General features: G+C 54.7%; 6 protein-coding genes across 32 annotated transcripts; 4 read left to right on the forward strand and 2 right to left on the reverse strand.

Annotated features, from left to right (window-relative positions):
- Positions 1-606: 606 nt before the first annotated feature.
- LOC309596139 (START domain-containing protein 10-like) lies at positions 607-5611 on the forward strand (the record flags this gene model as incomplete). Its single annotated transcript, XM_082323933.1, has 6 exons — positions 607-771; positions 4145-4292; positions 4410-4513; positions 4631-4748; positions 5027-5079; positions 5399-5611. 6 exons carry the CDS (start codon positions 607-609, stop codon positions 5609-5611), a joined length of 801 nt encoding a protein of 266 aa, XP_082180059.1.
- Positions 5612-12036: 6425 nt separating this feature from the next.
- On the forward strand, positions 12037-33884 carry ARAP3 (ArfGAP with RhoGAP domain, ankyrin repeat and PH domain 3). 5 transcript variants are annotated; one of them, XM_082324143.1, is made up of 34 exons: positions 12037-12190; positions 13902-15025; positions 15650-15711; positions 16045-16118; positions 16362-16432; positions 20924-21193; positions 21440-21509; positions 22357-22477; positions 22689-22876; positions 23778-23884; positions 23991-24190; positions 24344-24429; positions 24602-24784; positions 25018-25180; positions 25508-25639; positions 25713-25866; positions 26025-26127; positions 26359-26557; positions 26646-26709; positions 27028-27191; positions 27348-27560; positions 27724-27829; positions 28382-28529; positions 28727-28795; positions 29090-29164; positions 29286-29400; positions 29555-29683; positions 29886-30019; positions 30177-30259; positions 30497-30532; positions 31322-31385; positions 31491-31628; positions 31961-31999; positions 32705-33884. In XM_082324143.1, exons 2-34 carry the CDS (start codon positions 13941-13943, stop codon positions 33269-33271), a joined length of 5412 nt encoding a protein of 1803 aa, XP_082180269.1. In that variant the 5' UTR covers positions 12037-12190; positions 13902-13940; the 3' UTR covers positions 33272-33884. The 5 variants fall into 5 exon arrangements, with proteins under 5 accessions (XP_082180269.1, XP_082180268.1, XP_082180271.1 ...); XM_082324142.1 differs by lacking the exon at positions 12037-12190 and adding an exon at positions 13636-13753; XM_082324145.1 differs by lacking the exon at positions 12037-12190 and adding an exon at positions 13636-13753 and having other exon boundaries at positions 15653-15711.
- Positions 33885-34164: 280 nt separating this feature from the next.
- On the reverse strand, positions 34165-36304 carry LOC309596188 (proteinase-activated receptor 2-like; the record flags this gene model as incomplete). The annotated part of the gene is made up of 2 exons (XM_082324031.1): positions 34165-35189; positions 36208-36304. 2 exons carry the CDS (start codon positions 36302-36304, stop codon positions 34165-34167), a joined length of 1122 nt encoding a protein of 373 aa, XP_082180157.1.
- Positions 36305-38422: 2118 nt separating this feature from the next.
- Positions 38423-52506, forward strand: FCHSD1 (FCH and double SH3 domains 1). 9 transcript variants are annotated; one of them, XR_014229497.1, is made up of 20 exons: positions 38423-38487; positions 38812-38909; positions 39168-39213; positions 40084-40157; positions 40416-40560; positions 40637-40773; positions 40850-40913; positions 41020-41148; positions 41311-41433; positions 41516-41611; positions 41694-41801; positions 41895-41999; positions 42224-42454; positions 42536-42619; positions 42732-42888; positions 43015-43220; positions 43343-43439; positions 43516-43583; positions 46112-46338; positions 48633-52506. XR_014229497.1 is itself a non-coding variant. In XM_082324473.1 (19 exons), the coding sequence occupies exons 1-19, from the start codon at positions 38464-38466 to the stop codon at positions 46151-46153; spliced, it is 2034 nt and encodes a 677-aa protein (XP_082180599.1). In that variant the 5' UTR covers positions 38423-38463; the 3' UTR covers positions 46154-47159. The 9 variants fall into 9 exon arrangements, 6 of the variants coding, with proteins under 6 accessions (XP_082180599.1, XP_082180600.1, XP_082180598.1 ...); XR_014229498.1 differs by having other exon boundaries at positions 46112-46285; XR_014229499.1 differs by having other exon boundaries at positions 46112-46273.
- On the reverse strand, positions 44352-60588 carry RELL2 (RELT like 2). Of its 7 annotated transcripts, XM_082324482.1 has the most exons (10): positions 58678-58761; positions 56147-56424; positions 55195-55408; positions 53434-53499; positions 53290-53356; positions 52780-52968; positions 52572-52640; positions 47167-47737; positions 45206-45248; positions 44354-44895 (listed from the first exon to the last, which is right to left on the reverse strand). In XM_082324482.1, the coding sequence occupies exons 3-9, from the start codon at positions 55400-55402 to the stop codon at positions 45207-45209; spliced, it is 1212 nt and encodes a 403-aa protein (XP_082180608.1). In that variant the 5' UTR covers positions 55403-55408; positions 56147-56424; positions 58678-58761; the 3' UTR covers positions 44354-44895; position 45206. The 7 variants fall into 7 exon arrangements, with proteins under 7 accessions (XP_082180610.1, XP_082180608.1, XP_082180604.1 ...); XM_082324484.1 differs by lacking the exons at positions 56147-56424; positions 58678-58761 and adding an exon at positions 55655-55829 and having other exon boundaries at positions 44352-44895; XM_082324478.1 differs by lacking the exon at positions 56147-56424 and having other exon boundaries at positions 44358-44895; positions 58678-60587.
- Positions 60589-61198: 610 nt separating this feature from the next.
- On the forward strand, positions 61199-121049 carry HDAC3 (histone deacetylase 3). 9 transcript variants are annotated; one of them, XR_014229430.1, is made up of 30 exons: positions 61199-61320; positions 61632-61714; positions 66462-66604; positions 68016-68097; positions 68881-68937; positions 69033-69088; positions 71118-71251; positions 71530-71610; positions 71699-71772; positions 72009-72073; positions 72439-72528; positions 72645-72703; positions 73109-73188; positions 73646-73803; positions 74085-74934; positions 78757-78865; positions 81093-81189; positions 82937-83109; positions 83648-83758; positions 86543-86660; positions 87236-87388; positions 87959-88122; positions 90065-90398; positions 95116-95247; positions 98547-98669; positions 108444-108574; positions 111326-111477; positions 113457-113544; positions 119672-119802; positions 120853-121043. XR_014229430.1 is itself a non-coding variant. In XM_082323820.1 (15 exons), the coding sequence occupies exons 1-15, from the start codon at positions 61266-61268 to the stop codon at positions 74152-74154; spliced, it is 1287 nt and encodes a 428-aa protein (XP_082179946.1). In that variant the 5' UTR covers positions 61199-61265; the 3' UTR covers positions 74155-75317. The 9 variants fall into 9 exon arrangements, 1 of the variants encoding a protein (XP_082179946.1); XR_014229431.1 differs by lacking the exon at positions 82937-83109 and adding an exon at positions 84623-84742 and having other exon boundaries at positions 120853-121042; XR_014229432.1 differs by lacking the exon at positions 82937-83109 and having other exon boundaries at positions 120853-121041.
- The last annotated feature ends 6551 nt before the right edge of the window (positions 121050-127600 follow it).

Here is a 127600-nt window from a genome sequence, read left to right on the forward strand (position 1 = left end):
CAGGACCTGTGCTGGCCTGCATCCCACCAAAGCTGAAGCCCATCACTTCCGCCGCGCTGCTGGGAGGCCTGGCCGCTGCTCCTGGCAGGTGATCAGCTGATCCCACCAGCGAGCTGGTGCTGCAAAGTCAGGCACAGAGATTGCCAGCGTGCCAGCAAGGGGAGAGCAAGGCCGGCAGGGACAGGGGGCTCGGGGAGCCAGGGGCAGCTCTGCCCTGAAAGCCAAGCCACCTGCATGCTGCTACCTGCTGAATAATAGAGGAGCTGACAGCCAGCCAGAGAGAAACGTGATCCTGGTTAGCCAGCCGGGGAAGACATCTGAGCTCCCAGCAGCTGCGATAGCAACTGCAGGGAAAGAACCTTTCTCCCTGCTGCTCTGTGCGGCACGGCGTGGCCGGGGTGGCTGGAGGTCTCTGCCCATCCCGGTGTGCCTGGGCAGCCAGTGCTTACTCTGGAGGCACAGGCTCGGGGCTCGGAGGATGATGTGAACTGCAGCAGGCACCCAGCAAGGCAGAGCTCAAGGGCAGAGCCGGGTTTCCTGGGAGGTGAGGCAGAAGGAGCCTGCCTGCAGCCGGTGCCTGCGCCCTGGATCCAGCAGCTCAGCCCCATGTCCAGAAGAGGGGACATGGTTTATATTCCAGATGACTCTGACTTCAGCTCCTTCAGGGATCAGTGCGAGAGCCTGGACGGCTGGCACTGTCGGTATAACAAGGCTGGCGTGACCGTGTGGAGTCAGGGCCAGGAGGAAAGCTGCACCGTGCAGAAAATCAAGGTAAGCAGATGCCGGCGGCTGCGGGACTGCCAGCTCTTCCTTGCCCCAGCTGTGTGCCCCATGGCTCCTGAGGGTCCCTGGGGTGCTGGCCCATCCTGAAGGTGCACAGCACCCTGGTCAAGCCTGCCTGGGGGCGTTTCTACTCCAAACGCTGGCAGGGTTAGTCCCCCGGCAGTGCTTCCCCAGCTGGCAAGCTGCTCTGCAGGCTCTCCCTGCCTGCCCTGCAGCTTTAGCCTCTTGACCTGCTGGGATGCCTGCTACAGTGTCCTGCCATGTGCGCACACATGTGGGCTCACATTGTGGCTGCCCTCGATCCAGACACAGGCGGGAAGGCCCTGGGATCGATTACATTATGGAGATGTCCTTGCTGGGAGCCCCCAGACATGAGACAGGCTGGTGGGATGCCTCCCTGGTGCCTCTCCCTCGGCCACACCATCCTGGGGCACATCGCCTCTCATCCTGCACTGGATCAGCATCCCGGAGAGTTTAAGAGCCCCCATGTGCTGTCTCAGGAGGTTTGCTGCTTGCCAGGGGCCAGATCTGCAATGCTGCGGAGGGACTAGCGAGGGTCAACCATCCCTCAGGCTGTTACACCTTGTTGCTCATCCACATGGCACTGCCAGGTGACCCTGAGTACATCAAGAGTGGTGCTGGGGTGCTGGGGGGCAAGGTGCATGGAAGCCCCATCACGGGGTAAGCCCTGCATGGGACCATCTTGTGGGACAACACTTGGCTTCATGGCTGGTGTCACAGGCAGAGCTTTGGCTTTTCCGGCCACCAAGGATCAGGACTACTGGGCAGTGATGGGATCCACCCAAGCAAGCAGAGCCAGAGCACCTTGCCAACAGGCTGGCTGACCTGGTAAGAAGGGCTTTCAACTAGGAGTCTCAGGGAAAGGTTACTACAACCTGAAGAGCAGGAGAGGTGTGGGGAGGTGGTGAGGAGGTGTCTGGGGTGCAGTACACTGGAGGAGCCTCTTGCACCACTCTCCTGAACACAGAGTAACCGGCAGCCTGTCTGGGCTGCCTGCACACCAGTGCATACAGCTGAGGAGACACCAGGAGGAGCTGAGCACACAATGATTGCAATGCTGCCATGGATGGAGGCTCTTCAGGGCCAAGGTGAGGAGGAGGAGCAGCACTCTCTGCAGAGGTATATCTGCAATACGTGCTGCCTTGCCACAGTGAGCCAGGGAAGAGCTTCTGGGCTAGGATCAGGGAGGACTTAAGCCAGTTGGGCATGCACAAGTCCACAGGACCAGGCAGAATGCACCCAGGGATGCTGAGAGGGCTGGCCAACATCTCTTTGAAAAGTCCTGGCAACTGCAGAAGGTCCCTGATAACTGGGAAGAGGCAAACGTCACATCCGTCTTCCAGAAGGCCAAGAAGGATGCTCCAGGGCACTATGGGCTGCTGTGTCACCTCCATCCCTGGGAAAGTGATGGAGAACATCCTCCTGGAAACCATGTCCTGAAGGACAAGGGCAGTGGGAACAGCAGCAGGGACCTACCAAGGGGAAATCATGCTTGACTAACCTGGTTGCCTCCTGCAATGAGAGGACTGGCTGCATGTGTATGGGGAGAACAGTGAAAGCCGTGTACCTTGACTTTAGTAAAACCTTTGAGAGGGTTTCCCATAGTCTCCTCATCACCAAATTGATGAGATCTGGACTGCAGAAGTGGATGATGAGGTGGGTGGAAAACGAGCTCACCACCAGGCTCATGGCATGGTGGTCAGCAGTGCAGAGTCCAGATGGTGGCCAGTTGCTGGGCCCCACCCTGTTACTGGGATGACGGGATCAAGTGCCCTCTCAGCAAGTCTGCAGGCAGCACTGAAGTGTGGAGAGCGTTTGAAGTGCTAGAGACAAAGCTGCTGCTTGGCGTGACTGGGACAGGCTGGAGGGACGGGCTGGCAGGAACCTCATGAAGTCCATCCAAGTTCAAACAAGCACAGCACAGCAGAGGGGATGCAGTTATATCCCCCTTTGCCACCACCAAGCCCCATAGAGAGGGGACCCCAGGCAGCTTCAGGGGGGTCTGAGCACCATTGCCCAGCCTGGTTCATTGCAAGAAATACCTCCTTGATGTGGTTTTTCCCTGCTCTGGAGAGGTCCTGGGCATGGTGCAGGGGTTAGCACTGCCCAGGCACCCTTCCTGAAACGTGGGATGGAGGATGCCACCCAGTCTGTGTGGGAGGGCTGAGCTTCACTGGCTGGGGCTTGGGAGTCAGAAGAGCCCCAGTCTTTCCATTAATACAGGCGTAACATGGAGAGTCCCTGAGCAGTTGGAGCTTTGGATTTTTTTGACCTGAATTCACTGTGGTTGGTCTGGTTTTGGGCTCTGTGCTTTCCCCATCCCAGCTGACTGCCTGCTGCACCTAGAGTGGCTGTTGCACAGCCTCTGTTTGTCCATGGCTGGACAGGCTTTAGTGGGGGATTTTGGGGGTGCAAGGCTGTGATGGTCCTGCTGTGACAACTGGAGCTTCCAGGAGCCCAGGAGGACCATGAGCTCCACCTCCAGCTGGAGGCATCCTTCACCCTGCAGCAGCAGCACTTCCAGACCCAGCTGGGAGGGGGTGGCTGGGGAGGGGGAGCAGGAGGAGGGGGCTGGGTGCTCCCACACTCTCCACGGTGCCCCGGGGAGTGCAGCACATCTCCAAGCCTGTCCTGGGCACGAGTCCAGCACGCCGGGCAGAAACCATCACCCAGGCCATCAGGGAAAGCTTGCCCGAGATTGATGGGACCTGCCACGTTCAGAGGGCCATCTCCAATTACATGGCACTGCCAAACACCTCATCAAAGATGCAAGGCCTCTAACAAGGAGCAGATGACATCTCCTTCCTCCCAGCATTGAGAGGAGCAGGGCAGCTGGCTTCATCAATAATGTACTCACTGGCGCTGTCGGGCAGCTCCATGGCTCCGGTTACAGCCGGGGCCCCACCAACCTCCCCAGACTGGACTCCACACACGAGAGTATCACGCCAGGCCAAGAGCATCCCTTTGCTTGCCCTGCAGGAACGTGGGGTGAGGGGACAGAGCTGGGCTCGGGGTACCCAGGCAGGAGAGCCTGGACCACCAGGCAGCTCTGTTTGAGGGCAGAGCATCCTTCTACCCCTGCTGTCCTCCTGCCTTTGCACTGTGCTGCATGCCAGCAGCTGGGGCTGGTGGCTCTGCCTGGTCTGTCCTGAAGCAGGGACATGCCCTGCGCCATGTGTGCAGAGCATTCTCCACGGCAAGCGTGCACGTGGCTTTAAAGCAGCACGGGGGCACACCACTGCACACAGGAACAGCCTAAAGTCCTTGTCCTCAGATGGGCACAGCTCCATGCTCTGGGGGTGGGTGCTGCCCCCCTGCCTGACTGCCTGTCTCCCCACAGACTCGCATCTCCTGCAAGGACGTCCCTGCTGAGACGCTCTATGACGTGCTGCATGACACCCGCTACCGCAAGAAATGGGACTCGAACATGATCGAGACCTACGACATCGGGCGCCTGACTGTTAATGCTGACGTGGGATACTACTCCTGTGAGCAGCCCCAAGGCCCTGGGCACCCCAGGGCCCCCCTCCTCAACCCCACAGACCTGTTTGTGGGTGTAGGGCCATGGGGGCAATGGGTTGGGGTGTAACAGGGTCTGCCCGCAGGGAAATGCCCGAGCCCCCTGAAGAACCGGGATTTCGTCACCCTGCGCTCCTGGCTGCCCCTGGGCAATGACTACATGATCATCAACTACAGCGTCAAGCACCCGGTGAGCCCCTGGCTGGCCCCAGCCCTGGCAGGCGTGCTGGTCCCATGGACCAGCAGGCACAGGTAGGACTGTGCGGTGGCTCGGGCAGGCTCTGAGGTGCGCGGCATCTCTCTGCAGAAATACCCACCCCGGAAGGATTTTGTGAGGGCCGTGTCCCTGCAGACAGGTTACCTGATCAAGGCAAATGGTGCCGGTGCCTGCATCCTCTATTATCTCACCCAGGTGGACCCTCGCGGTGAGTGCCAGCAGGAGGGGAGGATGCAACGTGCCTTCTTGGACATGGGTCCCATTGTGCCCTCAGAGCTCACACGCTATGGCTCTCCATCACCCGGAGGTCCAAAGGGCAATGGGAAGTGGGGAACAACACAGGGAAAAAGAGGGTTCCCTCCCAGGGCACAGAGTGGGGCATCAGCCCTGGGGAGGCTCAGTCTGGCACAGGGCACTGCAGGCTCATGGTGCCTCCTCTGGGGCTGGCTCAGATTGGCTGAGTGATGGGGCTTTGGGCTCTTGCAGGGTCGCTGCCAAAGTGGGTGGTGAACCGCGTCTCCCAGTTTGTGGCACCGAAGGTAAGCAGGGTGTGTGGCCGGTGGTGGGATGCACAGGCATCAGGGATGAGCTGCCCCAAAGTAGCCCCTTAGGTAGGGGCAGGACGGGTGCTGGGTGACTCAAGGCTTGCAGGATGGGTGCTGGGTGACCCAGGGCTCGCAGGGTGTGCACTGGGCATGCTGCTGGGGCTGTGTGGTCCAAGCCAGGCCCCCATCCCCTCCCAGCACCCCCAAAAAGCAAGCAATGGGGGAGCTGGGAGCTGGGCCCACAGACTGGGGTGGCTCCATTCCCACTGGGGACTTGGGGCACCATGATGGGCTGGACCCACTCTGCTCACAGGCAATGAAGAAGATCTACAAGGCTGGGCTGAAGTACCCAGAGTGGAAAAGCAAGCACGACCCTGGATACAAGCCCTGGGTGTACCCAGAGCAGAACACGCTGCCCAGTGTCAGCCTTGCTGAGCTCTCGGTGCAGCACGCTGACTCACTGGAGAACATCGACGAGACGGGGCTGTCTGAGGACCACCTGAGCACCAGTGACCATGAAGCCTGAGCCCTCGCCACAGCCCTCTTGTGGGGGGACGCCCTCATGACCAGGGCTTGGCAGCCCTTGGCAGGGTGGGAATTTGGCCCCCTGCACCACAATAGTCACATCTGCTCTCCCACTCCTTCATCATAGACCCCCCTACCCAGGAAGCAAGGTACTGTCCCATGGGAACCTTCAGCATGGGTGCTGGAAAGAGGGAGGATGGGCACCCTGGTCCCCCCTGCACCCATGGTGGCCCATGGAGATGTCCCCATGCAGGAGATAGAGCTGGCAGTGGGAGAAGGTGCCCCAAGGAGAGGCTGGGCAGGGTAAGAGAGGGGGAACACTTCATGGAGTGGGTAGGAGCTTTCCTGGCACCAGGATATCCCTTTGCCACTGTAAGATCTTCTAGGGGTGTCCCTCAAAGGTCCAGAAGTGGGGGATCTGTGAGGGTCCTGCCCAGAATTTGCAGCAGCACAGGGCTTGGACTGACCCTCTCTGGCCTGAGGTCTGGCTCTGCCAGCCCCGCAAGCAGGCTGGACCCACTCCAGCCCACCAAGCCCCACCCAGGCTTTGTGTGACCCCCCATCGCAGGGAGCCCTCCCAGGTCATCTCCTGGGCATCAGACTCACCTCTGCCAGCTCACTCTAGGCTCTGGGGACCCCTTCCCCAGGTGGTGTTTGGGAGGGCTTGTCCTGGCAGTGGGGTCTTGGGCAGCCTCTGTCCGCACTCTCTGTTTGCTGCTGCTGTGGTTTCTGGCACAACAATAAAGGGGTTGGTATTTGTGCAAGAGAGCTTTGGCTGGCACGGGACGGTGAGGAACCTGGCATTGAGCCCACCCTGAGGCTGTCCAGACACTAGGTCCTGGGTCAGACAGGAGGGCCAGTTCAGCCATGCAGTCCCAGCACCCAGGGGTGACCCTCAGCAGGGAACAAGGTAGGCAGTGGTCAGGCAGGAGAGGGGGATGCTAGGCTCCGCATGCCCACACACATGCGGTAAGCATGTGTGGACATGGGGCAGCTTCCACCGGACAACAGGAAGTTAGTCTAGACAGACACCACTGGGAGAACACACTGACAAATGCTGGATTTTCCATTCACCCATTCGCCCCCACGGTCCGAGGCTGCCTGCAACTGCTGGACTCCTGCCCCAGATGTGTTTAAGCCTGATCTGTGCAAGGACAGTGCAAACGGGGCCGTCACTGCTGACGGTGCTGGGGTGCTCAGCTCCAGACCTGTCCCAGCAAAGTAAAGACTAGGAGACATGGCCAGGACGTGGCAGCTGGTCTCACAGCTCTGCCTAGGCAGTGGTGGGGGACAACCCCCTGGCAGCACCCAGGGGTTGCAGCCCGCCCAGAGTCACCTACCACTGTGGCTTTTGGGGCCCCTCTGACCTGCCCAGCCTCATGCTCCCTGGTCACCCCAACCCCCTGTGGTCCCACCCAGAGCTGTGAGTGCTGCTGCCCTGTGCTTGCTTCCCCCACACCTTGCGCTTCTCCTCCTCAGTTCGTCCGGACGCCCACCCCAGCATCCTGGGCGTGGATGCTCACTGTCCCTCACTGGGGCTTACAGTGAGGTGAGCAGTCCCTTCCTGCCCCATGCTGCTCCCACCATGTCAGCAGATGGAGAACACCCACAGCAGGGAGGATTTTACCTTTGAAAAGACACACGCCAGCCCCAAATTGCCCCAAGAATTGCCCCCCCAAATTGCCCCACATATTGCATTAATCGTGGTAGAGCTGGGCAGGGAACCGTGGCCAGAGCAAGGGTGAGAAACACCCCTGGGTGCTGCCCTGATGGGACGGAGCCCACCGGCACCCCGAGCCCGCAGCGTGCTGGAGTGAAGACCACCCCACACAGCCTCGGTGCTGCGGGAGGCAGCCTCATCTCGTCTCATTCCCCGGATGTTTCTCTGCAGCAGCCGGGCTGCAGCTCCGCTGCGGGGCTATTTTTAGCCAGCCCTAAGTAGGTATGAAGAGCTGCTGCCTGAGCACCAAGAGGCCAGCGGGGAGTCCCCGCTCCTCAGCCAGCCCCAGGGAAGGCTGTGTGGGGGTGGGTGACATCTCAGCCCAGGATGCTTCCCAAAATGGCCCGATGGCATCAAGTGCATGGGGAGGACAAGGGCTGCTGGTGTGGCAGGGACACTGGTCCACATCCAGCACTGGGCTGTAGCAGAGCTCCTGTTCCCCAGCATCACCCTGGCCAGGGAGCAGGGTGAAACTTGTGGGGCTGGGAAGGGGGGCTGCCCCAGACCCTGTGGGATGCCAGGAACCCCAGCGTGGTGATTTCTTACTGAATGATATGCTACTGCTGGGTTTCCTGTGGCACAAACAGGAAGGGGGCCATGTGCCAGCATCCCTGAGCACCTGAGGGAGGGAGGGGGCAGGCAGGGTGTGGGGGGACTGGAGCCCCCAGGTGCCCTCACTGGAATGCTGGGGGAGTGGGTGGCCCACAGCCCAGTGGGGTGAGGGCCAGACACGCGGAGGCTGGAGCCCACGAGAGCCCAGCTGGACGGCTTTTCCTGCCTGGCCCCGAGCAGAGAGGAGCCGCCCTGCAGCGCAGAGATTGGAAAGGAAATGGGAAGCTGCTGCTGGACAAGAGATTAGCCCGGAGGCAGTGATGTCAGCCGGCACCCCCGAAGGATGGGGAGCAGGGGGAGCATGGCATGGGCCCTGCCTGTACACAACTCCACAGCCCACTCCAGTGCCCCCAGTGTCAAACGTGCCCCGGCTGGGGAACAATGTGACCCCATCGCTGGGATCTCATGCTTTGCATCTCCTGAGCTCATGGGTAGGTCTTGGGCAGCTCTTGCCCCCACCACCCACACTGGGACCCTGAGTTCAGCAGGGAGCCCCTGAGCAGTCGGTCTTATCTCATGGACTGGCCTTCAGCAAGGCTCTTGCCTGGAGAGGTCCAGCAAGTTTCCAAGCCCAACAGCCTCCAGTGTCCCCCTCCCCACGCCTCCACCAAGCCCTCCCAGGGGCTCAGATCTCTGCTGTGCCCCAGCAAACCCTCCGGGCTCAGTCCCAACCCCACATTTCCAGCTGTCAAACATGGCATTTGCCCTCTAGGTACAAGCCCTGAGTGTCCCTCACCCTGTCCTTCTCCCAAGAGATGCTCACACCATCACCACACACCTTCCCCAGCACAATCCAGCATGGGTAGGGCTGAAGATAGAACAAAGGCTGCCCCAGGGTGCAGCAAAGGCTGATGGCTAGGTATGAATGGATGGATAGATGGATAGATGGATGGATAGATGGAAGAATGGAGGGAGGGAAGAGGGAGGAAGGGAGGGAAAAATGGGTGGATGGAGGGAGGGAAAAATGAATGGAGGGATAGAGGGAAGAATGGATGGATGGATGGATGGATGGATGGATGGATGGATGGACGGATGGGCAGCTGGACACGTGGACCTTGAGGGACAGTGTCATCATGGGTGCTGCCCGGAAAGGGGAAGGATCGCACAGGCCAATGTGCTGGAAGGATCCAACCTTCACTTTGATCTTCTTTTCCTCCAGCCTTTGCCAGCATCTTCACAAATCCCAATCCCCCAGCCCGAGGGGTGTTTTCCGATCCTGCCCATCTGCCTTCTCCTCCAGGGAGCAGGCAAAACCTTCCTGCTGTGCGAACCCATAGACATGACAGGGCTCTCTGCCTCGGCCCAAGGAGACTAGTAACTAAATATAGATTGCATCAGCAGGTTGGCAGACACCGAAAAGATCAAGGGGAGGCTTTGAAACCTGCACTGTATAAAGTGGGCCAATAGGAAACCCTCAGGAGACAACCCAGCCACAGTACACACGTCACGGCCTGCCAGTGCCCCAGTGCTCTGCTGTGCCCTGCTCCTCTCCAACACAGCCCCATGCCAGCTGTCTGGCTCCAGGGTAGTCCCATGACTGGGGGATGCCCTGGCTCGGTCTGTCCTCCCGGCTGGGGTCTGGGAAGGGGCAGTCTCCATTGGGAACTGGGTGCTGGGGTTCAGCAGGGGTGCCTGAGCAGGGGTTTCCCCCCTGCCAGGGGAACCGAGCCCCAATCCTGGCACTTAGGTGACTGTGGAGGGAGAAGGGAGCAGGGGAGAAGGTTTTCTGCACCAAACTGGCCTGTCAGCAGCCATCAGGATGTGGGGTTGTGGGGCTGGGCCCTGCTCTTGGTCACGCCGGGCCACCAGATGGAACTGCGACTTGCCGCTCTGGGGATGTTCCAGGGTGTCCCTTCCACCCTCAGGCAATGTTTCCCTCTCCAGCAGCCCACCTCTGCCCTCCTGGCATGCAGGGAGGAGCACTGCTCCCAGCAGCAGGTTATGAGGGGTCTATAGAGATGCTGCTGGGTGCCAAACAGTGGTGAGCCGGCATCTGGACTCACGCAGGAGTGTGCTTCACTGGTGCTAATGCATCCAGCACAGCAGGATGTAATCGATGGCATGCCGGCTGCCACCAGTGCTTTGCTCAGCAACCTTCCCATGAGCGGCAGTGCTTATATTTAGCCAAACAGCTTCCTCTAAGAGGTAGAGGCAGAAGCCCAGCAGGATGTGCAGTGCACACCCTGAGGGTCCCCATGCACCCTGTCTCTGCACACCACCCAGGGTGGTACATGGTATTATCACCAGCCCTGGAGACACATCACCCCCGGCTGTAGCAGCTGGCAGGGTGTGCTGGTTTTGGCTGTGATAGAGGTAATTTTCTTCATAGTAGCTAGTATGGGGCTACGTTTTGGATTTGTGCTGAAAACAGTGTTGATAACACAGGGATGTTTTATTTATTGCTGAGCAGTGCTTACACACAGTCAAGGCCTTTTCTGCCTCTCACCCCACCCCACCAGTGAGCAGGCTGGGGGTGCACAAGAAGCTGGGTGGGGACACAGATGGGACAGCTGACTCCAACTGACCACAGGGCCATCCCACACCATACAACACCATGCTCAGCATAGAAAGCTGGGGGAGGAAGAAGGAAGGAGGAGACATTCAGAGTTACAGCATTTGTCTTCCCAAGTAACTGTTATACGTGATGGAGCCCTGCTTTCCTGGAGATGGCTGAACACCTGCCTGCTGATGGGAAGCAGTGAAAGAATTCTTTGTTTTGCTTTGCTTGCATGCGCGGCCTTTGCTTTACCTATTAAACTGTCTTTATCTCAACCCATGAGTTTTCTCACTTTTACTCTTCTGATTCTCTCCCCCATCCCGCCGGGGGCCAGTGAGCAAGCGACTGTGTGGAGCTTAGTTGCCAGCTGGGGTTAAACCACGACATGAGGAAGGGGGAGGAAGGTGAAAACTGTGCCGGGCTCGTGCTGAGTTCTGCTTCTGCTTTGTAGAAGCAAGCCTGTGATAAGGAGAAGCTGCCTTTCCACACCTAGCTGCACACACAGAGATTTGTACTGGGTGGCCCTCCTACACCAGGGGCTCCCACCACTCCCAGCTTCCCACAATGGCTTTTGAGGGCATCATTGGGGATGGGAAGAACCAGCCTGAGCTGGAGCAAGGGGGTGCCCAGGCAGCTGGACCCTCGCAGGGCAGGGATCGGCTATCAGCCTTGACATCAGGAGCAGAGAAGGGTTGAAGGGTGTTGTGAGATATCAGCCTCGGACATCCTCCGTGTGCAAGGTTGGGTAACAGCAGAGCCAGACTAACGGCCAGCCCCACTGGGGCTCTTGCGAAAAGCATTGCGTTAAAGGCAGATGCATTGGCTGGTGGTGAAAGCACAGGCTCCTTGCAGGAGAGAAAGCCTCCCGATGTCCCCCTGCCGCCCTAGACCCCACTGCCATCCTGCCCCTTGGCTCACTCCACACTCCCCTCATAATCGGGCACTGGCAGTGGGATGGGATGCTGCATTCCAGCATCCCTGCAGCACAGAGGTTTCTGTGTTCCCAACATTTCACCCAACCAGCCCCAGTGCCAACCCTCCCAAGTCCCCTCATCAGCATGAACATTTTAACCTGTTTCCTCCAATTTGGCAGCACCTTCCCAGCACCTGCACCCTGCCCAGTCCCAGGCCATGGTGTATATAGTGAATATCTCCTCTTGCCTGCAGCCAGAGGCAGAAACAGCAGATAGAACCAAACACACCCGAGAACTTCAACGATATCCCTCGGCAGCACAGCCTCGAGGTGTGGGTCTCAGGGAAGCCTGGTCCCCCCATGGCAATGCATGTCCAAGGGCTCGTGGTGGGGAGCAGGACCCTTGCTGGGAAGATGAGAGAAGGAGCATGAGAGGGTGAGTGGGGAGGGGGGAGCAGCCCCCAAAGGAGGGCAAAGCCTGGCTGAGGGGCAGGACACAGGGCAGCTGGGCCAGGGGCCAAGTGTGGGGCAGGGTCATGCCTGGGAAGGGGCAGGATGGGAGGGTGGGGCAGGGATGGAGACCAGAGGGTTGGCCTGGAGGAGGGACCAGCAGTGGGAGGCGCAGGCTGGGTGCTGCAAAGCCAGCCTGCACCCACAGCAGTTCCTGCAGGGCTGCCTGCCCGTGCCCACAGACTGAGCCCTGTGCCTGGTGGGGACGCCTTGGCATCACCGTGGAGCCCAGAGCGGGGTGGCCGTGGAGCCCGCAGCTGCACTGCCACCGTGCTGCTCCACCGGAGCTGGCCCTGGGGGGGCTGCGGACTGCGCTGCAGGGTGAGAGGTGAGGGAGAACCCCAAGGACGGCAGGGGACGGATGGGACAGACTTCGGGACAGGGGGGAAGGGCCAGGACTGGGGCAGTCCATGCCTGCTTCCAGCCCACTGCACTAGCTGGTCCGCATGGGTTTGCAGGGACAGGGATGATGTCCACATCCCTGTGGCAGGCGGGGCAGGCAGTGGGCAAAGCTGGCTGCAGATCCCTCAGGGTGATACAGGCACAAGAAAGGGGGAAATTTTTCCATTTCAGCACAAGGCTGCTGGGCAGAAGTGGGTACAGCCCTTTAACTCTGTGGCAAAGGCACCCAGCCCACACCGGCATGGGACATCACCCTCCACACCCCCCTACCCAGCCCTTTGTGTAGGTTCTACATCAATAGGCAGCCTTCCAGGTGCAATGTCCCCACGCCCTGCTTCCCCAGCTTCTTAGCCAGCTCCTGTCCCTCCTCAATGCACGCTGGTGCGCAGCTGCTTGCCCCGTGGGGAGCCCGCTCCACACACGCATACAGGGTTGGGCACACGCACCACGCACACCCCACACCCATGCATGTGAGCAGAGAGCCCTGCTGTTTACGTGTGCTTGCTGACAGCATCACTCCGCCACGTGCTTCCAGGGACACCACTGCCTCCGCCAGCACACCAGCCTGCCCGCACTTCCCCATGCCACTCGTGCAACCCTTGCCTGTGCAGGCAATGGTGGGGAGCAGGCAGATGCCTGCGTGGGGGCTCGTGCAGCAGGGAGCCTGGCCCAGCTCTCCCTCGATGGGTCAGGACAAGGCTCCCGCAGGAGGGGGCAGGGGATGCGTGGGAGCGTGCAGGCAGCAGGAAGGAAGCCTGTGCCGAACAATAGAGGGAAATGGAGGAACTGGAAAAAGACCCAGTGGCAGCAGAGTCAGCACAGATGGTTTAGTGCAGAGCAGCATGATTCATGGGAAAAAGGCCCTCAGCACTCCGCAGAGAGCCCGCAGCTCTGTCCCAGGGCTGTGCCACTAAATAATTTAAGAATGGGGGTCCCCGGTGGAGGAGGACCTGGCAGGTGGGCACCATGCCCCTCTGTCTCGAGCTGCGGGTGCTGGCAGCGGGGCACACAGGGGCTCATCCCAGCTGGGGGTGGGTGGGAGGCTGTCCCCCCTCTTTCTGCCCATGAGTCATACTGACCTCTCCCATGCCCTCGCCAGCAGTGAGAGAGAGAGATTATGGTCTGGCCCTTCCGGCCACAGAGCCCTCCCCAAGCTGCCCAGCACAGGAGCTCATCTCCTGGGAGGGGCCCAGCTGCTCTCCCCCCGTTATCCGCCTCGGGCAGCCCCCTCCATCGGGACACCCCCGCCAGCTGCGCCTGCTCTTGTTCTCCTCCCACCCAGTCCTGCGCACAGTGGAGCCTGGAATGCGCCAGCACCCAACATCTGCTCGCCCACCCACTCCCCCGTGAGCCCCCGGCCACTTGGTTCCTGTCTGGCCTCGGGTCACGGCCTCACCGACAAAGCAGGGCCAGGATCCGGCAGCTCCGGGGAGGGGCGGAGAGGCTTGGGGCTGAGGAACAACAGGATGCTGGCTTCTTGAGCTGGGAGGTGAGAGGCTCCGCGGAGAGTGGTGAGGCGGGAGGACCTTCAGGAGCATCCTGCGCTCCCACCCGTGGGATCCATACCCTTCATGGCAGCTGAACCCCCCTCTCCCTTCCTCCTGCCTCCTCACTCCCTTTCTCTCCTCCTTCCACAGATGATGGGCTGAGCATCTGTCGAGAGGCACCCCAGGGCCATGAGCTCCCCGTGCAGTCCTGACTCTGATATTGCAGACTGGCTGGCCACCATCCACTTGGAGAGGTACCAGGATGTCTTCAAGCAGCATGGGTACCATGTTGCCAGAGATGCTGCCTTGCTGGATGGTGACCACCTGCAGCAGATCGGCATCACCGCCACCGGGCACCGCAAAAGGATCCTGAACTTGGCACAGCAGACACGGATGCTCAGTCAGTCGTGGGGGGCACCCACAGCAGGAGACACCCATCTCCCAGCCACCGAGGTCCTGGATGCGCCCCAGCGGGGCAAGAATGTCATGAAAGCAGAGCCGGGAGGGTCTACTGACACCTTTGGGACACAGCAGCGTGTCACTGCACCTGCCCAGGCATTGCCTCTAGAGAAGGACCCTGCTCTTCCCCTTGTGAAGCCGGTTCCCAAGCCAAGGACCGTTTTCCATCGCTCAAAGCCAGAGCAGGGCTTGGCGCCTGTGCCACTGGCACGCACCACTGTGCCAGCACACAGCCTGGGCAGTGACGGGGCACCTGCAGCCTTTGTGGTACTGGAGGGATTTGTGCCAGGGGAGAGCTCCACGGATTTGGAGAGCCCGGAGCCCAGGCCAGCACCACTAGCTGGCTCAGGAGTGGACGTGGCCATGGGCATGGGAGCATCCCGGCTGCGAGTACGGGAGAGTGCTCGGGAGCAGACATGGTCCCCCCCAGCTCCAGATTATGGACAAACCCTGGAGGCATCGGAGAAATCCCCCCGCTCTGTTCCATCTGTCCCACCACGGCACAGCCACAGGGTCCCGGCAGCTGAGCCCAGCCCTGGGAGCATGCCAGAGGGTCACCCTGCGTCCAACCCGCAGCCGCCCCCCGCAGCCACCCCAGCCAGGAGAGATCCCTCACCGTGCCCCAGGGGAGCCTCGCAGCCAGGCTCAGGACAGGGCAGGTTGGAGATGGTGTCCAATGTCATCTATGAAGGACTCAACCCCCTGTCAGCACCTACTGAGGACTTGGGAGGGGAGGAAGGTCCCCAGGGTCAAGCTTTCACCCAGCCCCCGGCTCTATCCCTGCAGGAGCTGACCCAGCTGGACGACAAGCCTGAGTAAGCAAATGCTTTCCCTTGCCCCAGGGAGTGGAGGAGGGGTGCGGAGCAGTCAGTGCCGAGGATCCAGAGAGCCCCCCACCCCGGGACCCCATCCTCAGCCTGGCCCTGCCTGCCCCCGGGTGCTGACAAAGCTCCTTTCACCACCCTCCCCATCTCTCTGCATGGAACAGTCCCACAGGGCAGCTGGGATCCCTCTGAGCAGACAGGGTGGTCCTGGGCCCCTGGACGGCTCATTCTTGTTGGGGGGAGAAGCTGCTGCCCTTCCTCTGGCCCCCAGGCAGCAGGGCTGGGGCTCCCCAGCATGATGAGGGGGTGGCTAAGTGAGGGCTCTGGGGCTGGCTCATGCTGGGAGCAAGGCGTGAGATACTAGAGGGGGTGAGCTGGGATAGGAAATGCCCAGCAGTCCCAGGAGACACAGCCAGACAGATCCCAGGTTGGGGAGGAGAAGGGAACAAGGAGGGCACTGGAAGCAGGGAGGGGATGCTGCACATCCTAGGGGACAAAGCTGGGCTCAGCCTCAGTCAGGTGCAGCTTCCAGCCCATGTAAGCCAGATGGGAAAACCCTGCACGATCCCACCCCATCCCAGCCACAGCCACAGTAACCCCTCTCCTGTTTTCCAGCAGTCCCAGCTGGCCTGGTGGGAACCTGCCCGCCATCCCGCAGAGACCCACTGGCAAGCCAGGTGAGAACCCCGAGGGCACCAGTGCGCAGCAGGGACCTCCCGGTGTCCCCGAGGAAGGGGGGAGAGGGGGACACCTGCACACCCTACCTTTCCCTCAGGTTCTGCCCCATGCTCCTGCCTTGCTCAGGGGCCAGGTTGGCCCTGGGCCAAGGCAGGGCCCAGCCCTACACATATTTGGGCTGGCATCTCTGTTGTGCCAGATGCCCTGGATGTTGGGGCATGCTATGGTGGGCTCGGTGCGGGGGTCCCCCTCCAGGGTTGACAGTCCTGGCTGGTCACTGCCCTGCAGCAGGCACCGCTGACTGCCTTTCCTTCCCACATGTCTGCCCACAGAGGTTGGCGAGCAGCCTGTCAGCCCCTACAGCGAGACCATCTTTGGGCATGTAGCCCCATCCCGGGAGAAGAAGGTGAGAAGAGGCTGTGGGGATGATGACTGTCCCCTGTCATCACTCTGCACCCCACCAGCTGCTGCAAAGTAGGGAGCTGCAGCTGGTGAGACCGTGGTGCCTGGCAGTGCCTGGCTGAGCATCACTGCTGGGGTGGGGGGGGTCACAGGCTGAGCCCCCCGCGCAGTGGGACAGGCAGGTTGAGGAGGTCTGGGATGGGAGAGGGCAGAGGGGAGAGGAGATGTAACCAGTCTCTCCTCCCAGGGTGTTGCCATCTCCTCTGATCAGAGCTACGAGGCAGTGTCCGAGCTGGACCTGGAGCGAGAAGCATGCAGGTAGGCATCACCTCCTCTGGGCTTCAGGGGCTGGGCTGGGCTCAGAGTCTGTGGTTTGCATGCCAGGGGGACAGGGGACAACCCTGGGGACAGTCTGAGAGGTGGGGGGGGCTTTTCCCCCACCACAGAGCCAATCAGGAGCATCTAGGATCAGGTCAGCAGTCTCAAGAAGAGCCGATGAACTCAGAGATGAGAAGGAGCCATGCTGGCGGGTGGCCCTCAGGGGGACAGTGCTTGCCAACAGATGCTCTGGGTACACAGCTGGGGCAGTGCCAGTGGCACTGGGCACCTGCACACTGGGCAGAGCCTGGATTTGGGCACTGGGAGCAGGGAAACACCACGAGGGACAGGGATTGCTCAGAAATGGGATGGCTCCAAGCTCCAGATGAAGTGATGTGCGACCTCCAAAGGCTCCAGCGTCATCAGATCAGCATTTGCTGATCTGTCTCATTGTGGTGGACAGTGAGATTGCAAGGGGCACCTTTAAAATGCTTTTGAAATGTACTTTCCATAACTCCTGATAGCATCTCAGAAAGAGGAAGGAAAGCTGCTCTTCCCATTTTAGATGGGGAGGGTTCCTTTTCCTGTGTTGCTTAGAGAGGAGGAGGTGAGCTGCAGCTCTCTGTCCTTCAGCTCTACCCATGGCCTTGCTGGCCAGTGCATCCCCATGCCCCTGCCTTTCTAGTCCCAGTGTTGGTCCAGCGCATCTCCTGCTCTGGGTGCGAGTCACTGCAGTGTGGCCTGATCCAGTGTCACAGTCAGCCAGACATTGCAGCCAGATGAGAGCCAACATGGGCCATGGGTGGGGAACTGCAAAACCTGGGAACAGGAGTTTTGTAAACAGAAAAACTGAAATCTGCCATGGAGCGTCTGAGCCAGCAGTTCAGAGCGAGGCTGGGTGCTGGCCCATGGGTCACAATCTCCCTCCAGCAGCTTCCAGGAAGCTGGGATCCAGAGTATTCGAAGGGCATCGGCCAGGTACTTGCAGCCCTGGACCCACCAGGGACTTTGCAGCCTGGTCTTGCTGCGAAGAGACAGGATGCGACCACCGGCAGAGTGTCAGAGGCAGCAGTTCATTGTTTTTTTTTTCTCCCAGCCTGAGCGCTAAGGTGGTTGGGGTGTGGGGAGTTGAACAAGAGACAGAAAAGCCTTTGAAGACCTTTTGCATTGTGCTCATAGACCCCGTTGGCCAGCTGCTCCAATGCTTTCTTCCCCAGACCAGCCCCACTGGTCTGACTGTGATCCCCCTGGAGCACAGCTATGGGCTCCTGCTCAGCTGGTGAGCCGCTGCTGGCCAGCCCTGGCCCCTGCCCCTGCCCCTGCCTCTGTGGGACCTCCTGATCCTCTGCTTCAACACTGGTGTTTCTCCAGTTCAGCCAGTTTCTCATCCTGCTGACTGGCACCTGGTCACTGGGGACAACACGAGCACATCCTGCAGCCCACCAACCCACTCATTATAGGAAGTATTTCCCACTCCCAAACTTCAGAGAGGCCCTCCCACCCCTTTGGCACAATATCTTCCTCCTACCTGAGATACCTCCTCTCGCCCTGTTCTGGGGGAGTTTCGTCTGGACCACACTGCTCTCTGGCTTGGGGTCTGGGCAGTGAGTGTCAGTGTTAGAAACAGGCAGAGCTGCCTCGGCCAGCAATGAGGTATCCTCAGAAAAGAGGAAGAGGAATGCAAAATTCCCCTTAAAACTGGGAGCTGGGTCTCTGAGGGTCCAGCAGAGCCTGAAGCGTAGTGTGGGATTCGCCTACTCTGATGCTGAACACCTTCATCCAAGCTGGTGATGCTCAACCCCCTGAAATGCTGGTGCAGAGGACAGCATCTGCCTTACTTCAGACATCAGTCTCAGCAGGAGAGAGATGGTGGCACAGCAGTGCCTGTGTCACACCATGGAGCTCAGAGGACTGGCTCAGACAGTGACTGCTCAGGCATCATGGTGAGGATGGTGGATCCTGAACTGGTTTGCATCAAGACCCACGATGATATGATCCTCAGGCAGATATCTACCCGGACTGATTCTCCCCACATCTCAAGGCATCTTCCCTGCAGGAAAAGAAACACTGTGAATGATGTGTCCTTGACAGCTTCTTCCTTATCTCCCTACCTACCTCCAGGTGCCCACTTGCAGGTTGATTGTCTGGCCCATGACCCCTAGTTGAAGTAACTAGATCCGTCAGCAGCTCCTTGGTCCCCTCACCACCAGCAGATCCCTTTCTTCCATCACCCATCCTCCACCAGCTCTCCCATGTGGGAGGAGACAGGCTGAGACTGCCCCAACTTGGTTCACCTCAGGCATCACCCTCCAGGCTCAGCTCACCTGGAAATACCCTCTCCTTGCCCTGGGGACTCGTTTGGCCCTAAGGTTAGTTGTCTTCACTGCCTGACACCAGCTGAAAAGGGAGATGACTTGGCCTTTGCAGACTTGTTGCCAGAAGGCTTCCTCCCCCAAACCTGTCCTCAACGACAGAGCTGGGAGTTGGCCTGAGTCTTGGTGTGCTCCTGGGATGCTAAGAGACCCCACTCCAGCTGGGCTGTGGGCCTTGCTTGTCCCTGCCAGATGCCGCTTGTCCTCCAGCATTTGGTGGCTTCAGTTGCTGTAAATCATTGCTCAGGAAGGGGTTATCATGGATTTTTTCCCCCTTTTCTCCTGCCCTGATCTGTTCAATGGGTCTGTCTCCTACTCGGCTCTGGCACTCAAGGCTGATGTCCGCCTACGACGTACAGAGTCCTCCAGCCACCCCGCTACCTGGCCAGTCCCTCCTAAAGAAGCTGAACACCAGGCTGGGACTCCAGCCAGATGAATTGCCATGCCAAGCTCTGTTATGCTAATTAAATAGCAGTTTTCATTGTGCTCTGAGCCTCCAAGCTGCCCATGACTATTTCTTGTCTTTCTTGCAGACGCTGGAGCCAAACAGGCCATTTTCCTTCTCCATCCATCTCCTCAGCCCCATACACCATCACACTTCTCTGAAGCTGACCCCTAGCCTTGGTGGCTCCAGCCCAACATCCTTCCAGGCAGACTTCAGGTCTTGCTTCTGTCCCACATGGTTCAGGGACATCTGATGTCTGATGGCCCCATAAGGTGCCTGTCCAGGGTCAAAGCACAGGTTCATGCACTGCCTTGGCTCCTACAAAAAGGCAGTGCTCAAAACAAGGTGTTTGGAGAATTTATGATGAGGGGTGGTGTTTGGGATCATTCTCCTGATCCAAAAGCATTTCTAGCACATGGACTTGTGCTGAAGGTAGTTTCAGTACCCCCCGTGGGTTTCTCCTCCATAAATTTCTCCTTCTACAACATCCCATGGCAAGGAGTCCCACAGGTCAGCTTCTTCTTTCCCATGGGGTTCTGCACCTTGCTCCTACTGGCTTTATCTGATGCCACCCAGCTCCTGTGACTGAAGCTGTGGTGGCCAGGAGATGACTTTCTGCCCTCCTCATGCTGCTCACGACTTCAGAAACCTACCCCCATCACTTGCCCTTTCCCCGCTGGAGATGTTCAGCTTGCTCAGGTGCTCCTCAGGCAGAAGCTGGGACCATGCGCGGACCATCCTCGTTGCCTTTCTTGGAGCCTTTTGTTCATCCTGGCACTGGATGCCATGAGTGACCCAGTGGCACAAGTACTCTCCTGATGGTACTGGGATGTCCCGGCTGCTGTGACTCTCTTCCTGCCCATCACCACTGCACCTGGGCAGCTCCCCTGTGAGCTCCTGGGACCATCAGACATTTTCCAGCACATTTCCTTTTTGGGGAAAGAAAAATGTCTGGCTGAGAAGGCTGAGGGGAAGGGGCAGGTTTAGTAGTTTATTTTTATCATTTCCTTCTATTGTTATGGTTGGATACTCTCACCAGGCATGGCTGGGGGGTTTAGCATGGCTTCCCCAGAAAAGAAGATGGATGCAGGAGCTCCACCAGCCCATTTGTCCCTGCCAATCCTTTGGCAAAACATTTCGGCTGGACACAAGAGCAGGCAAGATGGTGTCGTGGCAGAAGGACCTTCCCGGTGCCATGAACGCTGGAGGAGAGAAGAGGGAGAGGGCAGGCTGAGAACCCCTGTGAGGAGGTAGCTGTGGTGGGTGTAGAGCAGAGAGCAGGATGTGGGACTGGGAGCTACCTGGCTTCAGTTTGCTGCCTGTGGTGTGAAGAGGGGAAGGAGGTGATGCCAGAGGTTTGGAGATGTGTGGTGGCCTGTGCAGTATTACCCAAGGTGAGAAAGCCCATTTTGCCAGCTACCCCCAGCCTTGCCATCATGTAGGACTGGCTGAGCCTTGGGCTGCTGGTGGCCACGGGGCTCATGAGTGCTAAGCCCTTGTCCCATCCTGCTCATGGAGATGCAAACACCCACATCACTGGGTGCCCTGATGAGTTCAGGATGGGGCCAGGAGCAGAGCGAGACATTGCCAAATGGGATGGCATTGACTGGGACCCTGCAGAGTAAGCAGCCATGCTGCCACAACCGGGCTCCCTCACAGCCTCATTTCTCACAGGACAAGCAGCGAGTGCAGCAGTGAGGGAAGGAGTGAGGACGAGGAGACCCGGACCCGGCTCATAGACCGCATTGTCCAGAACGACACGGAGGGGTACTCCACTGTGGAGGCACCACGAGCCGAGGGCGCCCCATTCAGCCTGCCAGCCCATCTCTACCCAGATGAGGTCCTGGATGACCTCACCATCTCCCCTTACGCCAGCTTCACGTCGCTCTCCGAGCCCCGACCCACCATGCTCAGCGGCTGGCTGGACAAGCTCTCCCCACAGGGGTATGTGCCCACACATGGGGCAGTCCCCATAGGTAAAGCCCCCTTGGGCAAGGCTGGTGAGGTTGGCACACTGGTCACCATGCTACTGGGGCAGCCAGACCTCCCCACAGGAGGAGGACCCTCTTGGGTGCCCCAGCTGTGCTGCAGGGGTCATTGTTGGGGAAAGGGGGGGTCTGTGAGCAGATGTGGGGTCCTTGGAGGGGTCGTCCCCTTCCCAACAGCCCCATTTTTCTGCCATCCGAACAGGAACTATGTCTTCCAGAGGCGCTATGTCCGTTTCGATGGGAAGAACCTGATGTACTTCAGCAGTGAGAAGGTACGAAGGGGCAAGATGTGAGCAGGGTAGGGAGGCTGCTCCGTGCCACTTAAGCAGGGTGCCTTGACACCACACAAGCTGCCACATCCCCTTTGACTCCTTTGCGCTTCTGTAAGGAGCCAGCACTGCTTTACCATTGCCAGGGTAGAGCAGCCATAGCCCTTGTGCCTGGGGGGTTCTGAACACAGCCTCATGCCGCAGGAAGGCCAGGGTAGCAAGGGTCCCTCTGCCAACTGGGAGCAGGCGAGGGGCATCCTGCTGGTTCACAAGGACTGGAGCAGACTGCAAATGGGGGATCTGGGTCCCAGCCACAGACCCATCCCTACCTTAATCCTCAGCTCCTGCCTGGCTGCTTGTGTACCCCGGGCTGTGCTACGAGGCAGCAGCCAGCCAAGCACCTGGGGAATGTGAAGGATGTGCTGCATGGAGGAGCTTTTCTCATGGGGGGCAATGGCACTGTGGGTTAGGTGCGTGGGATGAGTCAACAACCCTTTGCTGTCCCACATCCTCTCGTCCTTCTGTGGGGGCTCTGCATGGCCCCGCTAGGCCTGCTGCAGGGTGCTCGTAGCTGCCACGCCACCTGGGGTGACAGGCATTGCTGCCCCAGTCCCATGGCACAGCCAGATGGGCTGGCCCCACATCAGCGGCACCCATGCAGAAACAGGTACCGTGCATAGCCCCGGAGCAGCCACTGTTGCAGGAGCTTGCAGGCATTGCTGCCACATCCCCTTACCCCTATGGTTATGGCACCAGCATGCCCAGCAAGGCAGGTGCTGGGGTGGTCAGGTTATGGAAGTGCCCTGCAGGAAGGGCAAACGGGGATAACCCTGCCTGGGGCTTGTTTCAGGAGCCGTACCCCAAGGGGGTGATCCCGCTGTCCGTGATTGAGATGGCTCGCTCCACCAAGGACAACAAGTTCCAGGTCTTCACCAGCCACCGGATCTTTGTCTTCCGCGCCGAGAACGAGGGTAAGCAAAGACTCGGGCCAGGGCCCCAAGGAACCATCCCTGCCTCCCTCCTCCAGCCAGAGCATCCCAGGGGCAGATCTCACCCCATCCCCAAAACATCCATCCATGATGAGCGAGGTGACCTCTCCCCTGCCATGCCTGCTGGGTGCTCTGTTCCATGCCAGGGCTGTTGGGAAGGGCTCAGACCCACTCCCTCATACCTGGTCCCCAGCCCAGAGGAATGAGTGGTGCTCCACGCTGCAGAAGAAGGTGACGGACCAGCGCCTGGTGGGGTCCCGGCCCCGGCCCACCAACACCGCTCACTGCCAGAAGTCAGGCATCCTGGAGCTGAAGGGCCAGAAGTCCAAGGTGTTTGCAGCCCTGAGCCTGCCTGAGATGTGGCTGTACAAGAGCGAGCAGGTTTGTGGCCAGACCAGACACCCTGCTGGCACAGAGGGCTGTGCCAATGGTGGACAGGGGTGAGAGCGACGGAGGGATGGAAGGGATGGAGGGAGCTTAGCCAGGTTCAGTGCCAAAGGGAGAGCAGAGAGGAAAAGGACAGGAGGGAGAAAGGGAATGGTGCAGAAGCAAGCTGGAGATCCTGCACAGGGCAGCTGGGCTTGGAGATGCAGGGACTGCCAGGAGCTAAGCCCCCTCCAAATCTCCTCACTGTCACCAAATTATCTTCATCTCTGCCCAGCACTTAGGTCTTAGTTGCACCAAAGCGTCCCAATCCATCACAGGACAGGTGGATCAATGACGACGAAATCACCAGCAAACATACCTGCTGCAACACAGGCTTGCCCCACAGGAGGCAGCAAGTCTCTGCCAACGCATCGCACCCTGCCCGCTGCCCACAGAAATCCCCACCTCCTGCCTGCTGAATTTTCTCATCACCCCTGTTTTTTTCCCCAGTCACCTCATTTCCAGTTTGCCTGGCATGCACGAAGCAGCATCAAACCTCTGTGGGTTTTGCTCTACTTGATAATTGCTTTATGAGTGTGTCTGAGTCAATGTGGACTCAAATCCCCAAAACAAAGGGATTTCAATGGCCAGGTTTCGAGGTCTGTGGGCAGAACTTGCCTTTCATTTTAAGGCATAACATACTTGCTGAATGCTTTATGTCAGCCCACATGGGATGGCTGAGAGGTGTGGCAGGGTACCAGGTCTGACTGGTCCAAGCAGAGCAGTGATGAGAGTCGGGGTACCAGGCACCCTGGTGCCCTGGCTCCAGCCTCAGCATCACGGGCATGTCCAGGGTGGTGTGTCCACTGCAGCTGCGGTGCTGCAGAGCCAACACCAGTATCACTCTGAATTGCAGTTCTTTAAAATGGGCATTGGCATCTGCTTGATTGAGATGCGCGGCTCCACCATCCGCGAAGCCAAGAACCGCAGCTTCGAGCTCATCACCCCCTTCAAAATATTCAGGTATCCCAGGCACCCAGGTGGGACGAGGTGGGGGGAGCAGACAGGTGCTGGTCATGGGTGCTGGTTGCTCCAGGCTCCTGAGTTTTGGCTGTGCTGGTGCTCGTAGCTTCGTGGCGGAGTCTGAGCGGGAGAAGCGGGAGTGGATGGAGGCCCTGCAGGAGGCCATAGCCGAGATGCTCTATGACTACGAGGTGGCAGAGAAGATCTGGTCCAACAAAGCCAACAAATACTGTGCAGACTGCTGGGCTCAGAGTCCCGATTGGGCATCCATCAACCTGTGTGTGGTCATCTGCAAGCAGTGTGCAGGCCAGTAGATCTTCCTGGGGGGCACATGGGGGTCCAGGCGGGTGTGGGCTGGGCCTGCCTGGGCAGGCAGGGTGCTGGCTGGGGTATGGGTGCGACTTGGGTGCTGGTTCCCCTGGCAAGATCAAAGGGTGCTCACTCTCCTGCTCCCTGCAGGGCAGCACCGCAGCCTGGGCTCCAATGTTTCCAAGGTGCAAAGTCTGAAGCTTGACACCAGTGTCTGGTCCAACGAAATAGTACAGGTAGAGGCATTCAGGGCAGGGTGCTGGGGCTGGCACGGCATGCTCAGGGGCCAGGCTGCTTCCCCAGGCAGGGCGGCAGCCCCACAGTCTCCCCTGGCATGCAGGGATGCCAGGTATCGTGCTCTTCCCAGCTGGCCCTGGTGCTCGCCATGACCATGGGACTCTCCTGCAGCTCTTCATCATGCTGGGAAATGAGCGAGCCAACCGGTTTTGGGCTGCTCGCCTCCCTGCCGCCGAGGCCCTCTACCCAGATGCCAGTGCTGAGCAGAGACGGGACTTCATCTCCCGCAAGTACCGAGAGGGTCGGTACCGCCTGCCCCATCCCCACTACACCACTCAGGAGGATGTGCTCCAGGTAGGGGCCACCTCAGGGTGCAGGCAGGATTCTGGGGTGCTGGTAACCACCCCAGAGCTCTGTGTCTGAGATGCCAACACCTCCTGCTTGGCTGTGTGCACCTGCACCCCTGTGCCAGGCAGCTCGGGTGAGAGGTTGTGTCCCACTTTGCCTGCCTTCAAGTAGCCCTGGAAGCAGGCTGAGGGTATCCGTTAGCCAGGATGTGGTCCCTAAAGGTTTCTGTCTCATCCCAGGCACTGTGTGCTGCAGTGGCAGGACCAGCCCTGCTCAAGACCATCCTGCAGTTCTTCTCATCCTCAGAGGTTGGGCTGGTGGCTGATCCCCCTGCCTGCGAGGTGGCCCCTGGGGCTGACCTTTGGTGGGGACCGGAGAGCAAAAGGCCCAGGAACCATTCAGGTAACAAGGACCCTCAAGCCCTATCTGTCTGTGATGGGGGGGCTTCCTCCCTGCCACTGCCCCGTCCGCGCAGCACGTCCCAAGGCTGGAGACAGCCAGGGCATCAGGCACTGTGGCTCTCTGGGAGACCTGCCTGCCCCACTGCACTGGTCTTTTGGGATGGAGCAAGGCAGCAAGGGTTCCTCTGGAGCCCCTTCTCAGGGAATCCCATGCCTGGCATACTCCCTTGCCTACACCTGCAAGTGGAGTGGGGTCTCCCTGCCCTCCTGGTACCCATGCTTTGGTGGGTGCCTTGTCCCTTTGCGCTCTCAGTGCCGTTCCCCACAGGGAGCCCCCGGGCACAGGAACCAGGTCCAGAGGGTGTCTACAATGAGATCACACAGCCGGTGACACACAGTGGGTACCTGTACCGGGCCATGGCCCCCGCCAAGCTTCCGGGCACCAAGAAGAGCAAAGATGGTAAGCATGAGGACCGCAGGAGGGCAGCCAGTGGGGTGCCCACCCCTGTGCCACTGACCCCCTGGTCCTGCAGACTTCCAGCGCACGTGGTGCTCCCTGGAGAGAGCCCTGCTATTCTTTGAGACGGAGAAATGCACCGAGCCCCTGGGCCACATCGAGAGTGCGGACCTCATCTCCCTGGGCGTGAGCAGAGCCCAGGCGCTTGCAAGCCCCAGCCCCACTGAAAGGTAGCCCCAGCCGTGCCCCCGCTGCATGCCCAGAGAGTCTCTGGGCACACAAAGGGCAAGGATGGACATTGCTCCCTGCTTGGTGCAATGGTCTAGTCTGGCTCTGGGTGCAGGTTTGGGGTGGGGGTTGCCCTGATGGACTGGTTCGTCCTCTGCAGGTGTCGCTTCACCCTCGAGCTCTTCCTCACTGGGGAAAAAGTACAGCAGCTGGGAACCGACGGGCCCGAGACGCTGCAAGCCTGGGCCAGCGCCATCGGCAAGGTGAGCCAGCCCCAGCCCCCTGTGTCTCTGGTGGGTCCCTGGGCTCTGTCCCCACTTCCCTGTTATGATTCCTCCCAGCTACCCATGCTCTTCATCCTCTGTGGCAAGCACCCTCGTTCCCTTTGCAGGGGCTCCCATCCTCCCCAGCGACCTGCCCCCATCCTCGTGGGGGTCTGTGCTTGGGGGCCAAGCCCTGTCTTTACCTGGCTCGTCTCTTGCTCCATCCCACAGTGGTTCACACCTGTGAGCTGTCACTGCCTGCTGGGCTACGAGTTCCAGCGCGTGGGCCAGCTGCGCTACAAGTGCATGCTCAACCCCGAGCGGTGGCAGCAGGCCTTCTTCATCCTGCAGAAAGCCCACCTCTTCATCTGCCCTGCCGAGGAGGATGGGGCTGAGGACAGCATCAATCTCCGGCGGCTGCAGGAGCTCAGTGAGTGCCGTGCTGCAGCCTGGGACGGGCACCATGTGGTGGGTGGCTGAGCAAGGCTCTGACCTCTCTACTTCTCACCCCAATGCAGGTCTGGTTCCCCCCACGGAAACCCCAGAGAAGAAGGAACTGCTGATCCTGGTGGAGATGGGAAGGTGAGTCCTGGCCATGGGAAGGACGAGGAAGGAGCCAAACAACCTCAGCAGGCTTCCTGGGGCAAAGACACTCATGCATGCATCAATGCTGATCCCAGATCCTTGATGGGGATGCTACTGGGACAGCAGGGCTGTGGCCAAGGGGCTTACAGAGGTCACCCCAGCCTGGGGTCTCTCGCTGGGGTAGGACGTCCCTTGGCTCAGCCTGACTGTGCCTTGCTCCCTGTCCCAGAGCCAGGCTGTGCATACGGGGAGGAGGGGGTAACCCACCCCCAACGGCAACTTTCATTCCCTCTTCTCTGCCCTTGTTGTTCTCAGGACATTTTACCTGCAGGGCTTGTCGCGGGCAGACTCAGCAGCGTGGTATGCTGACATTCAGGCATCAGCAGGGGGCCGGGGTAACGCACTGCCGGACCAGCAGCTGAGCCGGGGGGACATCCCCATCATCGTGGACAGCTGCATCGCCTTCATCACACAGTATGGTGAGCCCAGCGCGGCGGCAGCACAGCTGGAGCATCCTCCAGCACACATGGGGCAGCCAAGGGATCCGGGCAAGAGGCACCACTCTTGGGGCACCAGCCCTGTTGGGGACTCTCTAGGCAGGATTGGGCCCCCATGACCCTATGTCCCTGCCTCAGGGCTGCGGCACGAGGGGATTTACCGCAAGAACGGAGCCAAGTCCCGGATCAAGGTACTGATGGAGGAGTTTCGGCGGGATGCCCGCAACGTCAAGCTGCGCATCAGCGACAACTTCATCGAGGATGTCACCGATGTGCTGAAGAGGTTCTTCCGCGAGCTTGAGGACCCTGTCTTCACCCTGGAGCTGCACCCACAGTGGAAGGAGGCTGCAGGTACCTCCTTCACTTAACCCCTGCTCCCACACTGGGCTGCCTGTCAGGGACCCCTGAGGCTGGTGTCCCTCAGGACCGGGGTCCTGGTGCCAGCTCTGGTGTCATGTCTGCTCCATGTCCACCAGACTCAGCAATGGTCCACAACTCATTTTCCTCCCTCCAGAAATCTCCTCAAAGCCCCAGCGCCTGGAGCGGTACAAGGATCTCATTCATCGCCTGCCTCGCCTCAACCGCAAGACCCTGGCTGCGCTGATTGGGCATCTCTACCGGTCAGTGGGCCACCTCCCTGCCGGGTCCCCTGGCCCAGCTGGGGTCCCCAAGGCCAGCTAGCAGCGTGGCATCTCCCCACTGCCCAGGGAATGCTGGCTCCCATCCCTGCAAGCCAGGAAGAGCCCAGAGCCCATGCCCTGCCCCATCAGCCCCCCAGCTGGTGCTGGGATGTGCTGGACCATGCTGCTCTGGGACAACTCAAACGTTCCCAAAGCCATACTGCAGCAAGGTGTAGTGACAGGAGGTTTGGGAGTAAGGGACAGCCACCTGTAGGACGTAAACTTCACCCAATGCCCAAAAAAAGAGGGAAAAAACCAAATTCCCATCCCCGACTCAGAGTATGAGGTGAGGCTGTTGTCTGGTTTGATGGCAGCTGGAAGTCCTGGAAACAGGAACTGCCCGGCTTGAAGTTCCCACTGCTGGGGAGCTGGGGAGCAGGGGAAAAACGAGCTGTTTTTCAGGAGCGTTTGTATGAGGCAGAGGAGGGTGGCTGGCACTGAAACCCCGTCCAGAGTGCAACCAGCCCCTCACCTCTGTCCTCCTTGTCCCAGGGTGCAGAAATGTGCAGACCTCAACCAGATGAGCACCAAGAACCTGTCGCTGCTCTTCGCACCCAGCCTCTTCCAGACCGATGGCAAAGGGGAGCACGAGGTGAAGGTGATGGAAGACCTCATTGACAACTATGTCAGCATCTTCAATGTAAGCTCCCTGCAGGGGCTTTGCCAGCCCCCTCCATGCTGGCTCTGTCCATCTCCCCTTGTATCTCTCCACACTGCCCACCTCTGCCTCCCCCTGCATCCCTCCCTGCATCCTGGCCATGTCTACTCAGGCTGTATCCCACTCCGCACTGACTCCATGTGTCTCTCCTCTCACCCCATGCACCCTTCCTCTGGCAGATTGACGAGGACCAGGTATCCCAGATGGATCTGGAGAACAGTCTGATCACCACCTGGAAGGACACCCAGGTACTAGAGATAATGCTTGCCAGCCCCCATCATGTCAGGAACCCCCGGGCTGGTGGGACTGCCTGGAGGATGGGGGCACTGCCAGCTGCGCACCCTGCGTGCCTGCTGTCCCACACCAGATATTTGGGGAAGGACCTTCCCCCACTTGTCTCCCCTTTGCCCATCACCTTGAGGCTCCTGCCCAGGGGAGAAGCAGCCCCAGCTCCCTGGGACACCATCACCAGCCCCTGGGGAGAAGGGATGTGCACAGCACCCATGCCGGCACAGCACCAATGCCACCCGCTCTTCCCCCAGCTCTCACAGGCAGGGGACCTCATCATTGAAGTTTACCTGGAGCAGAAGCTGCCTGACTGCTGCGTCACCCTGAAGGTGAGTCCCAAAGGAGGGCCGTGCCAGAGGAAGGGAAGAGGGATGCAGGCTCCTGGCGCAGCCTGTCCCTGGGACCCATCCTGCCACCACGCACCGCAGCTCCCCGTGTGTCCGGCCCCAGGTGTCCCCCACAATGACGGCAGAGGAGCTCACCAACCAAGTGCTAGAGATGCGCAATGTGGCGGCCAGCCTGGACATCTGGCTGACCTTCGAGGCCCTGGAGAACGGGGAGCTGGGTGAGCACGGTGGGGATGGTACGGGGGGATGCTCTCGGCATGGCTGGGCTGGTGAGAAGGAGGTGTGGGGTACGGGGGGTGACTTGCTGCCGGTGGCAGGGGGCACTGGCACAGGGAAGGGGACATAGCAGTGAGAGTGTCCCTGCCTCCCCAGAGCGGCCCCTGCACCCCAAGGAGAAGGTGCTGGAGCAAGCTTTGCAGTGGTGCAAGCTCCCGGAGCCCAGCGCTGCGTACCTGCTGGTGAGGAAGGTCCCCATCGGCGAGGGCAGCTGTCTCTTCACAGGTAGGGCAATCACAAAGGGTCCCAGCCCCTAGGGGTGTCCCCAGAGGGGGACAGCTCTGCCTGAGCTTCCCCTTGCCCCAGCCACCGCCCTGCAGCCATCAGGGGCACAACCCTGACACCCACAGTGTGACCGCCCTGCAATACCCCAGCCATCCTCACATGCTCCCAGACCCCATGACCCCCATCTCCCCACACTGGGCAGGCGTCAAGCGTGAGACCCCCAAGTGCGGGCTGCTGAAATGCCGTGAGGAGCCCCCCAAGCTGCTGGGAAACAAGTTTCAGGAGCGCTACTTCGTCATCCAGGACCGGAGGCTGCTACTGCTCAAGGAGAAGAGGGTACCGAGGGGATGCTGTGGGGATGGACCTGCGCCCCGAGGGTGGGAGGAGAAGTGGGGAGTGGGAGCCCAGGGACAGCAGTGGCACGGTGGTGGCTGCCCTCCTGGCAGGGAGGCTGGCACCAAGCTGGGCTGACCCAATGGATCTCCTTCCCCAGAGTGCCAAACCAGAGCGTGAGTGGCCCCTGGATGCAGCCAAGGTTTACATGGGCATTAGGAAGAAGCTGAAGCCACCAGCCCAGTAAGTGGGACCTTCCTTGGCCATGGCACTGGGACATGTGCATCCCTCAGTCCCTGCCCCCAGCACGTGGCACACGAGCTCAGCTGCTGGGAGCATGCCAAGCCCCACCAGGACCCAAAGCGATGACAAGCCTGGGCCCGTGGGGCAAGTTCAGCCCCCCGCCCTGCTGCCCACAGACCCCAGACTGTGTCTGAGCTTGGCGGGGCTGCCCCACAGCCTGTCTCTTCCTTTCCTCAGGTGGGGTTTCACACTGACCCTGGACAAGCAGCAGCTGTGAGTATCTGCCCCTGCCATCCTGGGATTTGGGGGATGTTGAGATCTGTCCCCAGTTTTAGTGGGAGTGGGTTTTAGTGCCAGAGGCAGTGCTACAGGGTCCTGGGGGTCAGGGCAGAGCTGGTGTTTGGCTGGGGCACTCAAGGGACAGCATGGTGGGGCCACATGCTCCCTGATACCAGGTAGGGGCCAGGCTCCAGGGGCAATCCATCTGTGTACTACACACCCTTCCTACCTCCCCATCCACACCAGCACCCCTGGGAGATGCATCTTCCAAGCACCCAGCACCAGGCTCCAGAGGGGCCTGCCCACCCTGCCCAGGTGTGCATGTCACATGCATGGCTGCGCTGCCTGCTAGCCTTCACCCAACGCTGCTCTGTGTCCCCATGCACCCAACACCAGGTGCTCCTGCACCCCGTGCCCCACCCTAAGCTGGGGTCCCTGACCCCGCCTCCCTGGCACTGCTGGATGCACAGGCATACCCATGCATCCTGCTGATCCTGTCCCCATTTCCCTGACACTGCCGGTGCTGGGGCAGCAGCTCAGCATGGACGTGGAGCTGAGATGTTCTTCTAAGGGCAGCAAGGACAGCTGAGCTGAAGTGCCTCATGGGTGCCCAATTCTTGCCTTGCCCTGAAGCAGCGCTTTGGGCAGGCAGAGAGTTTCAGAGGTGCAGCCCCACCAGGAGTAGTTGTGCCTGACAGCCCTGGGCTCACAGGCAAGGAGACAAGGGAACATGGGCCCCACTGGCCCTGCTCCCTGGCAGCTTCTCAGCTGGCTCTTCTACAGGTACCTGGTGTGCTCAGGGCAGGCTGAGCTGTGGGACTGGACCACCAGCATCCTCAAGGCTCAGGTGGGTGCAGGCTGGCCGTGCCACCCAGCTGGGCTGGGCTGGGATGGGGGGGACTGGCAGGGCAGTCTGACATGACCCCCCTCCCTGCCCTGTCCTTGTGCACAGCACGATGATCTGCGCCCTGTGATCATGCGCCGGCGCTCCTCCTCTGACCTCGCCAAGCAGAAGTTCGGCACCATGCCACTGGTGCCCCTGCATGGGGACAGCACTGACGCCACCATGCTCTCCGCCAACCAGACCCTGGTAAAGCCCCCACAGCTACCTCTGCCCACGGGTGCTCCTGCACCCACCCAGGTCCATGCACCCGTCCCGAGACCATGCACCCACTCCAGGGCCCCGGAGGCGGGTGCACACTGCCTGGCACCAGTGGATGCTTTGGGTGTCTGTCCCTGTGCTTGGCGATGTGTGTGTGCTGTGTGCTGTGCTTGTGTCCATGGCAGTTCTCCGTGCGTGCAGGGCCCCGTGAGGGCACGTGGGGTCCTGCACCCCACTGCCTGTCCTCTGCCTGCCGAGGCATCCATGACCCTGCTCCGTGCTATCACGTGCTTACCTCTGCTCATCTCCTCTGTTTCTAGCGCCGCCTGCACACGCGAAGGACTTTGTCTATGTTCTTTGTAAGTACCCGCAAACGTGGAGTGCATCCGTTGCTGGCTTTGCACCGTGCCTTCTGGCTACGGCAGCAAGGGCTTGCCTGCAGCATCCCACCTGCACTTGGAGACATGCCCGGGCCATCCTGCCCACAGGATGTGTGGCAGAGGAGGGGGTGCCCGTTGCTCTGTGTCCCATACCCACGGATGGGGGTCCCTGCATGGTCCCGGTGTGTATAAGCAAGAGCACAACAGTCCAGCCCAGCTCCCAGAGCCTCTCCCATTGGGTGCACATTGCCCATAGGGGCTCAACATAAATGCAAGGAAATAGGTTTGGGTCCTCCTCACCATCAGGTTATTTCTGTGGGGGTCATCTTGCTGGACCTCACCTCGCCTGGCTTTGTGCACTGTGTGGGCATCCATCTGCCCTCCCCGCCCCAGATCACCTCTGCCAGGGGATGCTGGGCCAGTGCCACAGCCTGGTGGCATGCACCATGCCTCGGCAGGGACAAAAACGCTCACCCTCCATCAGCAATGGGGGAAGAAGGGGCAACAGTGCCTGAGCCAAGAGACCTGATGGTGGGTGGGTCCCCTGTGGGTACCAGCCCCACAGCAAGGGGACAAGGGTCCCTGGGCAGTACCTGAGTGCAGGGAGGGCGGTGAGGGGGATGGAGGGGTACAGCTGAGCAGTGCAGACAGTGCCCCTCATCCTGACCCCCCGCCCTCCCCCAGCCCATGAAGATGCACCAGGATTCCCTGGAGGAACAGCAGGAGAAAGAGGCAGACGCCGATCCTGTCTATGAGGAGGTGGGCAACTTCCCTGAGCTGGCCGCGCTGGAGCTGGGGAAGGGGCTCCTGGCAGATCTGTCGGCCGTACCCGCCGTGGACAGGTCCAAGAAGCCAGCCCCATTCCCTGAGCAGCCCCCGGCTACGGCGCTGCGCTCCTCACTGCCCGCCAGTCCAGCCCAGAGGGTGGCGGGTCCCTCCGTCACCAAAGCCCTGTCCCTCGAAAGGGGCTTGAACCTGGAGAGCAACAAAGCTCCAGCCCAGGGGCTCAGACCCACCAAAACAGCTTCTCTGGAGAGGAATGTGGAGCCTTCCCTGGCACTGGCTAGGGACTGGGAGCAGGAAGCCACACCGGGGAGCAGTCCCAGCGCGGAGACCTCCCTGGAAATCCCCAGGAAGAGGAGCATGCAGCCTGCCTCACCCGTCAACAACAAACTCATCCAGGAGCTCAGCAGCGTCATCCTCAGGAAGAACGAGGGACAGCCACCGGGGCCGGGACAGCCGGTGACGTGACCCACCATGCCGAAGGGGTGGCCACCGACCTGGGGGTCAAGTCGCACCCAGCAGCAGCGACAATGGATACCCCATGCTCCCACACCGTGGAGCCCGCATCCTCCTCCTCCTCCTGACCCTGGAGCTGGGCTGGGAGCAGGGACTGGTGGGGACCAGGGGACTAGTGGGGAAAGGGATGCTGAGGGGTGGTACCCCCGCTTGGGAGGGCTGGGGATGTTGCCACACGTGCTCTCACTCATGGGTGGCATGTCTGCCGTCAGGCCCAGTGCCAAGTGAAGCAAGTAAAAGGGAAAATAAAAGCCTGCCTGCATGTTTTGGCAGCACGGCATGGTGTCAGGCAGGGGAGCATGCGGTGCCTGCCAGCACAGGGGAACACAGCACGATGGCCTCTCCCCAGCACTAGGCCTGTGAAGCAGGGTCAGGACACCCAAGCCATCGCCCACTTCCCTTCTTTTATCTACCATGGCATCTTTTGGAAGGGCCAATAGGAGCAGGGCTGGCCATGTGTGCCCGGCGCATAGTCTTGGCGATGGAGGACAGCTCCTGCTCACTTGGGGTATTTATACCTGTTCCTTCCACCATCAGGGAGAAATAAAGGTTTATTTGTACTCTGGAGGGTTTGGTTACTGCAGGAGGAGCAGTGAGGGATGCCACCATCCGGCATGCGGAGAGTCGGGAGCGCCAGGGCCAGGAAGCCAGTCGGGGGACCCATGGGGGTCAGGGGCAGCGTGAGAGGAAGTGCAAAACTGGGGTAAAGTCCCAGCAAACATCAGATCCAGGGCAGGATTTTCCGCTGCCAGCCTGGGACAGCACGGCCCTTCATGCTGGGCACCAAGCTGCAGGATTCCCCCTCCCAGGGCAGGGGGACACAGCCTGGCACCCCTCAGCCCTGCCTACACCTGGCTCTGCTCGCTGGACCTCAGAGGCGGGGCTGCCTTCTCCAAGGCCCTCCCCGATGAGGTCTTGAGCCCCCCTGGGCAACAGCTGCCTGCATCCCGGACCCAGCCTCGAAAATCCTGGGAGACATAGAAGTAGACAAAGGGATCGAAGCAGTTGTTGAAGACACTGAACACGAGGGCCAGGGTGTACCAGATGTAGGTGATGTTGTTACACCCCGTGGCCTCCAGAATGTAGTGGATGAAGAGCAGCACGTTGCTGGGGGTGAAGCAGAGGATGAAGACCAGGAGGACCAGGGCCAGGACATGCACCACTTGCCCATAGCGTCTGCCCGTGGCCAGCAGCCGCACAAGGATGCAGCTGTAGGAGATTGTCATGAGCACGAAGGGCAAGCCAAAGCCCAGCCCCACCAGGGAGAGAAAATAGTAGACGAGGAACATTTGCTTATCCTTTCCTAGGACGTCGTGGCACGTTGTGATGTTCAGGCTTGAGATATGACTTGTCTGGGGGTACAAAAGCAGAGGGATCATGCCCAGCCCCACCACCAGCCAGATGCCCACACAGATGCCCACCTTGCCCCACATCCAACTGGAGCCCTTCCACAGGAATGGGTGCACCACAGAGATGTAGCGTTCGAGGCCGATGCAGGTGAGGAAGAGGATGGAGCTGTACATGTTCCCATAGAAGAAGGCCACCATGGTACGGCACAGGTAGTCCCCAAAGAGCCAGTGATTGCCCAAGAGGTGGTAGGAGATCTTGAAAGGCAGCAGGAGGACAAAGAGCAGGTCGGCACTGGCCAGATTGAGCAGGAAGAGGGTGCTGGAACATCTCCTGAAGTTTGTCACCAGGACCCAGCAGGCCAGAGCATTGGCTGGCAGCCCCACGAGCAGCACCACAGAGTAGAGGGCAGGGAGGAGGCGGGTGGTAAGGGTGCTGTTGAGAAAAGCTTCCACGGAGGCCCTGGGGCATGTGGCTTCTTCTTGGGGAGTGAGGGGGATCAAGACTCGCCCTTTGCCACGCACTGCGGAGGACACAAGGCATCAGGCTCGGCCGAGAGCCCCCTTCCACTGCCCCTTCCCACTCAGAACCATGCAGGAGCTGTCACCCCTCCCTGCCTAGCCACCAGCAAATCCAGGATCTGACATCTCCCTGCCCCGTGGCAGGGGCAGCTTGGGACATGGGAGCCCTTAGCATCCTGCTGCCCTCGTCGCACGGAGCCATGCCACATCCTGCACCATCCATGCTGCTCACCCTGCCCTGCCACCACGGTGGTGCCAGCCCAGCTGGGCACCTTGCCCGCAGCCCAGACAGGCTCTGCACCTATGTGCCCCTGTGGGGACACATAGCTCTGCTGACATCCCTTTTCCTACCGAGCCCAGCACAACGGGTCCCCTGCAACCCAACAGGATTGAAAGGGCAGATGGGAAATGCACACCAGGATGGGGTCAGGATGTGGCCACTCATGCCAGGATGGGAGATGTTCTCCCACTGGGGCTCCTGCCTCCTCTTCTTCCTGGCCAGGTCCCCTGGCTCAGCCCCCCGCCGTGGCCAGGGGTGTGCACACCTCACCACCTTCCTGCACGCTCAGAACAAAAGCGAAGAACAGGAAGAACACCAGACAAACAACTGCTGATCAAATCCTTTTTCTAGCTTGCTCAAAAAACGCAGCTGGGTTCTGTTCCCCTGCACATCACTGCCAGCTCCAAAAGCTCTGTCCCGGTGGTTCCCAGGACACCCAGTTACATCCAACAGGTTTCCCACAACCTCTGCCACCTCTCCGCATCCAGGGGACAGGTGAAATTCAGGTTATGAGAGCAGTAATCTGATTTTTGCTAACGGATGGGGAAGGGGTGTCAGGGTTTCAGATCTTTACTTACGTTTTCAACATGGACACCCAGGGAAGGCAGCAGAGCAGTGTCCTGAGCTTTCACCGTGACATCCAGCTATCCTCTCCAAGTGTCATGGGCCACAATGTTGGCCTGTCCCAGTGAAGCCTACCTGCCCCACCCCATCACCCCCCGACCCAACAAAGCACTTACTTGGAGAGAATTGGGTCGCCGAGCCGAGCCAGGCGCAGCTGAGCAGGAGGGCGGCGCAGACAGCAGCAGAGCCGGGTGAAGGCACTGGCTGGGACATCTCTGCAGGGTGGCCTCTGTGCAAGCTGAGTCTGCACAAATGCCACAGACAGGGCTGGCCACAGCGTGCGTCACTGCAGCAGGACAGGCGCCAGCCCCCTCCCCACTGACACCCTTCCTCTTTATCCTCCAAGTCGTGCCCGGGGGCTGTCTATGTCCTGTGCACGTCCTTGTGGTCTGAGTGACCAGATGGGAGGTGGAGGGCACGAGATGACTGCCTGTTGCCGCTACCACTGAGCATCCAGGGGACGTCACCAAGACTAGGGTGATTTCCAGCCACCAGCACGCTACGGGGAGGAGGAAGCAGACATAAGGCAGCCGTCAAAAGACGGCTGTGAAACACAGTGGGCAGGTAGAGCTGTACGTGCCCCTGGTGTGGGGCAGGAAGGAGACAGCTGGTTCCCAGCCCTGTGACATGTGCCCCTGCCCCATTGCAGCACCCCAGCAACACAGGGCACCCTGTCTGCCCAGCTGTGCCAGGACCAGACACTCCCAGGTATCAATCACCTTGATTGGGCTGACAAGCTGATGTCACCCTGTAGATGGACCTGCCCTGCATTGTCCCACTCTGCCGTCCCCTTCCTGCCACCCAAGTGGGTGCCTCCTGCAGCAGAAGGGCCATGGAGGAGAATAACAGACCTGGTGTCACAGCTCCAGCCCAGCCTTGCACATCAACACACATCAAGGGAACCAGGACATGTGTGACAGACCCCAAAAATGTCAGGGAGAGAGCAAGAAGCGGATAAAAGGGGCAGTGGGGAGAGCCATGAGCTCTGCAGGAACCACAGACAGAGAAAAAGCAGGACAGAAAGAGAAGTGAGAGCTGAAGGGGGGGGGGGGGGGGGGGGGAGGGAGACAGAGGGACAGAGGGATGGAGGAACCAGGGGACAGAAGGGCTGGCGGGGGAGCCCTCCTGATTCCAGGTGGCCCTCACTGAATGCCACTGCTCAGCATCACACCTGTATCCCCATGGCAGGGTCCTGCCAAGCCAGGGGCTCCGCGCCCTCCACATGACGTGGGACCCCACGTGTCCCCGTGCCTGGGGGCTGAGGCCCCACTGCCCCACAAGCCCCCACACCCCAGGACCAGTGCTCCAGCACCCCACATCTCCCTGTGCCCCAGAACCAGTGCCCTGGCACCCCATGTATCACCATGTCCTGGGGCCAGTGCCCTGTGTGTCCTCATGCACAAGGACGCGGTGCCCAGTGTTTCCAGTGTCCCCGTGCCCCAGCACTCCCCATGTCCCCATGTCCTTCTGCCCAGGACATGGGCCCCAGTGCTCCCCATGTCCCCATGTCCCGGTCTCCTTGTCTGCCCATGTCCCCAACCCCCGTCTCCATCTCCCTGTGTCCCTGTCTACCCATTTCCCCTGTCCCCATGTCCCTGTGTCCCCGTGTCCCCACGTCCCCATCTGCCTGTGTCTCTATGTCCCCATCTCCCCATGTCCCTGCGTCCCCGTGTCCCCATGTGCCCATCTTCCCATGTCCCTATGTCCCCATCTCCCTGTGTCCCCATGTCCCTGCAATCCCCGTGTCCCCACGTCCCCATCTCCCCATGTCCCCATCTCCCCGTGTCCCCATGTTCCTGCATCCCCGTGTCCCCACATCCCCAGCTCCCCATGTCCGTATGTCCCCATCTCCCCGTGTCCCCACGTCGCCATCTCCCTTTGTCCCTATGTCCCCATCCCCCGTGTCCCCACGTCCCCATCTCCCCATGTCCCTATGTCCCCATCTCCCTGTGTCCCCATGTCCCTGCGTCCCCGTGTCCCCACTTCCCCATCTCCCCATGTCCCTATGTCCCCATCTCCCCGTGTCCCCATCCCCCGTGTCCCCATCCCCCGTGTCCCCATCTCCCCGTCTCCCCGCGCTCCGGTGGGACGTGCAGCACCGATCACTAGGCGGCGCGCGGGGCACCGAGGTGGGCGTGGCTTGCCTGGCGCGGTGGGCGGTGCTTGTCCGACGCGAGGCGTGGCTTGTCTGAGAAGGGGGCGGGGAAAGGGGCGGGGCGAGTCCTGCCGGGGGGCGGTGCTCGCGGGGCGGGTCAACCGGGAGGGGCGGGGCCAGGCGGAGGGCGGGGCGGGGCCGGTCCCGGCAGTTCCGGGCTCCGCACACGCGGGGCGGGGCCGGGGGCCGGGGGCCGGGGGCCGGGGGCAGCGCAGCGATGCAGCCGCCGCCGCCGCGCAAGGTGAGGGGGGGGGACGAGAGGGAGGCACCGGGGTGGGTCCCGGCAGCGGGACGGAGCGATCGGGACCGGGGAAACGGGACCGGGTCCTCCATCGGTGTCGGCGGACCGGCGGCGGGTCCTGAAGCGGGAATCGGGAGTCGCCCCCGGCGGATCTGGACCGGGGCTGGGGAAGCGGGGCCGCGGCTGGGCACCTGCAGTGGCACCCGGGGGGAGGGGGGCAGCGGGGACCGGTACCGGGGCCGGCGGGGGCGGCGCACGCCCCCCGCATCCCAGCCCGGCCGGGGCCGCAGCGGTCCCCGGGCGCTGAGCGGTGCCGTCCCGCAGGTGAAGCTCACCCAGGAGGTGCGGGTCCACCTCCTCGAGCAGCTCTCGGGCCTGCAGGGCAAGCAGCAGCGGGACGCCGAGCTGCTGGAGGACATCAGGTAGGGTCCCCACGCGTGTGTCCCCCCGCACGGGCTGAGACCGGCCAGCTCATCCCATGCGTGGGGCAGGAGCCAGCCTGCCAGGCATGGCTCACCTTGAGCATGCCGTGTCGAGGTCGTGGGCTCCATCGCTTGCCAGGGGTGGCCAGATGGGGACATCCCTGTGCGGGGTGGTGGCAGGGGGGTGATGGCGAGGGTGGCCTGTCCCTGTCTGCCCTGCGTGGGTCCTCGCCTGCCCCGCGTGCCCTCTCCCCGCAGGTCCTACAGCAAGCAGAGGGCCGCCATCGACAGGGAGTACGGGCAGGTAAGGAGGTGCCACCGGTTTGGGGACCGATGGCCCAGGGAGGCACGAGCACCGAGCCCTGTCCTTCCCACGCGGGGTGTTTCAGAGCGGGGCACGGCCCCACACAGGCGATGGGCAGCATTGAAAATTATCCGATCAAAACAGGGCTTGGTGCTCCATGTCGGCCCTGGAGGCCGGTGGTGGATGGGCTCAGCATTTTCCCGGCCAGGGAGGGACACCGACCACATTAGGGCACCCGCTGGGGTACTTTGCTGAGCACAGCATGGCCCAAACCTCGGGTGTTTTGGGGGTCTGGAGGGAAAACCTTACAGGGGAAGGAAACTGCCCGGCGCTGCTGTCTGCTGGGTCATCACAGGGCTCTGCTCTTAAATGCCCGAGCCTGGTTTTGCTCGGTGAGACATCCCTGCAGCATCCCTTGGGGACACGCTGCAGCAAAGATGCATCCCCCCTTCCTGTAGCCGGGCACCATGCCACCCCACTCCTTCTTCCCTCCCCAGGCTGGGGGGGGACTGTCCCCCCAGGGTTGGGGTCATGCTATGCTTGGCTTTGCTGGGGGCTCCTCTGCTCTGCCTCTGCAGCTGGTGTCCCTCGCTGGTGTCCCCTTGCTGGTCCTCTGTCCTGAAAGCCGCAGCAGGGGGGTCCTCTCATGGTGGTGGCTGCTCCCCAAAAAAGTTTTCCCATGGGGAGAGGGATGGGGTCCCTGCTGACACCGAGTCACTGTGGGGTGTGTGTGTGTCCCTTGCTCTGGGGACACCCATGAGGTGAGCAGCCAGTCTGGGGGAGGCCAGTTTCAGCCCCCAAGCGGGACAGCAGGGTGCCGGGGTGCCTGGTGGGGTTGGGGACTGACGGTGATGATGGGTCTGTCTGCAGGCACTACAGAGGCTAGCAAGCCAGTTTGTGAAGAGAGACTGGCAGCGGGGCCGCAGCGAGGCCAGCGACTCAAGGTGGGCTGGGGACAGGGATGGGGACGAGGGGCTGGGGCTGGCTGTGCCCATCTGTGGCCATCCCAGCTGGGAGATGCCTAATGCCAACCAGGATTCGGGTGTCCCGGGGATGCAGCCCGGGGTGGGATGTCCCCAAGGATGTGGTACCTGACTCAGTGGGAACCACAGGGGCTAGGGGTGCTGGTTGTCCTGCCGGGCATCCCCGAAAGCAGGGAGGCAGGAGAGTACCCTGTCCTGTCTTAACCCCCACACCTGCAGGAGCGCGGTTGCTGTCTGGAAGGGTGTCATCGAGGGGACTGCGCACGCCGGGCAGGTCCGTGTTACTGCTTCGGAAAGCTACCGTGCCCTCGCTGCGGAGGCCGCCCGGACTGCCCGCCTCTCCAAGGAGCGGATGCTTAAGAAGGTACTGGGGCAAGGACATGTCCCCCGTGCCCGGGCGGTCAGGACAGCTGTCCCCCCACAGCTGACGCTCCCTGCAGGGCATCGAGCGGCTGCAGAAGGCACAGGCGGAGCTGCTGGAGACGGTGAAGGAGCTGGACAAGGCGAAGAAGCAGTTCACCCACCTCCAGCGGAGCAGCGAGGTGGCCAAGGACAAGGCAGCCGATGTGGAGGCTCGGTGAGCAGAGGGGACAGCAGTGGGGGACTGCTGTGGCCGCAGGGTGGTCTCATGTCTCCCCCTCCATCCTCCCCAGGCTCCGGAAGAGCGACCGGAGGATATTTCACACCAAGGCCAGTCTGCAAAAACTCAGTGCCAAGGTCAGCAGCGCAGGGGGCTGGCGGGGTCCCCAAGCACAGGGATGCGGAGGGACACAGGTTGGTGGCCCCCACCCATTGCCAAGCCCCGCACTCCCTGTCCCCACAGTTCTCAGCGCGGTTGGCCGAGCACTCAAGGCAGCTTGCAGGGGTGCAGAACGAGTACGGCTTTGCCCTGGTGTCTGCCACCGCCCACTTGGAGCATTACTGGCGGGTAGAGCTGCCCGCCGCCATGCAGGTAAGAGCTGCCCGGACCCCTCGGCATCCCCTCCACAGGGTCCCACAAGGAGCATCTCCCCTGTGCCACTGCAAGGGTCAGATGCCACTGGTGTGGGGTCAGACCTGGCTGCCCTGGGGGGTCAGGCAGTGCCGGGGGGGTTTCCCACCCTCTTTCCCCCAGGCGCTGGATGGTGACCTCTACGAGCGGCTGCGGGAACACTTGTTGGTGGCCAGCCGGACGGAGGTGGAGACCTGCCGGGCCACGCGGGACTGGTTCCAGGGCGTTGCAGAGGCATCCGTGCAGGTAATGGCACCCATCCCGGGAGCAGGGGCGGGCAAGAGGTGACAGGCGAGCCCCCCGGCCCCACACTGCTCCCCTGCTGCAGGTGTGCCGGGAGCAGGACCTCCTCCTCTTCCTGCAGGACCACCCTGCCTTCGCCCTGGCCCCCGAGCAGCGCTTCCAGCTCACTGGGGTGGAGGAGGTAGGTGAGGGGGGACATTACAGCAGGGCGGGGGGGTGGTCCACACAGCCAGCCCCTTCTCAGCCCCCCTGCCCTCGCCCAGGTGTGCTTGCTGCCGCCGGGGGATGATGGGGCCAGCCTGGAGAAGGAGGCAAGACGCTGGGCCACACGGGTGGCTCGGGAACGCAAAAACAAGGCGCACAGCGAGGAGGTGGGTGCTGTCCTTCCCCACGGAGCACAGGGGAACTCAAGGAGGGGCTTCCCCAGCTCCCACCACCCCACTGACCTGCGGGTGCCCACCCAGGTGCTGCAGCGGCTGGAGGCCAGGCGGCAGCAGGTCGCAGAGGCAGAGGTGGCCACCATGGAGCGGCGGATGGAAGAAGCAAGGGAAAACATCCGGAAGGCAGAGGTGGGTCCCCCAGGCAGGAGGCTCAGGGTGGCCTGAAGGTCTGCCACCCCCAGGGTGGGGGACACAGGGATGGGGAGGTGTGGTGGCTAGGGATGCGACGCTGGGGATGCTCTGCCACTGTGGCAACCATGCTGGGGACCAGGGGCGACGGGGCTGGCTGGGCTGTCCCTGCACCCCGTAGGTGTCCCCTTAGGCCTTGACAATGTCCCCCCCGGCTCTTCCAGGTCAGCCAGGTGAAGGCAGAGGCACGGCTGGCACTGCTGCGGGCAGCAGGGCTGGACGTGGACACTTGGCTGGCAGGGGCCGTGGTGGGGGCGGGCAAGGAGGCGCCTGCAGGGCTGGATCCAGCCGAGTTCGATGACTATGAGGACAGTGACGAGCCAGATGAGGACGATGAGCCCAGCCCCGCTGCCCGCACCTACCCCTACACCTGCCGGGTGATCTTTGGGTACCAGGTACAGCCATGGCTGCCTGCCCCTCACCCTGCCTGCCCAGAGCCGGCACCCCCAGCTTCCCTGCCACTTTGTCCCCTGCAGGGCTGCCAGGCAGACGAGCTGTCCATCACCCAGGGAGAGGAGCTGGAGGTCATCGAGGACGGCGACGCGGAGGAGTGGGTGAAGGTGAGAGTGGGCTGAGCCCCCACCTCCAGGCTGGGGGGGACACATTTCGGAGGTCCCCAGGGCTGTCCCCTCCCCAGGGGCTGGGACGGTCACACGGTTTCTGCCCCTTCAGGCTCGGAACAAAGCAGGCCAGGTCGGTTACGTCCCTGAAAAGTACCTGCTGTCCCTGGGCAGTGAGCCAGGGGCTGGGGCTGGCCCCCCAGGACCCTCTGCCCTGCACCGCCAGCTCTCCAACATCATGGCCGCGGAACTGGTGCTGGAGCCCGGAGGTGGGTGCTGGTGTGTCACTTTCCCTGGGGAAGGGGGACATCTGCGCGGGGCTGAGGGGGATGCTGAGGCCCTGCACAGCAGCAGCACCGGAGGGTGCTGAGCCCCCCACTGCATCCTCCCCGCAGCCTGGCTGGTGCGAGCCCTGTACGACTATGAGGGGCAGAGCCCCGAGGAGCTGAGCTTCCCTGAGGGGGCCATCATCCGAGTGCTGCCCCGCGCCCCTGGCGAGGTGGACGACGGCTTCTGGACGGGCGACTTCAATGGCCGCATCGGCGTCTTCCCCTCCCTGGTGGTGGAGGAGCTCACTGGGGGCCAGGGGGCAGCCGGGCAGGTCAGTGGCAAGAGGGTCACCACATCCCCTCGGCATGGGGCAGCCCCCCATCTTGTGCTGTGGCTGCTGGTGGGTGGATACCCTCCCTGCTGTTCCCATCCCTCTTGGCTCTGTCTTTGCAGGAGCTGCCGTCACCATCCCCACCACCCTTCTCCCCTCCTGGCCTTGTGCCTGGGACCAGCCTGGCCCCCAGCGCCTCTCCCGAAACGCTGCTGGGAGGTGAGTGCTGGCGGGGCTGGGAAAGGGGCTGGGGGGGCAGGCAGAGAGCTGGGCTGAGCTGCCTGGGCCCTTCCAGGTTGCAGGCAGGATGGCACAGGCAGCGGGCAGAGCTCTCCGGACCTGGCAGCCACCCGCCTCCGGCCGGTAAGCCCCATCACAGCAATGCTGTGCCCCCCCCAGACCTGCCCCAGCCCTCCCATAATGAGGGACGGTGCCACCCATATGCTTTAGGGGGGTCTGGAGCAGGGTGAGCGGCTTCAGCATGGTGGCAGGGTATCTCCTCTCTCCACAGCTCCGTGCACCCCCTCCACCACCCAGCAGAGCCCCCGAGCCCGACCCCGAGCTGCACTTCAGCTGACCCTGTGGGTGCCCCCGTCCCTCCCTACTCCCCAAAAAGCTTCGCCCAAGCGAACCACTGCACCCCTGCGGGCTGCTGTCCTGGCAGCAGGGGCTGGCGCTGCCCCACGCCCCGAGCTGGTCTCTCCAGGGGCCGCATCCTGCCCAGCACCGCTTGCATTCCTATAGAGCATGGGGCATCCTGGCAGCCCCTTTCTCGGGGTGCTCAGTGCCATGGCCATGCCCCATCTCACCCAGCCTTCTGCCTGGCATTGCCCGTGCACCCCCGGTGCAGCCCTGGTTCCCTGGGGGGCCCAGCCCCGGGGCCCTGCCTGCCTCCTGGGCATCTGGGCATCTCCCCGCAGGCAGGAGTGGGCAGGTGGGGGCTGGGCCCCAATAAAGCCACTTGACTCTGCCAAGGGGTTCAGCAGCTTTAATGGTTTTAGCTTGTGTATGTACAGTGCGGTTACACACCAAAGCTCGCCGCGGGCACCGGGGCTGCCCGCTGGCCCGGCCAGGGTGTGATCTTGCCCCCAGGGCTGGGCTCCGGCCCCTTGTGTGCTGGGACGGGGCTGGAGGCTCCTCTCTCCGCCAGCATCTCCTGGGGACCTGCAGGGTCCCTCGCCAGTGCAGGATTTGTGCCCGTGACCGCTTTACGTGGCGGGGGTGCCCGGGTGGCTGTGCTCTGCAGTGAACGTGCTGGGTGGGTGGGGGGGTGCTGTCCCCAGCTCCGGGGGGGCTCAAGCCTCTGCCTTCGTCCCTGCCCCTCACTGCAGCCACCTCTGATGCATCCTTCCCCCAGCGCTGTGGGGCTGCAGGGACCGGGTGGGCAGCAGGGACTGGGTGCTCTCCTGCCCCTGCCAGGCCCAAGGGTCCCCCGGGAGGGTCTCCAGAGCAGGTGCGGTGGGTGGGAGTCAGGTACCTATTGCCAATGGGATGAGGTCTGGCACCAAGTGCAGTTGTCTGTAACATCGGCGCGTCGCTCCGGCCATGCCAAGCGCGTAGCTGCTCGCCCGGGGCTGGTTGCCCCACGGTCCCCCCACAGCAGATCCCCCAGCCCGGCATGGGGGCCAGGGGCTGCATGCCTCCCGTCCATGCTCCAGGCAGGAGCGGAGAGGAGCTGCAGGGAGAGGGACAGGATGGGACTTGTCCCACGGCTGTGGCATCCCCCGCCAGCCGTGACCAGGCTGTCCTGGCCCCGTGTCTGCCTGGAGCTGGCACAGCTACCCACTGGCATCGCTGCCTGTGGCTGGGCATGTGGGCAAGAGGACCTGCCCATGCAGGATACAATGCATTGGGAACCAACCTTCCTGGAGAAGGGGTTCACCCTCTCTCCATCATCAGGCTGTGACCCACCGGGGCAGGGACACTGCCAGTGCCTTCCCACCCCACCCCGGACATCGCCCCAGGGGCTGGGGATGAGCACTCACATCACACAGTTGCTCCTCGGTCCTGCACTGCAGTGCTGGGCTCCTGTGGGATGGAGAAGGCATGTGGACGTCAGTGCTCCTGCAGGCCAGGTCTCTGTTGGCCACAGCAGTGACTCTTGGGCCAGTGGGCAGAACTCCGCTGAGGCTCCAGGAGCTGACTACAGCCCGAGCGCCATCTCTGCCCTTCCCCATCATATGCGGAGCACGTTGAGCAGCAGCTAACAACCCTCATGGTGGCCCTGACTGGGACTTAGGGGATGAGGGAGTGTCCAAGTGGTGCCAGGGCTTGGTGACAAATGTCCCAGTGAGATCCCATCACCGTTCTCCTGGGACCTCATGTCATGGAGCACATCAGAGCAACATGCCAATCCTGGTGCAGGGACCAAGGCAAGAGCCTGGCACCACAGAGGGGACAGACAAAGAGGAGAAAAATCACCATGTCCCTGGGCTTGCCCTGTATGTAACTAACTGCTTTCTCAGTGATCAGAGGGACCACATCCATCACCCAAGGCACAGTGGGCCATGGGAGGAAGGAGGACCTGTCACCACCTCTCCAGGTCTCTGGAGAAGGGCTACAGCCCATCAGCTCTGTCCTGTGTGGCTGCCTTGGGCTGCCCTTCTCCACAAAACAGCTCAAACCTTCCAGCCCAGTCACCAGAAAGCAAAGAGGGAAACAATAACACAGTGGGTTCCTGCTTTTTCCTTAGCCTACGTTCAGGTAGGCACCTTTGCTGGGGCTCTCCCATGCTGACCCAGTCCTGCCCCATCCCACCTCCCTGCCAAGGGCTGCTGGCACATGCCGTGCCCAGCCCATGGAGCTCGAGCAGAGCCAGCCTCAGGGAATGTCCCTGGCTTTGAAGCATGCCAGGATTTTTACCCAGACAGTTTGCTTCCTTTTTCTTCCAGGGGCTTTGCCACGTGTGCCCGGGTGCTGGTTTTGCAGGGTGAGCTGAGGCCAGCTCTTGGGGCTGCTCAGTGCGTGCAGCCTCAGTGAGGTGACATCGCACCAGGCGCTTTCCCCCAGCCCCCTTCCATGAAAATTGTCTTTTCCCAACTGCAGAACCACGGGTGAGCATACAGGTGAATGAACATATTGGGTGCCTGCTACCACCACCAACAGCAAATGCTCAGTGGTAAGAGCCCGAAGGCAGTAAGCAGGGAGCAAATCCCCCAAATTGAGGGCCATTGATGGCCAAGCAAATGGTGTCCTCGCCAGTGCTGCCCTGGAGCTGTCTAGCACCGCCAGCAAGGCAGTCAGGTGGGAAGGTTGGAAGATACCAGGGTGCTGGGAGCACCAGCCAGGGTGGGCTGTCCTCCTCTCTGAGCACAGCCAGCACCAGCCCCTCTAGAGCAGGGAAGGACAACCAAGAAATGACCACTTGGCTTCACCATTTCCCAGACTTCAAGGCAAGAAAGGCTCCTGGAGACATCTGTCCCTGCCTGTACGTTGCTGGCCATGTTGAGCCCCAGCACTGCAATGAGGCTACAGTTTTGGAGAGACCAAACTATGTGCAGCAGCAGAGCTCCCCCAGGGCAGGAAAAAGTGATCCCAACGGATGTCCCCAAATAGCCTAGCCACAAAGGAAAATGCATCCCTTGCCCAAGGGGCAGCTGGCAGCAGGTCTGCAGCATCCCCCATGCAAGTCAACCAGTGACCTGCCTTTTCCCCTGCAGTGCAGGGACCAGCAGGGTGGGAACTGTCACGGTGGCTCTGCATGTCCCAAACATTAGAAAATGGATGGGAAAATGGAATCAAAAAAGGTAAGCAGACACAGGGTGGGCAGGACAGGGCAGGTCCCACACCGCAGTCAGCCTGGCGCAAGCCTCGGCTCATCTGTCCCTGCTGCACAACTCACACCACCATGCTTGGGCTGGTTGATCTTGTCGGCAGCAGGACCCAGGGTGCTTCAAACCCTCCAGCCCGGGGGACCACACAGGGACAAGGAAGAGGAGGAACCTACCTGCTGCCCCATGTCCTCTGCTCCAGGCTGTTTTCTGCTGCTGTCGTCTCTTCCCAACTCATCAGCCTGTTCATGCAGACTCAGGCTCCCATGAATATCTGACACTTCATCTGCTGACCCCAGTCCGGTCTCATCCAGGCAGATGCTAGCTCCTTCCTGCACCAGCTCTCCTGGGATGCTGGGACTTGACCCTCCCAGCACCCGATGGCTCAGGAGCTTCCTCTGGTGGCTGGCACTCCCCGGAGCAGTGCCAGCATCCTGCAGTGAGCCTGCCACGCCGGACCCCTTGCCCACCCGCCTGCTGTCACGAGTGCCAGAGCTGGCTGGTGTGTTTGGGGTTGGGGTGGTGGAGCGGCTCTGCTCCCCACCCTTGCTGCTCTGGGCACCCTTCTGGACGGCTCCATTCTGCAGGCCACCCGTGGGGACAGTCCCATTGCGAGCCCGCTCCCGCTGGAGCCGGTTGCTGCTGTGCTCCAGCTCCTCCGTGCTCGGCTCCCGGCTGCCGTCGGGCAGGGGACCATCCTGCTGCTCGTGGAAAGTGGGTTTCTTCCCGATGTGTGTGACACGAAACCTGGAATAGGGGCAGGATGGATCAAAATCCCTTCCCTCCTCTCTCCCAGCTGTATTTCCAGCTTGCCTGCACCTCCAGCCTCAGTTCTCCTCTCTTTGTCATGGACTGGTGCTGATCTCCAGCCTTTCAGACCCATTCAACACCACTGACCTCCACTCTAGCCATGCCCCTACTGACTTAACCCCGTTTTCCCCTTCATTTTTGGCAAAACAAACAGAAAGAGAAGGATAAAAAGGTCAGTCCTGATGTTGGCTGGTGCAGCCACTGCTGGCCTGTCCTCCATGCAGCAAGATGGGTTGCAGCTCTTAGAAATGCTCTGAGATGCAACCTGTACGAACAGGAGCTTGTACAGAAACTCAGGTGTTGATTCAGAAGGTGAAAGGCAAGTGGTCTGAGCCTGGGGATGTTGCCATGCAGAGCCATGTGCATGTTGCACCCAGTGACCAACCGCCATCAGGGGAACAAGAGCCAGAGTTTTTGGCAGGCAGTGCACCCTAAGTGAAGGCAGGGACAGGGTTTTGGTAGGGCAAGCTATACTTAGGTACAGGGATCAAAAGCCAGGAGGAGTTGTTTGGCTAAAATCTGCCAGAGCACCTTGTGCACCATCCCCTGGAGTGATGGATGGTACCTAGGTGCTTCACCAGTGCTCCACCATGTACCAGGTAACAGCTCAGAGCTCCAGGGTAGGCAGGAGAACAACTGCAGAAGTTGGTCTGACACCCACAAAGGCTGCATTTATAATCAGAAGTGATGCAATATTGCACCTGGGGAGAAGAGAGAAGTTAGGGATCTACCACAACTTTGAGATTTGTGAGGGGTAACATATAGGCAAAGCCTAAAAGTCTGAATTGCAGGTGAGCTGGTTGTGACTAATGCTGTGATTCCTCTTCGTAAGCAATGCAAACCACTGCTGGACCAGCAGACGGAAATCTCTTCCACAGTGAGCTGGTGTCCACCAGCCAAAGAATGCAGATCCCACCACAGAGACTTCATGCAGCCCATGACTCACCCAGCAACCGCTCTCCCTGCGCTTGAGTCACACACGAAGAAGCTGCAGATAGCCCTGGCTCTGCTGAGGTTCAGCTGCAATTTCAGCAGCATAGTTCAAGCACTGCTGGGGTTGAAAGAAGAACAAGACCCAAAGGTCAAGCAAATGGCAGTACGGCCATCCTGAAGGAAGAAGCTGAGAAGAAAGGGCCAAGAGATAAGAGCAGATCCCAGATGAGAAGCCAGAGATGAAGGAGACCGCAGCCAGACAGGATTGGGCTACAGTCTGTGGACAATACAGACCCCTCAGCATTGCAGTCAGAAGAGCTGCCCATGACCAGAAGGGTGAAGAAGAGAAGTGTTCCAGCTCTGGACAAGGTACCCACAGGACTGCGTGGGTCAGGCCAAGCAGCAGCAAATGTGACCTTTCAGGTCTACCCAGGTATTTAGAGTCATGGCACCAGCACTGTGATTTGGGAAGACCAGAGAACATTCCAGTCCTGAAGAGGGATGGGGAGGAGGTACGAGTGGCAGGATCATTTCTTGGTAATGCTATTGAGCAATGTCAGCCTGGAAAAGCCGGGAACAGGTTCAAAGGAGCAGGCAGGGTTTGGACTGGAGGGGGCACAAGAGGTAACGTAACCAATCTGTGGATGGTGAGGGGAAAGGCAGAAAAACATTGGCTGGCTGTCTAGTCAGCATCGCTAAGGCATTTGTTTCAATAGGATGTGACATGCTTCAGCTGATTGGGCTAAGGACACAGATGCTTTGGTGGACGAGCTCTGCCACTGACAACTGGTTTAGGGAAAACTCTAAGTTAGTAAATCATTCAATAATATGAGAGAACTGATCATATTAATATCTTTATCAATGATCTCAATGAGGGGATTGAGTGCACCCTCAGTAAGTTTGCAGATGACACCAAGTTGGGTGGGGGTGTTGATCTGCTGGAGAGTAAGAAGGCTCTACAGAGGGACCTGGACAGGCTGGATCGATGGGCCGAGGCCAACTGTATGAGGTTCAACAAGGCTCAGTGCCGGGTCCTGCGCTTGGGTCCCAACAACCCCATGCAACGCTACAGGCTGGGGGAGGAGTGGCTGGAGAGCTGCCTGGCGGAAAAGGACCTGGGGGTGTTGGTCGACAGCCATCTGAATATGAGCCAGCAATGTGCCCAGGTGGCCAAGAAGGCCAATAGCATCCTGGCTTGTATCAGAAATAATGTGGCCAGCGGGACAAGGGAAGTGATTGTCCCCCTGTACTGGGCACTGGTGAGGCCGCACCTCGAGTGCTGTGTTCAGTTTTGGGCCCCTTGCTACAAAAACGACATTGAGGTGCTGGAGCGTGGCCAGAGAAGGGCAGCGAAGCTGGTAAAGGGTCTAGAGCACAAGTCTTATGAGGAGCGGCTGAGGGAGCTGGGGTTGTTTAGCCTGGAGAAAAGGAGACTCAGGGGAGACCTTATCTCTCTCCACAACTACCTGAAAGGAGGTTGTAGCGAGGTGGGCATCGGTCTCTTCCCCCAAGTAACAAGCGATAGGACGAGAGGAAATGGCCTCAAGTTGCACCAGGGGAGGTTTAGATTGGGTATTAGGAAAAATTTCTTCACTGAAAGAGTAGTCAGGCACTGGAACAGGCTGCCCGGGGAAGTGTTTGAGTCCCCATCCCTGGTGGTATTTAAAAGCCGTGTAGATGTGGTGCTTAGGGACATGGTTTAGTGGTGGACTTGGCAGTGCTAGGTTAATGGTTGGACTTGATGTTCTTAAAGGTCTTTTCCAACCTAAACAATTCTATGATTCTATGTAACCCTGATTACCTCAGAAGTATAGAAAAATTTAGGCGGGAAAAGCCCTTGGGAAGTCTCCAGTCCAATCCTCTGCTCGAAACTGGGCCACCTCTCACCCTCAATCAAGTTGCCCAGGACCCCATCCGGTCAGGTTTTGGAAATCTCCAAGGATGGAGATTCCTCCACACCTGGGTGCTGTCCCAGGGCTGCACGATTCTCAGGGTGATAGTTTTTCCTTGAGTCTTATCTGGCCATTGCCTCTTGCCCTTCCCTGTGCACCTCTGAGAAGAGTCTAGCTCCATCTTCATTTAAACTCCCCCCACCCCTTTTGAGTAGTTTTAGAGAGCAATTAGATCCCTCCCTTAGACTTCTCCAGGCTAAACAAACTCTGTTCCCTCAGCAGCTCCTCACACGCCACATGCTCCAGCCCCTGATGATCATGGTGGACCTCCACTAATCTCACTCCTTTCCACTCCTTTAGCAATGAGCATCTGCCTACTAGCTGGGGACCCGACTCAGTCAATGAGCGGTAGGTAATAGGGAAGGGGGATGGACTCTCAACCACTGTGTCCAAAACAAAAGCAGTAGCAAAAAAAAGAGAGGAACAAGACCTGAGGATTGCAACAGAAGGGCTGGGTTAAAGGAGCTTTTGTATGTAGGATCAGTCACAAATTGAGGTACTCTGTGCAATGAGGATATTTACATTAAATAAGACACAGCAAGAGCAGTCCCAGAAAAGTCATCCAGGACCTGAAAGAGCAAAGGGGGCAGCTTGGAAATGAGAACCAGAATTTGGAGGTAGTTTTGTACCTTATGGGCACATAGGCCCTTTAGCAGTTGGACCTCACACCAAGGAGATTCGGGAAGTGGGAACTTTTAAAATATAACCTTGGAGAAATGTAATGACTGTCCCATGGAGAAGGCTGATGTGATGCAGGATATTAAGTATAGAGGAAACCAAGATTTGAGGGAAAGTGCCTTTAGGAAAGAAGACCACCTTCTCCAGCACTCAGAGGTGAGTGAGAGGAGACCGAGAAGAGCATGGATGAAGGACACAGAGGAGTGGATGGAGCTGGGTACCGGCCAGGGAATAAGATTAGCCATGAATATGCAATTGTGCAGAGATCTGGCTTACCAAACACCACCCCTTAAACCAAGGACAGCTGATAGCAACGGGCAAAGAGGAAGCTGTTGGTCTCCAGAAGGTGTGATCTTAGCTGGAGTTCAGCATGGGGAGGACCAGCATGTCTCTCCCCTTTACCAGCTCCCCATAAAGCCCCAAGTTCATCTCCCTACTGAGACTCCTAGCTGTGATGGCGGAAAAAATCACACCCCCGATGCCCACTCTGGCTCAACATCGTGATGAAAAGACTGTCTCTCTGGACCACAACAAGGAGCTTCATCAAGGCTTAGGCCTCAAATGAAGACCTGCTGCAGCATCTGAGCACAAGCAGAGCTTTGTGTCTCACCAGAGTGGCCATCCAGGGACCAGCAGTTGCTTGTCACCCTGTCCTGGTCACCATGGTGGTACAGAGCTGAGCCCTGGAAGACCTTGCTAAAAGTCTTGTGCATGCTTTCTGCTGGGGAATGGGGCAACCTGGGCAAGCCTGCAGATTGTACTAAATGTTACTGACTACACAGAGACCACAGGCAGCTCAGGAAGTCCCTTGAGGTGAGACCAGGTGGGGACTGGAAGAGTATTTGTGGGAAGTATTGGATACATTCCCCTATTCTTATATTCCTCCCGTGGCATCTAATTACAGTCATCGTTGGAGGCAACGACCTGGAGGAGCATAGCCACTCTTTCATTCTGAAGGTGGTGGCTGGTGACTTGCACCTGGGACCTGCTGTCACCTCCTCCCCCTCTTAATGAGATCCCTAAAACTGGGGTCACTGCCCCTGTTGGGCAGCAAGCGCCCTGCTCGCATGTAGCTGGGACAGCAGGCTTTGAAAGGACGTGGATTTGGGGCTCTGCCCAGTGCTGAGTCAGCAGGACAAGACAGGCTTGAGTCACCTTCCCGGAGAAGGAGGAGGGAAGCCACCAGTGCGTCATGGCCTGCCACATACCACAGGCATTTCCAGGTACAGGAGGCACCTGGGTCCTCAGGACTCCCAGCTGCGCCACTGCTGGGGCATCTAAACAGGGAAGAGCAAAAGGGTACCTGGTGTGGGGCAAGTAGGGAAGGGGAAGAGAACAGGGAAACTGAGAAGAGTCTCCACAATGCTTGGTCCATCAGAGCAGATGGGCCATGTCTGGCAAAGCTCATTTAAGTACCTGCCCACTGAGAAGACGGTGGTCTCTCCAGGGTGCATCCTGCCTTTGCCATCCTTGGACCGTCCTTGCCGATGCAGTGGGTGCCTCTTTCTCTTGCTGCAGTGGATGCAGGGGGCCTGCGTGGAGCCCAGATGCACTGTGTGGTGATGTGGTGGGCCCCCATCCTGGCTGTTACGGTGAGGACAAAGGCTGCAATAGGAGAAGGATATGACAGGTCATATTATCTGGAGGAGCCTCCCCAACCTTGGTGCAGCCTCACTGTGGCAAGCCCTGAGAAGCAGCAGCTCTGGGGGGGACCTCCTGTGAGGACAGGAATAGAAGAGCTATTCCCCTTGACAGTGGAGTGAAGCACTCATTGCAGCCTGTGGGGGAGCAGGACTTCTTGTTGGGAAGATGCTTTATAACAAGCTGGAAAGGGGCTGACTGCAGAGTCAGCAGGCCAAGGTGATACCCAAAGGCTGCTTCTCCCTTACTCTGCAAGAGCTACAAGCTGGTATAGGCTTCCCTCACCTGGGCACTGGCACTGGGATTTCCCCTTCATTGTCCCCCAACATCTCCTTAAGGGCCTCCGCATTTGCTGAAGAGAGAGGAAAAAGGGAATGTGTCAGCCAAAGTGGTCAGCATGTCTCTGGGCCAGCCCTAGGAAATGCTCACCTTCATTTTGGATGATGCATCTCACAATCTTCTCCACAGTGTCCTCGTTCAGCTCCTCCTCTTCATCTGAAAAAAGAAAATGTGGCACTGAGGGCTGGGATTCAAACACTCAGCTCACCAGTCCCTCCCCAGGAGCAGCCACGTCGACAGAGAGGTTGGAGAAGCCTTGTGTCCCCCATCACACTGGGAAGACTTTGGGGAACACCAGATCCCTCACCCTGGAAGAGAAATGGCTAAAACAGCAGCCATGTGTGGAGGGAGAGGGCGGTTGTGTTGCTCCTTCAGAACTGGGGAGCATCACGTGAAATTAATGGGAAGAAGGTTCAAAACAAGTTCAAAGAGGTTTCTTGTGGGGACAGTCCAGCTCTGGAGCCCCTGGGTGCAGGATGCTGTGGGTGCTAAAAGTCTCCAAGGGTAATCAGGACAAGTTCACAGAAAAGAAACCCACTGGGGCCTATTAAATACGGAGAAACCATTTCTGATGGAGAAAGCCCCAGAGCTACACACTGTTAGAAGCTTAAAAGAGTATGCTGGGGAAACTTGGCTCAGTGTCTGCTCCGTTGTGGTATTCATCCCCAGCATTCATTGCAGCCTGCTTCTGGCCACTGTTGGAGGCAAGAGCCTTGGCTGACTTGACCTTCAGCCCAGTCTGCAGCGTTCTATGTTCCTGCGAGCAGGTCAGAGTTGTAGTCTGGTAGGCAGCTGCCTCAGAGAGCATGGTCAGGGGCTGCCGCTGCGCTCCTGGAAGCCCACAGAGATGTTTCCCTGGGCTGTGGCAACTCCAGCAGGCAAAGCCAATCCTAGAAGGTTCAGACTCTGTCTCTGTGTCGTATGCAGCCAAGTCATTGAAGCCAGAGGAGCATATCCAAGGACGCCTGGAAGCTCCCGCTGCATCCGTGGGCAAGCTGAGGGAGCCACGTTTCCCTCCCATGCATGAGAAGTGGCAGCAGGAGGTGCTGACCCTCCTGAGTGCTGTCGATGGCATAGATGAGCCAGAGGAGTTATGTAGCACCATTTGGCTGTTTTCAGGCAAGGAAGCAGCCGGAGGAACTTCATTTCAGCAGAGACTCATGAAAACACTAAATGACAGAGCTTGCTTGAACTGAGCTCTGGCTTGCACCGATGCTCGATGCTGCAGTGGCTTCCGAATCCTGCTACCCAAGAGCCACTTACGATGGCCTGAAACGATGGAAAAACCCCTAAAGGTCCGCTTCCAGCGTGGGGCAGAGATCCCAAGGAAACACCCATATTCCTCTGGCCTGCATGAGCACAACAGGGACTAGAAGAGCACATGACTGATAGCAAACACCATGCTGGCCCCATGCCGGACCTCCTAACGCCAAAGGGGCAGAGGGACAGCTGTCATCCTCTGCCTGGGGATGCTTTCCTTGTAGCAGACATGGGTTATAATTCAGGCGCTGGGGATTCAGCAGGTCCTGGCTGTTGACCAGAATTATCTTTTGGTGATAATGCCGCTTTGGGAAGGGCCAGACACTGGCTCCCACCTCCCTGGCACCAGCAGCCTTCACCAGCCTGCAGAGCCAGCAGATCAGAGGGCTCTCCAGGCCACATGCTCCCAATCCCTGGGGAACACTGCACTGCTCTCACCACCCCATCCCTTTTTTCCAACCCAGTGGCGTGTGATGGGTAACCTTCCCACCTCCAGCCCACATCCCAGAAGCATGTTTAAGGAGCATCAGTCCACACCAGCGAAATGCAGTGCCCGAGTCCCCCCTGAGCCCCCATCACCCCAGCACTCACTGGCCTGGAGCTCCGCCAGCACATCTTTGTTATCTGGGTCGAGCTCGTCCCGGAAAGTCCGGCACCGGTAACCCTTCTTCTTCAGGACATGGCAAATCAGGAAACCCACCAGCCCCATGATGAAGAAGACGAGGACAAGAAGGAAGACCATAGACAGGCTGTGCTGGGGGTCTGACTCCCCATCGTCGGTGCTGTTCTGGTCTGACATGCGGATCTAGGAGAAAGTGGAAGGCAGATCAGAGACCCCGGTGCTCACCCACTGCCAGGCTCCCCGTGCCCATCCTCTCCCTCCTCTTCCTCCCATCCGCCTTGGCTAGAGCCAGCTCCCGGCTCAGGGTGGGCTGCCAAGGGCTCGTCTCTCGCCCCACCAGGTCCATTGTGGCAGGGCCCCCATGGGAGAGAGGGCAGGCTGGAGGCGGCTCAGCGCAGTCTCCCAAGGACACTGCTGCCCCGCACGCACCCAGCAAGAGCCATCCCAAGGGCAGTGGTGGCGGCAGCAGCATCCCCGCAGGCCCGCCTGGCTCCGAGCTGTGGCGCTCCCCCGTCCCTTGCAGGCAGCTTCCCAAGGGCACCGGTCCCCCGGCCTCCTCCGGGCTCTGAAACGGGCAGCATCACCCCGCTCGCCCTTGCGGGGGGATGAGCATCCTCATCGCGCCGTGCCAGCCCACTCCCCCTGCATCCCGCGCTACTCACGGCCGAGGGCCTCTGCCGGCAAAGGCAAAGGCAGGGCAGGCAGGGAGCGGCGGCAGCCGGGCTGGCGGAGGGCCGAGCCAGCCGGCAGCTCCCGCATCGTCCTCCCGCAGAACTGAGCTTGCTCCCTCCGCCCCGGCTCCCCTGGGCTTTCCTGTCTCCCTTCCCGGGGGCTCAGAGCTCAGCCACCCGCTCGCCAGCTCTGCTTCCCAGCACAGGCAAGGTCTCCCCCAGCCGTCCCCCGTCCCCACTGCGGCGGTACCTGGGCCTGCGGTCCTCCGCAGCGCTCTCCTCTTCACCTTCACCTGCCTCCTAGCAACCCCGCATTCCCGTGGCTGGGGACCGCGGCGAGCATCCTCCGGCCCCCTGGCTCCCGGTTGCCTTCCTTCCTCTGGAAGGAGCCAAGCTGCTTCTGGCTGCCGCGGCAGCCTGCCACTGTCTGCCAGCGAGAGCACCCGCCTGTCCCGACCCCGGAAAAATCTCTCCGAAGCAGTTTCAGCGGATGAAGGTGCAGAGAGAAGCTCAGGGAAACACCGGCAGCTGCAGCGGGGAGTGAGCAGGAGTGCCGCTCAGGGAAGCCGGTGCTGGCAAGGTGCTGCCCGCCTGGGGGCAAATAGCCTCACCCTCATGCAAGCCAGCCCCAATTTCCCCTGGCACCCTCCTTTCCAAAGCTCTCGGCGATTTTTAGGGCACTGAGCCATGGCAATGGGAGGGCAGAGGGGTGGAAGTGGGTCTCAGCAACACCAGGACTGTTCCCACATCAGCGTGTGTGGGGGGAGAGGGGTGCAGACACCGGCACCGTGACCACAGCACCCAAGGAGACAGTGGAAAAGGAGCCCCGGGAGACCCTGCAGCCCTACACCCTGCCCCAGGCCAACTGCTTCTCCCTCCTGGCTGAAAAAAGGATGGATAAGCCATTCAAAATCTCCAGCCATGGTGGTCCCGCGACCTCCTTCTCCATCTCCACCACATTATCCTCACTCTGGGAGGCTTCACCCAACCCTCCTTTGCTACTACAAATTAGGCTTGCTCCTCTCAGTCCTTCACCCAGTGGCCAGTCCTCCACCCAGACCTTGAGAAGCACAGGCAACCCTTGAAATCCCTCCTACCCCATCTCTACTGAACTGTCTATCTGTAAATATTCATTTGTGGGAATTATCCCACCACACTCCATGTTGCCATGAGGCAACCTGCAGCTCCTCCAGGCTTTCAACTATGTGATGATGAGGGCTCCTGCCCCTCTCCACAAGTGACCAAGAGTCAACTCTCAGAAGCCCAGGACCCTCGTCCATCACCATGCCTTCAGGAGATCACCACATCACAGGTGCCACCCGTCTGTCTGCTGTCCTGGCAGGGAGACAGGCCCTAAGATGGCCCAACTATGGCAAGAAAAGACCATGGGCAGCAAGACTTATTGCTCTTGCCACGCATTGCTAGGGCTGCAGGAGAGGAGAGGTGTCCTAATGCTGGACCAACAAGCTGCAACATCATGCAAGTCTCAGTTGATCAAGACCTTAAAGGCGGTTTACTTCTTGCCCTTGTTTCTTTGAAGAGGGGGACCTCGCAGGACTGGGTTCCTGCAGAGCCCCAGGGGGATGCAGTCATGGTGAGCTTATTCCCATTTTTTCTCATGCCCACGCACGCTGTCCTGCACAATAAATCGCTCTTTCTCCTCCTAGGCGTTCCCACCCACCCAACACATTGCTGCACTCTACCCCCCTTCCAGCCTTCAGCCGTGCCAGGCAAAATGAGCCCGGGTTGCTCAGCCCTCCCTGCTTTGAGAGAAGATTCCCGTTTTCCCACAGCCTCTGGTGTCAAAGCATTTCCACAACCCGGGGGGCACAGGACGGGGAGAGGGAAGACGGCACAGCAGCCCGCCTGGGAACAAATCCTAGCCCTGCATGGAGTGAACTGGGACAAGGAGGGGGCTCCGCTACCGTCAAGTTGCTCCCACCCGGCTCTGCAGCTGGGTTACCCCAGCTGATCACATTTCTCCTCCCAATGCTCTCCCCAGGCATCGCATGCTCCCAGTCTCTGTCCTGCTTTCACCACCCCAGCCTCAGCATCCCTCCGGGCTGCTCCATCCTCATCCCACTGCAGGACCCCATTAGCACTTTTATGGCCAGACTGTGAGCCTTGTCCCAGGCAGCACCCTGCAGGTGACCCAAAAGAGAGGACACAGCTCCTCTCTGCCCTGACACCAGCCAGCATGGCAGACGTGAATCCATGCAGCTGAGCTCTCCCTCCCAAACAGGCTGGCTGTGTCCATCCTGGCCAGTGGGGATGGTCCCCACGTGGGGCTAAGCCCCACACCATGCTGGGGAGATGTGAACACGGCTGCAGGCTGCGTGCTTGTGGCATGTCAAGAGTCTGGGCTCTGCATCCTCTGTCCCCTCCTGCCCCCATCGCAGCTCCTGTTCGCATCCTGTGTGACCCCACCAGCCAAGGCAGCACAAGCTGAGACACAACAGCAATCCAGCCACAGCTCCAGGACAGGCAGCTGCCCACTTGCTGCCTGCCTGCTCCACTCACCACCACCATCCCCCTGCCCTTCCTCTCCAGGTCACCCACTTAGGGCTCCCTGGTGGGTGCAGGTGTGAATCCTGAAGGGACCTTGGAGGCTTTGCTCCCTCTCATGACATTGCCTGAAAGTCCTTAAATTTTAAGCCACCTGGCCAAGAGGTGGCCGGGGAGGGAGGGGACGGAGCAACCGAGCAGAGGGTGGAAGGACGGTACCGTCCCCCCTTGCCCCATCCCACAGCCGGCTCCGGTCCCAGCGTGTCGCCACGTTACCTCTCGTCCGCTCTCTTCCCGCACCTCCTCCGCAGCCTTTATGACAGACGTCACCCCACGAACAATGTGAACGCGCCCGCTCGGGGGATCGTCCGTCCCGGCCCCGCTGGTTGTCCACGTGGCAGCTAAACAGGCCAGATTGCCCGGCTCCAGCAATCCCGCGGGCAGGCTCCTCCTGGGGTCTCTGCTACAATGCTCAGGCCAAAAATTGCCATCATCTCTGCAAAAATGCTGCATCCCATCGTGTCAAACATCTTACTGAATCTTAAGCCCTTATTGAAGTTTTTCAAGCATCCCCAGCAAGCTAATGGCCTTTAAACCACAGCATGTTTTTGCTCTGTGAGCACAAAGACCATCTAAAAATATCCCTCTCCGATGCTTTCTTTGCACTGCTCCAAGACCCGTGAAGATGACCCAGCTTCCAGAGAGCAAGCTCAGCCAGCAAAGTGAATCCCACTGGAGGCAGGGATGTGTTTCTCCCCTCCTTGCCCCTTTCCCCCAGCCAGGTGGCTCAGCCGTGCCACTGGGGCAGCTTGGTGGCCCAGGCTGGACATTATCTGGTGGCAGCACCTTGCAGAGCGGCAACTGGACGCTATCTGGTTGCAGCACCTTGTGGAGCGGTGACCGGGCGATCGTCATGCTGAGTGAGCAGCCCCTGCCGAGACGTCAGCATGCTCCACGCATTTGCTGCTACACCCTTGTTGTTCAGCACGTTTAAAGCCTATTTATTTAAGATGGTGGGTGCTGGGCTCAGTGCTTACTGTGCCAGGGATCGCAGCTCTGAGTATCCCCGACCACAGCTGTGCCCTGTGGGGTCACGCCCAGAGGGTCCTGGCTTCCCCCGAGCATCCTTGCTCCATGCTCGGAAGCCAGCATCCTAAAGGGAAACACGCACGAGGAGCGGCACGGAGGGAGCAGTATCCCCGCAGTAAGTGGCAGATCCAACCAGAAGCATCATTTAATAATCCCACGATTTAATCGCACCTTGACACTAGTTCTCTTGCCTGCTTGTGGCCAGGACAACACCCAAAATCCCGTGCCATCCCACCGTCACCTTGCTGCCCCGCCAGCCCCATCCCACGCACTCTGGGCCATGCACGCGTGAAGCTCCCCTTGCTGTACGCTGAGGGATTTCCCTCCCGTACATTTATTACCCAGCATCAAAATCCTGTCGCCGAGAAGCCGGGGAACATCCCAGTGCCGACCTGCCATGGTCTCCATCCTCAGCCAGCTCTTGGCATGCCCCTTGGGGGTCCTTGCCCTTTGCCTGCTTCTCTCTGAAACCCCGTTTTATTGCAGGTGGTCTGGGCAGCCTGCCTCCAGCGCAGCATCCTTCACCCCCAACCTCCTGCCTGCGGGAAGCGATTGGGCAGGAGACCGGCAGGACCAGGTCCTTGCCAAGCACCAATTTCAGCTAATTTGTTTTCCGAGCCTTTGGGCAAGACTACCTGCTCCTTTCATCCTTTCTTCTTTCCAGCCCACGGGGGACAGGGTTTTGCCACCAGTGTCACCCGCGGTGCGGCCCTGGCCCCGTCCCTCGCTGGCTCCGGATGAGGCTCAGGGTTTTTCCCCCGTTCTCCATGGCTGCTTTTTCATACACGGCAATTTTCCACCCGGCTTTTGTTCTCTGCCTGCCTGGTGGTGCCTCCCTGTCCCCACTCCCTGCCAACCACGGCGGGTTATTTTTGGAGGCTGCCAGAGGTCGGGAGGACCTGCACCCTGGCGGGGTGGGACCTGGGAGGGCTGCTTGGCCTGGTGACAGTCGGCCGTGGCGGTCCCTGTCCCTCGCAGCTCGGGGGGGTGCTCCCAGGAAGGGGACGAGTCCCAGCAAGGTGTGGGTGCCCTGCGGGGACCCCACTGCCGCGTCCCCTGTGCCCTCGGCAGGTGGGCTGCGGCAGCTGGGGGGTGACTGGGGATGATTGGGGGGCAAGTGGGGGTAACTGGTGAGCAGCTGGGGGTGACTGGGGAGCAGCTGTAGGGCTACAGGAGAGAATCCAGTGGGCAACTGGGAGTAACTGGCGGAAGCTGGGGGTGACTGGGGGCAGCTGGGGCTGATTGGGAGACAAGTGGGGGTAACCGGTGAGCAGCTGGGGGTGACTTGAGGGGCAGCTGTAGGGCTACAGGAGAGAATCCAGTGGGCAACTGGGATCAACTGAGAGTAACGGGGATCACCTGGGAGTAACTGGGGACAGCTGGGGGAAGTCGGGGTGTCTGAGGGGCAGTGAGGGGTGACTGGGGGCAGCTGAGGGTGACTGGAGAGCAGATGTAGGATTACAGGAGAGAATCCAGCGGGCAACTGGGAGCAGCTGGGGGTGTCTGGGGGGAAGCTGGAGGTAGCTGGGGGGCAGCGAGGGGTTACTGGGGTGCGACTCCAGGTAACCGGGGACAGCTGGGGCTGCCGGGGCAGGCGCTAGGACCGCGGGGACGCCGCAGCGGCGATCGCCCCTCCCTCGGCCACGCCCCCCCGGCGCCGTCCGTCGCTCGCTGTCGGCTGCGCCGCGCAGGCGTGGGCTCGCGGCGCGGTCGCGGCGTGATGACGTCTGCGGCAGCGCGCGGCGGCGGCGGTGGTGGGTCCCGGCCTCTCCGCCATGGCGAAGACCGTGGCCTATTTCTACGACCCGGACGTGGGAAACTTCCACTACGGTGCGGGCTGGGGCGGGCGGCGGGGCCGGAGGAGAACCGTGGCGGAGGAGAAGGAGGAGCCGAGCGGGGCCGGTCCCGGCTCGGGGCGGAGGGGACGGCCCAGCCCGGCCCTGGCTCGCCGGGGCGGCCTGGGGACGGTCCTCTCACCACGTCCCGGGGCCGAGCGGGCCTGGGAGGGGGCGGCCCTGCGGGTCCTGTGACGGCCCTGCGGGTCCTGTGACGGCCTTGCTCTGGGCCCGGCCCCGGGGGTGGGGGGAGAGGTGTGTGTCCCTCCCTCCCTCCGGTGACTCCCCGTGTCGTTTCCCTTCCAGGAGCGGGGCACCCCATGAAGCCGCATCGCCTGGCGCTGACCCACAGCCTGGTCCTGCACTACGGGCTCTACAAGAAGATGATCGTAAGTGGCCCTTCTCCTGGGGTCCAATGGGGGCCCCCCCTACCCAGATGGCGGGGCAAGAGGGGCTGCAGCAGGTGGCTTTGGGCAGGCAGCCGCCAAAGTGGATGTTTCAGGGTTTGGCACATATGAAAGGTGCCGGAGAGCTGTGCACTGTCCTGCTGACTTCAGTTGTGGCCTCTGTGTTAGGGCTCGGACTGTGTTAGTAGGTTTTTTGCAGCTTTCTTGTGTCGGTGCCTCTCCTTCAGCTCCACTTTTGGCACAGCAGGTAACAGAGTTGTTGCAGACAAGGCTTTAAGCAGTCTCAGGCATCCTTATCGGCCTGAGCCCCCACCATACCACCCAGAGCTGATTTGAAAGGCACCATCTTTGGTTGTCAGTGTCTTGTTCAAACTTGTGCATACAGTGCTGTGCCTGGAGCTGCAGCGTTGCCACTGTTGACCATACATGAAATTTCTGTGTCTGTAGCCCCTCCTAGGAAGGACCTAGTGACGACTGAGGGCTGCGTCATCATAGAATAGTAAAGCTGAAAAAAAAACCCTCAAGAGGCTTGGTAATTCACCTTGATGCCTTAATGGGCTTCACTAATCCCATCTCATACCTGATAAATGATTGGCCAGCCTGCTTTTCAAAGTCTTTGTTGGCCAGCCAGCTCAAACAACCTAGTCCAGTGCACTGCAGTTGTTACTGTAAGAAGGATTTTTCTCTTCCTGATATCCAGCCTGTGTAAACCTGGTAAAACATGATCAGCATGTAGTGATAATCAAAAAGAAAACTTAAATCTTCATCTTTCAAGAAATGAACTAGTTTTGGGATGATGGAATATCACTACGAATGTATGGCACCCCTCTTTTGAATTATTTTATTTCACTTGATGCAAGCAGGATTGAACCATCCTCATTTCCCTAGAGTCCTTGTTCACTTTTCTGCCCGCTCTTGCAGCACAGCGCAAATGAAAAGTGCTCAGGAGCACAGGGCATGTAACTTAATGCATCACGATACAAGATCAAGGCAGGAATGGTAAAAATCTACCATTCTGCCCCTTTTGAGATGGCTTTTGCCCATTTTGACGTGCAGAGCATGCCACCTGCAGCTGCTGATCATTTTGGGGCAACTTGTTTTGTCTCCTGTTGGCTTATTCTTGCTTTCGGTGCAGCAGGATTGCTTCTAGGCTGTTTCGGACCATTGAGCGATTTAATTCCTGGGCTGACTGGTGCAGTTCCAGGTTGTGCTATCTGATCCAGAGGCCGGGTGTAGCTGCTGCCTATTGTCTCCGCAGCCTGTGATTCGTTTGATGTGCCCGGGGGAAAGGCCCCTACCCGGAATGTTATTCTAAACATTGTAGGCTACAGCTCCAGGTGCTTCTGGTTTTATGTACGTGTGTGTATGTGTATAGGGACATAAATGCATTTACGGTCTCTTTTCATGGGAATTAAAAGAGGTGAAGAGCATTTCTGTCACAGTCATCCCATGCATAGCTGGCAAACAGGGAGGGGAGGGGAAAAATGGGTACAAAACCGTCATTGCTCCAGTCTGTGAGGGATGTTTTGACTTTCCCCTATCCCTTTCTCTGTGCTTGTGCATCCCATATGCGTTCCTCACCCTTCTGCAGTCAGGCTCTGCTCTGTGTGATGCTCTGCAAACCAGCCACTTCCACTGTTACTCATGAGCCTGAACTGGATGACCCTGCAGGTTACTTGAAGCCATGTGCTCTCAAAATGATTGTAGGACTTGATTGTAGATTATTGCTTGCAGTTGTAGATGATTGCAAGTAACTGGTAATAGTCAGGCTTATTTTCAGGCTGTGGAGAAGAAAGCATGATCAACTTGTCTCAGTGATGTGTTTTCACATCTGCAGCATGCTTTAGGGATAAATCGTGAGCTGCTGTGAAAACACAGTGGTCGTGCAGAGCTGTCAGACGGAAACGTGCAAATTCCAGTCCCTCTCCAGCTAGAGCAGGCACTTCTCCAGACTGTGATTAGCTTCCCAGGTTCTCTCATCCCCACCATTAGATGTTAAGCAAAACTATAACCAACTTTGACTGCGCCCTCAGAGACCTGACTAAATATTTAGTTGTTGTCATACCAAAAAAAGACTATCCTTAAAGGTCGCTTCTCAAGAACTTGAGAATCGTGTAATGTTAAAATTAAAGTTGTATCACTGTGAGCACAAGAGAGCAGGATTAGACCAGTGATTTTAATTCTGGCATGTTTACAGTGTTTTCTCCACTATATGGGCAGGACAAAGGGCAAAATTCTTGCAAGCGTGATAGCAGTAGTTTTCCTGCTTTTTATTTTTTAGGGCAAAGTCTGAACAGCCAAACCGATACAAGTGGGACAGAGAGAAAAGCTAGATCTTGGCTGCTTTGTACCTGCCCGTCCGTGCTGCACAACTTTGTTATTGTCTCTAGCCCTGTACAAGTGCCTGGCGTTTGGCATGGGCTCAAGTTCAAGCTCTTCCACTGCCAGCATATCTGCTTCTGTGGTGAGACACTTGCGGATTGGGCGAAGGCAAATAGAAAATAAGCTGTCCCAAAACTAAAGCACAATATCAATTTTTAAAGGAAGGTGCTAGAATGGACAAGTGGAACAGTTCCTTGATGCAATATATAAAATTAATTTGGTATGTTTAAACATTAGAAAAGCTTCCCTGTGTAATTAATATAATTCCCTAGTAAAATCGCATCCAGCTGCAGTGACCTGCAGTTGTGCTCGCAGGGTGGGATGCAGCTGGAGTACACTCAGGGCACGTGGAATCTTTGCAGAATTTATCTTTCAGATTTTTACTGTAAATGTATGAACTTCTAGGAATAACTTCCCTAGGGTTGGAATTTTTCTTGCAGAAACAGCAAAAAGCATATTCTGACGTAACACTTCTAAATGTCAAATCCATGTCTGAATGAGGCAGTAGGCAGAGCTGTACGCTTCACCGTATTTTTAGTCTTGAAACCCTTTTTTGGGGGTTATATTTTCCACAAGATGCCATCATGAAGGTAAAAACTGCAGAGGAAACTTCATCCTGAACAGCCAGTGACTGGCAAAGTTACGAGCAAATAAAAGCAGGGATTACAGTCAGTTCTGACTATAAAAGCTCCTGTTAACTTTGTGTTGCAGTTATATCATTATCTGCCCTCTCTACCTCCAAATAAAAGGCCGCTATCCTGTCGAGCTAGGTTCGCCCCTTCGCACCTTTCCCAGCTTATCTGTGGCTGCAGTGCACAAGAATGTGGTGAACCAAGGCTCAGCATTGCTGAAAGAGGGAGGGTCGTCCTGCTGCTCACCTTCCCTGCTCCTCTGCTGCGTCTTCCCGCTGCCTTTCTTGTGCTGTGTCTGGACGCTGTTGGATCCCTGCGTGAACTGATGCAACTCGGCAAAGCCAGGAAAGTTTTCTGTACAGTTAGAAAAACAAGGCAGCAGAAAGAGGGGGCTGAGTGCCAGAGCTTGCTTAGGAAGGTGGGTGGGATTGCTGGGTGAAGGGTGGAAGGAGGCAGGTTTCTTCTGCCAGCAGCTGAGTCAGTGTTGAAGCTTTTGGTCTTTCCCCCCCCTTTCTGCTTTGAATCACATCTCTACTTTTTGTGGTCCAGGAGAGCCTCTGGATATCCTGTGAGAGCTATTTCTTTGTGAGAGCTCTTCAGCATTGGTTTTGGTCTTGTTTGATTTAATTAGCCATCTGGATTCCTGGGAGGTACCTGTGCAGAGCCCTTGTGGGAAATAGGTCTTGCCTTCACCCTTAGCAGCTGCACTAATGGCTCATGCTTGTGAGTCGCCTTATCCTCCTTGTTTGAGTTGTCAGAGGCAGCAGCCTTGGAGAGACATCAAACCCCATGCATCCATGTGGGAAACATCATACCACATGGAGATCAGTTCAGGAAAGGAGACGATGTGTTTGTTAGAGTGTATTGTGTCTCTCAAAATTAACAGGTTTCCTGCTTAGCCCAGGAAGTAGGCGCATTGGTGCAGTTACCCTGATGAATTTTCCCTTTGGAGACAAGCTCGTGCTTCTTACTATTTTTTTCATGTTCTGCTTTAAGAGAAATTGGGAAATACAGAAAAGATCTTTTGTTGATTTCAGTGCAACTTTAATTTCCTCTTGCCAGGTATGTGGTGTTAATTTTTAACTTCCGCCATGTTGAAGTATGTGTGTTAAGTGCCAAACTGGCAAGCCTGTATTGTCACAAGATCTTTAATTTGAATCCATCCAGTTCCTTGACCATTTTTCGCCAGCTTTCCAAAGGAAGCAAAGCTTACGCAACTCTTCAGTCTGCCTTGTGAGCTTTCTCTAAATAACTTTTGAACCCATCAGCCCATTACAGGCAAGTCTGACAGAGGGGCTCAAACCACCACTATATCAAGGTCTTAAAATTGTATGAAAGCTGGTGACTGGTAAGGGAATAGTGCCCCCCAGTGAAGAAAAAGCTGTAGTTTGAACTCAGCTGTTTTATTCTGCTGGCTTGCCCAAGGGTGTGTGTGCAGTGGGGGAAGGAAGGCATCAGAGAGTATGTGGCAAGAGCTGCAGTTATTATGAGAGGCAGGAGACGGGTTTATGGCTGAAAGAGGAAAAATCAGTAGGAAAGCAGGCTTCATGGAGCAACTTGTTGAACTTAAATGAACACAAAAGTCAGGAATCCAATGTATTGGAAGGTTTTTAGATAAACCTCGTGGAGGTCGTTTGTCAATTAGCTTGAGATTTCTTACAGCCAAAGCAGCCATGAGTTTGGATGGGAAATAAGTCTTGCCTTTCTCTCTGAAGGTTTTCAAACCGTACCAGGCATCGCAGCATGACATGTGCCGATTCCACTCCGAGGACTACATAGACTTCCTGCAAAGAGTGAGTCCCAACAATATGCAGGGATTCACCAAGAGCCTCAACGCCTTCAACGTGGGCGATGACTGGTGAGTGCTCTGTGCCGCCTGCAAACCCGCAGTCGGGAAGGGTCATCCTGCATTGCTTATGTCCAGAGAGCTCTTTTAGAATGTCCCATTTCTTATTTGTTTTTAACCAGAATGAGGTACATGTCCCTCCTGTGTATATTACCGGAACCTCCTTGATTGCTTTCCCTTCTCTTTAGATCTTGCAGTCCTCCTTTTTAGATCTATATTTAGGCTGTAAGCTTGTTGGGTTAGAGACTGTATCACTACTTGTTCTTGCAGAGCCTCCAGTTCTTCTTGGAGATGCTAACTGTTTTTTTAAGTAATTGCCTGTCATTTTCTCTACCTTAATATGTGTATGTTAAATCCAAGACAGCTTTGAGAGCCTGATTTTCAGGTAGAACTAAGGAGATACTTATGCTTCTGTACAAAACTACATGAGATTTTGTTGAGAATATTCAGTTCCAGTCTTTAATGCTTGTGAGAGATGAAACTTGAAAGAAATGTGTGGAAGGGCTCTGTGGGTGACTGAGGAAATAGCAATATGCCTTGTATCATTGAGGATTATAAGGGCTGTCAGAGAGTAAGATTGTTCTTATGTATTCTGTGGAGGGGAAAGCTGTAAGTACTGGCACGGGAGGAGTTATGTTAGCTAGAGAACAGTCTTATCCCAAGAATATACTAGTATGGCCTGTTTTTTAATATTTAGGCTGAGAATCAGAAGACTGTTCTGTAACCTTGCTGCTCTGATGACCAGAAACCATCTTCTTATCAGAAATGAAAGTGGAAATAACCCCACAGTCTTTAAGCCATTGCTCGTCCATGAATGAAATGTGTGACATGATGCCAGCAAGCTGGTGACACAGGGGCTCCATGTCCTGTGTTTCTGTACTCTCCTGGTGCCTGGGCTGGCTCTGCGTGGTGGGATGGATCAGACCTCAGCGCTGTCTTAAAGGCACCGTTATCTCCGGTTGCAATATATCACGCGCTGGGCTGGGTGCTTGGAAGGAGAGGGGGCACAGGATCTTCCAGATGCAGCCAGGAGGAGGTACTACAGGAGCAGACCAGTCCTCCCCTCTCCTGATGCAGTGTCTCACATCATGTCCTAGCTCTGGGCACAGGTCAGCAGGGCTGCAGGACAGACGCCAGCACGCATTGTGAGCAGGGGAGCCTTTTTGGGACTAGCTTGGAAGCTGTGGTAATCATTATCAAATTCACTGAATTTCCCATTGTGTTTGCAGTCAGATTGCTCGCCTGCTGGTACTCAGTGTGTTATAAGCAGGGTCAGAGTGGTCTCAAATTAACTCTTTCACAGAGAATGAGTTTTGATCTTGCTTCGGTAATGTCCCTGGACAGTTTTATTCCTGGCTTTGCTCTGGAGAAATGGGGAGGAATGAGAAGATGTTCTGTGTTCAAATCATGGTTTCTTTTTCAGCCCAGTGTTTCCAGGCCTCTTTGAATTTTGCTCTCGCTATACTGGGGCCTCCCTGCAGGGAGCAACACAGCTGAACAACAAGGTAACTGAGCTGATGTGCTTATCTTTTGAAACACAGGCATAAGCCAACTGGTTTTCAATTTAAGGAGAACCTCATGGTCTTGTTTTGTAGAACAACATAGCAAGCACTGCTGTGTTGCAGTGTAAATACCTAGTGCTGTAGGGCTGTTAAGCTTGAGGCCATTCCTGTACTGTCAGAGGCAACCATTTAGTAGATGTTTAGTCCGGAGGGAGTCGGAGGATACTAATGCTGCATGTACTAAAGTCACAAAGTACTCTCAGCACTGTAGAACAAACGTCAGCTCTTCAGTGAAACTGGCTGCTGGGAGACCTCAAGAGTGCTGCTAGGTCTCTGCTGTGGAAATGCACTAAATGAGACCACACAGTAGGTCTGAAGAAGAGGGTCCCTCATGAGGGTATAAAGAAAAACTACAGAGATTTGAGTCTTCTAGAGACCTGAGAAAGGTCTAATGAGTGTAAAGAACAAGTGCAGGAACAAACTGTATGTGCTGGGTGCTCTGCCTGCTGCTGGCTCGAGGGGGAGCAGTGGTGGTCGGAGATGATCTTTTCTGGCCTAACAGGGAATGTAGAGCACAGGACTAATCCAGTATGGACATGATGTAACCGAAACTGTTGACTGGGCTAATGACCAAGATGGAGCTTTGGAAAGGCCAAAGGCCTTCTCCGTAGGAGAAGGAAAGGCCAGAAGGGTGTTTGTGGGCCACAGAGTTGGGCAGGTTGAAGTGGGTGCAAGGTGGTTGTTACCACACTGTCACCTTCAACTAACTTATCTTTCCTTTCTTAGATCTGTGATATTGCAATAAACTGGGCAGGGGGCCTGCATCATGCCAAGAAGTTTGAGGTAATGAGGCAAATCTGCGTATTCCTCTGTCTTTTTGAGGCCCAGGCTCTGTGTTGATCCCATTCTAATGCTACTTGGTTTTCTCTATCTTCCAGGCTTCTGGGTTTTGTTATGTTAACGACATAGTTATTGGCATCCTGGAGCTGCTCAAGTAAGGACATGGGGCAAGTGCAGTACTCTCCTGGCTGGCGTGTGGTTTCCCTCTGCTGCTTCACTGTTCTCTCTCCCTATTTCCCTGCCTCATTTGCCTTTATAGAGTCCAGGAAGGCCAACAACTTGATTTTTGGCCTGGCGTTCTCTTTAGGCACAAGAAGAGGGCCTTGAGAATTGGAATATCTGACTCCAGTTTTGTTGCATGCAGCTTAAGGGATACAGAAGAGTTCTTCAATTCCATTTCTCATCCATCTGTGAAATACTCATTTCAGGGTCTCCTGAGTCTCATTGTTTTTGCCACAGTGAGCCTTTTGTAGGTAAATGCAAATAATGGCTCACTGGAGACAGTTAAATGACTCGAATCTTTCTTGATTTGCTTGAGTCGCTTAAGAACAGGACTTGAGCAACACATGGATGATCAAAGGACACTTGCTTTGAGTGGAAAATGAAAAATAAATTCAGAATGGGAGGAAGAGTTACAGAAATACCTTCCGTTTCTTGGATTAATCTGTGATAATTTTTTTTGTTTACTCTCAAATACCCTCCTTGTCACTGAATCTGAGACAAGATGTTATGGAATTAAAAAAGATTTGGCGTTGACCATATAATAGTTACATGACTGGTGGCAAGCTTACTTGCTCTCAAAGTCAGATTTATGGGATGTACTGGGGTTTCTTGTACCTCCTTCCTCTCTGCCAATCTTCCCTGCTCTGTGTTTGGAACCTCAGGTCTTCACTGCATATCCCATTTTCTAGTCTCACATGAGTCCCATATGCCAGAAGCTTCAAATACAGCCCAGTTACCCATCATGGGAGATTATAATATGTCCCTATTCTTTTGTTCCCTGTTTTCAGGAACCATTTCTGCAGCAGGTGGCTGCATACTTGAGTTTGCTTCCCACCATGGGAGTACTGTGGTGCCTCTGCTCTTAGAAGGTCCCTTTCTCCCTTTATCAGTGTGCAAGGGCTTTGTGTATGCATCCCCTTTTTCTCCTTGCTGTCATTTGTCTACGGGATGAATAATCTGGGCTGTTTTAGATAGTTTGTGTCTCTCTTGGGAGACTGAGGCAAGGTACTGGTCTGCTAATCAGCATGGGTCAGCCCCATCAACCAGTTTGATCAGATCACTGCAGACATGCTTAAAGCCATGGTTCCAACACAGATGGCGCAAACCACATGCTCCTCTTCTCTGCTTCGATGTTGTCTTGTTTTTTCCAGGTCCCTTCCCAGTCCCCTAGGATTTTGGCATGGATGTCAGATCCCCTGCTCTTTGGGCATTGACCAGATGCAGTATTTCATTATGAAAAGTTGCAGAAGTTCTCTTCAGCTGAGCAGGCAGCTCCAGAGCTGGCAGGCAGGGATGGCTTAGGACCATGTCTCCAGTGCTAGACAGCACATAAGCTTTGACCATTACCCCAATGTATTTACTTGTGATGATCTCCCCTTCTTCACCCTCTGTCTCTGTGACCCAGCCGGCTGCTTCTCCAGTAAATTTAGTCCAGCCTAGTGTTCTTGGTGCTAGCCAGCTGGGACACGGTGCTGCCAGTACTCTGGCACATGGAGGGAAGTAAGTGTTCCTACCTCCTCCTTGACTGGCTTACCTTCCATTTCCACGTATGGTTAAAAATCATTGGTGCTCTTAAAGATTAACTAACGGCATGCTGTTCGTAGAAGAAACAAACCCCCTCAACTTTCTAACCCCAGGTGGTTAAAATAGGTTGTCTTTATCCTGTGCTTTCCAAGATATTTCTGGTCCCATGTGAAAACCTTTTATTCTAATATCTCTTTCTGAGCATATCAGAAGAAAATGCTTTAGTGGTGGGGCGTGTTTGACTACATACAAATGTCACGTATCTAAAGCCATTTGATATGCCTGGGGTGGGACAGGTGGGTTCTTTTGGCAAGTGGGCTTGCAGGTAGATGTCAGTGGTGGTTTTCAGTGCTCTAGGTGATACTGAGGCATGTGGGGAAGAGTGAGGATTGGTTCGGTACAGGCAGTAATGCTGTTTTTCCTCCTGTATTCAATAGATATCACCCACGTGTTCTGTATATTGATATTGATATCCATCATGGAGACGGTGTGCAGGAGGCTTTCTACTTGACAGACCGTGTCATGACAGTGTCCTTTCATAAATATGGGAACTATTTCTTTCCTGGTACAGGTATGTATTTTCCCTTATAGTGTGAACCTGGCCTTGCTTCAGAATCCTTTGAAAGCTCTGCTGGAGTATAAAAGTGTAAAATCACAAAATTAGAGCTGCAGGGAGAAATGATGGAAGAAAGGGCATGGAAAAGCAATTAGAGAGGAAGAGAAGTATAGTTATTTGTAAGAAAGAGGGATCCTAGCTAGGTTGAGAGATCTAAACCCAGACCAGATCTGGCCTTTCCGCACGTCCGAAGTCTCAGAGCTGTTGTTACTTTGCTGTCTTTCCCTGGCCAGGTGACATGTATGAAGTTGGTGCAGAGAGCGGTCGTTACTACTGTCTCAACGTGCCTCTGCGAGACGGCATTGATGACCAAAGTAGGTGTTCCCTGCTGTTTCCCCTTGTCCAGGCATTTGCTGGTCCTTCTGCTCCAGAGCCATAACAAATCCATCTTTCTCTCCAAAGGTTATAAACACCTCTTCCAGCCAGTCATTAACCAGGTGGTAGATTACTATCAGCCCACCTGCATAGTACTGCAGGTAAGAAAGCAAGCCTCTGTGCACATGTCTGTCCCTTTCAGAGGCTGTAGGTTGGAGGGGGCTGCTATCAATGTGTTACCTTGTGTTCCCGGGGAATGAGGGTTGCTGTGTCCTAGCTGAGCTGCTGTCTGTACCCTCTGGTGGATGAGGGTGGCCAAGGGGTAGGGATGCTGATGTATGTCTGGAAAGCAATGCCTCCGTATTAAAAATTCACTTGTTCTTTTTCTGTTCCCCAGTGTGGTGCTGATTCTCTGGGTTGTGACCGTTTGGGTTGTTTTAACCTCAGTATAAGAGGACATGGGTAAGTACAGCGGGGCTGAGGCAGAGCAGTTAGTTGAAAGACCATCCTTTAGTCTGAAGGGTTCTAGTAGAGTCCTGTGCTGTGAGGCTTGAGCTTTGACTTCGGCCTTCCAGCAGCACCAGCAGTTCTTTGGAGTTTTTTTAGCTCTTGTGTGACAGGAGGGTGTCTCAGAATGAGACTTTGTACAAGGCACTGCAGAGCAGTGGCTCACAGAGTAGCACATGGTTCAGGCTCCCTGGGTGGAACCCCTGAACTCCAGGTGTATCACACCAGCCATGGTAGTGTTTTGAGTGTACGGTGGCATTTCTGATGTGAATATGTGCTGCAGTTAACAGTTCTGGCATTTTTTTGTTTGGGTTTTCTAGGGAGTGTGTGGAGTATGTAAAGAGCTTCAACATCCCCTTGCTGGTACTCGGAGGAGGTGGTTACACAGTCCGCAATGTGGCACGATGCTGGTGAGTCTCTTCTGTGCTTGTTGAAGGTCACTGGTTAAGCAGTTGCTGTGGGCTTTGTCCCTGCGTGCACCATGTAGCTTTCTCTGGACTGAGCTCATCTTATTCCATGTTTTCAGGACTTACGAAACGTCATTGCTTGTAGATGAAGCAATTAGCGAAGAGCTCCCATACAGTGGTAAGCTGGAGTTGCATTTTTTCCTCATTAGCTGAAGAATTAACACTTCTATTCTGCATTGACCAGAGATAAGACGAGGGCCAAAGCAACAACAGTTTCTGATCTTAGAAATGGCCTTAGTTATCCCCTACCACCCACTTGCAGGCTTTGCTGGACAGACATACCCTTACTGTGTCATGTATCATTTAATTTGGATTGTTTCCTATTCAGTGACCTGAGCGTTACTTTTGCTCGCTCTGTTGTTTCATATAATTCCTTGTGATTGCAGAGCTGTGCGTCACTGTGCTTTTTAAGGTCTGATCACAGCTAGCGTGGTGGGAGAGTGAGCTCTGCTTCCCTGCAGAGCGGCTGGTGGCTGAGCTCCCTTGCCTCCCTGCTGTAACTCTTTTGCTTGTCCCATCACAGAGTACTTTGAATACTTTGCTCCAGACTTCACTCTTCACCCTGATGTCAGTACGAGGATTGAAAATCAGAACTCCAGGCAGGTAAGTGCTTGCAGCCTTATTGCAGTATCAGCTATGTAGTCCCAAAATCCTGTGGTTGATGCTCTGTCCTGTGAAACCAGGTAGAGCCCAGGCAAGGAATTCTTGTGGGTCAGAAAGCTGATGAAGAACAAGCAAAGCCTTTCCTCTGTGATGGCAGAAAGTCTCATAGCATTAGAGAACCTTGCTGGGTTGTCTTACTGTTTTCTGTGTGCTTGAGTATCAATGATTGAATTAACTCTCCCACCTCCTCTGAGGTGAGCTCTGATAAATAGCTTTTTGCACAAATGTGTTTCTCTCACCTCTCCTCTGAGGTGAGCTCTGATAAATAGCTTTTTGCACAAATGTGTTTCTCGTGGCCACCACATAGATGATGCAGGCAGATAGCAGTGCTGACAGTTGTGACTGTGCAAACTGCCAGATCTCACTGTGGTGATTCCTCTCTGTTTTTCCTATGTAGTACTTGGATCAGATCAGGCAGACAATATTTGAGAATCTGAAAATGCTGAACCATGCTCCCAGCGTGCAGATCCATGATGTTCCTTCTGACTTACTCAGCTATGATCGCACAGATGAGCCTGATCCAGAGGAAAGAGGCTCTGAGGAAAACTACAGCAGGTACGAGCTCTCTTGTTCTGGAGAAATAGGCTTCCCTTTCTGTCCGTGCTAGGATTGCTGGAGACAGTCTGTTCCCTAGAACAGATACTAAGTTACTTCAGAGTCCCTGGTTTTATCCAGGGAGCCTTTCTCTAGAAATGTGTGGTCTCCTCACATAACATTTCATGGGGTGTTTGGGTGCAAGGGCATCTTCTGACCTTGGGCGGTGTGACCCAGGTGTTCTTCTCTGGCCTCAAGGGTGCCAGGGCACTTCTCACTGATGGTGATTGTCTTTCCCCCAGGCCTGAAGCTGCCAACGAGTTTTATGACGGTGACCACGATAACGACAAAGAGAGTGACGTTGAGATCTGAGGGCTCTAGTGTGGGGCTCTGGACTTTGGGGGGTCCCGCATCGGACATGGGTGCTTGGAGCAGACAACTGGGCCATGTAGGAGCCAGTTAGCCCTCCCTTCATATTTGATTGCATGCGGTGGCAGCAGAAACAACACCACTGCAGGCTTCTGCTACCTGGAGAGGCAGAGAGCAGTGAAATGTGTTCCTTACTTTCCACCACATGTCACAGTTCCAGCTGTCGCCACTCTGGGAAATGGAAATCCAAGTAGCACTCTGATCTGTGCTGTGTGCTGGCTGGCAGCCATGTGACTGCCTTCAGAGCCTGACCAGCGCTGGTTCAGTCACGCCCGTAACTCCCATGCCGGCTTCTGCCAGCAAGGTGGGAGCTGGAGCGGTTGTGCCTACGATTTCTGCCTCTTTTCAGCAGCAACACCTGATACATCCTGCTCTCCCCGGCCCTCCACTCAGGTACCCAGTCGATTGTCCTCTGAAGCCTGCACTGAGGGTTGCTTCCTGATGTCCCTTCTAACCATGTGACGCTCCACAGCTCAAGGAAAACGATTCAAGAAGACAAGGCCAGTTGTGGGATAGGGATTGGAGTGTCCCTGGAGCAGGGAGCAGCTTGATGGAGCAGGGTGGAAGAATGTATGCAGAGCATAGTCTTGTTTGTTCCCCCATACTCAGTTTTGCATTCACAAACCAGTACTGCAACACTTTGCCGAGTTGGACCTAACTCCCCTGTTTCCTTTATTCTTCGAGAGGCTAAAATCACTGTGGAACAGAGGTTTGGCTGCCAAGGTCAGTACATAGTGTGTCTTGCACCTCTAATGTAGCTTCCAGCTGTGTTTTCCAAGTTCACACATGGCCCTTCTGTGTGTTAGCAAGAGATTTGGGCTGCTTGCTCAGAGTGGAAACCATTCCCTCTTGACTGTACCCAGGAGACATCACTCTGCTCGTGGGTGAGGGACGCTGCTTCCTCCAAGTCCTGTTGTCTTGCCCTCACACAGCAGAGATTTCTCTCGGCCTTCCCTCGAATCCCAGACTTTGCTGCTCCTTCTCCCGAGTCGTCACCTGGTACCTGTTGTGGTTTGGAGTGCACCGTTCGGGGAGGTGGGAGGGGTTTAGCTTCTGACTATCTGTACTGTTATGTTTGTTTACTGATGTCTTTAAACATTAAATGAAGAGGCAGTATTTTTCTTACCTGACCTGTTGTTCGTCTGTTTAATGCTCACACCTTTTTGGGTCCTGTCCTCCCAAGGATTGAGAACATGCATATCATCCCTGGCAGGGTAGTGTCCTCTGCTCTCTGACCTGTCTGAATGAGTGGAGGGCATTCAGCTCCTCGAAGTGTATGCTGGTGAGTTTTGAGCATCACTGCACAATGAGGAGAGAGCCCTGAATTCCCTTACAAGAGGACATGTGGGCTGATGGATGCTCCTGCTTGTGCCTCCGATTCCAGTAAAATCTTTGCAGAAAGCTGCAGAGCTGATTCAAGAAACCTTTCCTGCAATTGTTTTAGAAATCATGGTTCCTTTGAGTTGCAGTTTCTGTAAGAGTCTTGACTATTTTTCTTCATTTTTTTTCTTCATTTTTTTTCTTCATTTTTTTTCTTCATTTTTTTTCTTCATTTTTTTTCTTCATTTTTTTTCTTCATTTTTTTCTTCATTTTTTTCTTCATTTTTTTCTTCATTTTTTTCTTCATTTTTTTCTTCATTTTTTTCTTCATTTTTTTCTTCATTTTTTTCTTCATTTTTTTCTTCATTTTTTTCTTCATTTTTTTCTTCATTTTTTTCTTCATTTTTTTCTTCATTTTTTTCTTCATTTTTTTCTTCATTTTTTTCTTCATTTTTTTCTTCATTTTTTTCTTCATTTTTTTCTTCATTTTTTTTTCATTTTTTTTTCATTTTTTTTTCATTTTTTTTTCATTTTTTTTTCATTTTTTTTTCATTTTTTTTTCATTTTTTTTTCATTTTTTTTTCATTTTTTTTTCATTTTTTTTTTCATTTTTTTTTCATTTTTTTTTTCATTTTTTTTTTCATTTTTTTTTTCATTTTTTTTTTCATTTTTTTTTTCATTTTTTTTTTCATTTTTTTTTTCATTTTTTTTTTCATTTTTTTTTTCATTTTTTTTTTCATTTTTTTTTTCATTTTTTTCTTCATTTTTTTCTTCTTTTTTTTCTTCATTTTTTTCTTCATTTTTTTCTTCTTTTTTTTCTTCATTTTTTTCTTCATTTTTTTCTTCATTTTTTTCTTCATTTTTTTCTTCATTTTTTTCTTCATTTTTTTCTTCATTTTTTTCTTCATTTTTTTCTTCATTTTTTTTCTTCATTTTTTTTCTTCATTTTTTTTCTTCATTTTTTTTCTTCATTTTTTTTCTTCATTTTTTTTCTTCATTTTTTTTCTTCATTTTTTTTCTTCATTTCTTCAAAAAATAGTGTTACTCCCACTAGGTGCCCAGAGAAATAAGTTATGGTAGAATTAGAGTAGGTGTGGGGAAGGATGATCAAAGGTATAGCACAGCTCCCGTATGAGGAATGACTCGGATGAGGATTCTTCAGCTGGGGAGAGAGGGAAAGGATTTGTAAGGTCTGTAAAACCACAAGTGCTGGACAGGGTTTCTCCAAATATTTAGATAGTAGGGGACCATCAAATGAAACTCGCAAGGGGCCAGCTCAGAAGAGGTTGCTTTGCACACAGCTAGTTGAGCTGTGGAAGCTTTTGCCACCAGGTACTGTGACTGTGGTTTCAAAAAGGGACTGGGGGGGGGGGGGGGGGGGGGGAATCAAGGTTGTTAATACAAAGACACACTGGGTACAAATTGTTGGTGACTGGGTGAATACTCTGTTGAAGTATTGCTGCGTGCTTACCCTGTGCTTGTACTGTTCCTGCATTTGCTGTTTGGCTGCTGCGGAGCGGGCACTGGGCTAGATGGACCTTACTCTGACCCCTCTTTGGTCAGCTCTATTTGTTTCTAGTATTCTGTAGCCGAGAAAATGTTCGTTGCAAATCAGAAGACACAAAATGCTGCTCCAGTGACTAGCCAGGCTTGTGAAAAAGAAACGCTTGTGTCTGAATAGAAAATAAACTTGTTTTATTCCGGCTTGCCTCTCACCTGGTGTGGGAGAGCCGGCTTGTTCCCTCTGCTGCTGTCATCACCCCTCCGTAGCAAAACCAATTTACAGGGGCAATTCAGGCTCCTGTCTTGGGTAGCAGGCAGTGTTTGCTTTGGGGGGGGAATTTCTCACCTTGTAATTCTCTTTTACGTGTGAAGATGGGAATGAACTTACCTTGCAATGCTCCCAGCACATTCTTCCCCTCAGCGCTGTCCCAGCTTTCTCTTTTCAGAGCCCTGCTCTGTCCTGCGTTTTGAAACAGGGCTGGAAATCTGGAGTGTTGTCTTTCTTACCTAGGTTTCTAAAGGTGGATTTGTTTTGTTTTTTAGAAAACAAGTTCAGTCTGTAGAGATTCTGCCCCCCTTATAGTTGTGTTTTTGCACTGCAGCAGAGCTGTCAAAAATAAGAAAGCGTGCATTATACTTGCTATCCAGTATTTGCAGGGCTACTGGAGCCGTGTTAGACCAGCGTTTATCCCCGGCATCGCCCAGTCACGGACGCCTGGTGCTGGGGTAAGACCAGGGTGACCCCAGCCTTGATGAGGTGACAAACCTGCACCTCCCAGCGGCTGGGTCACCGGACCACTGGTAGGCTGCTCCCTAAAACACTGGGTGGGCTGGCAACAACTGGAATTAAGAGAGGCCTGATTTAATTATCCATAGGAAATGTTCGAGAACACACTTGCACAACTCTGTCCAACAGCGGTAGTTTCTAAGGTGCAGGACTGCCGTGAGTTGCAGTGGTGGGTGTGCAGCGGGGGTCAGGGGAGGGTGAAGGCCGTTTTGGGTGCTAGAGCATGTTTTTTCCTCTCTTTTCCCTCTTCCCCTCGCCCCCCGGCCCGGCCCAGCCCCTGCGGCACCCAGGGCGCGGCGGGGCGGGGATGCGCCCCCTGCCCTGGGGGCGGAGCCCGGGGTGGGCGGGGCCCGGCGGGGCGGGGAGGCGGGGCCTCATGAATATTCATGTCCGGCGTGACGCGGCCTGGGCGGGCTCGCGGCGGCGGCGGCAGTGAGCGCGGCGTGGCCGGCGGCGCAGCTTTTACCGGAGCTAACAAAACCTCGGGTTTTCTCCTCTAAATTACCGCTGATCGATATAAAAACACTTACTGTACTGTTTTGGGGGGTTAGTTTAGGTTTAGTTGCTGCTCGGGTGCTTGGTGCAGGCCCCCGGGGCTTAGCAAACTGCAAAAAAAGAAAAATAGTATATTTCCATTCTATGTTTTCATTTTTACCCTTTAATTTTGCATTTTCGGGAGACTTCAGCAATACTGAGTTTAGCCCTTAACGTTGCTTGGCTTGCGTTAACGCCTCACCCCGAGGTCCCAAGGCTCTTTGCAGATCAGGAGCCGGATCAGAAGGTGTTTGCGCTCGTGTTATAGCACCCGGCTGATGGATGGGATGAAAATCTGCCCCTGGGAGCTCATAAAAACCCAAAATGATGCTGAGAGTGTGTGTAGTACATGAAGTTGTGCTTGTGCGTTTTGATAATCAAATCACGTCATTTATTTTCAGGTTTTGGTGGATGGAGTGTGTAACCCAAAGCTTTTCAGGAGCTCCTCTGTCATGGAAAAGGAGAGGCAAAGCCTGGCTCAGTGGGGACCAAGCAAGGTCCTGATTACAGGTCTGTGGTTTCTTTGTGCTTCTCCCTGTCCTGTAGGCGTTGGGCTTTCAGAGTTAATGAGCCTGTTTTGAAGCTGCTGATTTTCCAGGTAGCACTGACTGTTCAACCTTTGTTCCCTCTAAGGAGGGGAAGAAGTGTTAATGTCTTATCTCCTTCTCTGGTCTCCTGCTCGGCCTGTTAATTAGTGAGAAAATGTCTCTTGCAGGAGTTTTCTCTTTGCTGCTATTATTATTATTATTATTATTTATTATTATTATTAATTATTATCTTCCCACAAGGTTCCCTACTCCTGAACTCATATGGCACGTGCAGAATTTTGGGAATGCTGTGGCCTTTATTGATTCCAGAGTGTGTGATTGAGTTCGTAAAATCTCTCTCCCAGTCCCTGATACTGTCGGACTGGACAAAGGCTAACAATTATAGAGTAAATTTTCCTAATAGCATGCAGAGATGGAGGGTGATGCCTTGTTTTTCCTCTTGCTCGGAAGCCTTTGATGTGAGCCATGACTCCTGTCTTGGGGAGGATTTTTCTGTTTCTCCTCTCTGCAGCCTAACACGGGCTGGAAGGCAGGTTTCCTTCTTCGTTCCTAATTTCGTTTTTCAGGGTGCGGAAAAAAACTCAAGCTCTTCCAGCCAAAATGCAGCCCTGTTAGGTGACGTTGTTAGTGAGGGAAGGCACATTTTAAGTGTGTTTGGCCAACAGGTGTTAAAAATGCACCCTTTCCTATGGCAGACCCTTTGAGTTATGTCTGATGCTCTTCCCTTGCAGCTGCACAAGTAGAAGTGAGAGGGGCTGGGGGGCTCAGGGGGCTGTGCAAGCCTCAAGGGGTGCAGTGATGCCAGGAGAGCTTTGGTCCCCTGGCTTCACTCAGCCCCAGCAGCCCTTCCTGGCCCTGCCCTGCCCTTTGTCATCCTTCTTGTTGTCCTTCTTGTCCCTTTCATTGAGCTTGGACTGAAGGGAGACCTTTCATTCCTCTTTAGTGCCTCAGGGTACCCACCTGGGGTATCATGTGTTTGTTTAATTGCTTTTTATTTGCTGTGCTCTGTTTTAAAAGCTTATTGTAGCTCTTTGGACTTGTGTCAATAAATTAGGTAGAATTTTATGGATGAAAATAAAGGAAATTTATCTAGAATTTCTACCCAGGGGTTAGATGTCCAGAAAAAACTGTCCTTGCACACTATTGTCAGCCTTCAACCTACTGAAATATTTAACATATGTTTAATGGTAATGTAACTCAAATGTCTCTTAAATATACAAGCTCGGCCCTTGTTCCTGCTCTGCCTGGGGAGAGAATTCCCAGCAGGTCATAAACACTGTGCTCTGCTGTGCTTTAGGAGTTTAAAAGAATAAATAATGAGAAATGCCTGCCTTAGTGCCTACACAGAGCAAGAACCTGCAGCAGCAAGGGCATGGATGCTTTTGGGCAGCTCCAGAGCCATGGGTAATTGTACACAGGTCACCAAACCAATCCCCTGGTTAGTCCACAAGACTCCACACTTAATCAGCATGGCAAAACTTTTTCTGGATGGAGGTGGATGAAGTCAGTGTCCTGTGTAAGCAGGTATTACAACTGGCCAGGCAGCTTATCTACAGAAATTAAAAATTGCCTTTGACTGGAGCTGTACGTCTTTGGAGCATGTTGCTTTTTCCTTTCGTGATCTCAGCGCAGGCTACTGAAAGGTGTCTGGGGCAAGGAAACTCATTTGCCAGCAGTCATCAGCCTCAGGGTTTGTGGTCCTTGGTGGAGGCTGAACTGCTGAGGACAATTTTGCTTTCTAATTCTGCTCCTAGGTTTTCCGATTAAAATTTGCTATTTGGTTAATTTGCCTTTACAGTGTTTTGTAAATATTTTCCGCTCCTAGCTCTCTGTACCTTTGTGTTTTGTTTTTTTAATGGCACACGAACTGCATGTTCCTTTCCTTGAAACCTCGTAAACAGCTTTGAAGGAGCAATTTGTTTAGGACAGGGTTTAGGGAAAAGAGAAGAATAAACTTGCCTCAATGGGCCAAAAGCAGGTTTTGGGTAGAGCCACTTCTCGTTTCTCTCAGAGTGGATTTTAGCTTTCTAATGAGACTAAAATCCAATGGGTATTTGATAAGCTTAATAGTAGTTGTATTTGCCACCACACTTCTCTAATAGCTTGTGTTGGAAATGGTGCTTTGCTTGCTGAACGTGCTCGCTCCGTGAGTGCGGGTGTTTAAAATCTAGTGTGCTTTTCTTCAACAGCTGGAAATGAACCTGAGCAAGGAGAAGCAGCAGCTTCTGAAGCAGAAGGGCGTGATGATCTGGGGGAGATGGTGTGCTGTTAGCTGCATCCAGTGCTGTGAGTATTCCTGACCCTCGGTGCTGCCTCTGTGCTGGGATCACCGGGAGACGCTCCAGGCTCTGCAGTGGCTGCAACATAAAAACTCCAGCCTGGCTTCTAAATACAAATTTCAGAAGCTTCTTAAGTTAAAACAGGACCTAAAACAGAGTCCTTTGAATAAGTTGAAAGAAATGTACGTACCTAGACAGTAAGTGTTAAAACTTACTGGCAGTAGTGTATCGCACCACGGTTCTTTATTTGGTTGCTTACTGAAGCCTTGCAGGAAGTTTTCAGGGAAGTGGTTGATCATGCAGTAATTAAGCCAACCTTAAATTGTAATAAAGATTCAGCTGTCCCTTGTTTCATCATTTGGCCAACTTCCATAGCTTGGTTTTACAGGAACAGGGGGATCTGTGGAGTTCTTCAGCCAGTGATGGCATCTTTTCTTTTAATACAACTTTTTGAAAATTCCTGAAAATGCTCTTTGCTATTCAGACTAGAGTTTTTACTATAAAGAAAACCTTGGTGCATTTTGAATGTTTTGGATATCTCTTGGTATGTTTAAAAATGTCTCTTTGCAAGAGAGAAAATCAATGAGACTCCAGTTTGAGAAATATGTAGATTTTATGTATTAAAAAAAAAAAGTTGTCCAATGATGGGCCCATTTGCGCATGTTTAATTTGGGGTGAAGCCCCCTGCTATTTGCATACAAATATCTTCTGCCTTAAACCTGAATAAGCCTTGACTGCTTTGATATCCTTTCAAAACCTTGGCCAGAGATAATTTTTAGAGGGGGGAGAGAAAAAAAGGTGTCTTGGAGCAGGATTTCCAATGAAATTTCTCAGTAATTTCTGAGGCTGGGGACTAGGCTATGTGGCCATATTCTCTCTGAAGTTCACTTGATGCTTTTTTTTGACAGTTTCTCTGGGCAGTTTGCACTGAGACATTGCATTTATGAGCTGAGTGTTTCTATACGTCCTTTCTTGACCCTCTCCACTTGACTGTTTTCAGCTCCTCCGCTCCCTCATTACCCCATCTCTCCTCCTCTATAAACACTGTTTAAACAGGTTGCAGCTCAGCCCTTTCTTCCTACCCTCATGCCTGGCAGTGCCTGCCCTTGGTTTCCTCTTGCTGCTCCTGCCACTGGCATTTGGGGGGTTTGCTTTTTCATGGCAGCTGATAACATTCACACATCTCTCCTGCAGTTCTTGAGGTTGACTTGCTGTCTTGCAATCCCGTTATTTTTTTCTTCACGAGATTTCTGGAAAGTGCTCGGATTCACAATGCCAATGTTGTGCTCTGTTCATGGGGGTGTGGGGAGCAAGTACCTTTTTTTTTTTTTTTTTCTTTTTCATCCTACTATGTCATCTTGTGGCATCTCAGCTACTTACATCTGGGCTGAGATCTGTGTTTGGGATGGAGTTGAGGGATTCCTGTGCATAGAGGGAGGCAGTTTGTAGCAATATGAATGTTAGCATAGAACCATAGAATGGTTTGGGTTGGAAGGGACCTTTAAAGATCATCTAGTTCAGCCCCCAAATATTGACACATATATATCTGATATTGGCTATATCAGGGCTCAGTCTAGTGATTTCCTGCATGAACGACCTTTTCTCCTGTCTTTTCTCTATAAGATGCAATTAAGGTGGGATCTTGGTGTGGCTGCTAACAGCCTCGTTTCGAGCCTTGTCAAGGAGCTCTGGAGGGGAGAGGGGATGTATCTTGTTCCATAAGTTTGTCACCTGGCTGATCGTCTTCCTCACAGCTCCTATGGGACACGGAGCAGACATGAGATCATCTGATACCTGGAGGCTTTTGTGAACAACCAGGCAAAGGCCTTGTCTAGTGCCTGGAGACAACCACCCCCACCCACAGCTTCTGCCTTGTGGTGTCTGCCTGGGTACCTTGGTGCAGTTGCTGGAACGAGCAGGGAAAAAGGTGGTGAAGTGTCTTCCTCTTTATTAAATCCTTACTATCCTCACACTACTTTTTTTTGCTTTTTCTCCTGCTGTACATTTTCTGGTACCATCACCTCAATCATATACTTATCCTGGGTCTTACAAAATACTTTCCATCTCTTTGTCCAGCCCTGTGGGACTGCAGCTGATCCTGTCTCACGGCGGGGATGAGCAAGCTCTGGAGGCATTGACTGAAGGAGCAGGAATAGATGAGGTGGAGCAATTCCAGCCTCTGTTGGATGCCTGAAGAGTGGTGACTCAGGGGCACTGAAGCTACTTAATTCCTCAGGTTATTGTGGACACGGCACTTGGAGCCTAACACAGGAGCTGGAGAACTTGTAGCAGGATGGATTTGGTATCGATGAAAAATGCCTTTGGCTTTACTGCTTTTTTTTTGCTGCAGCTTTGTACGTGGTCTTCTGGCCTCCTTGTAAGACCTGAACCACTGACTTCCAGCTCATGGTCAGAAGGTATCTCCTGATTTTTTGTTTAATAGGTTTAATAATTTGTTTTTTTAGGTGGCCTGTGTGCAGCTAATCAATTCCACAATCAACCCTCCTCATGAGCTGGACTTCAGAGTTGACATTGGTGGGGAGCTGATGCATCCTGGATTTCAACACCTCCTTAAGGTAAGGAGCAGCTCACTGCTTGACTTGATCTGGAAAGTGGAGGAGGCAGCTGGTAGTTCAGGCCTGGCCTTTGATGGGGTGGGCAAGAGTAAAGAGGTGAGTCTTTGTTGCCCTGCTAACTCCCAAGCCCTCCTCATGGGTGAGAGACTCAACCAAAACCTTTCCATCCCTGCCCCCAGAAGTGGCCCCTTGTCGTGATTTAACCCCAGCCGGCAGCTAAGCACCACACAGCCACTCGCTCACTCCCCCCACCCCAGTGGGATGGGGGAGAGAGTTGGAAGGGTGAAAGTCAGAAAACTCATGGGTTGAGATAAGAACAGTTTAATAATTGAAGTAAAATGAAATAGAATAGTAGTAGTAGTAGTAATAATAATATAATACAATAATAATATACAAAGCAAGTGATACACGATACAATTGCTCACCACCCGCCAAACGATGCTACGCACATCCCCGTGCAGCGAGCACTGCCCCCTGGCCAACTCCCCCCAGTTTATAGACTGAGCATGACGCCATACGGTATGGAATAGCCCTTGGGCCGGTCTGGGTCCGCTGTCCTGGCTGTGCCCCCTCCCAGCTTCTTGTGCACCAGGCAGAGCATGGGAAGCTGAAAAGTCCTTGGCTGGTGTAAGCACGGCTTAGCAACAACTAAAACATCAGTGTGTTATCAACATTATTCTCATACTAAATCCAAAACACAGCACTATACCAGCTACTAGGAAGAAAAAATCAACTCTATCCCAGCTGAAACCAGGACACCCCTGCACTCTTTCCCCTCAAAGATCAGTTCTGGTATCATTCCCTGGGGCACTAAATCGCCTCATCAGAAAACAGAATGGGAATTTTAGGGTTGTTTTTTGACAGGAAAGTGAGAGGCTTTAAGGAGAACGTGGCAGGAGTCTGCTTGCATGCAAGTCTATGCCATTGTCTAGGACCTACAGCCCAAAAGCTGAGGGTGGCCTCCTTCTAAGGGCTTTGGTGACGGTATGTATATCTAGTGCTGCTTGGCTGTGGTCTGCAGCCAGTTTGCTGCTGTTCTTACTCCAAATTATTCTTAAAAACAGATTAACAAAATTGGCGTGATTCTTCTTGTGCCTTTGCCTGCAAAGAGCAGAAAAGAGAAAATTCATAAATTCTCTGTTTTTCACAGCTGTTCTGTTTTCCTTTTTTGTTAAAGTGGCTTTGTTCTTTTCAATTGTGAGGAAGACTTGTAAGACTAATATTTTTAGGGAGAAGAGAGAGGAGTATTATGCAGAGGATCCCCAGGGAAATCCTCATGCAAAAGGTGGTGCTCACCTAAAGGGTTATTGAAAGCTTAAAGTTACTTGAAATTAGTTTAAAAAAAAAAAAAAAAGTTAAATAGTCTTCAACCCTTTGTTTTCCATATCTATGCACGTACTCCTTCCATATATCTGCCACTGTGCTTAAATACGCCAAGGATATAATCTGGCACATTCGTGTGTAGAGCAAGCTCCTTTTAAATTGCTCTTTGTGTGCTTCCTTGCAAATGGTTGCAGAGTTCACAACTTTGTGTAGTCAGATGATTGTTGTGGATTTTTTTACATTTGTGGTTTATGCTCTCCATTTTGAAAGAAGTTGACTTTCACAAGGGGAAAGATACTGTGCCAAACAAACAGGACAAATCATTAGATGAAAGAGAATAAAATAAAGCAACTAGAAGTCCCACGTAAAGCAAAGATGAAGGAAAGAACTTGTTGGAAGGTCTAAGAATAGCTGAGACAATTGCCTTCTAGCAACTGCTGAGCTCTGAAAGTTGTTTTCTGAACTCATTCAGGAGTTGCTGTTCCTGGGTGAACGACAGTGAAGGTTGCTGCCAGTAGGAGAGGGGTGAGCTCGCTGCTGCCTGTGTGAGCAGAGGGGGAACCTATACTGCAGGGGCAGAGGATAAAGATTAGTTTAGAGGAGAAATAGCTGCTAGCCAGCGGTAGGGGAGATGCTAGTCAAAAAGCTGAGGGTTGGCTAGTATGGAGTCTACTTGCCATTGATCTCTTGATGCTTTATTGCTTCTATTGGAGATTCTGAGAAATAAGAGACCCCATGTTATCTAAAAAGCAAGCTTTTTATTTAAGAGAACATACTTTAGGGTATCAGACCAAATGTTTGATTACTTGGTCTGCCTGAATGTCCTGCCTGAGACAGTGGCCAGAAGCTGGTGCCTGGGGAAGCACGTGAGAAAGGGGAACCATCTATAACAGTTCCCTCAGTGCTCTTCTGGCCTCCAAGCACACACTGCTCCAAGACTGTTCGAGTCAGGTGTAGTTTCAGTGAGTAACCCTGAGTAGATTTGTTTTCCAAAAACCTGCCTGGTCCCCCTTGAGGCTGCATCATCTCTGAGCATCCATAAGATCTAGGGCAAGGGAGCCACAGCTCTGCTGCCTCTAACGTGAGCAGCTCCCTCCTTCTGTTTGTTTTGAACCCAATTCCTGATCTTGTGGGATGGCTCCAGTCTTGTTTCAATAGACGGTGAACTGCAGAATCCTCCTCATCCTTTCCATACCCTTACAATTCATCATTTTAAACCTCTGTTGTTCCTCTCCTTCACCGTCTGTCTAGTTGGAGAAGTCCTAGCTTGCTTGCTTGTCCTGCATGGAGATGCCTTTCCACATTTTCCTCGTTCGTGTTCTCTGAAATCTTGAAAAGTTATAATTGGGCATCTTTATGTAAACTCAACAACAAATACTTCATTGTGGGACCTTTCCTTATTTGAACACGACTGCTTGCAGGAATATTAATGCTTTGTTGCTTTGTCATCTTCTGCTGCAGACCTCACTATTATTGGCTAGCTGATGAATATGACTCCCAAATCGTAGTGTACAAGAACGGAGCTGACCCTGACTTCAAGTGCAAGCACCTTGACATATGAACCCTGAGCAGTGGATAGGTAAGTCCTTTCGCTGATATAGCTTGGCTGAAACCAGCCCTGTCAGATCATGGTCCTAGAGCAAACCCTGTCACTTCATCCCTGTACTCAACTGGAGCTGTTGGCCATCAGACCTTCTTCTTCTTCTCTCCATACTTTTTCCTTGAGCTGAGCTGTCTTCTAGTGTTTGTTTTCAGCACATGGGATGGGTATCGAGGCTGATCTTCACTACTTCACGTGGGACACGTGTCGCATTGCTTGGGGCACAGCGATTCCACCCATATCAAATCCAGAACACTTCTGTGTTTGGGCAGGGAGTGCTGCCAGGATTCAGTGGTTTATATTGACAGCAGCTTCCAGAAGAAACCATTATTCTGTGGTGTGCTCCCTAAGAGAAGGGCATGTCAGTCTTCAAGCAGAGGTTCTGCAGTAGGAGACAGTGGGCAGAGGGGGTTTCTCCAGCAAGGGCAGAGCACAGCCCTGCAGTGAGTGGCATGGGGCATCTTGAGGCTTGTGGGATGTATTGGAGAAGGAAAAGGGGAGTGTGTTTACAGCAGTGCTTTTCTTAATTGTATTTCCCTTCTTTTTCTTTTTAGATAACTTGATTGATAAAACCAAGGTGGAGAAAACTGAAGCAGAGTGGTGGAACCAGAGACAAAGTTTTTTGCTGAGGTGGTTGGGTAACAGATAGGTTACCTGATGCTGGACTGCAAGAGCTGCCACTCACTTCTGTCTAATTGATTACCAATGTACATGTTGTGCTTGATCTTTCTGACAGAGCACGTACTTACATCTTAATTAAAAAAAAAAAAAATCAAAACCAAAAAAACAACAGGTTGCAGCTGTCACAGTGAGGGAAAACAACATTTGAGGTGTGGGCATGGGTCTCCCCTACCTTTTGAACTCACAGGCAGCTAGATAGTCCCCAGCAGTTTCTGTCTGGTAGGAAATAATGGAAGCTGTGATGGGGTGGAATTGAAAAATGCCATTCCCGTCACTGCGGTGCAAGCAGCTGCCTCCAGACTGTGCCAGATCTGTAGTGAATCCTTCCCAGCAAGAATGGTGTTGCTGCCTGTGTTGCAGCATGAATGTGTGCCTTGGCAAACTTGAGGCCAACACTGTGCAACTGGAGATGGGCTGTTAGGAGGGGTTTTTTGCCTCTTGGTTTAGTCAGAGGCATGAGTCTTTATCTTTGATTGTGACTGGAGTACTGCATGAGGGCTGGGTGGTTGAGGTTTTGAGGAAAAGCACCCCCCCATCCCTATATATACACATACTCCTTGTACATTGCTGCTCAGCCCTGTTTGTTGCCTCTGCAGCTGAACTGACTGCACAGAAGGGCTGCAGATTGAAATGAAGAAGACGAAAAGGGACTTTGAGGAGAAACTACTTGATGCACGTGGTGGGAAGGAGATGCTGGATGTGGAGAATCAGCAGATGACTGCGGAGAAGCAGGAGCTGGCAAGCAAAGTTTCCCATCTAAGTGAGGAGGTCCTTCTCAGGCTGAGACTTGGGCTGATGAGTTGGGGATGGGTTACAGCAGGCCAGAGACTGTGTTCTCCTCAAAGACCTCCTGTCTTTCTCTGGGGAGAGATGATGTTGGAAGGAGGAAAAACAATGATGAGAGGCTCCCCTGGTCAGCGATTTGGGGAGTGCCCTCAGGAGGCTCTGAGCCACTTTTGCTTAAACAGGTAGAGATGGGAGAAAGACAAAGAGGCTGAATGACACTGGTGCTGCTCCGGCTGCTTCCTGCTTTCTTATTCTCTTGGCGGTATCCATAGACCTGAGGCCAGCAGGATCAGTCCACAGATGACTAATTTCTCCCTAGCCCAAAAGTAGTCTCTGGGTCAGCTTTCCTTGAGCTGATTCTCGTCCTGCTCTTCCACTCCACAGGCAGCTCTGGTGCTTTGTTGTGCTCTAAAGAGGTTTCAATCTTAGATTTAATATGAATAGAGATGTCTACCTTGAATCTTTCCTCCTGTACTTTGTCCAGCATTCCCCTCTCATGCTTCTTTCAGCTCAGCATCACCCAGATCTGCCCTGCTGATGACCTCAGTTCAAACAGTCTCCTGTTGCTGCACCGAGTGCCATGCTCTGCCTGGACCCCAGGCAGTCTGTGCGTACTTGGTTTTGCTCTCTGGAGAGCAAAGACCGAACAGTTAAGGAAACTTTTGGATTTGAACGTGGACATTTCTGCTCTTAAGTCCCGTGTCTGATAGAATAGAAAATGCACACTGGTTATTTTTTTGGAAACATATTTACTACTTTACTCCTGAGAAAAATAACAGAAAGCAAGATAAAGCTTCTTGCAATTGTTTATACAAAACACATGGTCTTGAAATCGAAGTTCTATAGAATTCCCTTTCTTGGTGACTACATACTTTTGTAAGCAACTCCTCTGATGGAGGAGAGGAAGAAAAACATCTCTCTATTGAGCCTTCTCCCTCTGGCTGTTTACCTTTGACAAGTTCAGAAAGCACAGGTCAGAGGGAGGGAAATATTTGACTAATTTTGCTGCAGTTCTTGGGCTCCTTGGATTGTTCTTGCTCTCTTGGACAGTTGGTTGTGGCAGCTCCTGTTCTGCCTCTGCCCCATCACGAGGCAGGAGTGAGCTGACCAGGGGATACCTCTCCTTTCTGAGATACTGGAAACTGTGGGCAAGAGGTTTCATCTCACCAGGCTTGTAGTGCCTGATGCCAGGGTCAGGTCAAAAGCTGAGAGAGGAGAGGAGGGCATGTGGTGAAAAGGGGTCGTGCAGCACAAGAGAAGGTCTTTCAGGGTCTCTGAGGTGTCAGACAGCAAGAGCTACAGGCTGACTGTAGTGTGGACACAGCAGCATAAGAGCACAGGCTCTGGCTGTCCTGCAGATCCACAGATTTTCTTCCCTGTTTATCCTCACTGGCACTAGGATGGTGCAAACAGAGAATTGGAGTTTTGTTTCTACGCTACACAGTGCATCTCTAGCACCCTGTTTGATCTTTATGGACATAGATCGCTGGGACACTTCTATATATATTCACCAGCTTCCTGACAGTTGAGACAGACCTAATAAACCACCACATGTCTCTGAGGCCTGTTTCAACAACTGACTTTTGGGGTTGGGAACAGACTCTACTTCACTATTGTGCTTCCAGCTGTAGCTTGCTCACCAGACCTCTTCTGAGGTCGCCCTGCTGCAGGAATGCATCTTTCCCTCTATCAGCACATGGGAGGAGGACTTCAAGTCCCCAAGTGATGGTACGGGTCACCTGTTATGCTGCCTTCTGCTCATTTTCATTGACAAGGGAAGTTGGCAGCATCTTCTGAGGAGACGGATGGGCATTTGAGATAAGCTTGATCATTTGGGATGTGCTTCAGGGTGGTACCCTCTTTGCTCTGGGCAACTGAGCATGAGCTGACCACCAGCATGTTCTTGTTTGTTTCAGATGGAGAGGCTGAAAGAAGATCTTGAAGGCACCAAAAGAAAAATGGCTTCATACTCTTCTTCCCTGCCTGCAGCTTCGCTTCCAGGCACTGCAGGGAACATACAGCAACTGTCACCCGTCCACTACCAGGGACTGTTTCTGGAGACTTCCCACCAGCTCCTCCGCTCCTGGGTTGTTCTGACATCCCACCGCCTCCATGAAGAATGGGTATTCCCCCTCCTGCCCTTGGCTTCAGATTCGGGGGAGCCTGTGCACCTCGACTGCTTCCGTGGGGATCATCTCCAAAGAAGATGCTCAGCCAGCCGTACAACGGCAAAGACCACATTGGACTAAGGTAGGACCTACATTTTCAAGGCCACCTTACACCTTGTTCTTTCACCCCAGCAAGCTCGTCCTTTCCCTTGTGTCTCATCTCACATCACCCTGGCTGAGGGGTTTCATGGCCCTGCTTTCTCTACTGTATAGAAAAGGCAATTTTCTGTAGAAGGAGGTGATTTCTTCTTTGCCTCTGAATGCAGAGAGGGCAGGGCAGAGCACACAGGAACCTGAAGTGCTTGGTCCTCCTGAAACCATGCGGGAGGTCTGGCTTGCAGCCTGCTGGCACATGCTTTCCTTTGAAAGCTCTGGTGGTGTCCTGGTTTCAGCTGGGACCTGAGGTGTCTCACCGGTGTAACCTGGCTTAATAAGCTGGCAGTCCTTAGCAAGATTGCGTGAAGGCCGGGAGGCCCTTCCAGGTGACGTGGTCCTCTTCAGCTATGAGGGGAAGGAGGGATCTCCTGGCTAAGCCACAGCTGCACGATGCCTGCATCTCTGTGTGACTCGCAAGCAGCCTGCAAGGCAGAGCTACGTCGGCTGTAGGCAGGGTTTGTGGCAGTAACAGGACTTTGTGGCACGTGGTGCACTGCTGCACCGTCTGTGCCTTGCATCCTCTCGAGTATGGATATTGTGCTTTCTTTCTGCACCATTCCTCTTGCTTCTGCTTGGTTACCTGTCCCAACAGTTGTGTTAAAAGTAGGCTGCCTGGTAGAGATGTCTGCTTGGCACCATGTACAGCCAGTTATGGCTTTTCTCGCTGGTTTTCTCTACTCTCTTTCCTCCTGCATTACCAGGTAGATGCTGGAGCTCTTGTCCCCTATCTCTAAGTGCTCTCTGTAACATCTCTCTCACTGTTAAACATTTATGGAGCTATTTTCCCACCTTTGCACTTGAGGCAGGAGAGCAGCAGGACCCAGGCACTGTGTGTGTGCATTGCCTGGGGAGACGCAGCATTCCTGCCAGCACGCTCTCTGCCCTTCACTCTGCCTGCACCTGCAGGCCCTGCCCTTTGGAAGGGACTTGCCCCTGCCCTGAGGTTTGGGACTGTGTTACATCCCAGCGCTTAGGGCAAGCCCTGCAGATGTTCACTATAGGGCATATATGAATAGGAGGGCTTGGAAGGTGATGTACACAGACATCCCCAACCTTATGTTCCTTAAGAAGGAGGAAGGAGAGAAAAGTCTCATGCCTTTGAGCTATTCTTCTTGATCAGAGGAAGAGAACTGCATGTTCATCAGAGAAATCTGTTCTTCACCAAAGTGTATGGCTGTTGTTTGGTGCTTTGCCCCGGGGCCAGCCCTGACTCTTCTGGCTGCTGAAGGGCACGGCCCAGGACCTGCCTCGGTGGTGGCACCAGCTGCAGGGACAGCAAGATTTTGCTTCAAGGCCGTTTTACGCTGCCTTTTTTGTCAGCAGCTCCTTGCTCTCCTGCTGGTACTGGAAGCATCTGCTTGGCGTTTCCCCTCTGCTTTTGATTTCTAAGTTGAAGGCTGTTTTTCTGAATGCCCTGATTATTTTTTCTTTTTAGTTAAGTTTCGTAGTTTGAGGTGTCCGTAGGACTTGGGTGCCTGGCAAACAGTTTCCTACTGGGCCAGAATTAACCTGCATGAAGGAAAAGCTTCAGGTGTTTTCTGAAGGTCTGGGTTGCTCTACTCTTAACCTGCAGGTGTTTAGGACAGGTAGGGTGGCTCCCGGAGTTTCTGCGGCAGAGTCGGGTGCTGCTTGTCCCGAGGTTTGTATTATTTCCATTTCATGCAGGTTAAAATCTCAGTCTCTCAGCAATTCAGGTCACGGTGCAGAGCTGCTTTTGGACACCAGGTGGCAGATGGATCTCTTGGTTTTGCATGGAGGCTTTGTGTCCCTGCTGCGGCCTGTGTTTAGAGCCCTGCTTGAGAGCCTGTCAGAGTGAGCTTCCAGTCCTGGGTGTGGATTTTTGCGGGGAGCCGAGTCCTGGCTGTGCTGCCGGAGAGGTCTGGGGGTGCCAGTGCAAGGGAGCACCTGCAGAGCTCGTCAGAGGCAGGTTTCTGGCCCAAGTGTCAGCAGGCTGCAGAGGAGCGGAGTTTGCTCCCTGCTGCACATCTGTGCCTTTGCTGTGTGGGCTTCCACAGTGGCCCAGCAAATCCTCTGCCACCCAGAGTGTGGCCAGCTTGGCGACCAGAGCTGTGGCCAGGGTAGCACTGCCCTTGCTCTGCACTAATGCCAGCAGCAGCAGAGCCCTGTCACCCAGCGGTTCCCTCGGTGGGAGTGATTTCATTTGCTTTCTTAATTGCTTGTAAAGAATCACATAAAATAATTTTCGTTCTTGTTTTAGTTGATCCTTTACGTGCTCCAGCCCTGCAGACCTGAGCTGTGCGCTGGGGCAATGCTTGCCCTGGCTGTGTTGATAACACAGTGCAGCCCAGATGTTTCCGCCTCAGGTGTGCTGCTGCAAATAACTCATTCAAGAGTGTGCAATCGTTTTCTGTGTTGGGTGGTTTTCCATGTCAAACAGCCTGTGGATAAAGTTCCTTCTGTATTTATCTGTTTTATTTTCTGGTAGGTGTAATCTAGAGAGGCAGGAGGTAGTAATGTTGAGAGACCATAGAATGGTTTGTGTTGGAAGGGCCCTTCAGAGATCATCTAGTTGCAACTCCCCTTCCATGGGCAGGTCCATCTTCCACTAGATGAGGTTGCTCAAAGCCCCGTCCAACCTGACCCTGAACCCTTCCAGGGATGGGGCAACATTTTCCAGCGTCTCACCACCCTCATTGTAAAATATTTTCTTTCTTATATCCAACCTAAATCTACCCTCTTTCAGTTTAAAACGCTTGCCCCTTGTCCTGTCATGAGAGGTCCTGGTAGAAAGTCTCTCTCCATCTTTCTTATAAGCCCCTTTAAGTACTGAAAGGCCACAACAAGGTCTCCCCTCAGCCTTCTCTTCTCCAGGCTGAACAACCCCAACTCTCTCAGCCTTTCTCCACAGCCAAGGTATTCCAGCCCTCAGACTGTTTCCGTGGCCTCCTCTGGACCCGCCCTCACAGGTCCATCTTGTGCTGGGGACCCCAGAGCTGGACACAGTGCTCCAGGGAGGTCTCACAAGGACAGAGCAGAGGGAGAGAATCACCTCCCACAACCTGCTGGCCACGCTGCTGGTGATGCAGCCCATGACACGATTAGCTCTCTGGGTGGCAAGCACACATTTCCTCTTCATGTCCCATTTTTCACTCACCAGTACACCCAAGTCCTTCTCCACAGGGCTGCTCACCATCCATTCATCCCCCCATCTGTACTGATACTGGGGATTGGCCCAACCTGTGTGCAGGACCTTGCACTTGGCCTTGTTGAACTTCGAGTTGCACATGGGCCCACTCCTCCAGCCTGTCCATGTCCCTCTGGATGGTATCCCTTCCCTCGAGTGAATCAACTGCACCACTCAGCTTGGTGTTGTCTGCAACATTGATGAGAATACACTTGATCCCACTGTTCATGTCATTAATTACAATATTAAATATTATTGGTCCCAGAACAGACATTTATGTGACACCACTCATTACTGATTTCCATTTGGACATTGAGCCATTGATTATAATTCTTTGGATGCTGCCATCCAGCCAATTCCTTATCCATCTGATAAGATCCAGAGCTTTGTTGGAAATCAGTGACTCCTTATCTCCAGAAGGCCAGATCTAGAAAGTATTTAGCTCCTAACGCATGGAAGCATAAGTACCATTAACAGATAGTGGGACTTTATAGAATCATAGAATCGTTAAGATTGGAAAAGACCCTTAAGATCATCGAGTCCAACCGTTAACGTATCAATCATTGCCAAGTCCACCACTAAACCATGTCCTCGAGCACCACGTCTACCCATCTTTTAAATACCTCCAGGGATGGAGACTCAACCACTTCCCTGGGCAGCCTGTTCCAATGCCTGACTACCCTTTTGGTGAAGAAGTTTTTTCTAATATCCAACCTACACTTCCCCTGGCGCACCTTGAGGCTGTTTCCTCTTGTCCTCTCGCTTGTTGCTAGGGAGAAGAGACCAACCCCGACCTCACTACAGCCTCCTTTCAGGTAGTTGTAGGGAGCAATAAGGTCTCCCCTCAGCCTCCTCTTCTCCAGGCTAAACCACGCCAGCTCCCCCAGCTGCTCCTCATAAGACTTGTGCTCCAGACCCTTCACCAACTTTGTTGCCCTTCTCTGGCCACGCGCCAGCACCTCGATGTCCTTCTGGGAGTGAGGGGCCCAAAACTGAACACAGCACTCGAGGTGCAGCCTCACCAGTGCCGAATACAGGGGCACTATCACCTCCCTGGTCCTGCTGGCCACACTATTCCTGATAAAAGCCAGGATGCCATTGGCCCTCTTGGCCACCTGAGCACACTGCTGGCTCATGTTCAGGTGGCTAGCTAGGGGTCAGGGCTATACACCTAGCTATACACCTAGCTAGGGGTCAGGGCCCTGAACACCTTGTGTAGACCCAAGCCAAAGTTTCTCTTGAGAATGAAACTTTGAGGGTTTCTGAAAATGCTGCCCAGCAATGTGGACTAGCTCGCAAAATGTCTGTTGCTGGTTCGCTGCGCCCTCCAGATGCTCACAAATGCATTTAAAGCATCCCCGCTTGCTCTTCACATGTCCTCAGATTTCCAGGATGCTGAGAGGTATTGCTTCCTCTTGCTCAGGGTATGCCTTTCTGGAGGGATCCCTGGCATAAATGTCTCCTCTGTCCAATACCTCTCTCCCTTTTCTTTTTCCAGCCCAGTGCCCCTGGCTCTATCACCTCTCTCTGGTGAGGCAGAGGCTTTCAGGATTCTGCAGCTGTAGCTTCTCTCTTACTCGAGCATCCACGCATGTTGTGCCAACGTTGGCTGAGAAGCGGCAGTGAACAGGTACAGAAACTTCTCTCTTCCTCTTTGCTCAGGAATGTTCTTGGACAAAATGGGGAAGTCTGTGCACAAACCTGGGAGCTGGTAAATCGTGGTTCAAAAGTGTCTGCTGAGGAGAATGATTGGGGGAACTCACAAGGTGTCCTTCCAGTATCGCAGAATGATTCAGACTGAAAGGCTTCTCTGGAGGTCTCGGGTTCAACAGGGCTAACCCAGAAGTTGGAGATTGCTCAGGGTCTTTTGTAGTTGTGTTTTTGAGTCTCTTCGAGGACAGAAATTGCCCCAGCTCTCTAGATGTAGCTGGGTTCCCTTCTCTGGTGTTTAACCACCCTTGTGATAATAATTCTCCTTATATCAACTCAGGATTTGCCTTGCTGGAGCTTGTGGCTGTTATCTCCTAACCGTTTCCCCGCTCTTGCTTCCTCGTTTGTCCTGGAGTGGTGTTGGGGAACACACACTAATGGCATCAGTGTACCTTGATGGGGCTCTGGGAGCAGTGCTGGTGGGAAACTGAACGTTCGTTTGCTTTTCAAGGGAGGCAGAGCCTGTTCGGAGGGCTTTCTCCCTAGATCTTGCGTTTCATCTCTGCAGAGTATGTAGTGTATCTCTTCCCTGGATCATGCCCTAGGAGAGGGTTTTGAGCCTGTAGCCTTCAGTTTCTAGAAACTGAAGTCAATCCTCATCACACATATGCAATCTATAAGTACGGGTACAGTGGTGGCTGGTCTGGGAGGTGTTTATACATTCCCACTGTTTCCCACCCGTATGCATCAGTCCGGAGAGAAGAACCACAACCAGCTCAGAACCTTTCTGTAGCACAGCCATGTATTTTAGCAGTCAATGTTTTCATCTTGCAATAGGTGATGGTGTTGCCTGTATGTCTTGGACTGACCTTTCCTTACACTTTCAGGCAAGCAGCACTTTTCCTGCCATTACAGTGCTTTCCCCAGGGCACCCAGCCGGTGCCCAGGCGCTGGTTCAGCTGCAGCAGACGTCCTGGTGCAGATATTTTGCCAGGTGGAGGTGGCGTTTCTAACAGAGAACATGTAGAAAAGTCAGCGGGAGCAAGGTCAGGCTGTGACCCAGGGCTACTTCCTTGGGAGCGAGGAGCTGCTGCTGTCCCCGTTGGTGCTGGCACTGCCAGCGTGGCAGTCGGCTCCCAGCACTTACTTTTGGGGATGCTGCGGGTGACGGGTGTACCCAGCTCTCGGGTGCAGCTCCTGCCTGTCCTGGGCTTCTGCCAGGCTGCTGCCGCTGCAAGAAGCACTTGGGATGTTATTGGTGGGCTCTCTGCAGGTGTGTGGTGCTTACTGGGAGATACTGGGAGCCGGACTGTGCCTGTAGTGCTTGCAGCGCACATCCTTGGTGTTCACACTGGGGTGCCAACACCAGGCAGTGATTTTATTTGCAATTTGAGCTTCAAGAGACCCCTGGGTGAACCCCAGGTTAGGGCCAGGGGTGCCGTAGGGTTTTTTGGCTTCATGTGGGTATTGGGGCTTGTCTGGCCTTGAAAACTGGGGGGTTTTCTCTGGGATCCCCTTGTTGTTTATTAATATTTCCAGGTTCCTTGCAGTGCTGTTTTCATCCGCCAGATGTGCGCAGTTGAGCCGTGTTGGCTCAGTTCCTGGGGATGAGGTCAGAGGATTGGGATTGGGAGAAGGGATCAGCTGCTTTTCTGACGAGGGGCTGACGCAGCCCTGCATCCTCCCCTGCATCCCCCCCGTCCCCCCCCCATGACCTCCTTTTCCAGACAAAGAGAGGAAGTGCCGGCTGCGTGCGCATCCTGCCCTGCGCTGCTGGCAGCCCCGGCCCCCCTCCTTGTGCTGTGCCCCCCTCCCTCCGTCCCTGCTCTGATCCTGGAAAGAACAGCTCAGCTCCCATTTCAAGGAGCCTTTGTCCTGTCAGACAGCCTTCTTTGGGAGATTTGTCTTTCTTTTTTCTGCCTGTGACAGGACCATAATTAGGAAGGGGGTCTCCATCTGCTGCTGGAGGGAATGGGGGGGTTGCAGAGAGAAATCACCTGCCCTGGCACACAAAGGCAGTATTTACCCCCCAGCTGGCGTCACCAGCCTTTTGGATGCTTAGTTATTAGGCAGTTTGAGAGCAGGAGCAGGGATGAGCAGTGTTTTGTGCCATTAAAATGAAACATCTCTGGGGTGTTATGCCAGCCCCTCTCTACATCCCTCTGTTGTGGGGCTCCACACACTTCTCCAGTGCACCCCATTCCTGCCCTGTGCTCTGAGCCATTGCTGTTGTGCTGGTGTAGTGCTCCTCTGTTCCTGCACCCCCCAAGCCCCCTTCCCTGCTGACATTAGAGGCTCGGGTAGTTGCCCAGCAGTGGCAGCATACCCCAGTCCTGGGCTTCCCCAGAGCTCTGCCCATCTCCATTGCTCCTGCCCCATGGCAACATCTTGCCAGGCTGGGGTCCACCCTGATGTCTCACTTCCCCAGCACTCCCAGACTGAGTCACTCAGGGTGTGCTGGGAATACACCCGTGTTTAGTAGCCCCACAGCTATGTTTTGCAATTTTTTCAGTCCCCCATTGCTCATGGGATGAGGTGTTCTGGCACCTTATCTTTTGATACCCCTTCCTATGCGGCAACACTGCAAAAATGCCTGCTCATCAGTGCATCCGTGATGCTGATCCCCCTGCCCTGGCAGCCGGTTCCGACCTGCCGAGCTCCCTACTGTCCCAGTGCCAGCCTCGCTTGTCTCCTGCCATGCAGGGAGACATGCCCGTAGTTTTTGCAGCTGTGGCAATGACAGTAATAAAATCAAGCCTCCCTGTGTGTCCCATCCTGGGTGTCCCGCACTCTGTCTGCACCCCGGCATGCTGCTGCGGCAGGAGCATCTCCACAGAACTCCAGCTCTGGGTCAGCCTCACTCTGATCCCACAAAAAGGATTGCTCTCTCCCAGAAGAGGCCCTTGAAGGTATTTTTGTAGTTAGTTATATAGCCAGTGGGACTTTCTGCCTGTGGCCTGTGTGGCGTGTAAGTGCTGGTACCCCAGAACTGGTGCTTGCCAGGCTCTGTCCTTGCAGGCTGGATGGATGCAGCTATGGTGCCGAAATCTGTGCTGGGCACCCTGCTTCTTGCTGAGTTTAGTCCTTCAGTGTTAGGATATTACCTGCTGTCACCTGTATAAGTGTTTTCTCTCTGTCTGTCTTTTCATTTTTTTAAAGCTCCTTGCTTTTCTTCCTCATCCTCCTCGGTGCTTAAGTTACTGCAAAGGGCTTGGGATCCTGGATCTATTTGTGTTTTTTGTCTCATAGCTGAGTGATGCTTTTTGGTCCTTTTTGGAGTGATCCTGGGAGAACTTCCTGCAAGATTCACATGGGAATTTAAGCCTCAGATTCAGCTGGATTTAGCCCTATGCTGACATACTCCTGGCTTGAAAGCTGGATGCTCAGGGAGCGGTTTGCAAGGTATCCTTGTGCTAGTTTTGCATGTATCCTTTGGTCCCTGAACTTTTCCTAGGGACAGCATCTGGTCGCCCTGACTCAGATGGGTGCTGGTTCTCCCTCCATGTCTGTCTTCAGCCCTTTCTCTCATCCCTGGGCCTGGGCGTGTTCCCACAAAAGGTAACACCAGGCTTTGGGCGCTCACCCTGATGTGGAACTTAATACAGGTGAAATTTGGTGTTTTTTCTCAAACCTGGAAAAATATGTAAATATGGAGGGCAGCGGCATTAGTTGTTAGGAGTTATATGTGTGAAACACACTGTTTTAATACAAAATACTGTCCTTTTCCTCAGGATTGTGAATCTAACACAGTGAGGAAAAGCTGAATATAAATGGGGTGGTGAGGAAAGGCAACCAGGAGAGCTCAGGAGGCAACAAGGCTGCTGAAGTTTTTTAAGCAAATATTTTGGCTATAAGGACAATTTAAATGACCCAGTTAGGGCTGGTTGGAGCCTCTTTTTCTGCCTGAGCCTGTGGGGCTGGAGCAGAGCTGGAGAGCTTCTCCCCCCCCCCCCGAGCAGCTCATCCAGCGGCAGAGGGTGCTCATGCACCACCGTGCAAATCCTTCTTTTCCCTCAGCCATCTTAGGCAAAGTGTTTTCCTTCCCTGCAGTCTCCATTTTATGTTTCTGACGCAGAAAATAAAAAGGTCGGGAAAGCGGGGGGAGGATGAGGGGGAGCGAGACATGCCAAGGCAAAGCTTGGTGGCGGCCTCCTCGGCACCGGGGCTGGGGTGGGGGGAGGCAGCGAGCCCCAACTTGTGCCCAGGGGCATGCAGAGTGAGGGGCTTTCGGGAGGCAGGGGGGGATGCAGAATTTGGGGGGGGGCACTCTGCAGAGAGAAATGGTGTTTCAGATTAAATACTGCTTGGAGACACCCCCCCACCCCCACCCCCCCCGGCTCCTGCCAGCCCCCAAGGCTGAATGGTGCCCTCCCTCCCTCCCTCCCTTGTTGTTGCAGGTTGCTCTAGCTGTAATATTGCTTTTTTTAACCCACATCTCCATAGGAGGCTGAGCAGACCCCACAAACTGCCTGGAAGCGGGATGGAGCTGAGGCTTTGCTGCAGAGCTGGTCTTGTCCAGGCTCCCCATACAAGAGGCACTTTCCTGTTTTCATTGTTCAGGATGCTGAGATCTATTCTTGCTCTTTTTTTCCTTCCTGCCTGTGCATGTTGCAGGGGATAGATTGTTGCCCCAGGTTCATTACCAACAAATCCTGGCAGCAGCACCTTTCCCAGCTGTGTGGAGAGCCCCAGGAGAGCCGCCAGCATGCGATATTGAGTAACTATTGTCAGTGTCTCTATTTGTAGTAACCATTTTTGTTATTCATCACTGCATCCTTCGTGTTGTATAGTGGAGTGCTTAGGGGTGAGCAGGCATTTCCCAATCCAGGATATGAAGCAAGCTGGCAATCCAAACTGCTGGAGGCTTCTCCAGAAGTGAACTTCACTGAACCAACCAAACAAGGATGCTGCAGGCTCGGAGATGGACTCATGCATCTGTGGTCCACTCCTGGTCCCTGCCTCTTTGCAGGCTCTTGCTCTGCAGTGTGCACAGCACATCTCTCCCTTCCATGAGAGGTGGTTTGCAGGAGACAGTTTTGTGAACCTCTGTAGGGCTCCTGGGTTTGTTTGGGTTCTTTTTGCAGAGTAAGGAGTGCAGTTTAAGGGTTTTCTTTTGTGACATCTATTGTTCCAGTACCTGAGAACAAAATTGCTAGGTCTTCACCCTTACAGGTATGTGCACAAACATAGCAGCTGGCATAAATGCATCCGGCTAACTTCAAACCAGCTGAAGCTGCCAGCTCCAAAACCTGCCAGAGGTACGGATTAAATACTTCACAATTTGGTCCAAGTCCGTCCGCAAACTTGAACAAAAATCCCTGGGAAAGCTGACTTGTTTAAAGCCTGTTTAGATGAGTCTGCACAAGCAGCTCGCTCATCAGTGACAGGGAGGTGGGGGATATCCCTGCAGGACTGCTCAGTCACTCCTTGTTACAGAAATTTGTTCTTTCCACGTAGGTGAGTCCTGGTCGCTCTTGTGCTTATCAAGTCCTAGGCCCAGTTTATTCTCAAGTTCTTATATCCCTTTTTGTTGCTTTCCTAGAAATATGATTTTGCAGCTTAATGGAGCTTTTTGTTTTGCTTTTACCCAACTGCTCTGTGCTTTTTCTTTTTTTTCTTTCCCACAGCCACGCACAAGGATGATTCTCAGGAAGATAATAAACGTCATAAGACTGGCTGTGGTTTCTAGGGATAGTTAAATGAGTATCTTTTCCTTTAAATATCCTAAGCTAAAGCGCCCTTTGTTTGTGATCTTGTGCATGCCCACATATACGAAAATAGGTCAGTGATTCTGTGCCGGCAGCAGCCGTGCTGTCTGCTCGCTGGCCTGGGGCGTCAGTACGTCTGCGGGAGGAGACACGGAGGAGCGGCACAGCCATAGGTCAGCTCTGAGGGAGGGATGCTCGTCCTCCCCTGCCTTGTTACTGGGCAGCGCGCTGCCTCCAGGACTGGCGAGTGGGGTGGGGGGCAGTGCTGGGGGTGCTATGGGCTCCTGCAGCCCCCTTGCCCGAGGTGTCGAAGGGTGAGCACCCAGCGGAGCAGAGCAGGGTTGGGTTTCTGTGCTGCTTCTCCCCCTCCCCATAGTTGGGGTACAGCAAGAAGGGTGTCTTGGCTTTTGTGGTCACCCTGGGACTGGTGCAGATCCCCCTGCTTGTTCCAGCCCATGGTGAAGCAGTGAGGTTTTAGGCATCTAAGCAGTGAGATGCATCAGTCATCCCTCTCATGGTGTGGAGCTGGCAGAGGCAGTTGAAGTCGCAGGACAGGGTGCAAACCCTTTCCATGGTCCTCCATGCGAGCCTCAGGAGTGTTGGTGGGACAGTTCATGCTCCCAGAGAAGGGGGTGTCTGTGACAGCCTGACTCTGGTGCAACACAGAGGAGGGGGCAAGAAAGTCTAGGGACTGTGATGATGCTCGGCATCTTTCAGTCACTCTTCCAGCACCAAACCTGCAAAACACGTCTCCTGAAACACTTCCCCTCGTGCTGCTCCACAAATCCTTTGGTGTTCAGTGTCTCGTGCTGAGCTTTGATGTGCAGGTAGATATTGTGGATGTTGTCAGGCCTGAAGTCTCTGCATTAATTTAAGGCAATAGATGTCTTTAGGGAGGTTATCTCGCTCTTTGTGGGAGAGTCACCTGTGTCCGTATCCGTGAACACGAGGGAGAGCAGCAGTCTGATCTTTCTCTACCCCTTTGTAAAGGTGTTTGTTGCATGGGGCAGCCAGAGCTTTGATACTTATTAGGAGGGCAGTTCTGGTTAGCCATTGCATGAAGAAAAGCTCATTCAACAGCTCCTGGCTTACCCAGGTTTGCTGTACTCAGAAAAGAAAGACCAGGAGGGCGAGAGAAGAAAGAACCTCCAAAGAAAAAAGGGGAAGGAGCTGCACTTGTTGAGTCTGGACAATCCTCTGCCAGTAGGACCAAGTCAGAAACTGCTTCTCTTTGGTGCTTATCAGGAGGTTGTTCCTAAAGCTTGACCCGTGCTTCTGCCTGGGCCCTGGCAGATGTTTTCCTGGCGTTTCACTGCTTGCCTTATGAAAAGACCAAGACTGCGGTCTGGAGCTGGACGAGACTGCTGAGTGCTAGCATGGTGCAGGTGAGTTTCTGTGCCTGCCCTTTCATGTAAGGACGGGAGAGGCATGTAGTCAGGGAGCTATTTGTACTCTGCATCTCTTGGACTTCACCCTGGTGCCGGTCCAGGCACCTTTGTCCCACTGGTTTGTGCACTTCTCTTGCAGAACTTGCTCAAGCTGCTGCCACAGCTGGTGAAGCTCAGAAGAATGCAAGTCTGGCAGAGTATGAGCCGTTTGGGGTTCTGGTTAAGTGACTTTTCCTCCAGTCAGACAAATAGAAATCACATCAGCATCTTCCCCAACAGAAAAATTGCATTTTTCACTGTTTTGTTCCTTGTGTGATGTCCCACTCCACCTCCTGCTTCATGCTCCTTGTTCATGCTCCGTCTCTGCATTTTCTCTATCTAGTGTTTCACGAGAGATGACAAGACAGGCTGACAGGCACACAGATTTATTCTCAGGATCTGGTGTTAGTGGTAAACATCAACTACAGCAGTCTAAGTTTTGGGGCGGGGGGTGGGGGGCAATAAAAGGAAGAAGAGAGAAAAGGGAAAGTGAAAGCTCTCCCCAGTGGCCACCTGGGATGAGAAACAGCAGGAGTCTCCCTGAATAAGCACTTTCTCCAGTGCAGCCAGGAGTCCCCCAAATGCTTTTCCTGCAGTAACTCTTTGGACTCTTCAGGTCTTGCTCAGTCTCCCCATTGTCAATCCTTTGGCTGAGAGTGTTGATTGGAGCAGGCTTTGATTAGGTGCAGATGTTGCAGCGCTAATTGCCCATTAAGCTTAGTGCTGCTCATCCTTGGGTGATGTTTAGCGGTTGCATTAATGACCCTCGTCTCCTATTGTTGTCTACTGAGGGCCCTGGTACAAGGTTACAGCTCACAGCACAAAGCAAGGGCAGGAAAAGGAAGATCAGCTCTCCCATCAGTGGTAATTAACTATTCTATTCTAATTGCTTCCCACTGCAACACACAGCACAACAGACCTGGGCTGCGGGGCTGTAAGTGAAAAGGCGACGTAGGGGAGATAAGGGAGAGGCTTCAGAGTTATACGGGTTATGACACTGTGTGGGCTCAGTGTTAGTCTTGGGTCTAGGTCTTGTTTTGTAAGCCCTTATACGCTCTCAAAGTAAATGAATAGAAAGTCTCTTCTGCCCAGTCTGTCTGCTACACACCCAGTAGGGACTTTACATCTGTAGTCTCCTTTTCTTCCTCATCCTGGTTCCTGATAATGTTTTTAGCATCCTTATGACCAAACAGTGATGGTTTTAAATTCTGTGCTTAATTTGTCAAAAAAAGGCTATGAATGCCTTTAATCTGCTTGGACAGCAGTGATTCTCTTTGGGCTGCTTAGTACCAGCTTTATTACCAAAGTTTCCAAATAGGCTAACTCAGTTCCTGTAGAGAAGGCAGTTTTACCATCTCACTTTGATTTGGGGAGAGTCTAGATGAGTAAATTTTGGCCTTGATGGATTTTTAAGATCCAAACAATATCTGTCCTTATATCTGTGTTCTAGAAAAATCTATGCTTCCTGTCCTTGTTCCCTGTGTACAAGCTTTTATAAAGTGTGTGGTTACTTGGGTTCACCCCCCGCCATCCCTGCTTTTTTTTTTTTTAAAGGCAAGAAAAAAATTGAAGAGGTAAGAGCTCCCTATTTGTCTTCCCCAAACACTTTGAGATGGTCTCAGTTGTCCTGTTTTTGAGACAAAGAACTCTCGGTTGTCCACATAGGAGAAATCTGGTGTTTGAAACGCAAAAGCATCTGGTAAAACTCCAACAGAATAAGTCATTTTCTCCTGCCACGTTTAATTCCAAAAAAATAAAAATTTGGCCATGCAATGCCAGTAGGAAACTCCCATCAGGATTTTTTTTTTCTCCTTTCTTCAGTGCAAGAAGCCTTCAAATTGTCAGATCTAAAAAGCCTCCTTTAGCAGAACCGTTAAGCTTTCACAGTCCTGTTTAGCCTTGCTGTGGGGTAACAGGAAAGAAGAGAGCGAGGTGGGGAACGGGAAGAGCAGGACCCCGGGTCTGATCAATCCTGCACCAAGGAGGGCGGGCTCTCTAGCAGTTAAGACCATGACCTCAAATGAGAGTGCTGCCGCTTGTCAGAAACGGGAGTGGAAAATGAATCTGATCTTGTTGCTAACGCTGGAACCTTTATAAAGTTTGAGAAGTAGAGGAAGGATAAAATACCTCAGAAATGCCTGTTTCTGTAATTTTTTTACTTTTATTGATCAGAGTACCATTTTTACAGGTAAGATGCACTCAGGGCTTAGAAGGACCCTCTCCGGGAAGGATAATGATTCTGCCATCACTCGACCCTTGTCAATGCTCTTTCTGGAGGCATCTCCTCCTGTGCCCAGCTGTGTGTAACTTGTCTAGTGTCTGCAGCCTGAACTTAGTCTCCTTCCTCCTCCTCAGCTCCTGGATAACCTTATTCCTGGCCGTGATAACGTACACTTGTTCTGAGGTCTTCTAAAGAGGGAGGGTTGATGTAGATTAGATATTAGGAAGAAATTCTTTACTGTGAGGGTGGTGAGGCACTGGAACAGGTTGCCCAGAGAAGCAGTGGATGCCCCCTCCCTGGAAGTGTTCAAGGCCAGGTTGGATGGGGCTTTGAGCAACCTGATCTAGTGGAAGGTGTCCCTGCCCATGGCAAGGGGGTTGCAACTAGATGATCTTTAAGGTCCCTTCCAACCCAAACCATTCTATGATTCTCCTTTCCAATAGCTTGCCCGAGGATGGGATCTGAATGCAAAACTGCTCTGGAGACAGAACCTGCCTGTTCAGGGAATCGTTCTGGTTGCTGTAACAGGTTGGGAAGCAGCACAAGTAACGAGCAGTTGTTTTTCAGTAACTGCCTGTATTCAGTCACGTGGGAGTCCAAAAGGCAGAATGTCCTACCTAGCAAGCTGCTTCAGAGACATGTCTGTGCTGCTGCAGGACCCTGTGGCACAGACATGCTCGGTGACGATCCCTTGAGACTCAGTCGGTCAGTGCTCATCTCTGGAAGCATCTCTTCATCTGTGTTTAAACACGTCTTTCTGCGTTATCCTCCTGCTGAGTTCTGTGCTTGTCGCTGTGTTGGACTCTGGCTCAGGTCAGCAGGAAACAAGTGGTTGATAGGTCTGAAGTCTGTGGGACTGTAGGCATCACTTTAATGCTTTCTGCATTTGATCTTACAAGCGGGAGCTAGCGATGGCAAAGAAAAAAATTGCTGCCTGCCAGTCCTAGTGCCTGCGCGCATCCTGCACCTACTCGCATACCTGCTGCCTCTGGCACGAAGACTTAAATTTAAATTCTTCTTTTTTTTTTTTTTTTTTTTTTTGCTTGGTGGAGTGGGCCTGAGCATGATAGGGTGTATGGACTCCATCTCTTCAGCTAAAAGCAGGACCTAGCATGTGGGTCTCTGAGGGGGGATTGCTCTGGGATAGCTTGGGGACTCTGGAGCGGCTCTGTACAGAACTAGAGAAATCATCTCTCTGCAAGGCGAGGACTTTTCATTGGGCAGCTCAGGGAACTGGTTGGTACCTTCTGGGTTTATTTCCTATCCACCTGCATGTGGGTGGCTAGGAAATACACCCAGAGGATTTCCAGCACCTGCAAATACCTGCTGGCTAGGCTTCCAATGCCTTCTGTACGGTCCTGTTTTCCTGACCAGTTTTGCTTATGACCAGTTCCAAGACATGAAGTCCTGGGATCAGAAGTGATCCCAGTGAAGGTGAGCTGTTTGCTGTGGCTTGGGGACAGGGGTTTGGATCTCAGCTGCTCTGAACAGAGACAGTTTGGGCTCATTGCTGTGGCTGCAAAGCCTGAGGCTGCATCCCAAAATCGCCTTATTTGTGGTGTTATAGTAGGAGCCTTTTTCCTGTTAGTGCTGCGGCTGTGCTGTACTGCACAGGGTGGCGAAGGAAAGAAATATCGATGAAACAAGCGGATGTGATGCCTGGAAGGAAGGATACCTATTGTTTTGTCCTGTGATAAAAGGCTGGTGGTGCTGAGTCAGTGTCCAGGGAGGAAGGAAAGCAAGAGGCAGCAGCAGGATGCGGGCGGCAGATGTATCCGTCCCTCAGACAGAGGATGAAATCTCTCTGCTGAACGCCTGACTGCCGCCCCCCACGCAACCCCGGTGCTCTGCTCTTTGTCTTACCTGGTCTAATATTTACCTTCAGCTAGTAAGCCTCCTTCTGTCACACAGTAACATCTCCAGTATGACTCCGTCCCATCCCTTGTCCCAGGCTGCTGAGCCAACCCCGCTGTGCTGCACTAGAGTTGGGCAGGACACTTCATGGTGTCTTTGCACCCTTCTCTGGGGCTGTCAGTCTTTCAACAGCTTTAAATGACAGGTCCAAAGTCACCTTTTTATCTCATTTTAGACACTGGAGATTGTTGAAGCATGGAGACCTTTTCTGTCCTGTCCCACCCCTTACCAAAATATTGCAAGCAAAAAATAAAAAAAAAAATAGAGGGGAGAGCCTTGGTGCTGGCTTCATATAACTTGGTTTGTGTTTACCCTGCGGAGTTCTCCCATCGGCTTGTGAAATGCATGTGAGAGTCTGTATGAGCGAGCTTTGCCCTTGGTCTGGGCATGCATGCCATCCGGGAGCAGAAAGGACTGCATTTCCTGGGAGATGTGCTGCTGAGGGAGTGCCGAAGCGTTGCCTGAAGCAGTTAATTGTCAGTGCATGGGGGTGATTTGCCTGGATCTAAATGGGGGATGACCCACGCTTCTGGCGGTAAGGTCGAAGGCATTTTCAGGCTGTACGCCTGGAGTCCTGATGACAGTTGCAGGGTAGAAACTATGCTCCTGCTTAAAGCAAATATTTTAGGAATGTCCTTCTCTATTTTTATGTTGTCTTTTTTTTTTTTTTAGTGTCTGCTGAAAGCTTGCAGAAAAGCTTAAACATGACAGAAGGACAGATTTTGAATGTGCAATGTAATATTCAGAACTTTCCAACCAACGCAGATGATTGATAGTGACAAATTTGTGGAAAAAAATGACAATATCCTTTTGCTTTTGGGAAGAAAAATGTTTCAAAGTGGATGTGAGCTATGACAGAAAGGATTCGTGGGTCTCGGCAAAGTTTGGAGAGAGAGAGAGAGAGGGAGCAGAAGGGTCTGTCATGTAGGAATAGGCATTTCTGTCGTGGTGTGGACCACGGAGTGTTCCTCTATAGCTGTGGGGGGATCTTGCAGTGCTGCAGGGATGCGTTTTGCTGTCAGCAGGGAATCTCTGTCATTCTGACCCTCCTTGACAGCTTTGGGCAAAGGGACAGCTGCTCTCTTCAGCTGTTGTCTAAAAGTGAGTTACCTGACTGCATTCCTGGAGTTTCTGGGACGATTCGAGGTTGGTGGTTTACTGGGAGTGCTGTGTGCTTGCTAAGGGACACCCCAAGTTGCTGGGTGTTGTGGTGCTGTGATGGACTTTGAACAGTTGGGGCTGTACCATGAAATCCTGCTTTTGCAGGAGGTGCTTGCAGATGTGTGCCACAGGGCTGCCGTCCAGCCCATAAGGTGGAACATGAGCAAGATGACACTTATTTGCCAGCTGCATATTTATTTGTTTTGCCTTTGACATAGGAGGTATAAGCCTCACCCAAACACTGAGCAGATTATGCTGGGTTCATCTCAGCATCACTGTGATGGTGGTGTCTGTGTCTTTGAGTGGAGAGGAACAACAGATAAAGTTGAATGTTGCAGTACTCTGTGGTCTGTTGATCACTGCGATGTTTTCCATTTGGTGTTTCGTTTATGGTCCTTGACTTCTGGGTTTTGCAGCTTTGTTAAGGATGCCAAGGCACAGGATGATGAGTTGCAAGTGATGTACATGCATGGGGGACCTCTGTGTGGAACTGGGCCAACACTTTCTGCTTGACTCCCAGAAAATGACTGTTGATAGCTTCTTTATAGAACAGAGTAACTTTAGAAATATATTTCTGGTGAGCAAGATACCCTTTCCTCCTCAGATTCTTGTTTCCTTCACTGCTTAGATCTGCCATGCTTCTTACTCCCCCTCTTCCAAAGAGAGATGTTAATTGCTTTTGTGCATTTTTCCCCCACCCTCCCCATCCTGCAGCCCCTAAGTAGCTGTTTCTCTTGTTCTGCAGCAAGCTGTCAAGGAGAATCAGAAGCAGCATGAAACAGATGATATGCCATGCAAAGCTGGCAAAGGAGGAGGCAAAGGAGAAATGCCAGGAGTGACAGCAGCAGAGAGAACAGCTGGTAGACACGAATGCAGGTATGAGATGCAATTGGGTGTTTGGGACAGCAGAAGTTTTGGACTGGCTGCAAAGCCCTACTAATAATGTGTGCGGAGAGCTACAGGTGAAGAAAGAAATGCTCTGGAGCTGGATTCCCAGGGACGGAGGCTTGGGACAGCATGAGTGGTATTACTCTCTTCTTTACTGACAGGATAAGTCCTGAGCACAGCAATCTGCAGGTTTGCTTTAAACATAGGTGTTGGACAATTCACAGTAAACCCATCTTCAGCAATGTGCAAAGCCTACTAAGCAGAGAACCCTGCCAAACCTGAGGGCCTTCTTGAGAGGCTTTTTGCCTATATAAAATGCAGCAATTTGCATGACACACCAAAAGCCTATATGGCCATTCAGTCCTGTAGTTCTGGGCTCTGTCTCCTCCCTTGTTTTCTTGGGAAGCCCGGTGGGTATCAGCATCAGAGCTCTTCTTCCCCCTTCCCAAACCGTTATGCTGTGCAGGAGTCTAGCATTAGGCTCCTCTATTCCAACCACATACGTTTCGGATTTCTTTGCAAATGTGTTTTAAAAGGGGGGAGGGAGAGAGGCCATAAACAGTCTTACAAGCTTTCCTAGCGCTGTAGCCTGAACCTGGGAGCACCTAAACCAGGCGCAGCTCTGTGGGACAGCCTTGCGATGATTGTGCAGACCCAGGTTCCTCATTCATCACCCTGTCTGTGCCCTTACCTCCGAGTGAGTGAATCCTACAACAGCAGGTACTCCTGCACCAAAGCTATACTGCTGAGAGCAGAGTGGACCTGACATGCCTCCCTTTGCCAGACGAATGGCAAGATCATGCTCTGATGTTACTGTTGGCCACTTTCCTTCCTAGCTCCGTATACAGTTAGTGACATGGGTGTAGATCTAACCCTGTCACTTTGTAATAAAACAGCCATTTCCTTCACCTTTTTGCAACACTAACTGTTACATTAAGATGTTAATGAGTTTAAGGTTGGAAGCCTCCTGACCTGCAGCTACTGCAGATGCAGACCTGAAAGCCCACGCAAGTGACAAGTGACCCGTCTCAGCAGTTGTGGTTAGTTTGAATTCAGCCTTCTGCTTGGTCCAGGAGGTTAACGTGACTCTGTGAGCGCTCTGTGCTGTCCCCACAGCGTGGGCTTTCTCCCTTAGTCTGCTGCCTGCTACCAGATGCATTCTTTGCTTCCAACATATGGACTCAATTACTGCCCCTCTCCCTTGATTTCCTGCCTCTTTGGGTTTCCTGAAACGCATCCCCTCCTCCTGGCAGCTTGAACTCCCGTGGTGAGATGCTTTGCAAGCTCTCACATTCCTCCCTCCCTTCCTCCCACTGCTTTGCTGCCTCTAACAAGGTGGTCGTGATCCAGAGCACGCACAGATAAGGCTGCAGACCCACGCTGTCACTATAGCTGAGCCCAGGAACCACAAGGGCTTGGCTTCCCCCAGCAAAACTAGCCAGCCCACTAAATGCATGTTCAGTGACTGGCAGGGCTGTGTCCCAGCTCCTCTTGACAGAGGTCCCCACCCTGCCTCAGCGTCGTTCCTAGATCACCCTGTAGTTTTCAGCCAGCTGCTTCATTTGTAAGACTTTAGGCTTTTTTTCCCTATTCCCTTCTGAGGCCTTGGGCTTTCTGAGCCTCTGCACTTTGAAAGGAGCATCAAACTGCTCTGGGTTTCTCCTGGGTGCTGTTTGGCTTCCTTCCTGGACATCTACTCCTGCAGAAAAGCCGTGTGCCCATGGCTTCTGCCTTTAAAAGCATTTGAAGAGGAGGGGAGAGGGAGCCCTGTCTTCCCCATTAGTGGTTCTCTCAAGCCCTGCCTCCTGCTCTGGGGGAACCCCAGGCGCTGCAGCATCGGGTTGCTGGAAATCTTAAGAAATCTGAGCTCATTCAAGGAGCAGGGGGAGATGGAAACAGTTAAATCACGCAAACGAACAAGTTAATGATTTCCATCTCCTTGCTGGCATGTTTCAGTTTTCGGAAGGGGGTCTGGCCAGCAGCTGTGCCAGCAATTGTAGCTCAAAAAGAGTGTTTTCTTTCTGTGTCAGCTTTCATCCATGGCCCCTTTGGATTCCCCTGACTCCCACAGATGCCAGAGTTTCCAGGGTTCCTGCTGCTGCGAGTCCCTGTGACTGTTTTCCCTCCCATGGCCAGCGACAGAGTTAGATGAAGAAGGCATTGTTCACTCCCTGCTTGCTTCCTGCCCCATCCTTCCCCAAGCAGAGGAGAGGCTTTTTCCCAGGATCCAAGTGACTCAGCAGCACTTGCAAATGGAAGGAAAAGCTGCAGCTTCTGCGCCTTTGAATCCAGGAGCACAGGGGAGCAACTTAGGGTATAGCGCAGGGGAAGATCCAACAAATAAGTATCTGTGGCTGAGCAGTCCTGCAGTCAGCTTCAGTTGCAGGAGCCTTATTGTATAATAAGGCTTATATATTGTTATATATATATATAAGGCTTATATATTATTATATATTGTATAATAAGCTGTATTATAGTAAGCCTGGGCACTGTGTGTCCAGGTTGTGGTATCTAAGGTCACTGAGCCCCAGCAACAGTCTCACAGGAATGGGTTGTCCCTGTGGCTGTTGTTTGAGCTTCCCCTCAAGGGATGGTGCCTGTTCTCCCCTGGACCACTTCCCCCATGAGGGGCAGGAATTCCTTAGGATCTCCTCAGTGCCAGAGCCCTGTTTGCCCGGTACCCAGAGAGCCCTTTGTGTGACACCAGACTAAACTCAGCGCTGCTTTTCTTACCTGCAGCAGGAGTACATCAGTTCACCTCTGCCATCAGGAGCATCACCTTAAATGTGTAGCACCTCCTTACCTTCCTACTCGCCTTCCCCTGGTGCCTTTTCCTATTGCAGGCAGTAGTGGAAGCACGGAGAGGGAAAAGCCTGAACTTCTCGAATCAGGTAAAGTATGAAGGGTGTTTAGAAGTCCTGGAGTACACTAAAGCTGGAGGGGAGTAAATAAGGCACAGAAGTAAGGCAGGGACCCCAACTACCAGTGTCCCAGCATCCTTCCTCAGCCTTCCAGTCCTGTTGTCTGGCTTGGGCTGAGTTCAGCCTGAAGTCCCCATTGGGCTACCACACTATCTCATCCTCAGAGACCCTTCGCAGCAGCCCAGACCCTCCACTTGGGCTTGGCACAAGTGGATGGATAAGCGTAAGAAATTAGAAAGCCCTAATAGATGCCAGTGGCTTACTGCTGTTGCTCAAACCTGCCCTCAAAACTTTGAGAGCCCCCACGGGTGAATTTGGACTGGCTTGCTCTGAGAGGAGCATCTCTGCCAGCCAAAGTGACAGTGATGGGTGTTGTGTTCCTCCTAGGAGCCCCCTGAGGCTCCGGTGACTTGTGGGATGTATACCCACACCCTCAATCCTTGCAGGCTCCCTTCAGTAGCCCAAAAGCCAGGTCTGGTAACCAGGTTTCATGCCCCAGGCTTCTCCCCCAGCATGCTGGTGCTGTCCCTGCTCCCCTCAGCCATTTTTCTGGGGTGCTGGGTGCCGCCAGCCCTGCCCTGGCATGGGCAATGTGGGTCAGCCTTGCAGGGGGGGTTTGCCGGCAGGTGGCAGCCTGTGCAGGCAGCACAGGCAGGATCTGCAGATGTTAAATGGGATTTTATAGCTCTGGGTTTCATCGGGAGCTGTTGTCACGGAAACAGAGATCTGCAGAGAGCCCGTGCATTCGGCGTTAACCTCCTCAGTGCCGTGCCAATGGCCGAGGGGGGATGCGCAGGGTAGCGAGCAGCCCTGGGAGGCTTCTCTTAAAGGCGTGTGGTGAGTGATTTGTGCCTGGAGCTCATAACCTCTGCCTGGCTTTGCAGGGGCAGCGGGAATGTGCTGTTTTATTTAGGTCTGGGGTTTTAATAGTATTTTAAAATCTGCTCCTGTGCTGTTGGAGCACAAGGCTGTGCCCTGGGATGGGCACAGGGGGGCTCCATCTTCTGTCTGGGTGTCCTGGCTCTCTCATTTTCACGCTTGGGAGATTCCCACGTAAACAAGAGGGGACAGCAGGCAAGGATGGGTGCAGGTCTCCCAGGTTCCCAGCTTTGGGGGGAAAATGTCTTACCAATGCCTGGTCCCAGCACATCTCTTCCTACACTGCAGCTCGGGCACCTCCTCTGGGTCTGTGCCTCGGCAGGAGAGGGCACCGGAGCTGCACTGACACTGGGGTGGTGGCAGCATATGTGTCACCCCTGCACATGGCTCCCCAAGAGGTGACATCCCTGTTGCTAGGGAGGGTGAGCAGCTGAGACCAGGCTAATCTCCTTAGTGGCTGAGCACCATCACGAGAGTGAAAGGGAGATTAGAGGGTAGGGTGGCATTAGCAACCCGGGATGCTCATTGGAGAGGAGCAAGGAGACAACTGAGCCAAGCAGAGAGGGAGAAGACCCTGGGGGAGATCAGTGGAGCTGGAGAGGCCTCCGTCAGCAGCAAATAGCCCAACAGCTGGGATCTCTGAGGAAGTGAAAGGCTTTAGACAACATGCCCAAAAATCCTGGCGGAGCTGTCCCCACCCCCTCCTCCCCGGGGAGAAAGGTGTTGCCAGGCAGTCTGGGGCCTAATCCATTCCCTCCCATCCAGAGTGGGGGAGGTGGATGCCTTCCCAGCCCCCATCATACCCATGGGGCATCAAAACGTTCCCTCAAAGCATATACAGAGTGAGGACCTGCTGGATTTTATCCCATACCTGAGAGACATGGAGGAACAGGACATGGAATATTTATTGCCCCTTTCCATGATACAAGAGGCAAAAAGATGCTATTTTCTGTAGCAGACGAGGGAGTGAGGCTGTTGCTCACAAAGCCTCTGTGAAGGAGTCCAGATGCTGGGCTCCATTCCCTGTTCCTGCCACATGGGTGTCACAGGGCCCTGTGTTTTCTTTGCAGGTGGCTAACGGGGCCAGAGTGATGGATGTTTTACAGGAAGATTTGCAGTCCAGCGGCCTGTCCTGCCAGAGCAGGGGAGCATGGCAGGGTAGGTGCTGCTTGCTGGGCTGTGCCACCTCTGCTTTTCTTCCCACAGGGAGCTCCAGGGCTGGTAAGGGAAGGAAAAGAAATGGTGCCTACTATTACGACTTGGTGTTTGTTCCTTCCTCTCAGCTGTCAAGGAAACCATGGCATGGTTCACGTACCCAGCTGGTATTGCTGCAGTTGCTGACGTATTATGTCTTTTTAATCCATATCCAGAATAGCTTCTCCACCCCTCCGCTTGCGCTGGCTTACACAGCACCTTTCACTGTGCACTCCTGCCTGCCATCGTCTGTTCTGCCCAGTGGTATGGACCGGGACACCAGACTTTTTCTTAGAATCATAGAATAGTTTGGGTTGGAAGGGACCTTTTAAAGGTTATCTAGTCCAACCCCCCTGCAATGAGCAGGGACATCTTCAATTAGATAAGATTGCTCAGAACCCCTTCTAACCTGACCTTGAATGTTTCCAAGGATGGGGCATCTACCACCCCTCTGGGCAACTTGTTCCAGTGTTTCACCACCCTCGTCATAAAAAATTTCTTCCTTATATCTAGTCTGAATCTACCCTCTTTTAGTTTAAAGCCATTACCTCTTGTCCTATCGCCACAGACCCTACTAAAAAGTCTTCTTTAAGGCTGAGGAAGCAGAATCGTACCTTTTACATGCATGAGAGTGGTCAAGACAGGACTGTTACACTTCTGCCAGAAAGACTTGCAAAGAGATGGAAAGAGTTGAGGTGGTAGTGGGATATATGGAGATACCTCCAGGTGCCAGCAGCTACAGGAAAAGATAGAGAGAAGGGGCTTGTGCCATGTTAGGGGCAGAAGGAAGAGAGATCAAGAGGATTTGGGAAAAGAGACAGCTTGGAAGCAGGTTCAGAAATGACAAGGTTTAAGGAGAACAGTGTGAAGAGATGTTAGAGCAGCTTATGTGCTGCTGAAAGTGGTCCCTGTATGGGAGATTTTGGGTAGAGGGGATGTGATATGCTCAGGGTGGAAAAGAAAGCAGAGAAAAACAGGACCCAAAGTGGGAGGGAGGACACATGGTGCTAGATCTGTGCCACAGAAGAGGCCGCAAGCCGGTGACCAGACCAGAAGAGTGGGGGAGGAAGATCTCTCAGCCAAGCATTTGGAAAAAGAAAACCAGAGTAGAGATGTACAGGAGAGGAAGCTACAACTTTTCTGTCTCAAATATAGGAGGAAGAGGGTCAGGAGAAGCATGGAGAGAAATCTCCAACTCACTTTCAGCAGCCTACAGTAGCAGTGGGATGCTTGCTCATCTTTTACATGCAGAAAAGGGCAGGAATTTAAAGTTACAGGCTGTTCTGCCTTTTGGCCTCAGCAGGGTCCAAGGCTCATGCATGGCTAGCGTAGCCTTACTGCCCCATCAGACCCTGATCAGCTTGGTGTCTGAGTGGCAGACCTGTCTTGGTGCTGTTGGACGTGCAGAGCGCCTGTGGTCCTCCACTGGTGACAGGACCGTGGCTGCGAGCGGCAGCAGCCCAAAACCTGTAGGTACGTGTGACCACGGCACCGCGTGTGCTGCTGTATGCTGCCTCGGCTGTTGATGATGGCATGCCCTGTGTCCCATTGACATCTCCCCGACTTGGTTTCACCCCTCTGGCCCTTTCCCAGAGGAGCACTGTGTGCTCGGATTGCAGGAAGCTCTCCTGCTGTAATCAAAACCCTGGAGGGACACTTGCCGCCTTCGCAGCTGTTTCAGACCCAGCTTCCCTTGGAGGGAGAGGATTTCCCTTTCCACACCTGCAAAAACAAGGGGGCCTGACTCACTGCCTACAGGTGCAAGGGCCAAGAGGGCTCCCCTGATGCCATGCTCACGGGAGTGGGAGCTGGGGGGGAGTACCAGGCACCTGAGCCTGAATTCTGCCTGTCTCCATGGGATTTCCTTCCCCTGCCCTCTGGGTTTTCCCCTTTTTTGCTCTTCTCAGAAGGCGATTTCAGTACAGTGCGGTATCCATGTGGTCCTGTAGTGGTTTAACCCCAATGGGCAGGTAAACACCACCAGCTGTTAAATGGCTGAACACCTGCCTGCTGATGGGAAGTGGTGAATGAATTCCTTATTTTGCTTTGCTTGCGTGCTCAGCTCTTGCTTTACCTATTAATCCACCTTTATCCTCAACCATTGCCCTTCCAGTTCTGGCCCCCATCTCGCTGGGGGGAGTGAGCAAGTGGCTGTGTGGGGCTGAGCTGCCCACTGGGGTTAACCCACACAAGGTCCCACGCCTGTGGTAGTTTTGACATTGCCATGTGGTGCTCTGAGAGCATGTGTTTGCAGAGGATCCTGCTGGAGCCGGTGCTTCTCTGAGTCCTCCTCCCTGTGAGCCTCCTGCGTGATGCTTTGCAGTCCCCAGGAGCTCTTCCAGTGGGACGTATTGTGCTTCTCCATCGCCCTGCTACCAGTTGTCAGGACATTTCTCCATCCTCCGTCACGGCTGCCGAGGAAGACAGGAGCTCAGTGTGTCAGCTTTGTCAGCTCTGATCTCCAACTCCTGTCCTGCCCAGGCAGCTGTGTCTATTCAGCCACGAGCAGCTACATCCCTAGACTGTAAAGGAATGGGAAAAGCCTCCAGGCTTCTGCTTAATAGCTTAAAGGACTGGTTGTGGGGGAGCGAGGTCAGTGAAAGGGGAGGGCTGCAGCCAGCTCATTGAGAAAGGCATGTGGACCACAGCAGGGCACGCACACAATAGCTCAGTGTCCTACTCCGGTCTGGCTCAGCACTTGTCCTACCCTCAGAGCTTCAGCCGGATGATTCAGAATTGATTTGTGGTTAAGTGACTCAACCGGTGTCCTTTTCTGTCGCCTCTACGTCACGCTTATGCCATCTGCTCCCCACCACACAGCAAAGTGAAGGCAGAAAATCAATTGTGAATCCATCCCTCCTGCCCCAAGCTCACTGCTGGCCTGAGTGTCCAAAGGAAAGAGAGCAAGGGTTGAGCTGGGCTGGATGTGAGAGGACTCTTCTTCCTCAAACAGGATGAAGCTGTCATGTACAGAGCAGACACGTTACCCCTTGCCCCATGGCTCAGGCTGTTGGGTGGTTTGTGGGAGGGAAGAAGATGCTCATCTTTAACCTAGGTGATGCTAACCACAAACTGAGCCAGGGGGGCAGGACAGGTTGCAGCCTTTGCCAGTGGGTGCAGTCATGCTGCAGCAAAAATCCGTGTATGCTGTGGGAGGAGGAAGCGATTTCCAAGTCTTTCTGAAATGTTTTGCCAGTCCTCTGCAAAGCCACTGCAATCTCAACTCAGATCTGCTGGCAATGACCAAAAATAGCATCTTTGGGCATGGGTTTCCAGCCCGGTGATCCCTTGGTCAAGCCACAAATACTCATTGCCCAAAATACTATTAATGTGCAGTAGCTCCAGTGTTTTCATGACTGCTAACCCATTATTTAACAGGCTAAAAGGCAGGAAACAAAATACATCAGGAAGACTGTGAATAATAGGAATATTTCTGACAATATTTCAGTAGGGAAAAAAAAAAGACTAACCCTGAAGCACTTCAGAAGGACCTCACCTGGCTACTCAGTGGCTTATAGCGTCTCAAAGGGGTTGCCTTGCCCTGTGTGCCTTTCCCTTTTAACTCTGTGAGCAGGAGGATGCTCCAAGCTGACCATTGCCACTTGGAGCAAAACATGAGGTTTACGAGGTGTCTATGGCAATGTCAGCCCAGGGCTCTGCAGTAGTTAAAACCCAAAATCGCCATCCGAGATCTAGGAATCCCTGGGGAAGGAAGGAGAGGAAGGAAAAACAATCACAGCAGTGGCTTTTTTTGCTTTAAATGTGTTGTGCTGCCTGCAGTTCTGCTTCCCCTGCCTGAGGAGGGACATCAAGCTAAATAAGGGGCAGAGGGAGGCAGTAAGGATGACTGGGTGGACCTGGGGCTGCTTAATCCAGAAAAGGGGCATGAAGGAGGCATATGAAATTATAAACTGGAGATGGTTGCGTCTCTTCCGCAAGAGCTTGAATGAAGCTGGGAGGGGCAGGCTTAAATGCCAAGCTGTAGTTTCACAGCCCTCCTCTTTACAGGATGTTGCAGATGCTTATGGTTTAGACAGGTTTAAAAAAGCAACCAAATACATTTATGGAACAAAAAAGGTGGGAGGATGTGAGAAAATTCACTGGCTGAGAAAGAAGAGAGTGTGTCAATGGGGGTGTAAGGGAATATTTGGGACCTGCGAAGAGCGGAGGTGGAGGGAGGGAGCAGTCTGCTGGGTTCGTGCTGTGTGTTGGGAAGGCGTTTGGCCTCGGGGAGAGCTGGGCAGAGGGAGGAGGATGGCTCTGCCTGGAGGAGCAAGAAGCTTCTGTGGGTTGGGGCTTAGGAGAAGGGTTGGGGGACATGGAAGACCCTGGGGGGAGAAGGGGCTGCTGGATCAGAGTGGGGCTGTTGGGGAGAGGAGGCTTTGCTGAGGGATGGAGAAGACAAGAGGTGCATTGAGTACAGGCTCCTGCTTTCTTTCAGCTCTCTCTAGCTATGCTACAGTCCAGCTGGCAGCTGGGGGGACATCTCTTACCCCCCCCACCCCGCTCCTTTCTGCTGTAGCCCCGAGGGGATCAGTGCACAAAGCCTGGCAGCTCTGAATGCTCTCTGTGTTGTCTGCACAAGCCAAATGCTTCTCTCCACTCACTGCCAGAGCAGCTCTTGGGCAGCTCTTGTGCAAACCAGCAGCAGGAACCTGAGACCACCTGGAGGGGCTGACCCATTAGCAGCACCCACACAGGGTCCACACACCAAGGTCCAGCACCAGAAAATGCCTACCCTGCACAGGGGACATCTTACCAGCAGACCTGGAAGGGGAAGGGAGATGGTCGATGTCTGGGTTTGGAGGCTGTCGGTCCCTTCCCAGCCAGGCTCTGCGCATGGTCTGTGTGCATCAGACCTGCTGTGCACAGGGCAGAAATGCTGTCCTAGCCATCTCCCACGTTACTGTTGCTTTTCTGGTTTTGGGGGGCGAGGACAGACCCATAAGAGATATCTCCTTCCCGCTGCACCACTGGTGAAAGGGGCACTGCACGGGGCTGCGGCTGGGAGGGCAGGGAGAGGCAGACGTGGCAAGGAGAGGTGAGGGGTAGTTTCAGGGATGCTCCAGGGCATGGAGAGGGTGAGAGAGAGGTGCTGGGTTTGTTAACAGTTATTTAGCAGAGTCTCCAAAAGGCTTTTAAATCTTGCACAGGAGCCTACAGCTTGTCTTCTTTACATGGTTTCATGTGCCTGCTCTTGGTATTTCAGGAGCTAGGGTGACAGTATGAAAGGTGTTCCATCCTGAAAGAGTTAATTTCTCATGCCTGCAGCATCTGGGCAGTAATTCAGCTGCTGCTTTATATTCCTGAGCGGGTCCCCTCCCTTCTGCTGTCCCCTCCCAATTGTAAAAATACATCTTCTGAGGCACTGAAGACAGGAGCTTGTGCAGGCAGTGCCGCGTGGCTGTGCCGGTGCCTGCCCCACGGCTGTGCCGCTGGCGGTGCTCAGCTGGCTGCACTTGCCCTGTGCCCTCTTCCACCCCGTGCCCCAGTGCCAGCCAGCACTGGGCGGCTGCTCTGATTCGGAGCTGCTGGCTTGAGCGTGGCGTCATGAGCTGGATGAGCTCAGGCCTTAAGCTGTAAAGGCTTCTTAAGGGTAGGCACTGTCTGGGCCTCGTTAGTGGGATGCCAGCACTTGCTTGCGTCTGGAAGGCAATGCCGGGCTTATATGGATAAGGCCAAAGCACGGAGCGTGGGGGGATTTGGGTGACTGTAATCCTCTGCCAGCACAACCCCACAAGACCCTGGTGGGGCGTTACACCGCCGCTGTCTTCTCCCATGGGAGGCATGGGGGCCTCCTAAGGAGGTTGTGTCCTGAGGTGTGGAGTCCCATTTGGGTCACAGTGTTGCCCGTCAGGGAGCTATGCCTGCTGTCTGGAGTTGGAGTGAAGACAGGTGGAGGCCTGAACCCTTAACGTGGTGCATTTTGCAGGTCTGGACCCCGTCATGGGAATGTCTCAATTCCCCAGTGTCCTGAGGTCAGGTAGCTCCTCCAGCCCAGCTGGCCGCTGCTCCTGAGGACGGTGGTCTGTACCAGAGCTGACATGGAGGTGCTTCTCCCCCACTGTTTTTAACAACACCTTGTTTTCAGAACCAAGCAAGACCAGCAAAGCCAGTGAGATGACAAGAGATGGAGGCATCCTTCAGGAGACCATCAGCTGCTTGAGCTAGATGTTGCTCCTGGACAAAGGCAGAAAACTGCTGGACCTCCAAGAGCTTTCAGTAAGTAAAATAAAGTTTCAGTCTGGGATCTGTGCATCGCTATGAAGGGTAATTCGTTTTCCTTCTTGCTCTTGGGGCCATTTGTGCCAGTTTTTGTGTTGTTTTAGCTCTCCTGTCCGATCTTTGGTTTGCCCCTGTAGAAAACTGAAGGGTCAAAAGCTTCAGCCAAGAGGAGGAACATCATCTGCAGTTCTCGTGCTGGAGCAGACTGGGCAGAAAGGCAGGGACAGAGGGTAAAGTCACAGCCCTGCCCACACATTGCTCAGTGCTGAGATGCCAAAGCAGGAACCCCAGGTCTCATCTTGCAGGGTGCTGGCTCTTGGTGCCATAGTTTACAGTGGGAACGACTCTGCCCCAACTTGCAGCTTCCAGACATTGAGTTGGTTTTTTGTTATAATTTAACATATTTGTAACTATGAATTAATGGAGTGATCCATAACAGCCCAGCATCATCTGGGACTGGCCCACAGCTTGGCTGCTGTCTCATCCCTGCAGGAGGAGGCAGGCTGATCCCAGCCCAGGTAGGAGCTGGGGTACCAGGAGGGTGGAGAAGGAAATAGGGTGGCTGGGAATGCTCTTGGAGAGAAGGCAGGCTGGCACCCTCTGATCTGGGAGAGCCACCCAGGGAGGGGTGAGCCAGCACAGCCGGTGCAGCAGGGTCTGGGGGCCTTTCAGCATGGCTGAGGTCACCCAGCGCAGGGCAGGTTCTTTCCTGCAGGAGCCTGTGCCCACCGGAGTGCTACTGGGAGCACTGGTCCCTCCTGGGGCCACGCTGAGCCTTTGCAGCTTTTAGTTTTAATGCACTTTTATGTTTAATAATAGTAAAATTCTATTTTTTCACAGCATTTTGCATGTTCCTGGGGCTTGTTATCACATCACGGGTTGGAAGCACTAACAAAAATCTGGGCGAGCCAAAGAGAGCGTGTGCCCCTGTGCCGGTCCCCTCGCGGCAGCGGCTGCACTTGACAGGGCAATTTGTGCTTGTGTGGGCACGATGTCTGCTCCCTGCTTCAAATGCACCTCGTGTCTATTATCTCATTCCCATCCCAGGTGCTCGGCTCCAGCATGCAGAACCAGCGGTGCATGAACCGGAGAGAATAACAGCGAGCAAGTGGCTGCAGATGGGCCCTTGGGTAGAGGTAGGTGCGTGCCTGCGCACAAGAGGTTTGTGCTTGAAAGAGAAAAACGCTGATTGTAGAGGGGAGAAGAGTCGCTCCAGGTCAGCCTTAAGCAGCTGGTCAGGCAGAATGGTGCTGGATGCAGTCCAGGGCCTCCCCACCCTCAAACCTGGGTGAACCAGGAGCCCACTAGAAGCAAGGCTTGACCTGTTCCCATGCTCCCTCCAGGAAGGGATGAGGGAGTCAAAAAGAGCAGGTAAGACAATTAAGGCATTGGTCCTTCTGCCTTCTTGGTGCCTGGGGCATCAGAGGGCTCCTTGGGCCAAGAGCTGTGCCACTCTCATGTCAGGGTCGTGGCAGGCTCTTGGTAAGTGCAGGCAGGAGTTGCCTTTGCACAGCCAAATGCCCATGGCTGCATTTAACAGCCCCGGAAAGCTGCAAAATGAAAGAGAAATCGCAATACATGAGCTGCACCTGGGCCAGCCTGGAACCTTGCCTGAGACCTTTAATTTCCTTCTAACAGTGCCCTTAATATAAAGCCTTTTTTCATGGCTTTGCAGCTGTGGGCAAGTGATGCTCTGGTAGCATTGTGTTATTGTGATAGTTTGTATGTACAAAAGATGGAGAAATAAACATTATTTTTGGTACAAAAATGTGGTCTTGCCTCCATATCATAACTTTGCTGGTGCAGAGAGGAACCTGGAGCCTTGTGACACTGAGCCGCAGGGACCTTGTCCAGGCTGGGGTGGGCTGCTGGGGAGCTGGAGCAGCATTGCGGCTGCCTGCGGTGGGCTGGGTGCTGCCACCATGTCACAGGAGGAGGCTGGAAGTCCTGTTCCCTGCACAGAAAATCCACTTTGGCAAACCTGGGCTGGTGCCTGAGAGCCCAGACATGGAGTGGGCTCTGGGCGATGGAAGTGTCTCCCCCGCCCGAACACCACCCAGACTGAAAGCCAGGTTGGTGGGAAGCTGGTGAGGAGAGGAGCTGTCCCCGCTATCCAAATACTTACTGTGATGGATATTCCCCGGGGATAAAACAGTAAACAGAGCCCTGGTCACACTGCTCAAGCGGTTCTTGTCCCCAAAGGTGTACATACCCATATGGCAGCTTTGTGCCAGCAGTGTCCCTCCTGGTGACCCCCACAGAGGGGTCCTGCCCTTGCTCTCACGTGAGCAGTGGCAGCCTGGCCGCCGGCTGAGTTTAGAGGTCGACCCAGCCAGAAATCGGCCGGTCTGCAGCTCCCTGCTGCTCTGCTGGGATGAAGGATGCTTTCTCCCAGATGGCCACTTCAGAGGGACAAATGCTTTGCCATGTGCTGATGGCCCTGGCTTCGTCCAGGAAGAGTTTGTCCTTGTGACCGGTTCTGTGTATGGGGCTGGAGCTGACTGCTGAAGGCTGCATCCTTCATGCATGGACAACCAAGTCCTGGCTGTGTTCCTCGTCCCAGGGTCAACCGCACGTTGCAGCAGCTGTTCTGCTGCTGAATTCCTGCTGGCATCTCATGGTAGGTACCCCATGGGGCGTCCCCCCCCACCCTGTGGTCAGCCCCAGCCCCTCCTGCCCAGGGTGATGCTGCTTTTACCCCCTGCCTGCAGTTGGGGGCAGCCCCTGCTCCCTTCCCTGCCACCATGGGTTTAGAAATGGGGTGGTGAGACATCACCAAGGGAATCATTGGTGTCCCCTGGAGCTGCTCCAGCCCCTCCTGCTGCAGTGAGCTGCCACCAGCATCTTCTCCCCATCCCCAATCCTCCTCCATATCTTCCCTGTTCCCCCACAGGCACCATCTTGGGGAGACATGGCCATCAGCCAGGCCTGTGTCCCAAAATGTCCCCGCCTCTTCCCGAGCCCCCTTTCTGCTTCAAGGCATGCTGCAGCGGGTGCAGGATGGGGCTGGCTGGCCAGTGTTTGCACCACAGGGCTTTTGGGAGCTGGTCCCTGCCGGCATGGATGCTGGGGACTGCAGGGGTAATATAAAAATGAGGACAGAGACCTGATTATTGCCCTAGTTTGTGTCAAATCTCCTTAGTTCTTTTTTTTTTTTAGCAGCCTTTTGATGAGTTCATCAATGACAAGTTGCTAATTGGGGAGCAAGAGGCCCTGAATTGGGGTCGTGGGGCAGGGAGCGGGGTCTCCTGGGGCACCCCACAGCTCAATGCACCCGCGTTATCCTGTGAAAACAGAGAAAAGAAGAGCCACGATAAAATAATTGTCTAAACCTGGCACTGGGCCTCACCAGAGGGACCAGGGGGATGGAGGAGAGCCAAGCTGGGGTGGCCTCAGAGGAGCATGGGACTGATGCTCGGTTAGGGGGTGGGGACATCCCAACGCTCCGCAGGGGCCAGCAGAGACCTTGTGGGCTTCAGCAGGGAGAGGCCGCGTCACCCCGGGGTGCTGAAGTGGTGGTGGAGGGTTTCTGGTTGCTAACAACATGAGGCACCCACGAGCATCGTGTAGAGCAGTGGGCTCCAAATTTTTTGGTTGCACCCCCCCAATATATTTGTTGATTAATAAATCACCTACATGTCCTACTGGGCTAACACATTGTAAAGTAGAAAATAAAACAGAAATTAAAAAAGGATGGAGTAGAGATAAAATAAGTACTTTTTTTTTTAATTTATTAACAGTACAAAAAATATTTTCTTCCCGCACGCCCCATGGACTGTCTCATGCACCCTGCTCTGGGGACCATGGGGTCAGAGGGAGACAGCCCAGGCCCCCCGTCTGGCACCAGCAGGCCCCTTCCCCATACCCCCCCTTCCCCTCACCCCCCTCCCCAGACACTGCCCTGCACAAAGCAGCTTTGTCTGCCTCTTCCTCTTCCTCTCCTCCCATCTGGCCGCTCTCCCTCCCTGGCGCCCGTCCCATCTCCCTCTGCAGCACAAGGACCCTCCTTCTCTATTTATCTCTAGGGAGGGGGTCCAAGCCCCTCTGTTGCCCCATTGCAGCTCACAGGGACCCCCCCCAGCTGTTCCCTGGTCTGGAGGTGACAGGGACGATGGCAGGGTCCCCACCCTGCTGGCCCTGGCACCCATCCACATCCTGGGGAACAGTTGTGCAGCTGCCACCGGGATGAGCAGTGGGCACTGCTCCCCAAAGCCCTCTGGAGCTGGGGCAGCATAGGGAAGGGTCCTTTCCCTCCAGCATGGCATGGCTTCACTGGCTGCTTTCCCTTCCCTGTGCCCACAGGGCTGTGTCACTCAGGGTTCACCTAGGAGAGCTCCCCAAGAAAACCATGTGTTGTGAGCCCTGTGGGAGAGGAGGGGAGGTCCCTGGGACACAGTCCCCAGTCCAAAACTGGCAGCAGCTTCCAAATCTCAGCCAGTGGGATGTCCCCGCACAGCACCACCCACATCTCTGTCCCTGAAAGGGGGACATGCCCCAGCACGGCCATCTCCAGTCCCCTTCCTGCTCCCAGCCACCCTGGCAAAGCCCTGTGTGGTTTGACTCAGCATCACTGCTCATTCCAATGGAGAGGGTGCCAAAAATCCCCTTCCCGCACCAGGCACGGCCACTTTCGGCATGTGCTGAAGGGAGAAGGGTTGGGCAGGCAGCGCTGGGCATGGGCAGCCCCTGCCCATTGCTGTGAGTGCTGCTGGAGGGACATTCTGGCCACAAGTGTCTTTTCTTGACTTCTTTTTTTTTGGCTGGGGATTTCCCAAAGCACTGCCTCTGCCCAGACTCCCTGGGGACCAATGTGGGCTGGATGCATCCATGAGGGAATTAGCCCTGCCTGGCTGTGTGCCCCCCTGGACAGGTTTGGGGGGCGGCCAGCACTGGGCTCCAGGGAAGTGGAGGGGTGTTCCTGACTGCAGAGGCAGCGTCAGACCCAGGGGTCAAGTGCATGGGCTGGCTCCTCCACCAGCAGCTCAGTGACAGTGACCCTGGCAGGTCCCACCCACAGCGTTGCAGAGGACCCAGCAAGTTCCAGCAGAGCATGCAGGTTCCTGGCAGGGACAGCAGTGTCCCTGTGGAGCTGAGCCCCTCCAGCCACACCGTGGCCCTACAGCAGTGCCCACAGCATCTCCCCACTCCATCCAGTTTGCCTTCATCCTGCCTGGCATCCCTCTCCTTCCCCTGCCTACCCCTCCCTGCCCTCCCCTCTCCCCGGCTCCATGACTCCAGGTCTTGGCTGCAGCTGCTGTTGGCTCCCCGGGGCCAAGCTCCTCCAGCACCTGGCCACCAGTATGGCCAGAGCCACCGAGCCCCAGTGGGGCCAGCAAAGGGCAGGCAGTGCCCTGCCTCCACCTTTTCCTTCACTGCAGTCACAAGGTTTCAGCCAGCAAAAGGCAAATTCTATTCTGTCTCCACACACTGGGCTTAAGCTGTTAAAAAAAATAATAAAATAAATCAAAGCATTGGGATGTGGATTTATGGAGCAGGAAGGGTTGCAGAGGATGGTGAAACACCTCTCATTCCCACCCAGGAATGTGAGGCTGTGAGAGGAGCCGGCTGCGTCAGGGGGAAATAAAAGCCCAGGGGATGTTAAGGCGAGGGGCTGTCAGGGAGCCGAGTGGTACGGGCTATGGGAAGGGCTTTCCCACCCCACCACCCTGCTACAGACACCCGCTCTCCTCGCCTGGCCTGTGTGCACCTGCTGCCCCAGCGAGTCCCTTTCAGACCTTTTCTATCCCAAGCACCAAGATTTCTAAGTGCTTTTTGATGGCATCGGCTGCCCTCCCTGCTGATGCATTTATGGGAGGAGAAACCCCTCTCTGCACACCAGCTCCCTGGAGTTTCTTCTGCTCAGGGCAGGCTCAAAATCCAGCTGCAGGCTCTTGGCATGGGAATGCACAAAGCCCCACTTATCCCTGCAGCTCCCAGTGTCTGTGTCAGACCCAGGGCAACCTCCCGACTGCCTTTGGGGACCCTGAAGGAGCAGGCGAGAGGGAGCTGTGTGAAAACTCAGCTTTTCTGGTGATTTTTTCCCCCCACTCTTTGCTGGATGAGGTCACGGCTGGAGGAGCTGCTTAATGGGACTCAGCCCATGACTGCAGCCTCGTGCCAAGGAGCACATCAGCAGGCAGGGTGCCAGCTCCCCACCAAGCCCTCTCTGGGGCCAAGCAACCACAGGTCAGCTCAGCTCAGCTCACAAATCCAGTGGAAAACTGGGCTTGCTCAATTCCTTTTTTTTTTTTTTGCTGTTGTTGGTTTGGTTTGATTTTCAAGGTCAACCGGCTGAAAAAAGTGACTTCTGCAAACAAGGGCCCCACAAGCTGCTGACATGGGGCCATCACTGCCAATGGCATCTGCAGGCTCTAGCCCTACCAGGAGCCTGCAGCAAGTTGGGAACAATCCCTGGGGGAACAACAACGGGAGCTGCAGCCCCAGTGTGACCTGTTCCTGTACCACCAAGGGCTTCCAGCTCATCTGCCCATGGAGAAGCCCAGGGCTCCCGTGGTTCCATGCCATGGATGTACCTGGGAGGGCAACAAAAGACAGCACGAGAGAGGGAAGAGGTGCTGAGCTGCTCTCAGTGGCGGGGGAAAGAAGGAGATGGAGTAGGAGGAGAAGCAGAGCTCACTCGCTCCCGTCCCGCATCCAGGATTGTCCCCTCCTTTCCCGGGTCAAGTCACCTTTCCCAGGAGCAATGCCTCTAATCCCCCAATGGTCGCTCAGCCTGAGTGGCTGCTGAAGGCTTGGTCTTGTCACCCTCTTTGCATCCCTTTTGTCAGGGCTGTGACTCGGGCTCTGTTTATGTTGGCCTTCCTTTTCTCATCATCTCAGCTCAGGAAGTCCTCCATCAGCTAACCATGCTGCAATGAACATGTTCCCACTCCTGCATGTCCCTGTTAATTAGCACAGCTGACCGGGTTCCCTTCATCAGTGCTAACTGGCCAGATTTGTGTCTCTGTGCCTTTCCCTTCTTGGTTTTCGCAGTGCCCTTGGGTGATTTTAGTGCAACAGAGAGGAGAAAAAAAATGAAACTAAATAAGCATCCTCACATTGCACGCATCCTTACACTGACACCAGCAGCTGGGGACACAGGGGTGCAGGGGCACTGCGGAGCTCAGGGCACCAGGGAGGCCGTGGGCTCCTGAAGCCAGACTCATACCTGCAGCTCTGCAAAGACTCTTTGCTCCTCCCCAGTGGTGGCCATCACCCAGCCAGGGACCCACAGGCCTGACCCTCCCCTCTTCCTCTACCCACAGCCCCCATCACCCAGTTCCAGGTGCCCAGTGGCATCACTGGCAAAGGAGGCAGCAAAGCCCAGTGCCCTGGGACGATGTCACCCCGGCTGGGGTGGGTGCTGGGCACAGCCCACAGGTGGCACCTGGACGTGCTCAGCCCTGCTCCCCGTTAGCGGTGGGTCAATGTGATTGATCCCCATCATCGTGCCCCTGGAGCTGCCACTAATGCACATCAGGCACTCCAGCGTGGGAGAGACGGTGGCCCCGGGGCTGGGGGCAGAGGGCATGCTGTGACAGGGGTCCCCACTGCACCGGGTCCCTGCCCTGTCTCCACCCTGACCCCTGTGCCTTCCCCTGTGGTCTGGGACCACCTGTCCCAAAGGAGGATGCTCTGGTTGGAACCCCCTCCCATGTGGGTGTGCATGTGTGCACGCACGTGCGTGTGCATGAGTGCATGTGTGACCAGGGCTGTCCCCATGTGCACAGGGCAGGGAGGAGGGGTTGGCTCCGTGGGGTGCAGGGGGATTTGGGGAGTGTCTGTCAGTCTGCAA

This window comes from Platalea leucorodia (genome assembly GCF_965183815.1).
Source record: "Platalea leucorodia genome assembly, chromosome: 11".
Lineage (NCBI taxonomy): Eukaryota > Metazoa > Chordata > Aves > Pelecaniformes > Threskiornithidae > Platalea > Platalea leucorodia.

Bases quoted from the DNA above. Each gene is read 5' to 3' on its own strand.
- HDAC3 (XM_082323820.1), top strand. From the start codon at position 61,266: ATGGCGAAGACCGTGGCCTATTTCTACGACCCGGACGTGGGAAACTTC. The intron at 61,715-66,461 runs GTAAGTGGCCCT...TTCTCTCTGAAG, and splicing joins GGCTCTACAAGAAGATGATC to GTTTTCAAACCGTACCAGGC. The intron at 72,704-73,108 runs GTAAGCTGGAGT...GTCCCATCACAG, and splicing joins CGAAGAGCTCCCATACAGTG to AGTACTTTGAATACTTTGCT.
- ARAP3 (XM_082324143.1), top strand. From the start codon at position 13,941: ATGAGCTCCCCGTGCAGTCCTGACTCTGATATTGCAGACTGGCTGGCC. The intron at 21,194-21,439 runs GTATGTGCCCAC...CCATCCGAACAG, and splicing joins GACAAGCTCTCCCCACAGGG to GAACTATGTCTTCCAGAGGC. The intron at 22,478-22,688 runs GTAAGCAAAGAC...CCTGGTCCCCAG, and splicing joins CTTCCGCGCCGAGAACGAGG to CCCAGAGGAATGAGTGGTGC.
- RELL2 (XM_082324478.1), bottom strand. From the start codon at position 58,914: ATGCAGCATTTTTGCAGAGATGATGGCAATTTTTGGCCTGAGCATTGT. The intron at 53,500-55,194 runs GTGAGTGCTGGG...TTCTTTTTTCAG, and splicing joins GCTGGCGGAGCTCCAGGCCA to ATGAAGAGGAGGAGCTGAAC. The intron at 45,249-47,166 runs GTAGGTTCCTCC...TCCATCCCACAG, and splicing joins CAGAGGACATGGGGCAGCAG to GAGCCCAGCACTGCAGTGCA.
- FCHSD1 (XM_082324472.1), top strand. From the start codon at position 38,464: ATGCAGCCGCCGCCGCCGCGCAAG. The intron at 38,910-39,167 runs GTAGGGTCCCCA...CTCTCCCCGCAG, and splicing joins GAGCTGCTGGAGGACATCAG to GTCCTACAGCAAGCAGAGGG. The intron at 42,000-42,223 runs GTGGGTCCCCCA...CGGCTCTTCCAG, and splicing joins AAAACATCCGGAAGGCAGAG to GTCAGCCAGGTGAAGGCAGA.